We start from the raw sequence: 121,896 nt of genomic DNA on the forward strand, positions 1-121,896 counted from the left end.
GCCCTGATGCTATAGGAGGAGAAACTATTTTCTAGATTACTGCAGGAGTGTGCATGTGTGTGTGTGCGTGTGCATGTGCGTGTGCGTGTGCGTGTGCGTGTGTGTGTGTGTGTGTGTGTGTGTGTGTGTGTGTGTGTGTGTGTACTAAAGAAAATTACACAGAGCAGCCAGCTTTGTGGTTTCCTAGGAAGGGGTATATCCTGTCACTTGGAGGTGAGAGAATGAATACCCTAAACTAGTGATTAGGAAATCAGAGTTTAAGGCTATGACCTTGTGAATGGCTGTGGGTTAAGGGTTTCACCCATAGGATGCTGGGCTGCTTCATTGCACTCAACTATGTCTCTGTGTTATTTTCACCAAGTTCTTGAGGCTGGGGAAGGTGCTGCTGTGGGCTCCAAGCAAACAGTTGGAGAAGAGGACAACAAAAGTGAGTAGAACTGCTGGGTCAGCCAAGAGGGGAAGCCAGCACCTCCTGCTAGCTGTCCCTGGAGCATCTCTGTGGCCCTGCGCTTTTTGTGATTCATCGGTGTTTCTGCTTCCAGATTTGAAGAAGAAGATCTTCCTCCAGGAGTCAGATGCTTCGAATTTCTTCAAGAAGCGAGGCAAGAGATCCATCAAATCCCGGGATGAGCTGAACGGTGGGTGAGGAGACCAATAGATGTTTGTGCCAAGTTACTTTCTCTGTCTCCTTCTCCTGAGTTGTCTCCTAGGAGACAGAAGGAGTATTTGTGGGACGGAGGGTAAAAGCTAGGAAAAGGGACTTTCATTCATTCAAAATTAGAGAAAATATGTTTTTTTGTCATGGTTCTCTTCATTTGCCATATTACCTAGCAATATTTATATTATGTATATCCTCATATACACTAGTACATAATTAGTGTGTATTTTATGTTTGCATTTCATATCTATAGATGGTATTTTATGATAGAAGGAGTGACACAGAGTAGAGTTCTAGATCTGGCATCAGAAGACCTCTGACATTTATTAGTTGTACAATCATTAACAAATTTCTTAACCTCTCTAAGCCTCAAATAGTTTTCTAAGACTTATTTATTAAATTGCCTGAATTGGTAGAAGATATTCCCATCTGAGAAAATCGCAGAGCATTAATGTATTTCTCTCTCTGTCTCTGTATGTCTCTCTTTCTCTGTTCCTCTCTATCTCTCTGCCTGTTTTTCTCTCTGCTTCTCTGCCTCTCTGTGTGTCTCTGTTTCTCTCTGTCTCTGTCTCTAGCTCTGTGTTTGTCTCTGTCTGTCTGTCTGTCTCTGTTTATGTCTATATCTTTTCATCTGAAGCTGTAATTTTATCAGTGTGGGGAGTTCAGTGTGGAAACTTACTCCACAGAAGCAGAGGTGCCAAATTGTCTACATATTAAAGTCTTAGACAAACACTCTTGAAATACTGGAGAACTCTGATCAAAACAATGACCAACCCTGATTCTGGAGGATGGATGAAGAACCTTACTACCCATCTCCTGTCAGAGAGGTCATAGATACAGGCTATAAAAGGAGGCACACTTTTTTCAGACATGGCTAATGAGGGAATTTGTTTTGCTTGACTTTACATATTTGATATAAGGATATTGTTTTCTTTTTCTTTTTTGTTAATAGGAAGAGGAAGTAAGGGAGAGGATATAGATTTTTGTTCATCGAAAATTTTTAATTTATTTTTTTTAATTTTTAGTTTTTAGGTTTTTTTGTTTTTTTGCAGGCAATGAGGGTTAAGTGACTTGCCCAGGGTCAAACAGCTAGTAACTTTCAAGTGTCTGAGTCTGGATTTGAACTCAGGTCTTCCTGAATCCAGGGCCAGTGCATTATCCATTATACCACCTAGCTGCCCCCAAAACTTTTAGTTTTTGGTGAGTTGTCTGGAGCCCTTAGTGGTTCAGTGACTTGCTTTTGGTCATCCAGCCAGTATGTAACAGAGGTAAGGTTGGAACCAAGGTCTTCTTGACTCCAAACATGGCCCAAGATGACTCATATATGTATGTGTATAATTTGTTTCCTTTGCAGCACGTAGCATAGTGTCTTGTACATCATAGGCCCTCAATATATAGTTATTTGATTACTAACTGACTGGTAGAAATACAATAGAATTTTTTCATGTGATGAGGATGAAAGGGTCAAGGAGTTCAGGGGTAAACTGTCTTTTCTGAGTTAGATAAAGAATATCTCAATAAGAAGGTAAAATATGGTCCTCACATAAATTTGCATTCAGAATTTGATTTCAGGAACATACGGCATTAAATTTCAATTAAATATTTTTCCACCTAATTAAAATTCCCCTTATCTCCTTCTTGCCTCCCCACCCCACTGAAAAAGAAAGAAAAAAAAAAGAACCCTGGTAACAAATATGCATAGTAAAGCAGAACAAGCTCTCATATTTTTTTTTAAATTAAAGTAGCTTTCAATGAATCAAATAGTTTTCAAAAGAAAGACTCCAGAAAAGCAAACTCCTGGATATGTTGCTACTTGAAAAATGGGCATTTTTTCAGGAGATGACAATGTTTGCCTTCCTTTTCAGCTGGCTCCAGCTAGTGAGGTATAGGTTGAAGCTTTCAGGCATTCAGCATAGACAGATACACAGTGTATGTGGAACAAGCTCACCCATATCCTGCAGGAGGCACAGGATAGCACGGTGGACACTCCTGGCTCTACAGTAACTTCTCCACTTGCTCTCACTGGGCAACCTATACCCAGCAAACTCCCGTCAATAGTGCTGAATGATGGCCTCCGTGGCTATACCTCAGGCTGGGTGGGACGAAGGGCAAGCAGCATTTCATAGTTGTATCCAATGCATTACCTTAATATGTGTGCCCAGAGAGCTGTACTTTTATTTTTTATTAAAAATGTGTTTACTAAGTACTTGATCATAAAGGACATTATTTTAATTGACAAATTTTTAAAAATTAAAAATGTTAAATGAACAATTATACTTTACTTCTAAAATTAAATACAAAATATCATTTTCTGGAGATATGAAGGTGTGCAAAAAAAAATCAGGGTTTGCCTATAAAACCTGTATTACTTAACTTAAGCACAGGTTAAGCACTTCATACGTACCTTTATCTATCTATCTATCTACCCATTCATCCATCCATCCATCCAGTTTTGATCAAGTAATGATGATACTTTATAAGTCCTAAGCACTTTATCAATGTCAGTTGTTTTTTAAGATTGTGTTATTTTGTCCAAGTCACCGGAAGGCAGAGTTAGGCATCAGTTCATCTGAAAAATATCTGCAAGTCTCATTTCTCAGTCTGAGTAATAGTTTAGTGTAGCAGCTAAAAAAAGCTAAGGAGATTGGAGGTTGTATAATCAGACAAATCCTCTTGTCCAGAATTTCTAGGCAGGTGATTGTCCTGTTACAGTGAGGAGTTGAAACCCCAAGTGAACAGTAACTATGTATCTGGTATGTAACTATTTATGTCTCCCTATTAGAATAGAAGCTCTTGGGGGCAGAGAATGCTTTTGCCTTTGTTTCCTCAGAATTAAGTCCACAAAGTAAGAGCTTAATAAATTCTTGTTGATTGATCGACTGCTTGAAATAATTTTCAAGCCTTCCGGACAGCCCACAAATGCTATGTCCCTATTTGCTCTCAACCTACATCTCAGATTACATCTCTTTAATTTCATCAAACAATCTGGAGACTGCATGGCATGGTGGAAATGGCATTGGATCTGAAATCAAAGCCAGATTTAACTAACTTTGTTCCAAGTCACTTAATTATCCCTACTACACAAGTGCAGAACAACAACAAGAAGTAGTAAGGATAATAATCAAAAATTACTTATATCAAAAGCAAACCCTTTTTTTCTTTTTATGACTAGTCTTTCTTACACCTACAGTAAAAATCATGGGATTTAGAGATAAAAGAGACCTTAGAGGTCATTTAGTCTAAAACTCATTTTACAGATGAGGAAACCGTCCCAGAGGCATTAAGAGGCTTGGCCAAGGTCATTATAGTTACTGTTCACTGGAGGGTTCAACTTTTCACTGTAACTAACACACGTGATTTGAATGATCACAAAGCAGTTCATTCTCTGTGCCAGGGAGAGTAGAATTTCTGCCATTAGAAAATATGTTTGTGTATGAAAGTAATATTCATTTAAAAAACATCCCTGCTTGAGAGCATGGTACTCCCAAAATCTTGCAGCTTTATTCCTGGCCCAAGTCCACTCATTAGGTAAATAATTTACCTCATGCTGGATTCCCTAGGGGTTCTGTGGCAGGTTTGAAGGTTAGCTGTAGTAGCCCTTACCCACTTCCTCTCCGTCATGATAGTCTGTATCTGCTTCTCCCCAGGGAGAGATGCAATGAGAAGCAATCACTGGGCTTAACTATTGGGTTTTCCTAAGAAGTTAGGCATTTCCTTCCTCCTTGTAAACTCTGTGTAAATTCTCTTCCACAGCAGAGAACAGGCAACAGCTGCGAGCAGATGAGCATCGACGGGAGTATTATGAGGAGCAAAGGAATGAGTTTGAGAACTTTGTGGAGGAGCAGAATGATGGTAAGGATTGTATGTGTGTGTATGAGAGAGAGAGAGGAGAGAGAGAGAGAGAGAGAGAGAGAGAGAGAGAGAGAGAGAGAGAGAGAGAGAGAGAGAGAGAGAGAGAGAGAGAGAGGTGAAAATCACATCATTTTCCCCTGCACACACATACACACCTCTGGGTTAGCATTTTTATACTGGTAAAAATCTGTGTGAAGGATGGATTAGATGTGGGAGAGTAGAGTTAGGAAGACTTGCTAGGCTATTGCCATAGACTAGATGGGAGGTAATGAGGGCCTGCCCTAGAATGATGGAAGTAGGAATTGAGAATGAGGGGGACCAATACAAGAAATATTATAGAAGTAGGATCAATATGACATGGAAATTGATTAGATATCAGAAGTAAAGAGGGCAGCTAGGTGGCACAGTGGCCCTGAAGTTGGGAGGACCTGAGTTTCAAATCTCAACTCAGACACTTACTAGCTGTGTGACGCTGGGCAAGTCACTTAACCCCAATTGCCTTAAAAAATCCAGGGCCATCTCCAGTCGTGGTGATGTATATCTTGCCACTGGACCCAGATGTCTCTGAAGGAGAAAGTGAGGTTGGTGACCTTGCACAGCTCTCCCTCACTTAAATCCTATTCACTGCAAGTGATGATATCACCTGATGTTGAGGTCCTCTTTGAGAATGAAGGACAAACAACAATAGCAATAGAGATATAGAAGAGCGAATAAGCAAAGATAATACAGAGTTTCCATGGAAGAATGAGTAAAGGATGATGCCACAGAAAGAAAATGGTCAGAAAGAAGAAAAAATTAGAGGAAAAAAAGAATGAATTTGGTTTAGGATATCTTGAGTTTGAGGGCCCGGTGGGGATATCTGATAGGCAGATGAAGATGTGGAACTGAAGCCTCATTAGTTATAAATATTTGAAAGTTATTGTCACACTTAGGGAAACCCAAGAGTCTGTTTTGTGATCGTGGGTCCTCGTTTAGTAAATTTCTGGATGGGGAGAGATTGAAATCAGTCTCTCTAGTTGAGCCTGTATTTGGCTAATGACTCACTTATGGGTCCCCAAAGACCCTTTGACTATAGCTCCAGTTCAGCACCACTTTACCTACTTGCCTATTCCATCCCCCCAGATTTCCCAGAACCTGGCTGTTTTTTCTCTGCCTTAGCAACTCATCCAATAAGTAGTGATGATGATGGCAGTGGGATATTTAAATTCCTTTCCAAGAAGCTTGGACAAATACCAGACTTTTCATTCTCTTCCCCCCCCGCACCCCCCCCCCCGCCGGGCCGCCTAATCCCCAGCCCCAGCTTTGAAAAACCCAAGGAATTACCTGCCACACATTTACAGAGGTCTAACCTCAGGATGGGAGTAAACTGAGAGCAGTGAATTAGAAAACAAGTCTGTAAAACACGAGCCAAGCACAGGCACAAATCATCCAACAATGAATGCTAGTAGGAGACAACAACCTTCCCACAGCAACATGGTGGCTACTGATGTCAATGGCTTTTTTTCTTTTTTTTTCTTTTTTCATTTCATTTCTTTTCTTTCTTTCTTTCTTTCTTCCTTCCTTTCTTCTTCCCTTTCTTTCTTCCTCCCTCCCTCCCTTCCTTCCTGCCTTTCTTTTTTTTTCTTTTTCTTTCTTTCTTTCTTTCTTTCTTTCTTTCTTTCTTTCTTTCTTTCTTTCTTTCTTTCTTTCTTTCTTTCTTTCTTTCTTTCTTTTTTGCAGGGCAACCAGAGTTAAGTGACTTTCCCAGGGTTACACAGCTAGTTAGTATCAAGTGTCTGAGGCCAGATTTCAACTCATGTCCTCCTGACTTCAAGGCTGGTGCTCTATCCACTACACCACCTAGCTTCTCCCCTGCCAATGGCTTTTTTATATTGATATAGCCCAATCACTTGGATACCTGGAACAATTTTTAAGAGCCCCTGAGCACTGCATTTTTGGAGGGAAGCAATTAGGGTTAAGTGACTTGCCCAAGGCGGGCAGCTAGGTGGCACACTGGATAGAGCACTGGACCTGGATTCAGAAGGACCTGAGTTCAAATCCAGCCTCAGACACTTGACACTTAACTAGCTGTGTGACCCTGGGCAAGTTACTTAATCTCCACTTTCCTGCAAAAAAACAAAAAAAAGGAAAAAAAAGTGACTTGCCCAGAGCAGCTAGGTGGCACAGTGGATAGAGCACCAGCCCTGGAGTCAGGAAGACCTGAGTTCAAATCTGGCCTCAGACACTTGACACTTACTAGCTGTGTGACGCTGGGCAAGTCACTTAATCCCAATTACCTCACCCCCCAAAAACAAAACAAAACAAAACAAAATGACTTGCCCAAGGTCACACAGTAGGTGTCTGAGGACAAATTTGAACTCGGTTCCTCCTAACTCCAGGCCCAGTGCTCTAACCATTGTACCACCTAACTATCCCCAACACTGCATTTTTAAATTAATTACCAAACTGAGGTTTCTATATATCTTTACAGAGAAATTTTATATTTTCAGTGAGTGAAGTCAGTCTTCTTGCTATGTCCACATTCATAGGGTCAGAGATTTTAATTCTCAGCTACTCCAAACCCTTTCATTTTAAAGAAGAAGAAACTTGGGCCTGGCTGTCAGTCAGTGATGAGCTATCTGGGCTATAGAGGGGTGGTACAGTATGGGATAATAGACAGGAGGATGGCTGTATGCTACTGTATCTTACTGAATAAGATCTGACCTGAAGCTCAGGAAAGTGACCTTGTACAGAACCCCTAAAGCTTAGTGAAATCCTGATAATTCTCTTGTCTAGGGAAAAAGCCCATGTGACTGTCTTTGCTAAAAGGGGAAATCCCTGTACGCTATTCCATTTTTACAAAAAGGCATGAGCAATATTAAAGCCATGCCTCATATGCTCAAGCCTCTCTGGCTCTCTTCCACAGCTAAGAACTTGAATTCAAGACCTTAAAGAATCCTCACATTGATTTATACCGCCAAAGTAATGAGGTAGTTGTAAAGGTCTTGGCTATAGTGAAAACTTGAGGGAATTCTTAATGGGGGCTGTCTTGTTGGACTTCGTATACATGGAGGTGATGCAAGTGATAGTGTAGATTAGCAGGGTGAAAGCATGGCTTTCTGGTAATTCCTCCTCTTCTACCCTCCACACAGGGTGGTACAATCGACAGAAAATTCTACGGAATCCCTCCAGTGTACAAATGAGGAAGGGAATACCTTAGACTTAGAGGAAAGGCGAGTCAAACTCCTGTGACAAAGGGACATGGAGAGTGCCAAGTTGACCCAAAAGCCCACACATCAAATGTTGAAACCTGTAAGCTTGAGAAGATGCCGGATCAACAAGGCAGTTTGGGGCTTGGGTCATAGGACAAGAGCATATGTGCTGGTCATGGCCCCTTTAATGAGTGTGATTCAGTAGAGGAGTTCTTCAGTTTCACCCCCAGACCTCCCAGAGAAGGATAGACACACACAGAGACAGACAGAAGGACCGGCCCTGTGATTTTACTGGCGTAGGGAGTTCTCTGGTGGGGAAACTCCCTCTATCAGGACAGGTCAGCACCCACTCATCCACTTGCAGTCTTAGAGGGTTGCCTGGAACACATGCCCAAGGTCACACAACCTATGTTAGAGCTTGGTGTTGAACCCAGGTATTCTTGTGTTCAAAGTCGGCTCCTTCTCTGTTATGCTATGCTGCTGCTCAGAGATAAATGGTAGATAGATAGATAGAGATAGAGATAGAGATAGAGATAGAGATAGAGATAGAGATAGAGATAGAGATAGAGATAGAGAGAGAGAGAGAGAGAGATAGAGAGAGAGAGAGAGAGAGATAGAGATAGATAGATATAGATATAGACATAGATATAGACATAGACATAGATATAGACATAGACATAGATATAGACATAGACGTAGATATAGACGTAGACGTAGATGTAGACGTAGACGTAGATGTAGACGTAGACGTAGATGTAGACGTAGACGTAGATGTAGACGTAGACGTAGATGTAGACGTAGACGTAGATGTAGACGTAGACGTAGATGTAGACGTAGACGTAGATGTAGACGTAGACGTAGATGTAGACGTAGACGTAGACGTAGATATAGACGTAGATATAGATGTAGATATAGATGTAGATATAGATATAGATATAGATATAGATATAGATATAGATATAGATATAGATATAGATATAGATATAGATATAGATATAGATATAGATATAGATATAGATATAGGGACAGAGAGAGAGAGAGAGAGATTCTCCTCCAAAAGTCAGCCAGCCCACAAGTACTAAGTGCCTCCTGTGTGCTGGGTACTCTGCTAAGCACAAGGTACATAAAGGAGGCAAAGACACAATCCCTGCTCTCAAGGAGCTCCCATTCTAATGGAAAACCGAGGCAGAGTTTCAGTAATTTGCCCAGGGTCACACAGATAGTAAGTATTTATAAGAGAATCTGAACTCATAGCTTCCTGTCTCCAGGTCCAGCACTGTCCACTCAGCCTCTACATAAGTTGACATTTTCTCCTTTTTTACCTCCCCTGGAGGAATCTCCCTTGGGAATCCATTGGGGTTGCTCAGGGACCTTGACTGATATTTTGAAGGTGTCTGAGGTGAGGGAAGCAAAGACCTCTAACTCCTTAATGTATCTACCCTGGACTAGCGACTCCCATTCGGATCCCTGAATGGTCTTATCCCTTCTTGCCCTGGGACTATTCAGTGGAACGGGTAGTATTCCAAGGGCTCTTTATTAGGAGTCTTTTTCTTCTCAATAGACCGGCTAGTGGTAAGAATGGGAGAGAGTGGAAATGAAAGGGAGGCCACAGGGCTTTCATTTCCATCCCTGGTCTTATACGATGAGTAGTGAAGGAGGAAAAGACAGAGGGTGTGTCCTTTAAAGGGCTTTTACGTGGAAAGATGTGCACAAAATAACGAAGAGTGAAGTGCAGAACCAAGAGAACATCGTATACAGTAATAGCAGTATTGTTTTCAGAATGATTTTGAGCGAATAAGTCATTTGGACTATTATAAATGCCAAATATCTGAATAGGACATAAGGAGAAGCACACTATCTGCATCCACAGAAAGAACTGATAAATAGAAGTATGCATGGAATAAGTTTACATACAAATACCTATTCATGTCTAGTGGTAACCATCTCTATGGTAGGGGGAGAGAAGGAAAAAAAAAGGGGAAAAAAGAAAAAAATTTCCACAATAATTTTATTATGTATTTAAAAAGAATAGCAAGTTGCACATAATAGATTTGCAGTTTCATGTATAATCATCTTGTTAAAAATATACTGTGTTGGGGCAACTAGGTGGCGCAGTGGATAAAGCAGCGGCCCTGGATTCAGGAGTACCTGAGTTCAAATCCGGCCTCGGACACTTGACACTTACTAGCTGTGTGACCCTGGGCAAGTCACTTAACCCCCATTGCCCTGCCCCCCCCCCCAAAAAATACTGTGTTATGGAAATGCTTGTTTTATTCCATAAATTTAAAAAGAAAATATATGTTTTTAAAAAGACTATTACTAAAGAGAGCTCCTTTCTAAAGACCCTCTTCCTCTGATCCTTCTTGCCTCCATCTTAGTCGTTTGTGTTGGGCAGGCTCGGACTAATTGCAGTAGACAGCTAAGAGGCAGTGAGATGTTCTTGAGGGCAAACAGCCAGTTGTGTAGCCCTGAGGCTCCTGGCCTCTCTACCTGTTTGTTCTGGACTGCTGTGAAGTGTACTCTTACCAAGAAAACTTGTGTAAAAAGAATACAATAATAAAAAGTCAAAGAACCTAGAAAGCCTTGAGCCAGGCTTTCCAGAGGCGAGAGGACAGCCCCAGGTATGTGATCCTGGCCAACACACGGAACGGGGAGACTAGCTTGACTTGTTGAAAATACAGACCTCTCTGAGAATACATTTAGAAATCTCAGGCCAAAATACTAACCGGGAAATACAAATGTCCTGGAGTTTTACCCTCTTCCCTTGCAACTTAGTGAATCTATCTGTTTAAAAAAAATCAAGGATATATAGACTTGCAGAGTTTGAAGGTAAGAGGTCCTCTAGTCTATTCTCTACTCAAAGTATGAATCCCAGCTAAAACATGGAAAAATGAGCTCTTAAGTTGTTTCAACATTGTTACTAATATTATTACTTTAAAAAGAGGGAAGCCAGGGGGCACAGTGGATAGAATGCCAGGCCTGGGGTCAGGAAGACTCATCTGTCTGAGTTCAAATCTGACCCAGACACTTACTAGCTGTGTGACCCTGGGCAAGTCATTTAACCCTGTTGGTCTCAGTTTCCTCATCCGTAAAATGAGAAGGAAGTGGCAAACCACTCCAGTGTTCTTACCAAGAAAACCCCAAATGGGATCACGAAGAGTTGGACATTGACTGAACAACAACATATACTTGAAGAAGGAGAGACAGTGTAGAGGAGTAGATGGAAACTTGACTTTTGAGTCAGGAACATCTGGATTCCAGTCCCACTTCTATGGACTTCATTGGAGGCCTCTGGGGTCAAATGGCCAATGGATGTTAGAAGCAGAACATGGACCCAGGTCCTCCTGGCTCTGAGGCTACTTCTCTTTTTACAAGACCACTGCCTGTGTGACCCTGGGTAAATCACTTAACTTTTCACTGTGCCTGGTGACTAACCTTTTAAGAAGATGCTGCAGAACACTGGCACTGGTATAAGGAATTTTTCCTTGGGAACTGCCTATGCTAATGGATTCACAGGTCTGAAAAATAATTTGAAGAAGTGTTAATATTATTACCATTAGCAAGTATGGTAAATAAAAAATTTGTCCTAAATGGCCTATACCAAAAGGGCCATGAGGCAGGTAGATAGCACAGTGGATAGGTTCTGGAGTCAGGAAGACCTGAGTTCAAATCTGACCTCAGACACTTACTGGCTGTGTGACCTTGGACAAGTCATTTGACCCTGTTTGCTTCAGTTTTCTCATCTGTAAAATAAGTAGAGAAGGAAATGGCAAGCCCTTCCAGGATCTTTGCCAAGAAAACCCCAGATCGGGGGGTTGTGAAGAGTCAGACACAACTGAAAAATGACTCAACAACAAAATATCTAAGACAACTGCACCATGAAAAAGTCATGATTTTTTTCTACTACAACAAATTGTGTTATGACTGAGGTTATGAGCATCAAGAGCCCAACAGGTGCCGGGCCAAATCTGAGAATAGGCAGGTTTTCAGCAGTGGGCTAATAAACCAAATAGGCTTTAGGGCACACATAAAGGGAGAGATGGAGAAGGGATGTAAGGCCTTTGACTGTTGTGCACATTACCTATACCTGGGGAATATATGTGTGTGTGTGTGTGTGTGTGTGTACATATATATATATATATGTATGTATGTGTGTGTATATACATACATACATACATACATACATACATACATACATACATATATATATATATATATATATATACATGTGGTCAATAAATGGTGGGGCACTTGTGGAGAAAATTCATGTGACCAGAGGATATGAGCGGGGAGGACATGCATGTAGGGAAGACTTGTAGCCATGTATAAAACTTCCACATTAAAATGAGATTTATTGAAAGATATCTTTTACAGACTCCTGAGGGTAGTTTGTACTTTACAAAGGTTGGAGATATTTGAGGGGTAGAACAGAAAGGTGGAGGGAGGCTACAGGTCTCTAACACTAAGGAATTGAGTAACACCTCACAAAATCTGCTTACCAGCTTTCCCTTTTTCTACAAGAGAATCCCATCTCTGACACATTAGGCGCCTTCACTTCCTTTGGTTCACAGGATGGTGATTGGTGAGGAAGCAGGGTGGGTTGCCTTTGCCTGAGCTAGATCTATGCTTCAGGACCTCTGAGCATTGGGATTGGTTGGGGAGGTGCAGGAGGGAGAAAAGGAAGCTTAGAGAGAGTCTGACTGACCCTCATGACTGAATTTGGGCCTGTGCTCACAGAGATAGGGGCCTGGACTCTCATAGCTTTGATTAGATTTTGATTACACTCTGTCCCCTGCCCAGGTGGTCATGAATTTATACAAAGAAAAGAATACAAATTGTGTTCATGGCCTGAATTTCTGATTTAACTCAACTAACTTGAGTTAATCTGTAGGTTTTAAAATATGCTATAGGCATATGGGTACCATAATTAAGCTAACACTCAGTGTTTTTTATTCAGTATTTTGCACAATGGGATTTTATATTTATTAGATGGGTTAGCAGGCGACCACAAATGTATATATGTATACGTACATTTTCTAGCTAGTAACAACAATTTATTTACCTTTGTAAAGGAAAACGGCATTCGAAAAATGAATGGGGGCAGCTAGGTGGCACAGTAGATTCACAGCCCTGGATTCAGGAGGACCTGAGTTTAAATCTGGCCTCAGACACTTGACACTTACTAGCTGTGTGACCCTGGGCAAGTCACTTAACCCTCATTGACCCCCCCCCCAAAAGAAAAATAAATAATTAAATAAAAATAAATAAAAAATGAACAGATGACACTAGAAATCTTGAAACCGCAAATCTAGCACTATAAAATGAATAATTTTATAGTGCTGTCATAGTTTAGGGGGCACTGCCATAGTACAATAAATGTTCATTCTTCTTGTTGTTCTTTTGTCATTTTCAGTTGTGTCCAACTCTTCATGATCCCTTTTTGGGGTTTTCTTGGCAAAGATACTGGAGTGGTTTGCCATTTCCTTCTCCAACTCATTTTACAGATGAGGAAACTAAGGGAAATAGGGTTAAGTGACTTGGCCAAGGTCGCACAGCTAGTAAGTGTATGAGGTTGGATTTGAACTCAAGTCTTCCTGACTCCAGGCCCAGAGTTCTATCCACTGCACCATCTAGCTGCCCTTTGTTTAAAAAAATCAATTTCTCAAGATGTAGAAGGTGAGGCTACACAGCAGACTATCTGAAAGTGACCTGGTGGTGATAGCAGAATGTAACCACTCAATGAAAACCTGAGGGGCATGGTGAGTAGGACCAAGAAGTCAATAGTTGGGGCAGCTAGGTGGTACAGTGGATAAAGCAAGCACCGGCCTTGATTCAGGAGGACCTGAGTTCAAATCTGGCCTCAGACACTCGACACTTACTAGCTGTGTGACCCTGGGCAAGTTACTTAACCCTCATTGCCCTGAAATAAAGAGAGTCAATCATCATATTGTATGGACTCAGACCTCTTCTGCAGTACTGTGTTTGGTTTTAGAAGAACAGTCACAAGTGGAAGAGTAAGAAAGGAGAGCAAACCAGGTTACTGAAAGGTTTGAAGTTCCATCCTAAAGAGATCAGGAGAAATAGCCCTTATACAGTGTTTTAAAATTTGCAAAGCACTTTACAAATATTATCTCGTTTGATGCTCATCAAAACCCTAAGAAGTAGTTGCTATTGTTATCCCTCATTTTATAGAAAAAGAAATTGAGGCAGACAGAGGTTAAAGGACTTGCCCGGGGTCACACATCTAGTGGAAGTTTAAAGCTGGATTTGAACTCAGGTTTTCCTGACACTAGACTCAGAGCTCTAGCTACCGTACTACCTCATTGTCTAAAAACAGCCCGGTATGGATAGCCTGGATAGGGGAAGATTTAGAGGAAAATGAGGTAGCAATCTTTAAGTAGCTAGCTGAAGGGCTGGCAGATAGAAAAGGTGTTGGGTTTTGTTTTGTTTTTTCTGTTTGACCCCTGAGGGCAGATCTAGGAATAAATGGATGGAAGTTTTTGAACAGCAAATTTAGATTTGACATAAAGGGAGATGACCTCTAGCATATAGCATATAGCATGCTGTAAAGCTCTAGCACCTAAAGAAGGAGGAGGAGGAAAATGAGGATTAAAGCGACCTATATAAAATTGAACCGAGCCGTCTCGAACAGTAGTGACAACCTTTTCACTCGAAAGCAAGAGGGGGGAGGTAATTTTGTATTTTGAAGCTTCAATATATCTTTTCAGACATGTTTTCATACACTTACACTTATATTCATATGCACATGATCACCAACATGCCATTTCTCAGCAATGCCTTCTAACTTTGTCTCTTGGTTTTGTTATGGTCCTTAATTGGCTGGTCCCACACAGAGTCCCAACGTTCTCACTGTTGTGATGCCAACAAGTGCTGGCCCATCTCATTTCAATTCCTTCCTAGCTGGTTACCCCAAGGAAGAACAACCCACCATGTTGGGGGCTTCTCAAAGGCTATGGTTCCATTTCTGAAATAGAAAGCACCCCTAACTCTGGTGTATGACATCGTCTTGTTCTCTCCCCTCCAGAACAAGAAGAGCGAAGCCGGGAGCAGATTGAACAATGGCGTCAGTGGCACTATGACGGTCTTTACCCACCATACCTCTATAACCGCCATCGCATCTAACCTCAAGCTGGGAGACCTGTCAAGTTTGAAAGAACATTTATAAATGTTGGCTATACAGACACACACACATTAACACACATATACACGCATGCACACACACACACACACACACACACAATTGGGACACACTGGTTGAGAGATCTTGACAGTTAGGAGCCTTACAAATATCATCATGATGTCCACCGTCACCCAAGCCCCTCTGGTTGGTTGGTTAGGAAGGCCAGGGCTTTTGCTTCTTTATTTTCAGATGCTTACTTTTTTGTGTGTCCTGGAGAGTTCAGAAGCCAGAGTAACCTAATATAGTAGGCCCAAACTTATAGTAGTTTCTGCCTGCTTTGCTCTTCAAAGCTGGATGGCTGATCAAAGGAATAGAGCCCAAACTAAGTCAATAAATAAAATATATATTTGCTTGCAAATTGCTTTGTAATTTATTTGAATACTGTATTTACTACATAATATTCTTTTCTCAGTTCTTTCCTTCCCTCCTCCACCCATTGAGAAAGCTAAGAAATATGATACCCATTATGCATATGAAGTCATGCAAAATATATTTTGACATTAGCCTACACAGCACTTTTTCAAAGAAAAACTTAGCTGTCGCCTCCATGCTAACTAACCCCTCATTAAGCTTTAGAACTGTTGCCAATAACAGTGCAGTATGGTAGAAAGGGCCCCAGCTCCAGCCAAAGACCTAGGTTCAAACCCTCTCTAAGGAGAATCTGTGTTCCTTCTCTCTCCCTCTTCCTCCTCATCTTCATCATCATCATCTTCTCCTCCTCCTCCTCCTCCTCCTCCTCCTCCTCCTCCTCCTCCTCCTCCTCCTTCTTCTTCTTCTTCTTCTTCTTCTTCTTCTTCTTCTTCTTCTTCTTCTTCTTCTTCTTCTTCTTCTTCTTCTTCTTCTTCTTCTTCTTCTTCTTCTTCTTCTTCTTCTTCTTCTTCTTCTTCTTCTGCATTGAGTCCCATTATCTGAGTGGCCTGACTGAGTTTTATTCCACCTCATTCCCTTCTCAGTGGTATTAGTTCCAGTTTCCAATTTAAAATATATATTCAATTTTTTTTTGGGGGGGGAAACTATGGTCAGACTACATTATAGAAAATATTGAAGAACTGTCCCAGGTTTTTGTGTGTGTGACAATCTTTGTGACATTTGATTGTCTCAAATAGTGCTTTAGATACATGGTTTAATGTCTCAGAATATTTTTGTTACACAAATATTTGGTTACGATGCTATTTGTTGTAAAAGTGTTACTGCTAGGGGCAGCTAAGTGGCGCAGTGGATAAAGCACCAGCCCTGGATTCAGGAGGACCTGAGTTCAAATCCAGTCTCAGACACTTGACATTTACTAGCTGTGTGACCTTGGGCAAGTCACTTAACCATCATTGCCAGCCCCCCCCCTCAAAAAAAGCGCGTTACTGCTATTTAATCTAGCTGTCCATGGGATTCTGAATTGGCTCATCTAGTTAAACCTGTTTCCAATAGGAATATAGTAGAGAGGGGTGGGAAAGTTCTCTAAGTTAGGAAAACATCCACAAAAGATTCTATTAAAAGTTGCATTTTGTCATTTTAAAAATTGCTTTTGCATTCCATCCTAATTTCTGTACTGGCAGCCTCCTTTTCCCATCTACAAACCATAGTATAGAGATTGTAAGTATCAATCGTAGAGATTAGCTCCCTCAAGTGGACATTTCCCAGCATAGTTTAAATTGTCCAAGACAGAGGATCAGCTACTCATTAGCAAAAGTTCCAGGACATTGGATTCTGAAGGCTCCTCTGAGCCTAATTCAGGGTCTTGTGCTTTGATGGAGGAATTGCATCAGGCAGCCCAAATTTGGAAAAGGAAAGACAGCCTCACATATTGTGGTGAGGAGGGGAGACTGGACTCTACTCAGAGAGTCCTGGGTAGTTTTTTTTTTTTTTTTCAGGCCAAGGGGGGTTAAGTGACTTGCCCAGGATCACACAGCCAGTAAGTGTCAAGTGTCTGAGGCTGAATTTGAACTCAGGTCTTCCTGAATCCAAGGCCAGTACTTTATCCACTGCGCCATCTAACTGCATCCTGGGTAATTTTTGAGCAGGTGTGAGCGAAGAGATGGGGAGAGAAGTAAGAAAAGCAGGGCTGCCAGGGATAGAGAACAATCTATCAAGGACCAAGAGGAACCCAGGAAGGATCCTGATGACTCCAAAGTCAAGCTGAGATATTTTGGCAATTTCCACTACGCTTCCTTAGAGGTTAGCAAATCTCCACACTGTCCACTAAGAGCATGCTAATGAGAAATGGGGGACCAATTGACAGTATGGTCACCTCAACTATTACCTCATAAATTCTGAGAGGTTTCAATCCCATCTCTCTTCCCTTCCTCTCCCCATCACCTCACACATACATCCCTTGCCCCAAATCTGTAAAAGTTTAGGAGATTATAGTCATCATGAATACACACACACAAAAGGCCTCTTTTGTTTTTCTTTTATTGTTATTTACATTTCTTCCATTTCTTAATTCGATGTTTTTGTCTCTCTTCTATGATCTGGCAACAGAGTTATACTATAGTGATTATTCAATGACACTGAAGGCTTAGAAAAAACCCTTGAAACGCATTCTTCGTGGTGTCTTCTCAGAGTACACTAAGAGTACGGAGTATCTCTCTCAGCAAAATTTCCCAAGCCAGCCTAAATGTGTCTGATTATCACTGTACATCCCAAGGAATGAATCAATAAACTATCTTCAGCAGTTCACATGCCTTCGGGTCCATTTAGATTGGAAGGCTGTTAAGGCAAACACGTTGTACTCCCCATGCCTCGTTGACCTCAATTCCATACTTCAGGTTGCTAGAGGTAAATATTTCAACTTTTTAATTAAAAAGTGGAGCTATCATTGTAGTGTAATATCATGTCATCTTTTTAAAAATCTTAAATTAAAATGTGATGGCAATAGAAAAAAATGGAAGTCAGGGATTTTGCTGATGCCTTCACATTTCATTAAAGTTTTTACTTACCTGATGAGACTGAAATGATTATGTATGTACCAGCAAATGGTTTTGTGGGTTTAAAATGCAAATCCCGGGGCAGCTAGATGGCGCAGTGGATAGAGCACTGGCCCTGGAGTCAGGAGTACCTGAGTTCAAATCCGGCCTCAGACACTTAACACTTGCTAGCTGTGTGACCCTGGGCAAGTCACTTAACCCCAATTGCCTCACTTTAAAATAAATAAATAAAATACAAATCCCACCAAAAGAAGTATTAAGTCATGATGGTCAATGTCACTGAGCCAGTCTAGACTGAAAGGTCTGTGGTCTTATTTTTTTCACTAGAATGCTATAAAGAGAGACTGGTATGGAGAGGTCATAGACCAGTCCCTCCTTCTGAATTATTGGGCCCACTGCAATGGGAAGGAAGCCATGTACATATTTTATGCTGTTGTCCTCCTCCTGACCATTTGAAATTGTGTTAAGGAGCATCTTGGCAAGCTAGCGGAGGTGCTTGCTGGCTCAGGACAACATACCCTTGCTCCAGTGGGGTTTATAATCCCTGGCCCCCATGTCAAGATAAAAATCATGGTTGGCGCATATTTTCTTTTTCTTTTCTTTTTTGCAGGGCAAGGAAGGTTAAGTGACTTTCCCAAGGTCACACAGTTAGTAAGTGTCAAGTGTCTGAAGCCGAATTTGAACTCAGGTCCTCCTGAATACAGGGCCGGTGTTTTATCTACTGTGCCACCTAGCTGCCCAGTACATTTTTTCTAACACAGGAAAATACAAGGTTCCCTACTACTGTACCTACCAAAGGGTAGGTGCCCAGTTGTCTTGCTTCTCTGTTATATTCAGGAATGCTATAGTGCTTGACAGCCTGAGTTCCTCTACAACTTTGAATTTCTGATTCTCCAGACCTATACTTCAAACCCAAGTGGAGGGAGAGGAGTAGGAGCCTACAGGCTAGATCAAATCAAATCAATACATATGTAATAGGTACCTACTGTGTACAGGAACCAGGAACTGAAGTGAAATTAAAAAAAAAAAGATATGGTCCCAGTCTTCAAGCTTAGTTTGGTAGAGATGCTAGATAGCAACCCAAACCAGAGATTTTGAACCCCCTGATTTAAAGGGTATAAAACATCATAATATTCTTAGTTGTGCATTGGAGAAGTGGCAAGATTCCTTCTAGCCTTGCTTTTGCCAGTGACATACCAAAAAAGAATTTTTGAAGAACACCACTTAATGTTTACCGTGGGCTGTAGCTCATGAAGTCTTGGTCTCACTTAATGGTGAAGGCAGTGATGGATGAGGTGCCAGGGACTGACTCTTTACGGAAGACAGAGGCATGATTGAAGTCCTCAGGCTCCAAAATCCCAACAGGTCAGTTCTGCCCCAGGGCTCATTCTAAGTATTGAGTAAATTATTTCCCTCAGAGTAAGGGAAGTAGATGTCAGGAGGCTCTTTGGTCCTAGAATGGTGGCTTTAGGGCATGCTACCTGAATCATGAAGGGCTTAGATCCTTGGGATATGATACCCATGGGGGGCAGCTAGGTGGCGCAGTGGATAAAGCACAGGCTCTGGATTCAGGCGGACCTGAGTTCAAATCCAGCCTCAGACACTTAACACTTACTAGCTGTGTGACCCTGGGCAAGTCACTTAACCCCAACTGCCTCACCAAAAAAAAAAAAAAAAAAAAAAAAGAATGATACCCAAGAAGTGGAAGCACCTCTAGTCCCTAGATGCCAGCCCACGGGAGGGGAACCACATGATCACAGAGATAGCAGCAGCCAAATAGCACCAGAGTAGCAAGAAATACTGGACCCTTGGGTTTAGGAATTCAGTCTCTTCTGTCAGGAAGGCTGGGTCCACTTCTTGCTGCTCTGCCACTACCTCTTAGACCATTTGACTTCTCTGTCATTGTCAAGGATTTCTTGAAGTAAACTGAAGATAAAGGCTCTTCCCTCACCAGGGAACCAAATTTGCTCCTCCATCTCTGTTTCTGTTTAGGTATCTTTCCCTCTTCCACAAGTTGTCTGCTCCCTCCCATAGTTCATTTCTCTCTCTCCCCCCAGAACTCCTCAATCACGCTCATGAGCCATGAATGGGTCAACAAGCAGTCGGATATGGCTAAAGTTCTAAACTAAACAAGCAAGCTACAAGCATTTATTAAGTGTTTACTGTGTCAGGTACTGGACTACGGGCTGAGGACGTAGAGAAGGGCAAGAACAATCCTTGTCTGAAAGCTCGCCTGCAAAATAAGGCTTTTAATTTTAAGTTGCCCAGGTCCACATCTAGTTTCACTCTCAACCTACCTGAGAAACTAAGGAAATGACTTGTCTAAGGTTACACAGTTAGCAAGAAGCGAGGCTGGGAGACAAATCCAAGTCCCGACTCCAACTCAGTGTTCTTACTGCATCACACTCAGGGAAAACAACGCCTGCCAACCTTTTGTGTACTCCTTCCTGTGCACACATTTCCATTTAGTGACGGAAGGCCATGCAGATTTTTAAAAACCAAGAATTGTTTTGGTGAGGGGTTGGCCAAAGGAAGTTTTCCTTTTCAGTGGCCATGCTTGGCAGTCTGGCTCTGGATAAATGATCACGGTCTGAAATGTTTACTAGGCTCCACCATGAATTCTATTGCCTCCCTCCAGCCCCAAATTCTTAACAAGGGCTCCATTATACTCCATAAGTTTTCAAATACTGTATTAAATTCCAGTGGTGTATACCAATTTCAGTAATATCCTTGGCAGGGTGACCCACACTCAAGCAAACACTGCCAAGGATCTGGGCATTGTCACATTTAGCTGGAAATTAGTAACAGGGGGATTTGTACTTTTAGATCTGGAAGTTCCTTGGTAAAATTGTAAAGAAAAGAGTGCCTTCAGGGCCCCTAGTCTCACATTTCTGCGCCATTTTTCTCCCAATCACCATCTCGCTCTTGTCCAACTAGCAAAAGGCACCTAAGTTCACAAAGCCTAGGTGTGAACGATTTTAAGGATAACTACTCTTCCCAGGAATATTGTTCTTTTAGAAGAAGATAAGACAAGGAGCATGGCAGAGGAAGGTTAAAATCCCAAGTGTCAGCTGATGTTTTTAGGTAGTGGAGCTATCTGGCAGCCCCTCGAATAATCCCACTAGGTGACAGAGGCCAATCTTGCTCTGGGACAGTCATAATTATTCTCTCTCCTACACTCATAGAAGGTCATTAAAGAAATCTTCATCCTATAGATGTTGCTCTGTTGAGGATCTCAAGGGGAGTCTGGAGGGAGCATGAAGGTATAATCACAGCATCTTAGGTGTGATTGGGTTGGCTTTCCAGCACCTATCTTAAACCTTCTAAGGAATGGTGATCTCCCTCGTTAAAAAAAAAACAAAATTCATTTTGTGGGATTGAATCGAATCCGCTGCCTGAAATTTTCATGTATTGTCTCCGGTTCTGCACTTCGGACACACAAAATAAGCAAAATATCCTCCCCACGTGACAGCTGCTCAGACCTCTACAGAATATCAGAACTGGGACTCCTTTTATTCTGCAGGCGGAAAAATAAGGTCCAGAGAATGGACTTTTCCTGGGACTTACAGACAGGGGTGGAGCTCAGGTTAGAAAACAACATTTCTGACTTACAGCTGGGCGCACATTACAACCTAAATGTGGGATGTGATGAATTTCATTCCAGAAATGTTTATTAAAGGTTTAAATATTATTTAAAACATGCCCTCCACAGGGCAGCTAGATTGGCTCAGTGGATAAAGCACCAGCTCTGGATTCAGGAGGACCTGAGTTCAAATCCGGCCTCAGACACTTACTAGCTGTGTGATCCTGAGCAAGTCTCTTAACCCTCATTGCCCCCACAAAACAAAACAAAACAAAACATAACATTCGGGGCAGCTAGGTGGCACAGTGGATAAAGCACCGGCCTTGGATTCAGGAGGACCTGAGTTCAAATCTGACCTCAGACACTTGACACTTAATAGCTGTGTGACCCTGGGCAAGTCACTTAACCCTCACTGCCCTGCAAAAAACCAAAAAAACCCCCAAAAACCATGCCCTCTAAGCCACTCATTGGATGATTAACACAAGAAGTACAACATTCAAATCTATCTCACGTTTTACCATCTAGTTCTCCTTTTTATGACTGATCGCTTACAGAGAATCAGAGGACCCAGGCTTGAAATCCCAGCTCTGGGGTTCAAAGAATCCCTTCCTTGGGACAAGTCACTTTATTTCCTTCAACTACAAATTGAAATTGTCGACAAGACTAGACGACCTCAAGGATCCCTTTCAGCTCTGAATCTGTAATTCTATGATTGCACTTTAATAGTCCATCTGGAAGGCTTAACCAAGCCAAGAAGAGTATCTGACCTGACAATCTAAGTACCCTGGAAACCCAAGTTACTAAAAACCAAGGTTAAGAAAAGGATACACATTTATTACGGTAGCACAGGAAACATTTTATACACTTTGCAGAGAATAAAGTTAAGGGAGTTGTGTGGTTCATACTTGTAGTGAGAGGTAAGGTTCTTATTACTACTGTATGAATATTCATACAGAGAGTAAACACGGGATCCCCAAGTCAATAATACCAGCCTTCATCAATAGCTAAGGCCATTTATTATTATCAATATCCACCAACATCAATTCTTATCAGTTATCACCACTAAGACTAAAGGCCAGCACCATAAGCCAGGTAACAACAACGAGTTCTCTCCAGTCCATGTGGTCTTTCGTTTTGCTCAAAGGAAAAACAGGTTTGCTGTGGAGCAACCGAGTGTTCCTAAGGGCCACTAGGATCTTCGAAATGCCAGGTTGCGTTCAAGGTCTAAGGATGAGCCTGCAAAATGCTTCCAAGGACTCAGCTGCTTTAATCCAGAGGCTGGAATGGCACGTTCCCTTGAAATGAGCCTTTGTAACGACTTTGTAAATGCTTCAGTATTTCCTAGTGTTTTTTTTGACTCAGTGAGCGGAGATAAATGATTAGTTGTCTTCATTAGTAGACAATAAAAAACATCTTCTTGAAGATGTGACATTCCAGAGTATTGTTTTTGAGATATATGACTTCAAGAGAAACAAAGCATCTACCTACTGCTATACGAATTAGAGCAATTTGGTAACTTTTGAAGAACTTGAATTTGTTCTCCAGAATCTCATAGCTCAAGGTCCCTAACTCTAGATGTACAGTTGGTCCCTCTTGTTTTAATCCCATGTAAACAAATTTCTACAGGAAATGAGTTATTTGCTTTCAGTAGTTATATTTAACAATTCTTCAGTTTGTATTGGACAGGGTTGGAGGTTCTTAAATTTCATCGACCTTTTTCTTTTTGGAGAAAAACAAACATAATCTCTTTCTGTAGCACAGTCTGATCAGCCATAAAAAGTATGCTGTTCATTGAATCAAAACCGCTCCAGTATTTTTTTGCATATAGTAAGTATTTAAAAGGCTTTTTCATCCATTCATTCACTGAGAGTCTTGGAGAGGGAGGAGACTATTATTTTTAGAGCCCTTGTGCAGAGCATGAGAAATAAAGAAGTTCAAAGACGATCAAGGTCACAAAACAGACAACAGGAAGAAAAACTAACCAACTGTTTTTTACTTCGAGTGTAATTAAAAAAAAAAATAGTCTAGGCCAGAGGCAGGAATGGATCAGTTTATTTCACCACTGGGTGTTCAATAAGTACTAGGAAACCCTCTTATCCTGATATCTAACATCTTATCCTGTAGGAGAAGGCAGATAGCTCAGTTTAAATTGCATGTGCTAGTTGGAAAGTGTGCCTTCGCTGAATCCAGTAATTTAGACATCAGTCCCTGGGAACAAAACAGGAAATACCTCTGTCTTCATCTCTTATTTTAAATGTCAATATCAGTACTCAGACCAATCCAATGAAAGCAAGCAAGTGGGTGTTTCTTTTTGGCTTAACCTTCTTTTTTATAAAAAAAAAAATGTTTAACCTTCTTTTTTTACAAGTTTCCATTTATGGTCAATATTGAAACAATAGGTTGTTTTTCTGGAGACACAAGAAGCAAGGTAGGAGGTAGGTGTTAACTACTGAAACCAGGGCTATTTAAGACTATTCAAAAATCTGGGATGTTCTTCTCCTCTTGGCAATAGGGTCTCTCCACCAATTTTTGGCCCAGTCTTCTCCTGGAAAAATGAAAAAAGTTCTTAATCAGAGACTGACCAGTATTTCTTTGTATTGGTTACTATAACAAGCTGAAGTAATTGAGCTTGAAAGCACACATGCACATTACTTACTTTTAGCATTCCATCCCTTTCCCATTTGAAGAGGCCACAATTACTGAAATAAAAGAGAAATTTGAATTAGTAAGTACGATATATGCATACACTCTTAAAATGTTAACAATCATAAAATTTAGGGGTTTAGAAGGAACTTTGGTGGGAGAGACCAATCCATACCTAAAAAAGAATTCACACTGCAACAGACCTGACAAATGATCAGTCCAGCCTGGCTTAAAGACCACAAGGGAAGGGGCGCTCACCACCTTCCATGGCAGACCATTGCACATTTGGAAAGCTCTGAATGTAAGGAATGTTCCCCATAACTTCTATCAGTGTTCCTAATTCGATCCTGTGGGGCCAAGCAACCCTAACCCCTCTTCAGAAGTCGGCCCTGCATTCCATTGGATCATTCTTATTTCTGGCTAAACATCTCCAGTTCCTTCAGCCAGTCTTTATGTAACACGGCCTTGAGGCCTTTCATCATAGATTGAGCTCTTTAGATACTCTTCAGCTTATCGATGCCCTTCCTACAAGGTAGCACTCAGAACTGAACATGCTTCTTCAGACGTGCTGTGGCTGGACAGGGAACAGCAGGACGGTTACCTTCCAATCCCTCTCTTAAGTCCAAGATCACACTAGCTTTCCTGGCTGCTACCACACTAACATTAACTAATCTTGCAGCCCACCAAAGTATTCCATAGCTTTTCCAGACAACCTGCTTTCTAAGCATTATCTCCCCCATCTGGTATTTGTGAAATTAATCTACTGAAACCAAGTGTAAGACTTTATATATTTATCCCTATGAAATTTCATCATACTCTACTTAGTTTGCTACTCTAGCCTGCCCGGATCTTCCTGGATCCTAACCATTACCTAGCATGTTGGCTAACCCCCACAGCTTTGTGCCGCTGGCAAATCTGATGAGCACACCACCTATGCCTTCATCCCGCACGGTTTCCAAGAGGACATAGAATCCTGTTTAGCCATTGGGCCACTTCCAAATCCACCTAAGTGCACTGTCATTTAGGCCAGGCTCATACCTCACAGCCTGCACCATTCCTGGTAAACAACCATATAATGGAACAAAGATAATGCTAGTAAGTGGATTTCTAAGTCAGTATGTGGCCTGTAGAGATCCTTACAGTTTAGTGGCCCCCATTTCAATATGAGCCAGCCCATATCCCACCATCTAAACCACCCATCTGGCACTCTTCTGATCTACCAATTTAGTAACCTTGTCAAAAATGGAAAGAAATAAGGTCGGTCTGGTATGCCCTTTCTGCAGGAAGCCATGCTAGTCTTTTATGAGCATCCCCTTTTCTCCCCAGATATTCACTAACCACTGAGTTAATAATTTATTCTGCTGACATCTTTTCAAAAGAAGGGCTTATCGGTTCTAACGTATATGCCCTTAGAGCCAATTATTATGAAATCCAAGTTGAAGATCACTCTACAAATCCAAATAAAAGGAGCTTTCTAATGATCTGTGAAATGGCCTTCAACTTTTTAGGAGTCACGTACTCTACGAACAGATTCTCAAATAATAATTAGGTTCTCATCAGGCTGTAATTAATAAGTACTTGATTTTTTGGTGAATTGATACTGGGTTGAAGTTCAGCTTTAGGAGGAACATACTGACATATACTGTGTACATGAGCAAGATGCTGACTTTAATAAGAGGGAGAAAGGGAAAGCATAAATCTGCCTTTTAGGCCTAAATGATGAGTTGCCTTTTTCTCTATTTCCTTTCAATTAAAAAAAAACTGTTTGTAGGAGCCAAGGACCAAGGATATCCCTCTGCTCTGTAACCTAAAACAATCAGCACCAGGCAGATCCCTGACCATGCTATTCCACGAACTCTCTCGAGCAAAGAGGTCATGACACTGCCACAGATGAAGGACAGAGAAGTAGGAAGAACATCATAATGAAATGTTGATTTCTTTACTGGACCTTATTGTTTGTGTCTCAGAGGGTGAGCACAAAAGACTTGAGTGTCCTTAATGCTCGCCCCTTCCCTGAGATTCTGATTAATCCTGCATAGATTGTGTTTGTACATTGTTGTTTGCATGCTGTCTCTCCACTGGAAGGTGAGCTCTGGGAGGGCAGGGAATGCCTTTGGTTTTTCTTTGCATCCCTGGCACTTGGCACAGTGCTTGGAATATAATACACATTCTAAAAGAATACGTGTTGACTTGACAAAACACTGTCAGAGTCACAAAGGCCAGGAAAAGCCAGATTCCAATTTCCTTCCCAGCTTTAGCATCATTCTCTATTTCTAATCTTTGAAGCAGGCAGGGTGACAACCACTATTTCTCATCTTTCCAGGGAAAAAAATGGATGCTACCATCAGGAGACCCAGTCAAGGCCAGAAGCAATCCAATAACCGCAGGGTCAAAAATCTACAACCAAATAAGCCCAGAGGAAGGAGTAGAAGAAAGTTGCTCCATCTCTGGAGTCAGGGGAGTTGGGTTTAAATCCCTCTGACACTGGGTTTAAGATAAATTAGAAGAAGTTTCTCCCGTGAGAAGCAAAACCAAAGATGAACAGATAAGGGGACAGACATGTAGAGGAATCAAGGGACTATTAAAGTTTAGATTGACCAAATAGATATCAGGACAGACACACCTCAGAAGTGGAGATAAAATTCTATAGAAGGAAAGTCAGTTAGGTGTGGCTACTACTACCTGACCAGAGCTTGGAGACAAAGATAACCCCAAAGGTCAGAATCATCATTTCAAAAAAATCCCCCTTGACTCTCAGTAGTATGACAAGCATCCAGGCTTTCCCCACCCCACCCCCAAAAGGAACTTTCCCTTTTCAAGTGGACACCCCATCTATCTTCTATAAAAGCTTTTGCCTTCCTTCTGTTCTGGGAGGAGGCTGTTTCTAAGCCAACTTTCTCCCTGGGGGTGAAGTCTTTGACTTCCCACTTGGTCACCTGCTATAGTGCCAAATAAAAGACCACATTAATTCTAATTGGACTGTGTGTGAGAGTGTAATTCTTTACTGAAGAATACCTAAGGACCCCTACCTTTCCCCTGTGACATCTCCGCACCCCCCACCCCCATCCATTATCAGCATGACCTTGGGTAAGTCAATTAAACTCCCTGGGCCTCAATTTGCACATCTGTAAAATGAGTAAGTGGGTTAGACTAGATGTGTTGTGAGGTCCACTTCTAGTTCTAAAACTATGAACTGAAGGCCCACCACACCTTCCATTTTCTGCTGAAAATGATAGTGCCCCCTGGGAGCAAACATGATCACATGCTCTTGTGTTTGAGCGATTTAGGCACTGCTCTTTCTCAGTATAGAGAAATTATTATTAGCTGATAATATAATTTTACATTAAAAACACCGAAAAGCTTTCTTGCCATTGTTTTCAGAAATCATTTTGGGGGAGTGAAGGTCAGGTAGCAATATAGGACCTTTTTCTTAAGCATTTTATTCAGCAATCTATATATCTAAAACTTAATTACAAAATTTTCACTATTAGGGGAAAAAGAGACCTACAGCATTTTAGGTGTAAAGAATATTCTTTACACCACCAAGTTTTTCCCTGTATTTCTGTATTTCTTGTATTCTTACTCCTCCAACTCTGGTTTCAGTCCCAAGCATTAGCAGAAGCTCCAATTTAAAAATTAGCATCACTCCTCCCTCAACCCCATCCCAAGAAAACCACCATAACATAAGCAAACAGAGATTTAAAAGCTATTTCTCACACAACAGCTCTGATTGTATCTATGCAATACTATGGAACAAAAAAGAATTAGAGTCATAATGGTATTAACACATACAAGAAAGGCAAACCCCCTACCTGCAGTGCTTTTGAGGTAGCCTGTCAAGAGATATGCTTCTATTTCCACAGGGGCACTTGAAAAACCGCTTCACCCCATCATGCCAGTGGTAGTCATGGTTCTCACTGACACAGGTCTCCAAGAGCTTGAAATGGGTATAGTTGCACTGCACAAAATCAACATGGCATTGTTTAAACCAAGGACTTTAAAACAAAAACATCAATAATAGCTACATACACATATAGTAGAGTAGTAGCTACATATAGTAGTACATATAAATAAAAATATACAAATAATATAGTTTTCCCATCTGTATATAGCACATACAGTATAATGGTAGTCTATAAAGCTTTGTATAGGAGTAACATATAAAGCTACATATCTATATCTATCTAGAGTGTGTTATGGTTTGCAAATGTTAATGCATTTTATCCTCACAACTGTCACGTAAAAGAATTCTGAAATTTATTGTGCTTGGTCTCAGATTTTCTCTGTCACACACAGACATACAGACACACACATGAGAGGCAAATTCAAGCCCAAAGTAAGTTACAACTTTTTAATAATTTGCTCCATTTGAGGAGACAATGGTTTATTTAAGAGGAGATTCTTGTTCAAGCTTAAGTTAGATGAGTTGGCCTTTGACAAGTGGTCATTTGACTAATGAACTTGCAGTCCATTAGAATCCCCAGAAATGCTTTTTGAACCTAAATGCAGGACTTTACATTTATTCCTAGTATCCTGAGCTTTCTCAGTTACAACTAATCCCCAGGAGATATTTTTTGTGACACCTGGCCCAATTTCTTCTATTCCATGAAGACAAAAAATAAGGGACAGCTAGGTGGTAGAGCAGATAGAGCACTGGGCCTGAGCCCAGTAAGATCTAGATTCAAATGCAGCCTCAGACGCTTACTAGCTGTGTAACCCTGGTATCCTCATGTGAGTTTTCTAAGGACAAATGGGATAAAGGGGTAGGAGATACAGCATTCACATATTACAAATGGACAATTGGAGACATAGAATATCATCATGATACCTAAGGTAAGCGGCTAAACTTTTTTTTTTTGTGAGGCAATTGGGGTTAAGTGACTTGCCCAAGGTCACACAGCTAGTAAGTGTTAAGTGTCTGAGGCCGGATTTGAACTCAGGTACTCCTGACTCCAGGGCTGGTGCTCTATCCACTGCGCCACCTAGCCGCCCCAAGCTGCTAAACTTTTATATTCTGTCCTACTAGACTGCTATCTCTGCCATGTTGGAGTAGTTATGTTTCATTATCTGTTCTTCAGGATTGTTAATGGTTTTTCAATTAGTGGGATTTCCTTTTACTGATCTTTTCATTTACATTGTTATAAACACTGGGTCCACTGTTCTCTTGATTCTGCTCATTTTGAATTGTATCAATTGATACAAACCTTCCCGTGTTTCCAAACTCCTTATATTTGCCAAGCCTTTTTTCAAAAAAAAATTTTAATAGATTTTTTATATTTTTAGAAAATTTCCCACATTTCCTATTGTATCAAGGGGAGGGAATAAGATGGAGGGTAATACAGTTAACAATAGTAACTGTGAAAGAATTGATGAGCAGGATGATATCAGAAGGACATATGAAAAATGCAAAGCATCAACGAGATAGAACTGATGGTGTCTGAATACAGATTGAAGTATAATTTTATTTGTTATCTCTTCTTTCTAAAGGTATTTTGTCTATTTTCTTTCACAACCTGACTAATGAAAAGATGTTTTGCATAACTACACATGTATGACTTATATTGAATTGCTGGATTTCATAGGGAAGAATGAGGAGGGAGGGAAGAAGAAAATTTAGAACACAAAATTTTAAAAAATCAATGTGAAAAGTAATAATGAGCCGGAGGGGTTCAGAGAAACCTGGAAGAACTTACATGAACTGATGCTGACTGAGAGGGGGAGAACCAGGAGAACATTGTATACAGTAACAGCAACATTGTGTGATGAACAATGGTGATAGACTTGGCTCTTTTTAGCAATGCAAAGGTCCAAAACAATTTCAAAGAACTTCATAATAGAAAATGTTCTCAACATACAGAAAAAAGAATTGTGGTCTATGAATGCAGATTGAACCACACTGTTTCTACTTTTGGGCTGGTTTTTTTTCCACCTTATTTTTTGAGGTTTTTTCCCTTGTGTTCTGATTCTTCTTTCACAATATGACTAATGCAGAAATATGTTTGATGTGATTACACATATATAACCTGTATTAGATTGCTTTCTGTCTTGGGGAGGAGGGAGGGAAAGGAGGGTGGGAGAAAAATTTGGAACTAAAAATCCTATGAAAACAAATGTTGAAAACTATCCTTATATGTAACTGGAAAATAATAAAATACTGAACAACAACAAAATTCCTATTGTATTATTCCTCTATCTTCTTCCTCCTCCTTCCAGAGAACCATCCCTTATGACAGATTTTCTTTAAAAAGGAAAAAATTAGCAAAACTTGCCACATCTGACATTATATTGCCATGCCTTATTGTACATCATATCATTACATTAATAAATCAGGTTTTTTTGCCCCCAGCCCTTCCCCAATAAACAGGCATCTTTCCAATTCTCTCTGTCTTAGGGTGTATACCCAGTAATGGTGGAGTCAAAGGGTATGGGCAGTTTCATTATTTTGTTGTGCTATGCAGAATGGGTGGACTACTTCACAGTTCTACCAACAATGCCTCAGTGGCCCTATCTTCCCACAGTCCCCTGAAACAATGGCTGTTTCAATCTTTTGTCATTTGTGTCAATGTTGAGGTGAAACTTCAGAGTCATTTAAATTTGCATGTTTCTTACTTTAGTGATTTGGAACAAATTTTCATGTAGTTATTAAGTTTACAATTCTTTTGAAAACTTGTTCCTATCCTTTGAACACTTATCATGTTACTCAATTTTAACCACAAAGAGTACAATCACCAGAGCAATACAGTTAGAATAAAAGGTATTAGAAAATGTTGGGTGCAGGGTGGCAAATTTTCCCCAGAAGAGTGGTCTTTGGGAGCCACTAGTATTAGATGATGTAATTTTAGATTTAAAAAAATGCCAAATTGTCCTGGAATATTCCACCATTGTGTAACAGCAGAAGAGTTCATCTAAGGTGAAATGAAAAGATGAATTTTATTTCTTTCAAAATTGTAGCTGGAACAAGGGAAGAAAAATTTTTTTACCTTTGCTGAAAATTATGCAAGAAAAAAAAAAAGCTTACTTGGGTGGCTGCAAAACAGAATTCTTAGCCTTTCATAAGTGTTTTGCTTTCAAGACCAATGAAACCAGACACACCCAGAAGAATTCTGTTGAGGCTCCACACTCCAGGAACTGTCCGGGATCTTACACAGACACCAAATTGAACCTACCAGGAGACTTTCTTTCTTTACTCACCGTTTTGCACGTTACCACTCGGCATTTCACTTCCCTAATACTTTTCATTTTTTCTTCCATTTGTTCTTTTTTCACCAATGGTTCAAAATAGCGTTCCTGTAGGTCTGCCTCAGCCTGGAAGAGCAGAGTAGAAAGGGTTGGGGTCAAGCATCTGACAAAAGTAAGAACAGCTGAGGATGCACTTACTATATTGGTGCTCTGAAAACATTCTGAACATCAAGACAACACTGGACAATGCCTCTGAAAAATGTCCCCAAAGTTGAAACAACGTGGCCTACACCTCACAACATCCTGCACTCAGATGATTCAATGTGCTTTGGGGGAATAAACCAGAATGGGAGGGGCCATACACGGGGAGAGAGGAATAAAAGGTAACGGCGATATATTCTAATCCAGTCAATACTAAAAAACAAAGTTTTTCAGGAAAAAAAGATAGGGGAGGAATGAGGTGGCAAAAAGAGGGATTGAAGCAGCAGGAAAGAAAGGAGGAAATATCTGTTCCCTGGCAGAAGCGGGGGCCACTGAAGAACCCTCCCATGGGGATAGTCTATAATGGGAGATGGGAACTGTACAACATGTCTCATTTGTAGGCGTCTGATGCTCAAAAGGCCCATGACTTCTTTTTTTTTTTTAGTTTTTTTTTTGCAGGACAATGGGGGTTAGGTGACTTGCCCAGGGTCACACAGCTAGTTAGTGTCAAGTGTCTGAGGCCGGATTTGAACTCAGCGACTCCTGAATCCAGGGCCGGTGCTTTATCCACTGCGCCACCTAGCTGCCCCCTAGGCCCATGACTTCTAAGAGTGTGTTGGGCCTCCATGGACAGCGTGCCACCTCAGGCGGGGAAAGCAGCTGTCAAATCCCTCCCGAGTCTGAGTCTTCTTTCTCCAGGCTAAATGTTCCCAGTTTCTTCATCTGATAGTCATATGACACAGACTTGAGGTCCCTCACCAAACTGGTTGCCCTCCTTTGGTTATCAGTGTCTTAACTGATAGGAACACATTCTTCCACACTTGGTCTGACCAGGGCAGATATGGCTGGGGGGCCATCTCTTCCTCATACCTCGAAGTTCCACCTCTTTTAACGCACCCCAAGATCACATTAACCCCTCTGCTCACTAAATCATGCCACTGTCTCTTACTGATCTTGTAGCATTCCAATATCCCCATTTCATTCTATTAAGATTCAGGTTAGAGACCTAGTCTGTCAAGATCTTTTTGCATCCTGTCACCTAGTACATAATCCAGGGAATTTGTTGATAGAAAAAATATCTTACACTGAGAATGACAGTAGTGGAGTAAATGCTAACTAAATCCTAAAAGTTGTTTTTTTCAGCTCCTTCTCCTCCCTAGTTTGTGACTGAGAAAAGGGGTTGCACTGGACTGATGGACATTGTTTATTTTTGTTTAATGGGTTGCCTTGGTAAATGGTTTTTCATATAGCAGCCAATTAAATTCCACACTAGGAACTAGTTGGTACTAAGTGGCAGGGTGGTCTCAATATCCCACAAGCTCCTGTTGGCTGAAGGCAAGTAAAGGTGTTCACAGTCCTGGGGCTCTAGCCCTTTAATGTGGGGTGAATCAACACAGTTGCATTTGGCGTCAGGCTGTTACCTCCTTCAGCACCGAAGTATGCCTGGATTTAGCTCTGAGAATTTTCTGGAACTCCTCAGACTCCAGGTAGGCCAGTTGCTCTCGACGTTTCTTTTGTGCAGGTTCTAGGTCATCAGCTACAGCAGAGAAGAAAAAATCACTTTACAGAGTTCGGTTTTGTAGTGATATTTTGGGGTTGGTTCCTTGTGGCCTGTTTCTTAAACATCTTCCCATTCCTCACTTCTCTGAAACCTCCTCCCACTATCTAAAGCATTTCCCGGGTGAGTCGATAACCGCTTTGAGCATCAGAGTCCTCATCTGTAAAATGGGGACAGTAATACTTGCACTTTTTACTTCCCAGGACGACAATTGTGAGGAAAGCTCTTTGAGAACCTTAACATGCTATTAAACCATTCTACTATTAAGGATAAATATGACCTGGAAAACAGTGGGCAGGGGAAATAGGACTGTAGCAATTTATCCACTGGTCTTAAGCTTCTCAAACATTAAAATTAAGGTAATATAAATACCAGTCACAATTTAAAAGCCATCAACCATCAACCGTCAAAAACCATCAAGCATTTATTAAGAGCCAACCAACTGCTGGGCACTAGAGAGAAAAAGACAAAAATAAAGAGTCTCTACCCTCAAGGACCAAACATATTATCTAGTAGATAAAAAAAAAATCTATAAAATAAATACAAGGTAATTTTTGGGGGGAAGGCACTGGGAGCTAGAAGGAATCAGGAAAGACCTAATGCAAAAGGCAGCCCTAGAGCTGAGCATGAAGAAATTCAGGCATGGAAAGCAGTCTGAGTGAAGGCACCAAGATGGGGGTAGAATGTTGTTTGTAAGGAACAGCAAGAAGCTGTGGTCCCGTGGAAAGAGCACACTGACTTGACTTAGAGGGACCTGAGTTCAAATCTTACTTCTTTCCTTCCTCTGTCACTTATTCCTGTGACCTTGGGCAAGTCACTGAATGAGCTTCTCTGGGTCGTTGTTTTCAGAGTAAATAAGAGGTTGGACTAGATGGCCTCTGATGTCTTTTTCAATTCTAATTCTATCACCTTGTGAAATCCCTTTTGCCCTATCAGATAATTGTCCTGAGAACTGATTCATGGTAGTAAATTATTGACATTCCCTTCTACAAAGTTCATTTTGAACAACACAGCTCAGTTTAGAATTTTGGCAAAAAAAATGGAGCCATAGAGTGCATCTATCTCTCTGAAAGGCCGCTGGATTAATACATAAAATTTAAAAAAAAAAAATATATATATGTATACACACACAGACATATATATCCCTGTTTTTATATACGTGTGTGTGTATGTGTATGTATAAAACATATATACATACACATATAAAATCTCAGTTTATGTAAATTTAGGTATAAAAATGTATCAGTACAAAGATCAGGTCTTCTTACCAAAAAAAAAGTTTAATGAATTACTCCAATTAAAAATGTATTTTAGAAGAGAAAAAGACCTACTTGTACAAAAATATTTATAGCAGCTCTTTTTGTGGTCGCTAAGAATTGGAAATCAAAGTGGTATATGATGGTGATGGAATATTATTGTGTTATAAGAAATGAAAAGCAGGATGATTTCAGAAAGGCCTGGAAAGACATGTATGAACTGATGTATAGTGAAGTGAGCAGAACCAAGAGAAAGTTGTGCATAGTGATAGCAATATCATTTGATGAAGAACTGTGAATGACTTAACTATTCTCAGCAATACAATGATCGAAGACAATTCTGAAGGACTAAGGATGAAACATATTATATATACACTTCCAAAGAAAGAACAGATATTGATTGAACACAGACTGAAGCATGCTATTTTTCACATTCTTTCATTTTTTTTTCTTTTGAGTCTTCTTATACATAACGACAAATATGGTAACATGTTACATAATGGCACATGTATAACCTATATCTGATTGCTTACTGCCTTAGGGAGAGTGGAGGGGAAGGAGGAAGGGAGGGAGAGCGAATCTGGAACTCAAAACTTTAAATAAAAATATTTATTTTTTAAAAAGTATTTTAGGAAGAACTTCGGACTACTTCTATGCACAACCAGAATAAACAACAAGGACAGAGCAGGGGTGACTGCTGATCAACTGAAGAAAATTTTCAGAACCCTTGTACTTTAGAAAAGCATTTTCTTTGGCTCACAATTTTCTTCACCCTCTATGCAGTTTCTATTTACTCTACCTGGTGATGATGAGGTGCTTTTCTCCACACGCTCTGTTATCTCCAAGACGTTCTGAAGGTCATTTTGCTTCCGTTTAATACAGTTTGGATCCGCTTTTGTAAGGATCTGGCCTTTGGCTCTCAATTTGGCAATAGCTGTTAACTAGAAAAAGGAGAGAGGGTATAAAAACCAAAACAAACAAAAAACATGCCACCAATAAGCAGATTATGCGTTTCTATGTACAGTCATTTTAGGAGGAGTAAATACTGGCGATTTCTAGGAGTAGATAATAATAACTCCTTGATCAATCTATTCCGTTAAACAGAGAGCTTTTTGTTTCAAATTTCATTTAAAAATCAATCTATGGGGCAGCTAAGTGGCGCAGTGGATTCAGGAGGACCTGAGTTCAAGTTTGACCTCGGACACTTGACACTTACCAGCTGTGTTGGTGACCCTGGGCAAGTCACTTAACCCTCATTGCCCTGTCCCCCCCTCCCCCGAAAAAAAAGCAAAAAAAAAGAAAGAAAAATCATTCTAGAATTTTTGTATTCATTTCCCCATCTTTCTAAATGGATTCAAAGCAAAAAAAATGCTTTTTTGATGACTGCAGACTGATCTTGTAGCGTCTCAGGGTCATTATTCTGAATGTCACAGGAAACCATAGATACAGCCTTAGAAGAGGGATTCCCAATCTTATTTCTGCCCTTTGGCTATCAGATAAAGCCTATGGCTTTCTTAGAATGTATTTTAAATGAATGAAAAATGAAATACACAGGATTATAAAGGAAGCCAACTATATTAAAATACAGTTGTCAAAAAAAGAAAAGAAAAGAAAAAAAAAAGGAAAGTTTACATATTCCTTCCCTGGGAGGTATAGGACAATGGACTGAATGTGTATTGACTCCTCCTAACATTGGAATTCTAATTTACTTATATAAAAAAAGTTTCTAATTTGAGTTTGTTTCCTTGTGATTTGTGTCTTTCTACTTCTAGAGCACAGTAAAAAATAAAATCAAATTGTGAATGAAGGTTCTGGTTAGTAGAGGGCTTTCTTTAACTTCTTCCTAATTTTTGCTCTTTTCTACCCACTCATCCCATTTGAGAATCAAGAAAAAAATGTTCCCCCTCCACAATTCACTAGTCCCTACTTGTTTTTCTGATTTGATAACAACCTGTCCTGTGAATGGAAGTTTCCCTAAGTAAACAGAACATGTTTCTACCTTAGCAGAGACAACAAAGGTTAAGTTCAAAGACTAACCAACTATTTGCTCAACAGGTGAAATTGATAGGAGAGCTCATCAACATTCACTTCCCCACCTCCATCCAATTTTCCCTTGCCAAAGATTATCCACAAGTTAGGATGCAGAGCACCTAATGAATCCCCAAATTTTAGAGATGAAAAAGATCCCTGACGTCATCCGGCTCAACTTGTACTTGGACAAGAATCCATTCTCCAACATGTTGACAAGCGTCCAGCCTTTTCTCGAAGACCTTTAGTAAGGAAGAACTCACTATATTTACAGTATTCCAGACCAATTCCTTGGTCCTCAGATACTCTGCCTCTCTTTGCCTCAGCTCAGATGGCATTGGCTTTTCTGGCTGCTATGTCATACTGTTGAGTTGTACTGAACCTGCTAAAGCCACCATTTCTTTCAGCTGATCTACTATTTAGCCAAGTCTTCCCCCATGTTCTACTTGTGAAGTTGATTTTTTAAATTCTGATGTGCAATTCCATACTTATCCCTACTCATTTTAATCTTATGTTTGACCCAAGGCTCCGGCCGGGCTTTAGTGAAATGTATTATTGGTTACTTAATATCAGAAAATATCAGAACCAGAAGGGAACTTAGGAAATATTTATTGGGACACCTTCATTTGACACATAAAGGAATTGTGGCCTACAGTGGTTCCAATTCCCCAGTTTCTTTCAATATGCAAAAGTGATCAATAATTGGAGGATAACAGTTTCTCTATTTACCAACAACTCTCAAAAAACCCCCAAAGGTGAATACTGCATCAGAGGTAGAGTAATTACAGCTATCTCCATAGGACTAAAAGCAAGAAGTCCCAAAAGGCAAAAGCCTTATGAATTAACAGTGGAGAACACTGCTGATACCTAGCAGTTACTCAGCACCCCACCTTTGGTAGGGTACCCTACTTGACTCTCCAGCTTGTGCTTTGGGATCCACTCAGCAATTTCTCTGCTGCTAAAGTCTCTACCAGCACATGTGAAAAGAAGAGGGAGTTATAGAGGGGGTCCCAAGGAAGCAGAAACTCTGCCAGAACACCTACTTCTTGTTCTTACAAAAAAGTGACAGGCACTGACTCAGCCCAATGAGAGAAGTAAAGAATGCAAGGAACTGAGTCAGGGAATCAGGTAGCCCTAAAGAAAAGGGAACCCAAATCCAGCTGGGGCCAGTCCTGTCCATCCAGAAGTTACTTGGGGCAGGAACAATTCATGTTTCACCATTCTTTGTTCCTGCCCCAAGTAACTTCTGACCCGGTTCCTTGAATGTTGATTTAGGAGAATGAAAAACACCAAGAAAAGGGAATGAATTAGAAGAAAGTGAAAACCAAGGAAAAATATAAGGGGGAAAAAAGACTAAATCAACATAAAAAATACTAAAATCAGAATGGAAGATGAATAATAAGACATCTAAAAATTATAAATATCTCTGAATAACTAGTTCAAGAGAAAACAAACTGAACCAATAGCTGACAAAACACAGAACTCTGGATTTCCAAGAGAATATGGAACCACAGAAAAATGTTTCAGAGTGGTTCAAGAGACAAATCAGAACCTTGAAAGAATTTAGATGAGAATAAATGGCAGAATTTATGACTGGCACAGAACTACTAGAATAGAGAAACTTGGATTCATGGTGGGAAATTTCTCAAAGAAGCAAAAGCAAGAACTTATTGGGAATATAAATATACTAATAAGGACAATCTGGAAGGAGTGGAATAGAAAGAAATAATGTCAAAAGAACATAATTTCTATACAAACAAAACATGGATCTTAAAGATAAGACACGGAGACAATTTAAGGAGTAGTCTTGCAGAAGAACATGACAAATCAGAAAGCCTTAATATCATAAAACAAGAAATATAAGGAAATGGCCCAGAACTTGAGTACAAAATACAAAGAATACTAATTGAAAGAATCACCTCCAAAAAATACTTCATGCTTTGAACTCCAAGATCTAGAAAGATTATGTGTAATAATTCCAATGACAACAAATTCAGCAATCAGCCAAGAGAAAGACCTTCAAATATAAAGGAAAGGAAATTCTAATAACAAATTCTAAAGCACAAATCAGAAGACAGAAAATGGGATGGATTAATATATTTGGGAAAGCCAAAGAGTTTAAGAGAAAACCTAAGACATACCCTGTAAATCTAAGCCAAATCATCCATGAAAAAGAAACAAAACAGAGACATGGGCAGATTATGTGACTTGCAAACACCTCAAACAAGAGAACTACAAGAAAGGTAAATAAGTACAACCACCTAGGAAAGAACAAATAACACAATAAGATTATTAAAGAGGGAAAAAAGAGAGAGACCTATGGATTAAAAACCAAAACCAAAACAATGGAGGGACCTGATATTTCTTTCTCAAAGTACACAAGGAGATAAAGGTTAAAGCAGAATTTAAGGAAAAGAGAAGTGACAGTGGAGGAACAGGCCTGAAACATCATGAATTAAATCTAACAACCTGCCCAACAGGTAAAATCAATGCATCTTGTGAGAATAATTGAAGAATGGAAAGGTACATAAAAGGGAGTGGGGAGGTAGAAGATAGAGAATGTTGATGCCCCCATATCAAATCCAAAGTAAACAACAAAAGGAAAATAACTCCTGTAGTTTCTCAGCAAGAAGAGGTACCAGAGAGAATAAGTGATGGGTCAAAAGGAAGGATTGAAATAAGAGGAGACAAAGGTGGAGATCTTGATTCAGTAGTGGGAGAGGGGCCCTCTGAAGAGTACTCCCATGGTGGGGAGAGGAGGAGACCTTCCAAAGGGTCTAATCTGTAGGGATTGGGAGCACAAGGAGACCACTCCCAACCTCTGTGAGGGCTGTTCCTCTGTGGACAACAGCATAGCATGCCTTAAAAGAAGGGTAATCAGGTGCAGGAGGCAAATGGCATTCAGGAAGATGCAAAGGCATGGACCCAGAGAGATTATATACAGAGGAAAATTATCATGGGGAAGCAGAGGGAAGAACTGGACTGAGCAATATGGGACATAGAAAAACGTCTACAATAGGGAAATGCTTCTTCTTAGAGGAATCGATGTTTTCATTTTGTGGAGCCAGTTGTAATCATTCTACCTCTGATGCAGAATTCCTCTTTTGTGTGTTTTTTTTTGAGAGTGAGGTATAACAAAAGAAAGGGAGAGGGAGCAAGATCTACAAGAGCATTAACATAGAAATTGGTTAAAAGAAGAACTGAAGCTTGGTATTTTAGAAGCTTTAATTCCATGACAAAACACAAAGAGATTAAAGAAGGAATAAATAGGTATCGAGACCATGAATCAAATAATAAAAATGTGGACAGAAAAGGATTACTGAAGAAAATAAGGTAAAGAAAACCTTTTTTTTTTTTTTTTAGAAAAAGAAAGGCACAGAAAACTAGAGAAAAACTTTCACACGAAAGAACTTGGTGGAGAGAAGGGCAGATTTGGAATTAAGCACTTAAGTGCAAGGCAAAAGATTAAAAAAAAAGAGTAAAAGATAACTAGAGGAAGAAAACTGAATCAGTAAGCTAGTAAATCTCCAAAACTAGACAAAGAGTTGACAAATGGGAGGGGGCAAGGGTTGAAGTTGAGGGAAAGGGAGCCTGTGAGAATAGAGCGGCCTTCGTGTAGATTAAGCAAAAATAATCTCAGAGACAAAATACTGTCTTAAAAAAAAGAACAAAACACCCATTCAAATCAAATGTACCAGGCTGTGGGCTGCCTTTCAAAGTTCATTTGGGCCAGCTGACTTGAGAAGGGCAGCTGCTCTTTTTTACCTCCTGAATTATCTTCCCATTTAACTCCCTACTAGTCAGTTCTGTTCTCTCCTTTCCGCCCCAACAGAGAATGCTCCTTGACAGGAAAAAGAAAAAAGAAAAGAAAATAAGGATTGAAATCCTCTGCATTCACCATGCTATCTACCATAAAATGCAGTCACATAGACTCCTTTTTGATCTTCCTCTTTCCTCCAATATAACAAAAAATCCTTCCCCGTTTATTATCCTTAGCTTTCCTCACCAAGCTCAGTTCTCTTCTGACCTTTAGTTGCTCTGGGCCTGTTTTTATCGGATGATGCAATCCTTTTTAGTCACATTCCACTACCTACTGTCACTTGCTTTCATCTTTCCATATCCATCTTTCTGTTAACAGACAGGATATTTTCAGAAAATATAGTGTGTGGGGGGCAGCTAAGTGGCACAGTGGATAAAGCACCGGTCCTGGATTCAGGAGGACCTGAGTTCAAATCTGGCCTCAGACACTTGACACTTACTAGCTGTGTGACCCTGGGCAAGTCACTTAACCCCCATTACCCCGCCCAAAAAAAAAAAAAAAAGAAAATATAGTGTGTGTGTGTGTGTTGGGGTGGGTGTTACTTAAAGTTTGCTGGGATTGTTTTTGATGTCAAAATAAAATGTAGCAACAATTTTTGAAAAACAGAGGGGCTGGGCTCGATGGTCTCCAGAGTCCCTCTTGTTCTTCAGTCTTGTCATCAATCCTCCAACCTGATTACAAAACAACGAGTAAAAATAATGGCAAAACATCTAAAAAGCCAACTTCTCTATATTCATATAGAACTTGATCACAATATAGAATGAAATGTACATCTCTTAGAACGTTAATCAATTAAGCAGTGCTCCTTCAAATACAATCAACCCTTGCTTCAGTTTGACATTGTTAGGAGGGAAGCCAGCTCACCTCAAAGTCTGTTTTCTGACCTGTAAACAGGGATAATGGTACTGGCATTAGCTCTGACAGGTCATTCATAGGAAGGATCAAATGAGATAATGGAGAGGAAGACATTTACTTTGCGACCATAAGGTGCCAGAGAAATGTCAACTCTTCTCCCAAGTTTCCTCATTTCGCCATCAATATATAGTTATTCAGAGCCATGGTGCAGTGTTAAGGTACACACTCTACACTTTCAATACAAGCTCAGGTTTTGTGGGGGTATGCAATAATTACCTTCTTAGTTTCTGCTAAAGCACTCAGCTTTGGTCCTGGTGGAGGGGACTCGTCAAAGAAGAGAATATCATCACCTTCTGAGAATCCTCGTCCAAGCTTGGGCGTCTGTGGGCCAAGGGTTCTTCTCACCTTGGGAAATTCTGCCCCTGGTCTTGGAGACTGCAAAGGGGACTTTTCTGAAGAGGAAAGTGAAGCTGGTCTTTTGACTCCAGCTGTACTTTCAAGAAATCTTTAAAGGAATATGAAAGAACAAAATAAGCATACACAAGACTTGTGTGCAAAACAAATCCTAAAAATGAAGAGTGGGAAGAATTGGAGTAATACTAATGCCCAGGTAAAAAATAAGATGATGTCAAAGTATTTTCCTCTGTAGAGTAATTATTAATTCAAATAAGCACCCCTAGAGCTTCACCTTTTATTCTAAGGGTTAGCTTAAATTCTTAATCCAATGACATTCCATTTAAGAAATTTATTTTTGGGGCAGCTAGGTGGCACAGTGGATAGAGCACCAGCCCTGGAGTCAGGAGTACCTGAATTCAAATCCAGCCTCAGACACTTAACACTTACTAGCTGTGTGACCCTGGGCGAGTCACTTAACCCCCATTGCCTCACTAAAAAAAAAAAAGAAATTTATTTTTTCACGGAATTAAGCTGCACAAATTTCACACCATTTGAATTTATTTTAAAAGATCATGGTATCATGGATTTGGAGCCAAAACAGTATCAGTTAGCATTATCTAGAACAGAGGTGTCAAATACTTGTGCCTGCATTCCATACTGTGGCTGGAATGTAACTGGGAAATAATGAACAAAATAAATAAAATAGATAACATTACATTTTAGAACTAAAGAAAGATGGCCTGCAAGGATCTTTATGCATGGATTAATGGTCTATGGATTAGACTTGGGAATCAAGAGATATGGATTTCAGTTCCAGCCATACTATAAAAATGATGGGGGCAGCTAGATGGCGCAGTGGGTAAAGCACTGGCCCTGGAGTCAGGAGTACCTGAGTTCAAATCTGGCCTCAGACACTCCTGGGCAAGTCACTTAACCCCAACTGCCTCCCTAAAAAAAAAGAAAAAAAGAATGATGGGTGATGCTGGGCAAATCCCACAACTCCTTCCTCTTTGTTTAGCAAAAAGAGAAAACATATATGAAGAAATAAGATGTCTTTGGGAGAAAAGAACTAATTAATAGCCTCAATTGTAATTTTCTCTTCCCTTGATTTTTTTCACCTACAAAGTGAAGTTACTCTGTTGGATTAACAACCAATATATTCTATATTATTTCACTTCAGGGCACAGGAACAGTCAGGCTTCAATAAGTTAAAAGTCTAAAAAGCAACAAATCTACAATCAGATCTCAAATAGCTGAACCTCACTGAGCCAGACCAAGAATTAATGAGATATGTTAATGGAACGTAAATAGTAACTGTCATTATTACCGTTTCTGTATTTCTTCTGTTTTCTTTTTCCTCATTTCCAACATTTGTTGCTTCTGTTGTTTCAGCAAAGCCGATGCAGGGATAGATTGGATGGGAGGACAAGGGTTTCCCAGAGCTCCTAAAACATAAACCCTCAATTAAGGTTCATTCCAAGAGTCTATCTTAGAACATACCAAAGGATAAAAGCTGATATGCCTTTAAAACATCTCTCACATCTGACCCTTCTGTCCCCTTACATTTTTACCAGATCTCTATCTCGTGCCATGTCACTCCTGAGCTTACGTCCTGAATCATCGATTTTCTACAGGACATTTCAAACAGGATGTCCTTGAGAGATGTTAATAATAACAATAATGATGATGATCATAGCTAGCATTTATATAGGACCCATTATGTGCCAGGCAATGTGCTAAGTGCTCTATAAATACTACCTCATTCGATCCTCACAACAACCCTGTGGGGTAGGCTCTATTATCCCCATTCCACAACTCAAGAAACAGAAGCAAACAGAGTTTAACCAACTTGCCCAAGGTCACAAAGCTAGTAAATGTCTGAGCCCACATCTGAACTCAGGGCTTCCTGACTCCAGGCCTATGCTCTGTCCACAGCACCACCTATATTCAACTCAATGTAACTAAAACTGAAGTCATTCTCCCCTAAACCTTCTTCTCTTCCAGACTTCCCTATTTCTGTGGAAGGCACCGCATCCTTCCAGTGCCTCGGGTTTCTAATCTCAGTATCATTATCCTGGCTTCCTCCACCTCTCTCACACTACATATCCAATCAGTTGACAGATCTTGCTACTTCTCCCTTCCCAGGATCTCTTGCATCTGATCCCTTCTCTCCTCTCATGGCTGCCACCTTAAGCCCTTCTCATTCTTCACCTAGATTACTGCAGCACCTCCTAATTGGTCTCAGTGCCTCAAGGAGCCACTCTAGTGTGGCCTACACACGACTGCCAAAGTAATTTTCTTTCAGTGCAAGTCTGACCAAGTGATTCCCCTACTCAACCAGCTCTCGGGGTTTTCTAGAAGAGGGTGCAGGGCTTCTCTGCCCCTGAAGCTCTTTGACATTTGGCCCTGTCCTAGTTGTCCAGTTTCTGTGGCTTTTAATCACTCCTCCTCTTACACGGAGATTCTGGAAAACTGACCTCTCCATTCTTCCCACTCAACATTTCATCTTACATCTTGGTGCCTTTGCCTCATTCATCTCCATGTTTGGAACACACTGCCTCCTTACATCTGCCCAAGAGTCTGTCTCCCTTCAAGATGCAACTTAGGCATGATCTTCAACACGAAGCAGTGCTCTCCAACTGCATATATCCTCCTTCTGGAACTACCTTATAATTAATTACTTTGTATTTACCTACTTTGTATATATTTCTGTTTATTAACTTTATATTTATGTGGTATACATTTTAGCATTTGCTTATTATCTCCCCTTTCAGAACGTAAGCTCATCCTGAGTATGTATTATTTTATTCTCTATATTAGCATCTAGCATAATGCCTGGCACATAGTAGGCATTTAATAAATACTTGTAGATTAAGGTACCTGGTGATTTGGATTTGGCCAAATGTTTTTTTAGGTTTCTTGCTCCAACTGTAGGCAAATCCATTAACTGTTTAAATTCCTCAGAACATGACGGATTCTTCTGTGGGAGACCTGTAAGATATACCCCCAAAAAAAATTCAGATAAAAGTTCAAAACCTGAAGATGGTTTGAAACTATAGGTTCATTACTTTTTCTTTTAATTTGGCATGCATAGTTCAGGCCTAAGAAAAGAAGGAGGAACACTGAGAGAAAGACATTCAACTCCATACCATCTGAGCAGGAGGGTAGGCTACCTTCACTTAGGTGAGAAAATAATTATTAATAATGGATTTCTAAGAAAGATCAAGACATTAGCTTAGTTGCTCTCTCTCTCCCCCTTGCCCCAGAAAGCCCTTCCTTACATGAGCTCAGATGAACAAAAAGAATGCAGATCGATTCTTTTGTTTAGCTAGGGGAAGAAGCCACCTAGACATGGAATTTGCCTTCTCTAGACCTCCCCCACCCCAGTTATGTCAATCAATGGCTATGACCAGTTAGCTTAGATCAATGTATGGGCACCCACCTCTATCTAAAGGGGATAAAATCCCTAGGGACACCAAGGTCAGTCTTTTTTGCCTCTCTTTTGCTCTCCTCTCACCCTCTAGCTTAGGGGTTTGTAGGTATGTGAGCCTGAAGGCCTAAGACTATGAGGAAATCAGGGAGACAGTAAAGTCAATACTTTACTCATATGTAATATTAATTAAAAATAAATGCTTACTGACAAAATGGGTGCAATAGCCATTAATATACAAGTAGCAAATAATTTAAAAAAGTATAGCCTATGGGGGCAGCTGGGTGGCACAGTGGATGGAGCGCCGGCCCTGGGGTCAGGAGTACCTGAGTTCAGATCCGGCCTCAGACACTTAACACTTGCTGGCTGTGTGACCCTGGCCAAGTCACTTAACCCCAGTTGCCTCGGTTTAAAAAAAAAAAGTATAGCCTAGCACAATAGGTAAGTTATTCTCCGCATGAGTCCATTCATTCACTAGTGTTTGCCATTAATTTATATTTACTAAGCCTCTTCTATGCCAAGTACTGCTGACTTCTTGCCAGTGAGGCAATGAGCTCCTACATAGAGATAACTGATTACATTTAAGATAACAATACATGCCCATTCCATCACTTGGGGAATGGCCAAACAAGCTATGGTATATAAATGGTATATATTGTGCTATAAGAGATGATGAACAGGTAGACTGTCTTACACTGCATATGACTTCAGAAAAACCTGGAAAGACTTACATGAACAGATGCTGAATGAAGTGAGCAGAACCAGAACATTGTACATAGTAACAGCAACATTTTGTGATGATCAATTGTGATAGCAATACAATGATCCAAAACAATTCCAAAAGACTCATGATGGAAAATGTTCTCCACATTCAGAGAAAGAACAACGGAGTCTGAATGCAGCTTGAGGCAGACTCTTTTCACTTGTTTTTTCTTTCTTGTGGTGTTTCTCTTTTGTTCTAATTTTTCTTTCACAATATAACTAATGTGGAAATATGTTTAACATGATCGTACTGTATAACCTATATCAGATTGCTTGCTGTTTTGGGTAGGGGGGAGGGAAAGAGGGGAGAAAAATTTGGAACTCAAAATCACAAAAATGAATGTTGAAAACTATCTTTACATGTAATTGGGGAAAAAAATTAAAGAAAATGCTAAGCAATATATGGGTATTACCATGTATCCAATAGTATGAATTCCATTGTAAAGATGGAGAGATATCTTAAGAGGTCTAGTAGCTTTGAACATGAGATTAGACCATACTGTTTGTATATTTATATGGCCTCCTGCACGCAGCCTGAATGAGGAGTTGGTAACCACTACTACTAACTCCAAATACTGAATGGATGCAGAAAAGTAAGAATGTCATTTTAGAAAGGAGAAGAAAAGTACCCAGTTTCTGTCGAGTTTCTTGGACAATTGCATCAGTGCCTCTTAAAACCAAGTTGGTCAGAGTGGTCTGAATAGTTTTCTTAGGAGCGGCAGTAGCTGCACTGAAATGACAAGAGCAACACAAAAGGAAGTCAGTGAGTGTGGTCAAAGATCCTCTGAATCATTTGGCCAAAATCTCTAATTCTTCCCCTGTTTTCTACATATTCACTCAGGACAGCTGTCTCTTACTTTCATTAGAGCTGGCAGAGAAACCTTAATCAATGGGATATAGGATGTGGAAGTCAAATCCGAGAGCTGGAAGAAAGAGCATTAGGAAATGACTAGGACAACCCTTCTTTTACAGACAATAAATTTAAATCTCAGAGAGGTTAGGCGGCTTGCACAAAGTCACAACCCTAAGGTAATGGGAGCAAGATTCCAACCCTAACTCCAAAAATAGTGGGTGTTTTTCCACTGCATAAAGCTATCCCACAAATTCACAGGATCTTGAATTCCATTGGAACAATCATTCAGCTTCAGTAGAGGCCCAGTTTCCTCATCTGTAAAATAAGGCAGTTGTATTTAGATGACTTGTGAGGGCCCTTCAAGCTCTAGATAAGATCTGAAAAAATAACATCTGAAGATTTGATTGTGAGAATTAAAAACAAAGAAACAAAACTATTGCAAGCTAGCAAAGCTCAGTCATTTGGAAATAAAGAGTAAAAAGGTTGCATTGCTCCTAGTTGTTTGTCCTTCATTCTCAAAGAGGACCATGACAGATGTCATGACTTTTGATGAATTAGATTTTAAGTGAGGGAGGTCACCAACCTCACTCTCTCCTCCAGAGCCATCTGGGTCTGGTGGCAAGATGTATTATTAAGACAACTGGAGATGGCCCTGAATGTTTAAGTCAACTGGGGTTAAGTGACTTGCCCAGGGTCACATAGTTAGTAGGCGTTTGAGGTCACATTTGAACTCAGGTCCTTGCAACTTCAGGACCAATGCCCTATCCACTGTGCTACCTTGCTGCCCTGTGTGTGGCTCCTGGTAAAAAATGCCACTCACAGAGATGTACAGTTACAGACATCTTGTAAAGTCAGTCTTTAAATCCTCAATTCTCCAAGGTCTACTGCATTTAAAGAGCCAAAGGCTTTCTACTTTAACTTCTAGTGAGTTAATTTTCTTGAGCAACAAAGTAATCTAGCCTGGTAAAGTGGTTCAGCAACTGATTCTAACTGTGAGTTCCAAATGTGACTAAATTATCATCACCCCAAACCATCTTTATTAAATACTTACTAGGTGCCAAGCACGGGGCTAAGCACTAGGGATACCAAGAAAAGCAAAAACACACACCGTGCCTTCAAGTAGCTTACATTCTAATGGAAGAGACAATATAAAAACAATTATGTGCACTCAAGATGCATATAATGGACTCTGGCATACTATCCTTACTTCCTTGTGGTCCTTTGCTGGACTATGTGGCACCACCTCCCCCAAACTTTTCCTACTACAATATCTTATCTACCACTTTCTCTTTCTTGTCTCCTTGAGACTTTAACTTATTCTTCGGTTGGGGCTAGATTCTGTTTCTCTTTAAGGGGAACTACACCCCTCTGCCTCCAACTAAATTTGCCTCAGGCACCCCAATTTCTAATTAGGTATCTGATAGCAAGGAAGGAAGATCATATGGGATCATAAGATCATAGGTTTATAGATGGTCCTCAAATCATCTAACCAACCCTCTGCTTTTTACAGATGAGAAAACTGGGGGTGGAGAGACTGTTACTTTCTCAAAACCAGTGACAAAGCTGGAATCTGAATCTAAATTCTCTGTCACCAAATTTATCCTTTTTTTTCTACTATGCCCAGACAGATAGAGGAGTCTGCCACCAAGAAGAATGCTCAGAGAACTGCAGAAACAATGGGCCTTAGCCCAGACAGAAAGAAAAACTATTGAGAATAGCCCTTCAAAAGATAAAGAAACTAGGCTAAGAGTTATTGTCTTTAAAGCCCTCATTGACTCACCTAAGTTACTGTAATAGCCTCCCATTTCACTTACTCCCTAGTTCCAGTGTCGTCTTTCCCTTTTTTACCTTTTAAAAAAATGTTATTGTTTTATTTTGATCATTAACAATAAAAAGTGGGCATTTCCATATGCACAGAAAAACATGAAACCGAGTCTCTCTTTTTAAAAAAAACGTATATAACAAATCTGATATTACTTTCAAAACTCTCCTGCTTGTTTCTGTTTCCTTCTGTTATATACCTTTTAAAAACATTTCAATGGCTCCCCCCCCCATACTATTGCTAACTCTTTAATCCTATTAAAAAGAGTGTCTCATACTTCTAATCCATTCTCTACATAATTGCCAAAATGACATTCCTAAAACAAAAATGGGACCGTGCTATATGCCCCTGCTCAGAAATCTCCAGGGACTTACTCCACCTTCTGTCTAGGAAAAAATACAATGTCTTTAGGTTTGGCATTTAAATTGCTCCACCTCCCTTCTGAGTTTGGTTTAACTGTACTTCCCTTCCCATGCTCTCTGTTCTAGTTCACACTGGTGGGCTGGCTGTTCCCTCTGTAAAACAACTTATCTTCTACCTCCTTCTACAGCTGGGCACAAGGGGGTCCAAGCTACTTGGTGGCTTCCCAAAGCTCAGGCACTGCTGTCTACACGAGGCCTGCCCCGATAGGCCCAACTGTTAGTGCTCATTCCTCTCTCCTGAAATTGCTGTGTATACAAATTGTGCTTACTTGTCTGTGTATAAATTGCATCCCAGCACTAATCTGTAAACTCCCTGAGAGTAAGGGCAGCTGTATTTTCCACTGCGTATCTGCAGGGCCTAGCACAGTGCCCTGTACATTGTACCTGAGGTCTTTGAGTCAAGTACCAGACTGGGAGCACTGTAGAGTGGATAGGCCAGGTACAGGTTTGCTGACTTGAAGGTTTGGTGACTCTCTTCCACAACCTGAAAACTTATCAAAATGGTCCCGAGCACAACTGAAATACGCATTCTTATTCCAAGACAAATATGCGCTCATTGTTAAGGGCAATCTAACACAATAACAGAGAACCTGGGGTGTCTTACACTGAGGCTGCATATGACTCTGAAGAGACTCCTCCATAGTAAAAGCCGTCCCGACACAGTCGTTCTTTCAGGCTAGAGCCTTTGCGAGCGCATTTCTTTGGCACTTTGCCTCCTGAGAAGGAAGACTGCAAATCCGCTCGCCTGGCACTCAGCTTCTTATACTGAGACTGTATATGATACTGACAGTATTCACAGTCATTCTGTAAGAAGAAATAAATATACATAAGGGACTGCACTCCTGTAGCCTACAGGGTAGTGAGATGACAAAGCACTTTGATCAACACTGTTTCTCTTCACTGTCACAACAGAGGCACCATGGGGGAAGGCAGAGAAGCCAGGGATCTATGAGCTGTGTGAGCCTGGGCAAATCACTTAACCTCTGAGTAGCACTAACGGGGGCTGACCTGGATTGGGAGAGGGATTTCCTCCACATGGGAGTTACTTATACCAGTGAATTAAGAGGTCAAGTCCCTACCCCTATTTTCAGAATACCACCGTGCTGCAGACAGGGCAGGGCTTCTGATCCTTATGACAAGTGAAGCCCAAGAGGCTCAGAGGTGAATGATTGGTCAGAGGTCCTCTCAGGAAGCTAATAAGTGGCAGGGTCAGGGCTAGAATCCAAGTCGTGGCTTCATGTTTGGGGTTTTCCCTAAAGTCTCTTGTTGCTGTCCAAAGATGCAGATACTTCATCATTCTGAGGGAATTGAGTGAACCACATGGACTCCACCTTGTGACTCAGTTCTGGAACTAGCTCAGTTCCCTTTCTATTTAGTTATAGGTCTGGTTCAATTTGTCTTGTGAGAAAATGTTATTACATTGTTTGAACCTAGCCCTGCATGGTTAGGAAGCCGGAGCACATACCTAGGTTATGCTGACGAGTGACAAAGGTGGAAGCCAGCAGAAACTCAGTCAGATCTGAAGAATGATGCAAGGAGTTTTCTCACAAGTAAACATCTCAAGCAACCCATGTGTCATCTGAAAACTGGCCCTGTATTGGGCAGTCAGTTACTGTTTCTTTGTTACTTTGATCAAATACAGACATGTGGCAGGGAGTGCGTTAGATAACTCTTTTTCTGATTTCAAGGAATTGCACCTGTTTGCTCTCCTCCTTCCAACTAGGAAAGCCCCTACTCTTTCCTCTAATTAGAAACTAGATTGGGGCAGCTAGGTGGTGCAGTGGATAAAGCACCGGCCCTGGATTCAGGAGTTCCTGAGTTCAAATCTGACCTCAGACACTTGACACTTAGTAGCTGTGTGACTCTGGGCAAGTCACTTAACCCCATTGCCCCGTAAAAAAAAAAAAAAAAAAAAAAGAAAGAAAAAAAAAAGAAACCAGATTGCCTAATTTTGTATGCTGACTTGTACCCTGATAATTGTTTTCTTTTAATTAATTGATCTTATTTGATTTTTTTTTTTTACTTTTAATAAATAAAAATCCGTCCTCCTGTATTTGGGGTCCAGTGCCAAGCTGAGCAAGGCCTGGTCCCAACTTGTTATACAACTGGCGCACATTGCTTAATAAATCAATATGCTTGGAAGCTAGAACCTTTATTTCTTCAGTTATTTCAATCAATCCACACCCCATAATTCTGGCCCCACACACTATCGGCACAATGACAAGTGCCCTTTACATTCCTTTCAAAGAAGTTCACAGAAAGGAAGAAAAGTTTCCCATGTAATCTAGAAAAATCATTGTTCAGTGAAGTTTTTCAAATGGTCATTCATGCCAATTTTTGGAGAAAGGTTAGCCTAGTGGTGCGAGAACCAAAGAGGAAGAAAGCATTATCTTCTTGAATGAATACTGAAGACACAATCACACTGGACTCTTGGTTATTTTAGAACTAAACTTATTGGGGAAATATATCAGGTTCTTGATGTCCTTCATCCAACTATCTGCCTTTGAGCCATCTTGCTGAACGTTAGATCATTGGTCAAAGAATGGGTTAAGTAAAATAAAGAAGGTAGAAAAACCTGGAAACCAGTCATTTATGTTCCTTATGCTCTAGGACTATACAATGAGAAGGGCCAGGCTAAACTATGGCCTAAAACTTGGCTTTTCAGGTTATTAGCAGCTTTCCTGCTTTTCCTGTTCCCTGTTACTTTGGCTGGTTGAATCTAATGAATTTTATGTATAAGGATATTCCTTAAATATTGGTTAACAAAAAATTATGTAATAAGGTAAGATCATCACTTTTTACACTAACAGCACCCAAAAACCATTTGTGACAGACAAAACTCAGTTATCTCATTTGGACCCTTCCTGTTTATAACAAGAAAGACATCAACAAAAGAGACAAACCATTATCTCTGAGGCAGCCATATTTTCCTTCCCTATTAGCAACCCATTTTAACACTGTTAAACAATAAACTAACCAGATTGACGATCTGTGTACAAGGCTCTCCATTCTTTTTCTTTGCTTTGCAGGTTCCCAAGTCAAGAGCTTCACCCATAATTAAGATCTTCTGGGCATGATCAATAGATAAACATACCTGTAGAGATAAGAAGCCCAATTAGGAAGTAAAAATGGGTATTACAAAGGTCAAAGACTGGGGCAAGAAAGGGAGGAGTTTGCAAACAGTTTACAGTCAGTGGAATCACATGAACAGTGGACATGAACTGGTTTCCTAGTTTGGTAAACAAGTCTTATCATATTCAGGCTGCATTTTGACTAGATAGTGAAATGATATAGAGAGCAGTAAAAAATGGACAATTATTAACTGCTGAAAGCCAAGGAGCAAATGAACCTGTTTTCACTCCCAACGGTTATATCTTGTACAGCACTGGGTCAGGGTGAAGAAGCTATTGTGCCTAGACTTGGGTTGATAGAATTGGGTCCCCAAACTTCATGGTTTTTCCCAGGAACAAAATTTACTTTATAAACCATATTTCCTATTCAAACACTAGACAGAGTTTTGTGATGTCAAACTTCCATTTGATAATTTAAATTGATTATTGAAACTAAATGGAGTGTGTATGTGGGGGAAGTATCTCCTTCTTTGAGTTGGAAGTTCAATTCTGTTCTGTTTTTAGAGGTGTATAAGATCAATCAACATGTTGTAAAGAAAGGTATATCTAGATCATTTTAGTGACTTCTCTACATTTTTAGTACTGGATCTCATGTAATCCAATAGTTAAAATGTTCATAGCCGTCAACATGTGGGTGAATCAAATGAAATGTTTTCAATATTACAAAAATTCTCCATTAAGGTGTGCACTCTCTAATTGAGCTTTAATGAAGAATGCTGAAAAATGCAGTTAGTCCGTACAAAAGGTAGTAACAATTTTTATAATAGTTCAGTGCTTTGAAAAAAACCACAGGAACATCTAAAGTAGGCTCTGAGTTTTTTAATGCTCCTCCAAAATCTACATAATGTTAAGGGCCTACAAAATCAGATACCAACATATAGGTAAAGGATCACTAAGTATAAGCAAATGGAATGCTGGGTCGATGAATAAATTCAATGACTCTTGGACTGATTTGAAGAGCTAAATAAAGGAGAAGTTATTATACTATTTAGTGCTAATCTAAAACAAATGCTATTGACAAAATTTGGCTAACTTGAATACATCTTTAGACAAAGAAATCAAAGAAATCCTTCTTACTTCATCTGAACCCTCCTTTGGCTTCATGGGGTTGGCATTAAGCAATCCTATGACAGTGCCTTGCTCAGTCTTCCAGTGTTCTTTGTGGACTTCTCCAAACAAGAACAATGAGACATTCTGATTTAGGTCACGCAGATCATTCAGCCTCCAGATGCTAAAGGTTTTTCCCTGGGGGGAAAAAATTGTTCTTTAATTCTCTTTTTCTAGAAAATTGTATTTAATTTTTTTTTAATCCAGCAAATACCTGCCTTCTCTCCTCCTACTGTCTCCATCAAGAATGAAAACAAAATTCCATGTTGGCCATCTCCAAAACCTTTTTTTCACATACACACATATATGTGTATATATGTACATGTTTCTAGACTGAGCCCTTCATCTCTCCATCAGGGTTGAGTAGCAAGTATCATGATTAGTTCTCTGGAATTGTGGTCGATCATTATGCTGATCAGGATTCCTAATTCTTTCAAAGTTTGTTTTTAGCATACTGTTAGCATTATATAAATTGTTTTCCTAGTTCTGCTCACTTCCTTCTGCATCAGTTCATACAAGTCTTTTTAGGTTTTTCTGAAAGCATTCCCTTCATCATTTCTTACAATCCAATAGCATTTCATCACAGAAATTTATCACAACTTCTCAGCTATTACCCAATGTATGAGCTCTTTGTCATTTTCATTCTTTGCCACCTCAATAGATTGAACCATACTGTTTCTACTTTGTTGTTGTTTTTTTTCTCTTTTTAGAGGTTTTCCCCTTTTGTTCTTTCACATGACTAATGCAGAAATATGTTTAATGTGATTGTACATATATAGCCTATATCAGATTGCTTTATGTCTTGGAGAGGGGAGAAGGAAGAGAGGGTGGGAGAAAAATTTGGAACTAAAAATCTTATGAGAACAAAAAAACAGAAAAAAAAGCAAAAACAAAAAAGAACTGTTGAATCTGAATGCAGATTGAGTCGTACTATTTCTACTTTTTTTTTTGAGCTTTTTTCCTTTTTTGTTGATTCTTCTCTCACAACATGACTAATGTGGAAATGTTTATGTGATTGTACATATATAACCTATATCAGATTGCTTTCTGTCTTGGGGAGGGGGGAGGGAAAAAATTTGGAGCTCAAAATCTTATAAAAACAAATGTTGGGGGAAGCTAGATGGCACAGTGGATAGAGCACCGGCCTTGGAGTCAGGAGTTCCTGAGTTCAAATCCAGCCTCAGACACGTAACACACTTACTAGCTGTGTGACCCTGGGCAAGTCACTTAACCCCAATTGCCTCACTAAAAAAAAAAAAACAAATGTTGAAAACTATCTTTACATGTAACTGGAAAAAATACTATTAATATTGGGGGAGGGGGGGGCAGCTAGGTGGCACAGTGGATAAAGCACCAGCCCTGGATTCAGGAGTACCTGAGTTCAAATCCGGCCTCAGACACTTAACACTTACTAGCTGTGTGACCCTGGGCAAGTCACTTAACCCCAATTGCCTCACTAAAAAAAAAAAAAAGAAGTGATTGGTGGATTCTTTCTATTTCTATTCTGCTTCCTGGTTTTAGACTATCTGGGCAGTTTTCCTTTAAGATTTCTTAAATATGATACCTAGGCTCTTGGTTTGGTCAGTGTTCAGGTAGTCTAGTGATTCTTGAACTTTTTTCCAGATCAATTGATTTTGCTATAAAATACCTTTATTTTCTTCTCTCCCAACCTCCAACATTTCGACTGTTTTGTTTCTTGCTGTGTCATGAAGTTATTGGTTTCTATCTGGTTCATCCTAATTTTGACTTTCAAGGTTTTATACCTCTTGCAGCAAGATGTTAATTATCTTTCTAGTTTTTCTTCTATAGTTCTTATGTCTTTTCCAATTATTTCCTCAAGTGCTCACATTTAATTGATAAAAATCAATCCTTAACTTCCCCATTTCACTCTTTTTCTCTTCTAGGACTTCTAGTTGAGTTTGTGCTCAAGCTGTATTTTGCTTTGACGTTTGCTTATAGATGTGTTGGAATAATTTTCTTCTTCTACATTTGTGTCTTGAGCATCCCTGTCACCACAGTATCTTTTTAGTGTGAGATTCTTTTCTTGTTTGCTTATTCTTTGGCCTACGTCTTGATTTTAGTCTAAATGTTAGAGTAGGCTTCTGCACACTTCTGGAAGGAAGGTCTGGTCCTATTGTTACTTTCTTAGGAGTACTGAATACTGTGTTATTTCAAGATCTCAACTACAGCTCAAACTGGAGAAAAGCTTTTGGTGTTTTCAAAGTAGTCCAGTCTAGGGGCAGCTAGATGGCACAGTGGATAAAGCACCAGCCCTGGATTCAGGAGTACCTGAGTTCAAATCTGGCCTCAGACACTTGACACTTGCTAGCTGTATGACCCTGGGCAACTCACTTAACCCCCATTGCCCCACAAAAAAACCAAAAAAACAAACAAAGTAGTCCAGTCTAGGGCAAAGTCTGATCATTATCTTGTCCCTGTCCCCTGCCACAGCCCTGCAAATTCACCTGAGTTTGGGCATGAGCAAGAGTAAAATGCTGCTGAACTCCATAATTATTAGCCCATGGGGAAGCTCTGCTGGTTTAGTGATAGAGCTATAGGCTCCTTGTGATCTGAGATTCCTCTGCAGACTGGTCTAGAAGCTGGAATGGAGACCTTATTCTGCTCCTTCGATGTGAGTCATGTCACTGTGGCTTACCTCTGAACTTCCTCTTTCCTTGGTACATACCCTAAGGCTGTGACTTCTCTTTACCCCTTTCTCAGGCCATAGGTGATAAAGCTGCCAGTTGGGCTCTCTCCCCATCACAGTGCCCCTATATGGGTCTGGGATTTTAGGTCTATAGAGGATGGAGGGCTTGTGGCACCGCTTCCTTCTACTCTGCCATCTTCTGTTCTTAAATTCTCAAGCCAAAAAATTATACACGATCTGCATGACTCTACAAGACCGTACTGAACTCTTCTGTCGACTGAAGTTTTCAAAATCAGGAAATAAATATTGTATGTAAAATACACTGTCAATACAATTACTAGAAGTTACTGCCCAAGGGTTTGATATTACTTTTCCCATTTAAAAAGTATAGGAAATTATGTAGAAAGCTGAAATAATTTGATTAAGTAACACAGTAAGCTCATAGCAAAGAAGCCCAGGTTTCTAATTCCAGGCTTGTATTTTCATGCTTAGATTAGCACTGTCTGGTGAGATATAAGCATTACTAAAATGAAAAGCAGTTTACAGAATGATCTTATCAACTTATCTTAAAATAGGAAGATGTTATTAGATTGGTTTATACAATAAATATTATATTTATCACAGATCAATAATATCCATTAAAGGAACGAATGGGTCATTGCAATGATATCAAAGAACAAAAGCATTAAATGGGACTGGCTTAGTTTGGCTGTAAAGTTTCAAAGCATTTATCATGTACCTGAAGAACCATAATTTAAATGTTTTAAAGATCATATTTAGTATTTTACTTTGCCCCTGAAGTACTTTGATAGGCTATTTCTTCTCAAAGAACCTGAACTGTAAATCAGATTATTCTTAGGAACAAGACCATTTGCTGATGGTCACAGGTCCAGAATAAACTCGGTGATCATGACCTAGTCACAATAAACTGTGGCTTCTATAACGTTGCTGTTTATTATTCCACGGATTTCTACAATTGCTCAGAAAAACTCACAGCATACCTCACATCTATTTCTATCACCCGTACAACATCCCTGGGAAAGCCTGACTTTCCCAGTAGAAAAATTAAAGCACAGAAGAACCAAGAGTGTCAGGGCTAGGTTAGATTTCAGCAGTCTTTCACCTTAAAAACCAATGCTTTAGGGGGCGGCTAGGTGGCGCAGTGGATAAAACACAGGCCCTCGATTCAGGAGTTCCTAAGTTCAAATCTGGCCTCAGACACTTGACACTTATTAGCTGTGTGACCTTGGGCAAGTCACTTAACCCCCACTGCCCTGCAAAAAACAAAACAAAAACAAAAACAAAAACAAAAAAACCAATGCTTTCAGGGCAGCTAGGTGGCGTAGTGGATAAAACACTGGCCCTGGATTCAGGAGGACCTGAGTTCAAATCTGACTTCAGACACTTGACCCTTACTAGCTGTGTGACCCTGGGCAAGTCACTTAACCCTCACTGCCCCGCAAAAAAAAACAAAACAAAACCCAATGCTTTCATAAAGAAACATGCAGCTTAGACGAGACTAAATATTACATGGAAATAAATAACAGCTGATGAAAGCAACAAACATTAAAACTGAGGAATATTAGAACTGGAAGGGGCCTAAGGATTAGGTGGTTGAGTCCCCTCCTTTTGTAACTAAGGAGGGGAACAGAAACCCAAAGAGATGCAAGGCTTTTGCTCACAGCCAGTCAGCAGCAAAGCTGGGACCAGAGCTTAAATTTCCACACCTGAGGTCAATGCTTTCTCTACTTGAGACTGATAAAGTTCCTATCTTTCTTAATATATTTTTCCTATGTAGCACAGTACTTTTAAGGTGAAATCGTTTTTAACCAGTTCTTTAAAGAATTTTTCACTTTTCCAAAGCTATTAAGAACCTTCCAGTGCTAAAATTGCTTTTAATGGCATCACTAAAAATGACCTTTTCTATCCAACACACAATTTAGAAGGAATTGAGTGTGGAATAAAATAACAAGAATAAGTAAAGAAATGAGTCTGGATGACCTGTGTTCAATTAGGTTGTCTGTTTATCCTGTCTGAGCCTCAAAATGGACTCCACCCAGTCCCTCTTTGCTCGAAATCTATGACTCTATAAATAACCAAGGGAAGAGGAAGGGAATAAGCATTTAATAAGCACTTACCATGTGCCAGACACTGCGCTAACTGCTTTACAAATATTATCTCAATCGATCCAAGGGAATGCTTATTAAATGCTTATTAGTTCTAATAGAATCTTGTAGGTCTGACTTGTAGGCATCCATTCACATACTTGTTTATAGACATTGCCTCAAGTCAGTATATGACGCTGCTCAAGATATACTCATACTTATTTAAAATTAAATGTACAAAGGTGCGTTGAAGGTAAAGCCACCAGCTCTCAATCAAGCTCTGAGTTTCACTTCCTGGGAACAGAACTAACAATCTACCAGAAAATGACTTACGGGGCAGCTAGGTGGCGCAGTGGATAAAGCACTGACCCTGGATTCACGAGTATCTGAGTTCAAATCCTGCCTCAGACACTTGACACTTACTAGCTGTGTGACCCTGGGCAAGTCACTTAACCCCCATTGCCCCGCAAAAAAAAGAAAAAGAAAAAGAAAAAGAAAATGACTTACATTGTTTGAACTCTGAGGTGTGACTTTCTTCATTATGACCCCAAATGTCACCCAGTCCATTTCTTCCAATTTTTCACTTGCCAACTTGTTCTTGAGCTGAGATAGTCTGATCAGTTTCCGGCCAGCCATTTTCCTGTCCATTTCTGTGGAGGACACTCGGGGCCGCCTGTGTTGCAAATCACAAACAATCGACCTGATTCATTTAGCCCTTACTGAGTATAAAGTAAATAAGTGGCACTATCCCAAATTGTATTTTGTGAAAATACTCCTCAAATATTGGTAGAGAAGTTGCCTAGGGTTCCTAAAGTTATGTCCACAAAGAACAAACTTGGGCAATTCCAACCAAGCTGAGAAAGCTTAAGGAACAAGCTGGGCAATGAGTTGTATATCATCAAAGGATTAGTCTGTCTAATTTCTGAAAAGCTTAGCAGTAAGTGGACCTCCACAAGATGCTTTTTTCCAGTCACAGCAGCTCATAAACCTCATACACTAGGGCATACAGGGCTTGGATTTATTGTCAAAGAAGTAGTATTCACACAGGAAATCACATGTCCTTGAGGTATATATACTGGAGAAGGGGCTCTTAACTTTTTTTGTGTCATGGACCCCTTTGGCAGTCTCAGAAAGGTTTTTTTTGTTTCTTTGCTTTTTTTTTGCAGGGCAATGAGGGTTAAGTGACTTGCCCAGGGTCACACAGTTAGCAAGTGTCAAGTCTCTGAGGCCAAATTTGAACTCAGGTCCTCTTGAATCCAGGACTAGTGCTTTATTCACTGTGCCACCTAGCTGCCCCCAGAACAATGTTTTTAAATACATAAAATACATAGGATTACAAAGGAGATCAATTATATTGAAGGAATTATTAAAACAGTAAGAAAAAAAATTCATGGACCTCAGGTTAAGAACCTTGGCACTAGAGTGATGATAGATAGAGAGGAAAAAACTAATACTGTCCCCACTTAGCAAAGAGGCTGAGTGTCTAGTGTGGAGGATCCAGATGGCAAGTGCTAAGAGTTACATTGTAAAGTAGGGTTAATGGGTTGGTTGGTTAGTTTTGTTGAACTACTCTTTCCCTCCTTCTTTTTTCCCTATCCCTTCCCTCTCTTCTCCTTCCTTCCTTCTTCTCACCTTCCTTTCTCTTTTAAAAAAATTATTTGTTACAAGAGACAACTCACTGGAGAGGGGAAGGGGAAGGGATATATTTGGAAATAAAGTTGATAGAAAAAAGTTGTTTTTTTTTAATGTGAATATAACTGGTTATAGAACTGAGGCCACTGTAGGAAGCAAGGAAACACAATTTCTGGTTATTATATCAAATATCAATCTCAATCACTTATGAGTTTGAAACAACCCCTTCTGCTTTTGTTACAGTTATCAGTGCCGATCAGTGAATACTTTATTTAAATTTCAACAAATGTGAGTGAATATCATGAGTCTTATTTCTCCTGATACTTTTCCTGTTCATTGTATTTTTTTTTTTTGCCTAGTATGTAAAAGACACAAATATCCTTCAAAAGAGTACTACCGGGGGGCGGCTAGGTGGCGCAGTAGATAAAGCACCGGCCCTGGATTCAGGAGTACCTGAGTTCAAATTCAGCCTCAGACATTTGACACTTACTAGCTGTGTGACCCTGGGCAAATCACTTAACCCCCATTGCCCCGCGCAAAAAAAATAAATAAATTTTAAAAAAGTGTACTACCAATGGTACTTAAATTAGCAACCTGGGAAATTGTCATAGAAAAATCAGCTTCCACCCCATCTTTGGCCATAATATGTCCTTTAGAGTTGGAATTATCATTTTTTTGTCTTTATATCCCCAGGGTATAACACAGTGTCTACACTTAAGTAGGAGGAGACATCTAGTGGTATCAATATGAACTGAAACCATTACATAGTTAACTAACCTTAACCTGAGTCCAGTAAATTTTTCCACTGAAACAGTTTGAGCAGCTCCATATGAAGTTCCAGATGTCCCTAAATTCAAGGTTCCAGTCCCTCCACTGGGCTTGTTTCCAGTAGTAGACCGGAGGGGCTGGGAATATGAATTTGGTAATGATCCTGAAAGAGGACTCTTGAGCTCTAAAGAATTAACAACAATAAAAAGGATACTTTAAACACTCATAGGGATAAATTTTATTATAAAGTAGAAAAGATCAAATTTTGTCCAAATAATTAATCAATAAGTCTCTAACATCTCTAAACAGAAAAGCTCTACAATGTGATTTCCAGTCCCTTCTCTAGAATATTATTGAGATTACATTTACGAAGGTGCCACTGAGGGCAAAGCGTTGGATAAAGTACCATGGAGGGGATGTGACCTTTCTTCAGAAACAACAAATGGAGATTCACTAGAATTTACAAGTCAAACCTATTAATAGGGAGGGACAAAGTATCTTGTTATGGGACTTAGTTGTATTAAATGTTGCTTGAATTAAATAGAAATTTCAGCTGGTGCTGTGTTTCTTAATGGGTTTTGACCCGTATGCCAATCTATGCTCTTTTGTATACAGCAATTTTATTATGACAGCAATAATTCACATTCACATAGGGCTTTAAGGTTTAAAGAGCGCCACCTTCTCAATAATTCTGAGGTAGGTAGCACAAATGCTATGACTCTCGATTTTACAGATAAGGAAATTAAAGCAGAGAAAAGATAAGTAACTTACCTATGGCCATACAGCTACTAAGTGTGGCAGACAGAATTCAAACCCAGGTGATATCACTAAGTCCAGGACTGGGGGTGGCTAGGTGGCGCAGTGGATAGAGCACCAGCCCTGGAGTCAGGAGTACCTGAGTTCAAATCCGGCCTCAGACACTTAACACTTACTAGCTGTGTGACCCTGGGCAAGTCACTTAACCCCAATTGCCTCACTTAAAAAAAATTAAAAATAAAAATAAAAAATAAGTCCAGGACTCTCTCTACTACAACCCAGTGAGGCTCAGAGAGGTTGGGGAGACTCAGCTGGAAAATAAAGAGGTCAGAATTTGAACCTTAGGTTCAGTGCTCTTTCCCATTGCAGCTGCTACAAGATGAAACTTGGACTATCTTGACTTCATCCAAAACTCTTAACTACTTTAATAATTTTTGCTTTAGTTGTATAAATTCAGTTTATATATTTGCAAATGTACTAAAGACCAACCCTAATACACAACTTATCCAGAAGAGTAGGCTTCTAGACCATTATTTAACACCTACTTCTTGCCTAAAGCTGTGGAAAATGAAAATTAATATAACACATAGTCCCTCTATTCAGAGACACTACTGTATGACTGAAGACACAAGAAACCTATTTACATAAAATAAGGAGATAATGATAAAAGGTAAGTAAGTACCAAAGTTAGTGTTAGAAACAATAAAGCAATCAGAGGTCAGAAGAAAAAGAAATCCATGCGTCCTAGAGCACTATACCTGCAGGTAAAACCTTTGGCTTCTGGGCTACTTGCTTGGGTTTGGGCAGAGCAGGGACATCAAGCTGGGCAGAAAAAATAGATGACTCCTGAATCTTCTGAACTTTCTTCTCCTTAAGAGGGAGGAGCGAAAGCTTACCTAGTTTATCAAAAGTAGAGGAAAATAATAAAGCATCAGAAGAGTCATCAAGGTCTGTTCTGGCACATGTCTGCCAACGAGTGACATTAATTTCTTGACAATGGATATATGCATATTCATAGACCTAGGAAAGCACTGGTCTTATTACCAGAGGATTTCTGGGAAGGCTTCGGGCTTGCAGACTTCCCAATTGCAGTCATTTTGAGCTGTTCTTGTAATGTCTTCATCTGCTCTTGCAATTTCTTTAATTCATCTAGTATAGAAAATATACTTGTTTCAGAATCAAGCTGGAAAAGAAGGTAAAACATGCTGAAGTAATACTGGAAATTCCATTGAATCCTGAGAATTTCAACACAGAATTAGAGGCCTAGAATCCATGGCCATACTGGCCATTCAAAAAAGCCCCACAGGGAAGTGGTCTCAAAGTTCAATAGAAACTGGAGGCCACTAAACCATACATAAGGATCCCTGCAGACCACCTGTATGGACTTAAAAAACCACATATTAACATTACCTATATTCAGAACCTATATTGAATTGCTTTCCATCTTAGGTGGGGGGGGTGGATAGAGAAAGGGAAGAAGAAAAATTTGGAACTCAAAATCTTATTAAAAATGAATGTTGGGCAGCAAGGTGGCACAGTGGATAAAGCACCAGCCCTGGATTCAGGAGGACTTGAGTTCAAATTCAGCCTCAAATGCTTGACACTTACTAGCTAGCTGTATGAGCCTGGGGAAGTCACTTAATCCTCACTGCCCCACAAAAAAAAAAAAGAAAGAAAGAAAGAAAGAAAGAAAAAAAGAATGTTGAAAACTGTCTTTACTTGTAATTGGAAAAAAATAAAATACTATTTACATGAGAAAACCACATTACCTATGTTCAACTGTATTTTTGTTTTGTTAAATATTCCCCAATTGAATTTTTTTTCTTTCTTTCTTTTTTTTTTTTGGTGGGGCAATGGGGGTTAAGTGACTTGCCCAGGGTCACACAGCTGGTAAGTGTCAAGCATCTGAGGCCGGATTTGAACTCAGGTACTCTTGTATCCAGGGTCGGTGCTTTACCCACTGTGCCACCTAGCTGTCCCTCCCCAGTTGAATTTTAATCTGATTCCAGAATGGCCCTGTGTTTGATACCAGTGGGTTAAACTTTTCTTTTTTACACATACAAAAAACAATCTCATACCTGGGCTGGACACAGATGGGAGTTTGTACTAAAAAACAATTATAGATAAGAATCTGTAGTTAATAGTACTATTAGTTCTTTTTGCAAGTACCAAAGAATTTAAATACTGATGAAATATTTATCTCAAAAACTTGATGCCTTATATGTAACAAATGCCAAATCCTACAGTAGTAGAAACAGCAAACCGAGGTACTGATTTAAGCTCAAATGTATGATTAGAGAACACTCCAAACCTGCGTGCACATACTTCTCAAAACTGATCCTTACATAAAAGCTGATAGGGATTTAGAGTCAGTGCTGTGCTGCCCTGGTGTATCTCATACTATATTCAATATAACTCAAACAGCAAGCCTTCACTAATGATGTACTCTATCACTAGGTATTCAAAGAAAAAAAAATGCCACAGTCCCTGACACCAAGGCTCATATGTTACAGTACAGGAGGAGAAATAAGGCTGTACAGAACAAGTACAAGGCCCATTTTTTGGAGAAGAGTGCTGAGAGCAAGTAGCTGGGAGGAACAGGAGGGGCTTCACACAGAAGGCGCTGCTTGAGTTGAATTTAGAAGGAAACAAGAGCTTCTGGGTATGAAGGGGCAGTCTATGTAAAAGTGTGGCATGCATGAGTGCCGGTAAGGAGGATGACTTGGTTGGACTATAGAGTCTGGCAAGATGGATAATGTATCATGATTGGAAATGTAGGATGGAACCAAGCTGTGAAGAATTTTTGAAGATAAACAAGAAGAGCTTATCTTTCACCCTACAAGGCAAAAGGGAGCCAGTGAAGTGTATTGAGGAGGGGAAAAACATGAACACACCTGCACTTTAGGAAAGTCACTTTGGCAGGTATGTGGAGGATGGATTGGAGAGGGGAATGACTTGAGGCAGGAAACTAATCACAAGGTTAATGCATTAAGTCCAACTGAGAATCAGAAGTAGAAAGGAGGGTAGACAGAAGTGAAAGGTGGGAAAGACGTTGTAGAGGCAGAATCAACAAAACCTAGCAATTTACTGGATATGTGGGGAGAGGTGATATGAAGAGCTGAGGATGCCTCAAAGGTTGTGGACTTGTGTGACTAGAGAAATGGTAATGCCTTTGACAAATATAGGGAAAGTGAGAAGAGCAGTGGGTATTAGGGGAAAATAAATGCTAGAAAAATGAAAAGTGCTATGAGCATTCAATTCATTCTAAGACATTTTTGCTGACAATTGTGAGAATATTAATATATCTCTGTGTACTGTTATACTATTTTTTTAGTCCTCATGATTGATGTTTAAACTCAGCTATAACCGTGTAAGAGGTTGGTTTGCTGAAAAATGCCAAACTTAATGGCCTTCATTTAAATTTGTCTTTAACTTAATAATTAATTTGTTACATAACAGTGAACGTTAACAATTAGTGTTGGGCACCTTGCAGTTCCTGGTGCATTTTCTCTTGACCAGGAGCTGGTGGAGGTATGGGACTTAATCGTGGTGACTGTGCTGTGTCCTGAGCTTCTTCATTCTCCTCATCTGTCAGGTCATTGACGTCTCCAAAAAGAGTGGCCACATTTTCCTTTTGCTCTCCAGATTCCACCTCCAGAAGCTCATCAATCTCTTCTTTGTAAGATGCACCGTCACTATCGGCATCAAAGAGTTCATCAAATTCATCAGGCTCTCTGGCTTCCTCTGTCAAGAAGCCAGTCTGCTCTGAATTATATTCTAAAGCGGATTCATTTTCCTCCAGTAGCTCAGTAAGTAGAGCCAGGTCACACTCTTCCTCTAGAAAAGAAAGGAAACAAAACAGGGGCAAACCTGAGGGAAACTCTTCTTTAGAAGAGATTGGCAAAGCAATCAAAATGTTAATGTCAGTCTTGAGAATGTTTTTTGAAATGATGACCTTTATAATTTCACCCACATTTGGGCATTATCTCTCCCTTAGCAGCTAACTCTCAAGGATGTTGTGAGGATAAAATGAGATATCTGCAAAGCGCTTAGCACAATGACTAGCACATAGTGGCTGCTGGATTGCTGCTAGTTGTTATTATTACTCATGTCCCTTTTACTACTTTCTGCGGCTACAAACTGAGAGGATATAAGCATTTAGCTCAGATCACTATATTCAGAATCCTGCAAAAGGCTCTCATGAAAATTAAACAGCAATGAAAGAAAAATCCCAGAATTTGTTAAACATATGGAAATATAATTAGAGGTGCCTTCTTTATAGCACAAAAGAAGGGACTGAGCATTTATATAGCACCTATTATATGCCTGGCCTGTGCTAAGAAATATTACCTCATCTGATCCTTGCAACAACCCTGAAAGATAGGTGTTATTACCCTCATTTTACAGTGAAAGAAACTGAGGCAAACAGGGGTTAAGTGACTTGGGTAGGGTCACACAGCTAGTAAATGCCTGAGACCAGATTTGAACTCATTTTCTATAATCAAGGCACACTCTAGCCACTGGCTGGCTACCAGCTGCCTCAAAGGCAGGAACTGTCTTGACTCTGTATTTGTATCCCCAGTGGCTAATACTTATTTTGTTGCCATTCTTCCAGTCGTGTCTGACTCTTTACGATCCCATTTGGGGTGTGCTTGGCAAAGACACTGGAATGGTTTGCCATTTCATTTTCTAGCTCCTATTACAGATGAGGAAACTGAGGCAAGCAGGGTTGAGTAACTTGTCCAGGGTCACACAGCTACTAAGTGTCTGAGGCCAGATTTGAACTGAGAAGATGAGTCAAGATTCCTGACTTAAGGCCTGGCACTCTAGCCACTGTGCCACCTAGCTAGCTGCTCCTAGTACATAGTAGGTGCTTAATAAATGCTTTTTTTTTTTAAGTGAGGCAATTGGGGTTAAGTGACTTGCCCAGGGTCACACAGCTAGTAAGTGTTAAGTGTCTCAGGCCGGATTTGAACTCAGGTACTCCTGAATCCAGGGCCAGTGCTCTATCCACTGCACCACCTAGCTGCCCCAAATGCTTTTTGATTGACAAGCATTTAGGGGCTTGAGTGACAGTTTTGCCTGCATTCAGACTCTAAGATCAATTCTAATCACAGAAAAATTTTGTTAGCATATTTCCTGCTGCCAAATCTTCTTAATTAATCATTTCATTATTAATTTAACTCAGGTTAAATTCTCCTAAGTACATCAAAGTTTTGCTTAAACATATTTTCCCTTGTTTCATTACTTCACATCTATTCCTGTAAAATAGTGAATAAAGAAAAGGAATATGGAGATTTAAGTCAGAACTAGAATAAAAATATCACACTAATCCAACATCAAATACACATATAAGAAGATAACCTACAAGGTCAGATGCAGAAGATACACCTGGTTTTTAAAAGGTGACATTCAGACTATTAAAGTTACATCTTTATTGAAAAGATTATTAAGATATTTCAACATCTAGGGGCGGCTAAGTGGCGCAGTGGATAGAGCACTGGCCCTGGAGTCAGGAGTACCTGAGTTCAAATCCGGCCTCAGACACTTAACACTTCCTAGCTGTGTGACCCTGGGCAAGTCACTTAACCCCAATTGCCTCACTAAAAAAAAAAAAAAAAAAAAAAAGATATTTCAACATCTAGCAATTAGTAACAGAAATTCAACAGATTTAGCAAACTAGGAGATAGTTTTCCTTATAAAAGAATGAAACAAAGGGTCATTACTTGGACTGACTTACCATCCATGTCAAGAGCGCGGCTGATATGGGAACTTCAACGACCACAAGGGAAATTCTGTGACAAAAACATAGGTATTAGATAGGTCTGATGGTAGCAAGAACGGCTATTCTATTGCTGGGATCCTAGGCTCTGATAGGTGAACTTCAGCATTATCTGGATGAGGATGGAATCACTAAGCCACTCTCAAATCAAGTATACTCCTCCCTCTCCCTTTCCAAGTTCCCCCAAATGCTTTGTCTTCCAGCATTTGAATATAAGTAAAATCCTTAAGGCTCAGGGATTGTTTTGCAAGCTTCCATTTAAGTTCCCAGAGCTTTTAACTCTAAGCAACTTTTCTGGCCTAATCTGAATGAGTGAATAAAAAAATCACTTATTAGCCACTTAACAGGTAATAGTCCTTGCCTGCAAGAAGGTAACATTCCCATAGGGGAAGACAAAGCAGGGAGGTGAGTGGTAGCCTGGTAAAGGAACTCTGATCTGGGAAGTCACAAGGATACTGACTTGATCCACTGGGTAATCAACGGACATGTCTTTTCCAGATTCAGTGGTACTGTGGCTTAAGATTAATGTATCCAGGGGCAGCTAGATGGCGCAGTGGATAGAGCACTGGCCCTGGAGTCAGGAGTACCTGAGTTCAAATCCGGCCTCAGACACTTAACACTTCCTAGCTGTGTGACCCTGGGCAAGTCACTTAACCCCAACTGCCTCACTGAAAAAAAAAAAAAGAAAGAAGAAGATTAATGTATCCAGAAAACAGAGGGTAACTAGGGTGGGGATAGAGGAAAGGATGAGAGGGAAAGGATGAGACGGTACACAAAGGGAAACTATGATCAGGAACTTGGGGGCCAAATAGATATGGAGGGCCAGTTAGGTTTACACATGCTCAGTCACCAATCGAGGTATCTAGGTCACAGGGAGGGAGCTCTAAAGATGAGGTAGTTTCACATTATTCCCCTTCATGTACTATATATTTCAGTCATATTAGTTTTTTCCCATCCCTCCCCAGTAACTATCTTCCCCATCTCTCCAGCCTTTTGTGGGAGGCTGAACTTGAGAAGGCAATCAACAATTAGGGTCACTACTTCCTTTCTTCTTCCTCTCTTAATTCTACATAGTCCCTCTTCCAACCTCATCCTTCAACTAAAGCCATTTTCTTTCAAGTTACTAATGATCTTTTTATTGCCAAACCAAAGGCCTTTTCTCAGTCCTCATCCTTCTTGACCTCTGTAAGCTTTGACCCTAAGATTACCCATTTCTTCTCGATCCTCTCCCATCTCTAGGTTTTGAGGATACTACTGTCTCCTGGCTTTCCTCCTACCTACCTACCTGACTTATTCTCAGTCTCCTTTGCTGGATCTTCACCTGTGTCATTCCCATTAACTGTGGGTGTCCTACAAAGCTCTATCCTCAACCCTTTTCTCCCTCTATGTTATTTCATTTGGTGATTTCACTAACTCCCATTGATTCAATTATCATCTCTATATTGGTCATTCTCACATCTACTTATCCAGGCCCAACCTTTCTCCTGCCCTCTAGTCTTGTATCTCAAATAGGATGTCCTACAGGCAGCTTAAACTTAACTTGTTCAAGATGGAATTTATTTCTTCCCCTTCTTGTTGAGGGTATCGCTTTCCTCCCAGTCACCCAGGCTTGCAATCTACTTGTCATCCTAAAACCTTCACCCTCTCTCAGCTCCCCTCCCCCCATATCCAATCTGTTGCTAAATCCTACTGATTCTGCCTTCACAACTTCTCTTATGTAAGTCCCCTTCTCTTATCTGACATGATAGTACCTTCTTATGGTCCTTATCACTTCATATCTGGATTTTTTTGTTACTCTTTTAAAAATTTTACTATATTTTCTTCCCCCCCCATTACATGTTAAAACCAGTTTTAACGGTTTGGGTTTTTTTAAGTTCTGAGTTCCAAATTCTATCCCTCCCTCTCTCCTCTTCCCTATCCCTGAGACAGTAAGCAATCAGATCTAAGTTAGATACATGTAATCATGTAAAACATTGGTTTAGGCTCAGCTCAGGTGCTGCTGAGTATTCTCCCCTCCTCAAATCTTCCTGGTACATTTTGTCTGGATCTCTTTCAACACTACATATGCCCTCCATGTATTATGCTTATTTGTGTAAATGTTGCACCTCCTTCTTCCTCCTCTCCACTCCTTGAAGGTAGGAACTGTGTTTTATCTTTGTGCTCCAAAGCCTAGGACAGTGTCACACACATAGTATAGACCAGACACTAAATATGTTAGCTGAATTGAATCTCATTCTGCTTAAACTCACTGAAAGACTTCCCCCCTCCCCACATTCAAATCCTTACTAGTCTTTAAATTATTCTGCAAAAAATCAACTTGAATATATAGATATTGTTCATTTGATATTGGGATTCAAGCAATGATACTTTTTGTTAGGATCACTTAATGGGTCCTTACAATCTATATTGAAATACATCAGCCATTACAACCTGTTGGCCCCTACAGAGCCATTAACTCATTTTGATCACTCCACTGAAACAGATTAGGTTTCTAGGGTGTGTACATTACTTTTAGCAGTTTATAATCTCAATTTATTACTCTCTTAGTCACTTCTGGACTTAGACACTGTGTGTTAGTGACCAAAGTCAGTTAGTCAACAAGCATTTATTAAGCACCTACTATGTACCAGGCACCTTGCTTAATGTCGAGGATACAAAGAAAGGCAAAACCCAATCCTTGCTCTCATTGAACTCAGACTAAAGGAAGGGACAACATGCAAACAACTATGGACAAAGGAGATATAAACAAAACATACTGGAGATTAATCTTAGTGGGGAGGCATTAAGATTAAGAAGGCCTGGGAGAGGCTTCTGGCAGAAGATGGGACTTTAGTTGAGTCTTTAAGGAAGGTAGGGAAGCCTAGAGCAGGAACAGCAAGGAGACCAATGACACTGGACCTCAGGGTACTTGGAGAGAAGGTGTAAGAAGAGGGTAAACATAGGAAGGGGTCAGGTGTGAAGGGCTTTAAAAGCCAAACAGTGAATTTTCTTTCCCATCCTGGAGGTAACAGAAACCAATAGAATTTACTGAGTAGAGGGGCCATGGGGTGGGGGTGACATCATGCAACTTGTGCTCTAAAGGAACATAAATCTGACATGTGGATTGGAGTGGGGATAGACTTAAAGCAAGGAGACCAAGCAGTGGGCTATTTTAATAGTGTAGGTGTGAGGGGAGGAGTCTGTACTGGGTTGGTGGCAGTGTCAGAAAGAGAAAGGCATATATGAGAGATGTTATGAAGGTAAAGTTGACAAGCCTTGGCAACTGATTGGATATGGCTGGAGAGTTGACAATGAGGATTCCCACATGACAAATAGGTTGCAAGCCTGGATGACTGGAGAGATGGTGGTGCCCTCAACAGTAATAAGGGAGCTAGGAAGAAGGGAGAGCCTGATGGCTGGGGAAGAAGATAGATAATAAGTTTAGTTTGGGGTTTCAGATGACTATAGGACACCCAATTCAAGATGTCTGATAGACACTTGGAAAAATACAAGATTGGAGGTCAGGGGAGAGGTTGGGGCTGGATAAGCAGATCTGAGAATGATTAGTATAGAGATGATAATTGAATCAAGGGGAGCTGGTGAGATCACCAAATGAAACCGTACAGAGGGAGAAGAGGAGGTCCAGCACAGAAAGCTTTGTAGGACACTCACAGTTAATGGGAATGATGTGGATGAAGACCCAGCAAAAGAGACTGAAGAGTAGTCAAGGAAAACCAGGAGAGAGTAGTTATCATGAAAACCTAGAGAAAATATCAAGGAGAAGAGGGTTGATCTATAGTGTTTGAGACTAAAGAAAGAATGAAGACTGAGAAAAGGCTATTTGATTTGGCAATAAAAATATTGTTAGTAACTTGGAATAGAACAGTTCCAGTTAAATGATGAGCCTGAAAGCCAGACATAGAGTTAATGAGAGAGTGGGAGGAAAAGAATTTGAGGAAGAGTTTAGGAGCAGTCAGAACTGGTATAGATAACCTCATTATTACATGTACTTTCCTCTATGACTTTGAAGCTGTATTTTAACCATGATCCAGACAGACTTTGACGTCTTTCCTGGAAAGTAATTACTTTTGTTTATGTTATTAATTCTCCCTCTCTCTCTCTTTTTTTTTGGTGGGGCAATGAGGGTTAAGTGACTTGTCCAGGGTCACACAGCTAGTAAGTGTCAAGTGTCTGAGGCCAGATTTGAACTTAGGTCCTCCTGAATCCAGGGCTGGTGATTTATGTTATTAATTCTAACATTTTAGTTTGTTATGTCTACCCTTACCCCTAAAGGTATGTTATCCAACATCTGCAATTTTCTATCGAATGGTCCCCCGTGACATTTTAAAGTCAAATTATGTCAAATCTGGAGGAGGTAAGCATTCGTGAAAAGTTTCTTTTAAAAAGGAAAAGTCGCTAACCAGACTGCTTGTACAAGAACATAATCTCATTTTATTCACTGTCTGAGCTGAAAAATATCTGGTTCCAAGCTTGCTGAAATTCCAGTTCATTCATTCAGCAGAAAAGGTTGGCTTTAGCCTAATCAGAATTTAGACATAGTATCAGACAACTATCCCAGACTCAGAACCTACAGTGCGTGGATTTAGAGTTAAAGGACCTGGGTTCAAATCCTGTCTCTGCCACTGTGTCACCTAAAATCCTTGATTTCACCTCCCTGGGTCTCCGTTTCCGCATCTGGAAAACAGAGGGCTTTGTCTTTAAATCCTCAATTCCTGCTCCTAGCAGATAATAACGCCCTGAAGACGTTAATGAGAACACCCTTGCTTCCATTCTTAGACCCCAGGCTGCTGCTCCCCAGGGACGGACGCAGAACCCTCCAAACCGGGTGCAGGAGCCTCCCCAGCTCGCCTCGGGCCCCCTCCCCTGCCTCCCTCCACTACCCACTCACCTACGTTAGCTCCGAGCCGCCAGCCCCTCAACTAAGGAACTCCCTGAGTTCCCCGCCAAAATTTTAATCATGCCCCGCCCCTGCTTTTGACGGGCGGGTTTGCGGCCACTCTGTGAACTGAAATGATTGGCTGGGGCGCCGTCGTGCGTGGTGATGTCAGAGGAAGGAGCTGTAGGCCATCATTCTTCTCGACCCCGGCCCCCGTAGGGGAAGCTGCGATAGGACCGTCTCCCGGTGAAGGGCGGGACTTCCGGGCGTGTCCCTACCTTCGGCTCGGTGAGGAGGGGTGGGGTTTCCATTTCGGTCTCTCTTGGTACGCCGACTATAGTCTATTATTCCTCGCGGTGGGCGGAAGCTGGTTGTTGCTTCCCGGATTCACCCAGCCACCCACCCACTCTATAGATACCTCACCTCTCGCTAGAGTGTTGTCTCAATTTCTCCTTCTGGGCAGTGGGGCCGCAGGCTAGCAGCTGCTAAAAATGTGGTCGTGGGGGTCTAGAGGCCAAGGCACCTGGGGAGACCAGAGTTAGGTCAGGGATGCTTGACCTGGGATCCCTGAATTTTTTTTTTAACATTTCAGTAACTTTAAATATAGTTAGTTTCCTTTGTAATCCTACGGATTTTATTTTGTGTATTTAAAAACATGACTGTGGGAAGGCGTCCATAGAGGGGCTTCCCCAGGCTTGCCAGAGGGCTGGGGTCCCGCACACACACACACACACACACACAAAGGTTTAGAAAGATACGAAGACACCGAAGTCCAGATGACATGTCCAAGGTAACCACCAGGTAGACATTGAGCCTGGATTAGCTCCTCTGACCCCGGTGTCTTCTTTTTTACAGCTTCCTCTACTCCCTAGCCCCTCCACCACTTCTCTGAGGGGCCTGTCCCTGGCCCTCTTGTTATCTCTGTATCCTTTCTTCCTTGGCAGTTGCAATCACTTTCACAGAATCTCCAGAGATTGTCATAAGGGTAATGGTAGCTAGCATTTACATAGCGGTTTTTTTTGTTTTTTGGTTTTTTTGCGGGGCAATGGGGGTTAAGTGACTTGCCCAGGGTCACACAGCTAGTAAGTGTCAAGTGTCTGAGGCTGGATTTGAACTCAGGTACTCCTGAATCCAGGGTCGGTGCTTTATCCACTGTGCTATCTAGCCGCCCCCTACATAGCGTTTTAAAGTTAGCAGAGTGCTTTGTAAATACCTCATTGGATCTGGAAGGGGAGGGGAGGAGTGCTATTATTATCCCCATTTTACAGGTGAGATAATGGAGGCAGACGGTTTCACATATGCTCCAGCTTCACCCAGATAGTGAGGCTGAATTTGTCATCACCAAGTCCAACCCCGTTGTTGGAGGAAACTGAAATACAGGTTGATTAAGTGATTTATTTGTTCAAGGTCACAAAGGTAATATGTATGGCAGACGGGTTTTGAACCCAGGTTTTTCCTTTCCTCCCCCCCCCCCTTGTAAAATAAAAAGAGATTTATTAGGAGAGAGAAATATGGTGGGGAACAGATCACCTTGGTAACTGTCCCCAGAACCCAGGTTTTTCTGACTCCTAAGTCCAGTGCCCTAGCAACTACATCATACTGCTTTTCAAATACCAGCTCTGTGAATGTGACTATAGAAATACCACATATGTGTCTCCAGGCTAGATCGCTCTTCTGAGCTCCAGACTCTATGTCGCACCTCTCTAACTACAAGAAATTTCCCAAGTGTTATATCTAACTAGCATTTCAAACTGAATATGTATCCTGCTACTTTTCTGATTCTGTTAGTGATACCTCACCTGGTTTTCCAATTCTGCAGTCTCCCAAACCACTATTCCAGGCAATTTATTTAATTCTCATGACCTATTCACCTCCTTTCTTCTTTAGCCTCACATAGAAATGTTCATATTCTCAATCTGGCCATCATCACTCACAGAGATTCTGATTTCATGTCCAAGAACTACTATGAGTTTCCTTTGTCTGATCATCATCTTTAACTTCCCATTTCTCCTTATGCCTCATTTCTCCTAAACTTTATCCTTTTCATTATGACCTCTAGTCTTTCCATCTCTTAGTACTATCCTAAGACATCACCCCTGTTTGCTTAAAATATTGAACTAGTTCAACTCTACACTGTCTTCTAATCTTGAGTCCCTTGCTTTCCTGTCCTATCACTGAACTCCAGTATATTATAGCTGCACCATCTGGCTCCTTTACTCCTATTTAGGTGCTTTTTAAAAAATTTTTTTTTTTTTTTTGGTGAGGCAATTGGGGTTAAGTGACTTGCCCAGGGTCACACAGCTAGTAAGTGTCAAGTGTCTGAGGCCAGATTTGAACTCAAGTCCTCCTGACTCCAGGGCTGGTGCTCTATCCAATGCACCACCTAGCTGCCCCCCTATTTAGGTGCTTTTGAATGGGACTGAAGGAAATAGCAAAACAGTGCTGAATGGCTCCACTATAAACATGCTAGCAAACCTCGTCACTGGGTACATTTTCACACCAGTGCTATCTCCATCCCTTGCAGCCTCCTCCTCCAATTGTTGAGTTCCTTCATAGAAACTCCATCGGAATAAATGCCTATAAACCATTCATTCTCACTTCTAACCCAGCTGAGCTCCTGAGTCACCCTGCTTTATGGGCGCCTTCCCTCCTTACCTCTGCAACTCTCCCCACTTTTAGGTCCATTTTATGTGTCTTTCCCTATTAGAATGGATACTGCTTGAAGGCAGGGACTATCTTTCTGCTTGTATTGGTACCCCAATGCTTAGCACAATGCCTAGGACATAGTAACCATCTAATAGATACTTTATTTAAGCAAATCTCAACTACAGCACTCACTACAGGAAGGTAATCCTGCTATTCAGTCCTAAATAATTCCTTGTTCCACTAGGCACAGCAGCTATTTCAGGCCTTTTCCTCTTTCTTAAAGCCTCCAGTGACACTCCTTCCACCCACCTTCTCAAATGATTCATACTTCATCAAAAAATTAAGGCCATTCACCTAGAGTTCCCTCTTTCTTTTTCATATTATATCCTTCTTTCCCCCACCACTATTTCTTCTTTTACTCTAGTCTCTGATGATGAGGTAGCCCTTCTGTTTGCCAAGGCCAATCCTTTTTCATGTACTCTTAAATATATATATATATATATATATATATATATATATAAATTTATTTTAACATTCTTTTAAAAAATATTAATTCCAAATTCTCTCCCCACCACCCCTCCCCTACCTACTGATAAGGTAAGCAATATAATATCAATTGTATTTGTGAAATCATACAAATATATTTACATATTAGCTATATTGTAAAAAAAAAAGACAAGAAAAATGGAGAAAATTATACTTCAATTTGTATTCATCAGTTCTCAGTTTTCTCCCTGGAGATGAATAATATTTTTCTTCACGAGTCCTTTAGAAGTCTTTTGGGTCATTGGATCAAACAGAGTAGCAAATTTTTTCACACTTATTCATCATTACAACATTGCTGTTACAGTATACAATGATCTTCTGGTTCTGCTCACTTCACTTTGCATCAGTTCATAAAGGTGAGGTGGTACCTCAGAATCATTTTAATTTGCATTTCTCTAATCAATAGTGATTTAGAGCATTTTTTGTTACTATAGATAGCTTTGATTTCAACCATTTATCAATTGGGGAATAGCTTGTATTTTTATAAATGTGGTTCAGATTCCTATAATAATTGAGAAAGGAGGCCTTTTTCAGAGAAACTTACTATAAAATTTTTGATATAACTTCCTTGTCTATGGCACCGCAAAATGTAGTTTCCCTTATTATCTCTTTTAATTAAATCTGTTTTTGCTTTTGCTTTGTCTGAGGTCATGATTGCTACCCCTGCCTTTTTTGTTTCAGTTGAAGCAGAATAAATTCTGTTCCAACCCTTATTTTAACTCTGTGCATCTTTGTTTAATTTGTATCTAAGTTTAATTTACATTTTTAATATTTTCTCCATAACTTTCTTAAATTTTAGACAATCAACAAAAAGATAAATCAAACCAGACTTTATAGTATTTGCCAATTTCCAAAATGTAAATAACTCACACTGAAAAGTTGTGAAAAATTGGTTCTCAAGGGCAAGTATGAATTGCTTCCAACACACCACTGGAGTCGCTGCATACACACACATTGTATGTCTTCTTTTTTATTTTTTTATTTTTGCGAGGCAACAGGGGTTAAGTGATTTGCCCAGGGTCACACAGCAAGTGTCAAGTGTCTGAGGCCCGATCCGAACTCAGGTCATACTGAATCCAGGGCCGGTGCTTCATCCACTGAGCCACCTAGCTGCCCCCTTTTGTATCTCTTCTTCTTCTTCTTCTCCTTCTTCTTCTCCTTCTTCTTCTTCTTCTTCTTCTTCTTCTTCTTCTTCTTCTTCTTCTTCTTCTTCTTCTTCCTTTTTTTTTTTTTTTTTTGTGTGTGTGTGTGGAGCAATTGGGGTTAAGCGACTTACCCAGGGTCACACAGCTAGTAAGTATTAAGTGTCTGAGATCAGATTTGAACTCAGGTCCTCCTGAATCCAGGACCGGTGCTCTATCCACTTCACCACCTAGCTGCCCCTGTATCTCTTCTAAACAAGATATTTTTTGGATTCTGCTATCCATGAGCTCATCCCATTCACATTCACGGTTATGATTGTTAATGGTGTATTTCCCTTGATTTCATTTTCTTCTGTTGATTCTTCTCTTTCTATCTTGTCCCTCCTCAAAAGTCTGTTTTGCACCTGACCACTGCCTCCCTTAATCTCCTCTACCTTTTATTATTTCTTCCCCCTCTTCCTATACCTCTTATTTCCTTCTGTTTTCCTGTTGGGTAAGATAGATTTTTATATCCAACTGAGTGTGTGTGTGTATTATTCTTCCCTCTTTGAACCAATTCCAATCAGTGAGATCCAACCATTCCTCACTAACCCTTTCCATTTTCCTATCCATTGTAAAAGTTCTTCCTTCTGTGCCTCTTTCATGTGAGATAATTTTACCCATTGTGCCTCTCTTCCCCCTTCTCGCAGTGCATCCCTTTCTCTCTTCATTTTTTTAAGATCATCTCAACATAATTTTTTTATACTCAGTGTCTTCTGTCTGTGTAGACTGCTTTGAAATGCTCTAATAATGCTAAAGTTCTTAGGAGTTATAATGTATCGCCCTCCTCTATAGGAATGTAAACAGTTTGAGTCCCTTATGATTTCTCTTTCATGTTTACTTTTTTATGCTTATCTTGACTTGTGTTTAGATGTCAGCTTTTCTATTCAGCTTTGATCTTTTAATAAGGGATACTTGAAAGTCATCTATTTCATTAAGTATCCATTTATACTCAGTTTTGCAAGGTAGGTTATTCCTGATTATAATGCTAGCTCCTTTGTCTTCTAGAACATCATATTCCAAGACCTCCACTTCTTTACTGTTGAAGCTGCGAAATCCCATCCCCTCCTGTCTTCTCTAGGAAATTAGCCCCACCATTTTTACTTTCTTTCTAATCTTCAGTCTTTTCCTGCATGCTGGTTCCTTCCCTACTACCTACAAAAATTCCCAAGTATCCCTCATCCTTAAGAAACCCTCCCTGGATCCTACCTGCCAAATACCGTCCAGTATCCCTCCTTTCTTTCTCAGCTAAACTCCCTGAAATCGTCTTTCATCTTCTCCCCACTGACTCCACACAGCTGCTACTATCACCTTAGGGTTTGCTTCTGTCTACACTATCTTGTATTTGTTTATTTATATGTGTTGTCTTCTTCAGTAGAAGTTCCTTGAGGTCAGGGACAATTTTAGTTTTTCCTTTGTATACCTAGCACTTGGCATAGTGATTGGCACTATTAATTGCTTAATAAATGCTGCTTGTTTTTAAAATTTTTCATTTAAGAAGTCTTTTCTCTGTGCCCCACCTCAATTAAAAACTAAACTCCTTGTAACAAATATACTTTGTCAAGGAAAACAAACCCCCAAATTATCCATGTCTAAAAATGTATGCAGGGTCACACAGCTAGTAAGTGTTAAGTGTCTGAGGCCGGATTTGAACTCAGGTACTCCCGACTCCAGGGCTGGTGCTTTTATCCACTGCACCACCTAGCTGCCCTATCATCTCTTTATGAAGAGGTGAAAAACATGTTTCATCATTGGTCCTCTGGAATTTTGGTTGGTCATTGCATTGATCAGCCATTCTATAATTCAGAATGTTTTCCAGTTTTTTTGCCACTACAAAAAAAAAAGATGCTATGAATATTTTATAGTTATGTCTTTTTCCTCTCAGATCTCTTTGGGGTATAAGTATTGAAGAGGTATCATTGAATCAGAGGGTTACAATTTAATGACCTTTGGGGAATAGTTCTAAAATTGCTTTCCAGGATGACTAGACTAATTCACAGATCCACCATGTACATTAATGTGCTTGTTTTTCCCATAGCCCCTCCAAAATTTATCATTTTTCATTTTTGCCAATATGATGGCTATGAGGGGGGGATCTGAGTTGCTTTAATTTGTATTTCTTATTTATCAGTGATTTGAAGCATTTTTTTAATTTGGCTATTAATAGTTTGTAACTGCTTGTTCATATCCAATTAACTTTATTAGAGAATGACTTTTCTTCTTATAAATTTAAATTATTCCCTTTTATATCTTGGAAATAAAACCTTTATCAGAGAAATTTTCTACAAAGATTTTTCTCCCAGTTAATTCTTTCCTGTCTAATTTTAGCTGCATTGATTTTGTTGGTACAAAATCTTTCAACTGTGATCAAAATTGCCCTTTTTAACTTCTGTGATCCTCTTTCATGAGCTCTTCCCTTAGTGATAGATTTGAAATCTCTTCCTTTTCTCTAAATCATTTATTATGTGACCTTTTTATACATAAGTAATATATCCACTTGGAACTGAGATATAAGGTATATATTCTATATTGTATACATAGTGTGAGATGTTGATCAAAATCTAATTTCTGCCAGATTGTCTTTCAGTTTTTCCAGAAATTTTTGTCAAGTAGTGAGTCTTTACCCAGTAGCTGGGGTTTGGGGGTTTATCATGTACTAGGTTACTAGATTCATTTGCCTTTTTTTTTTAAACTATTCTGCTCTATTGATCAACTTTACCAGTACCATATTGGTTTTGGGGTGGTTTTTTTTGGTGAGGCAATTAGGGTTAAGTGACTTGTCCAGGCTCACACAGCTAGTAAGTAGCAAGTGTCTGAGGTCTGATTTGAACTCAGGTCCTCCTGACTCCAGGGCCAATGCTCTATCCACCATCCCGCTTTGTAGTACAGTTTGAGTTCTGGTACTCTTGGGCCTCCTTCCCAATTTTTCCATTATTTCACATGAGATTCTAGATCTTTTGTTTCTCTACATGAATTTCATTATTATTTTTCTATTTCTATAAAGTAATCTTTTGGAAGTTTGATAATAAATGTTTATTGACTGACTGAAATGGTAGACATGATTTGAACCTAGATCTAACTCCAAAGCCAGTGCATTCATTCCGTTGTACCAGGTCACCTAAAGATAGATTTGCAAGGCAGCTACATAGAGATTATAAAACTTTGGGAGTAGATGAGACCATCAAGAGACACAGTATAGATAGAGAAAAGGACAGAACCATGGGGGAATACATTGCGAATACATTGGGGGAAAGATTGGTTTTTATCTCTGGCTATTCTCTCTCCTTTACTTTTCACATGAAATCAGTTACCAAATTCTATTAATTCTACGTATGCAACATTCATCTCTTCTGTTTCCACTGCCACCACCATTATTAGAACTATTACCGTAGCCTTGTAACAGTCTTCCTGACTCCATTCTCTTCCCTCCTCTAAGTCAACCTTTATATTACTGCCACAGTAATCTTCCACATGTAAATATCTAGTCTTATTATACTCTCCTTTTCAAATATCTCCAATAGCTCCATTGCCTACCAATAACTGACTAGTGATTTGCTTTAGACAAATCAGGAAAGGAAGTATCATTAGTACAAGAGGGCTAAGGGCCAGGGAACCACTAAAACCTTCATATGCTACAGGTATAGTCTTCATGTGACAGTTGGAACATCTCAGAAATCTCCCTTCTTCTATCTATGTTCCACACAGTTGCCAAAGTGATATTCTTAGAGGAATAGTCTGAACATGTCACCCCCACCTCCTCAAAAATTTCACAGGCTCCTTTTTACCTAAAATCAAATACACATTGTCTGGGATTTGAAACCCTTAATAACCTGGCACTTTCCTACTTTCCCAGTGTTCTTGCACTTGACTCCCCTCTGCTTACTTTACAGCCTAGAGACACTGGCCTCTTGATGTTCCTCAAACAAAACACTCCATCTCCAGAATCTGGGCCTACTCTCTCACCTGATCCCCCATTTGACCAAGTTTATAGAATATACATGGCCAGATTGTACTAAATATACAGTTTTCCTACCGTGCAACATGAAAATGGAACCCAAAGATAATATAAAGAGACAGAATATGTCGATTTGCTGCCTTAATTTTTTTTTTACTCTGAGGGATTGCAGGCTTGGACTTATTTTCAAGGCTGGTTCAAAACTTGCTGGCCAGTTGGAATTGGGCTCACTTAAGGATAGCTAAAGCTATAAGCCATGATGTAGCTACTACTGGCAATCTAAATATGGGAACTGGCCTCCAGGAATGAGATTGTCATGTACAGAGAATTAAGCAAACAAATACATATAGCTAGTTATATGTATATAATTTAATACAGAAAAATGCATATTAAGAAATTAGTCAACATACATATAAGAAAAACCTAAAATATTTATAAGCGGTTTTATTTTGCAATCATTTTGTTTTTATGACTCTTAAGATGTAACTTGATCATTTAAGAAAATGAATAAACATCTGTTCTCTTGTCAACAAGTGAATAAACATCTACTGTACAAACCTACTTGTGCTTAATAACTAAAAAACAAAGTTAACTTCTTTACACTGTGAACTATTTCCTAAAATCAGATAAACCTAACACTTAGCTATTTCACACATGCCCACAATTTTTCATTTTCCCTATGCCAAATTAAAGCGCATAGTGCCCAAATAAAAAGCATACAAAAAAAATTTGGTATGCTTACACTAGCTACAGTAAACTATAATGCCAAAAAAAAATCCAACAGGATTTATTTTAAATGAGTGATGAATAAAAAGAACTGTACAATTTGTTAGAAATACTTCAAACAGGGAAATCTGTTTCTTGATTAAGCCTGTAACCACTTCATCTTTTCTGCCCACTTAATAGTGCTTTAAATTGATCAGTGAAGTTTATCTTCCGATTACATTAATTTATCCAGATATTATGATGCAAAGCTGGCATAAACTGAAGACAAAAAATGAAGTTCATTTAAATGGAGTCCTTTATGGACAATCAGCGACTCATTCAACACACAGAAGTTTTTCTTTCTTCTAAAACAAATGTAATGGGCCAAAATATTTGAGGAAAAACACACAAAGATACAGCTCTTAGAGGATAAAGTCAAGATTTACCAGAAGGGTGGGGATTTTTTTGTTTTGGGGTGGAACATGAACATTTATATAATGCAGTCCATAACATGAATCTGCAATGTATCTATATCTGGCAGAATTTCTCCACACTTGGGGCATGAATGAATTGGAATATTCCTTTGCTGTTGCTGCTGCCGCCAGTTTCTATCATCAGCTCCTGGGAACAAAACATAAAAAGTTCATCCATCCTATAAGTTATTTGTTGTAAGTAGAAGTTTTTTAAAATTTGGTTTTGTTTTTTAACATACTCATTTTGATAAGCTAAAGTTAGAGGTTAGTAGTCACTAGAAAATGCAATTAAGCTTTTACTAATAGTGATTTTAGTGGGTTTGAAAATAATGTGCTTTTAAAAAAGGTTTTTACCAATTCATGCATTTATAGGTAAAATTATGACACTAGACACACAACTTACAGGAAGAATCAGACTCTAAAATTTGATAGGGACACTAGAGACCATGTAGCCCAACCTCTTATCTGGTACATAAAGTATCTCTTAAAACATTCCTGAGAGTCACCTGGCCTCAGCTCAAACACTTCTAGTGAAAAGGAACTCATGATTTTACAAAGCAGCATAATACCCTGCTTTTGTATTTCAATTGAAACTTGAGTTCTGACTAGGAAATGGAAATAACTTAGACGTTATGATTAGAATAACTTAGATAATAATTAGAAGACTGCTAAATAAATTATGACATTATAGTGGAAAAATATGGCACTCTAAAAGAAAATGAGTACCAGGACATGTAGAAAGCCATGAATGATGCAGAGTGAGATCAGTGAAATTGGAGCAACATACAAACTGACTCTCATTGATGCAGACACTTTCTATGTGGTGCAAGGCTGGCTTCAGTCCACATGCTGAGCACATGGTAGCTATGAGGCCATGAGCAAGTCATTTAATCTCTTAATTCCCCAGGCATACCCCACTACTATCAGATACCAATGTCTCTATCTGGGTTTCCACACTGAAACCCCCATGCATTTGAGTTGTTAAACACGTTTGACTTTTTTGTTAAAATTATCACTAAATAACATAATGGTTTTATCTGTTGTTTTATTCCTTGTTTTGTACACTTATCTTTGTATTTTTAATCTTATGATTTTTCTGAAAAGTGCTATATTTTCAGACACACATAAGGAAACACTTCAAAGGTTTCTGGGAGTATAAAAATTTGGGGGGGCAGCTAGGTGGCGCAGTAGATAAAGCACTGGCCTTGGATTCAGGAGGACCTAAGTTCAAACCCAGACACTTGACACTAGCTGTGTGACCTTGGGCAAGTCACTTAATCCTCATTGCCCTACCAAAAAAAAATAATAATAAAATAAAATAAAATAAAATTTGGTTAGGTAATGTTTTGTTACCTCTCTGCACAAGGTAGGGTTGCTGGTCTTGTTCATTTGTTGATCTGGCCCCATGACGGCTTTGCAGTTCCATCAAAGACTGTCTGCTAAGAATAAAGATTAGTACATACTGATTTTATAGCATTTTGAAAGATGGAAGTAATATTGATTTTAAAAGAGAACTAACAAAATCAAATAGACTTTAACAATGTAAAGAAATCAAATAAAAAAGAGGTAGTGTGGAATAATGGACAGAGGTTTAGCCTAAAATCAGAAAGACCGGATTGCCAAGTCCTACCTCTGAAATATACCAGCTGATATGTAGCAACAATGTATAGAATGTTGGCCTGGGAGTCAGAAAAACCTTTGTTTGAATGTGGCTTCAGACACATACTACCTGTGTGACCCCAGGCACGTCACTTAACCTTTTTTAGCCTCAGTTTCCTTATCTGTACAATGGGGATAAGACTAGCACCTACCTCACAGGGTTGTTGTGAAACTTAAATGAGACAACATTAAAGCACAATATAAATGCTAGCTACTTTACTGGCTGTGTGACCCTGAACAAGTTTTTCTAAAGTGCTGCAAGCAATTTTTAAAGACTATAAGTAATAGACAAGTTGCCAATCTACATCATTAGAAGGGGTTGTCACAGTAGGCATTCCCTACACTGATGAAATCACAGGTCTGTTTCACAAAACCTACCCTTAGACTATTAAAGTTTATAAGCGATTTCTTGTTACAGGGGAACAAAGATGGTTCTGCTAAATAGAGAATAAAACTCCAAGTCTGTAATGCAATCTATTTCAAGTTTGCCTTTTACTTTATCATACCTGCTTCCATCTTCAAAAACATTGTTTTCTTTCAGCAAAAATGCCAGCTGCAATGCCAGTTGTTCCTTTTCTTCATGAATCTTCTCTCTTGCTGCTCTCTCAGCATGGAAGTCAGAACAATAAACCTCCATCTGGTTAAAAAGGAAAAAAAAATGAATTCAACCCACTGTGCCTTTCTGTGCACTGCAAACACTAACATATGGCTCCTGCTGCCATCTGCAGGAGAACTGAGAAAGATTATTATAATGACCACTGTCCATTATCATCCCTTCTCAGCTATATTAGCACAAAACACTGGGATAAAAGCGTTACGTTATTAACTTTGCTACTGAACTGAAACACTTTAATTCTTCTACACCTGCTATCATCCTCTTTACACCAACACAACCCACAGCCCCTCCAGGCCTGAACAGATCATCTTGATAAGCTTCTGTGGCCAGAGTTCCCCTTTCTGTAAACTGCCAGCAAAACCCAGCAGGAAAAGATAGAAAGACATTTCGTTCCAAACAATAACAAAATGTAAAAACAAAAACAAACACACAACTAATTAGGAACGCACCCACCAGGGCACATATAGAAGTATAGGAATACAAGTACAAAATGATCTTTACAGAAATACAGATCTAAGTAATTGGAAAAAAATAAACACACATTGACCATGCCAATACAATAAAAATGACATGGGCACCTAAATTTAGTTCTTCAGTACCATACCAATCAAATTGCCAAAGAATTACTTTATAGAGCTAGAAAAAGACAACAAAATGTTTCAGGAGAACTAAAACAAAGAATTTCAAGGGAAATAATGAAAAAAGTAAGATGGGAGGGAGCCTCTGCAGTACCAGATCTCTATACCACAAAACAATATTCATCAAAACTATTTGATATTGGTTTAAAAAAAGAAAGGTCCATCCATGGAATAGAAGCACAGTGTTTGATAAAACCCCAAATTGAAATGACTAGGGTAAAAACTCATTATATGACAAAAAAACACTGAGAAAACTGGAAAGCAATCTGGCAAAAATTAGGTTTAGACCAAGACCTAATAATACCACATACCATAATAAACCTCAACTGGATAAATGACCTAGATCTAAAAAGGTCACATCATAAACAAATTAGAGAATAAAGGAAGAAAATATTTTTTACACTTATGGATAAAGAGTCCACTACCAAAAAAAGAAAGATGATCAAAAAAGATAAAATGAACAATTTTGATCATATAAAATTGAAAAACTTTTTGCACAAATAGTTACAATTAGAAGTGAAAGTTTTAAAAAAAGAAAGTGAAAGTTAACTGGCAAAAAAAAAGTCTTTGTAGCAAGCTTCTCTATCCAATTTATCTAAGAAAGTGTTTCAAACTTAGGACAGCACTCCCCACTAGATAAATGGTCAAAGAATGAGAACAGTTCACAAGGAGTTCTTATCATACTACTTGGAGCAGTTCTTTGAAAACTTTTCTTTTCAGGCCTTTTATGCCATCCCCTCTTTTTTCCCCCCACAGCAATGGACTTAACTTATTTTACTGAAGAAATTGAAGACGTCTACATGAGCTTCCTCTGTCCCCTTACTTGACACTTTGACAGCACTCACTCTACCTTGTTCCCCTTTTCCACCCTGCCATGCTTGTCCATGATAAAGAGGTGGACTTTTTGTCCAGTATAAAACTAGTACTTGTGTCCTTCCTCCCATTCCCTCATTTTCTCCTAGAGAGAAGAACGTTCAACATAACTTGGATTTCTCCTTCTTTCTGGCTCCTTCCCTGACATCTCTATCCCCAGATCTCCTCAAACCCTGTGAGTCTTTCTGTTGATTATGCCATCTCTTTTTAAGATATCAGCTTTTATCTCTTTGCTCTTTCACTAACAAACACCTGGAGAGAACTTCTACTTCCTCACTTTTCATTCCCTTCTCAACCTCTTAAAATCCAGGTTCTGATCCCATGACTTGAATGAGTGAAATGTTAAATCTTATGATTTCTTCTCAGCTCTTGTCCTACTTGACCTCTCTGGGGCTTGAGACACTGACATCTTACCCTCTCCAGGCTTCTGTGAAACTGTCCTCTTTTGGTCCTCCCGGACCTGACTGTTCCTTTTCAATCTCCTTTGTTGGATCATCATTCATCTCCTGCCCCCTAATAGCAAACAATCTCCAAGGTTTTGTCAACTGTCTACTGAACATCTATACCTGGATATACTTTATATATGTCCAACTTAACATGTCAAAACAGTTCATTGCCCATACCCTGTTCCCTCCCCCATCCTGTCCCACCTCCTTCAGACTTTCCTGTTTTTATGGAAGGCAAAACCATTTATCTGGGTTCAAAATCTTGGAGTCATCATTGCCTCTTTTCCTTCCCACACCCCCATATTTCATTAGTTGCCAAGTTTTGTCAGCTCTGCCTCTACATCTTGTGTCCATCCATTGATCTCCACTTACATTGTCCCTACCCTTAGTCCAGCCCTTTATCATCTCTCATCTATAATACTTTAATAGCTTCCTTTTTGTAATCCCTCCCCTCTCCAATTTATCCTCTACCTACCTACCAAAATAATTCTTCTAAAGGCTCCATAATCTGGCTCCAGCCTGCCTGTTTAGACATTTCATATTGCCTTCCCATCCCCTCACCCCAGATAATCTACATACCAGCCAAACTGGACTAAGGCTTTTCTCTGGCCTCATCATTCCATCTCTTATCATTATGCCTATACAAGGCTGTCCTCTGGGACAGGGATGGACTCTTCCTCACCTTTGCCTCTTAGAATCCTTAACTTCTTTCAAGTCTTACTTAGTTTCAGCTGCTCCCTCACATATGATCCCTCCCTGTTAGTGCTTGCTGTCTTCTTCAATTAATTTTTATTTACCTGTGAACTACAGGTTGCCATATGTTGTAACCTCCAATATGACATAAACAATCTCTGAGGGAAGACACTAATTTGATTCTGTCTTTGCAGTATTCTACACATGCTAGGCACTTGGTAACTGTTTTAAGTGTTGAGTCCAGTCTGTCACTGGGCCCCCATTCCAAGCTCCTCCAGCTTAGTGGGTCCTGCCTGAATTTACATTCTGTTAACCCAACTTCTAAGAACTGAGCATCACTTTCATGACACAGCGAAGGATGGGAATACAACTTTAGCACTGACTTTTTAAAGCCAGTTACAACAAAAGCAATATATTTATATCACATTTTAAAATATGCCAAGCATTTTATATGCATTGTCCTTTTCCTGAATGTCAAAAATCCAACTGCCAAGTCCCCACTTCAAAAGAACCCTGTGGAGCTGATACTACAGGTACTTATGTCTCCGAGAGGCTAAATGACTTGTTTATGTTACAAAAGTGGTACTAGATGCAAGATACAGATACGGATCTCCCTGATTCCAAGACCCTATGATGGTTTCTTTATATGATGCTTAATATCACAGTGGATTAAATGTCACATGTAATATTATTGTAGTGAAGTCTCTATTTTCCAACCTAAACCAGGTTAGAACAAGAATTAGTCAAAATATCCTGTTCTGAGAACAATTCCATTAAGTGTTTGAAGCTAATTTCACTCGTGATAATTACTTATTATTTTGAGGAGGAAAAAGTAAAAAAAGGTTACCTTATTAAATAGCCATTCTGGAGATTCCAAGTCAAAGAAAAAATACTTCAAGCAGCCAGAAAAAAAAGAATTCAAGTACTAAAGTGCCATTCATGATCATGCGCTTTAGCAAAGAATATGGGCTTCCTGCCAAGAATGCAAAACCAAGTATAATGCGATTGGGGGGAGGGAACAAAAGGGAGGGAAATGGACCATTAATGAAACAGAGATCTTCCAAGCATTCCTGATTAAAAGAACAGAACTGTATAGATACTCCAAAGTTGAAACGCAGGAGTGAAGAGAAACAAAAAAGGTAAACTAGAATGAACAATAATAAAAGACTACACAAGGATAATTTGTTTACGTTCAAATATGGGGAGATGATGCATCTGGTTCCCTTAGAACCAACCTTATTATCAGGGGTGATACAGGGTCCAATTAAACAAGACCTGGGAATGGTTTTGTTATGTCTTGATGATCTTAAAAGAATGGAAAGAGAGGAAGAAGAATCTACTGGTGGGAGGGGGAAGGGAAAGGAAGGTTAGGGGAAATTCTCTCACATAATTAGGACACACAAGTAGACATCAATACAAACAAGGTGATAGAGAGGAAGGGACTGGCTGATATTTGAAACTCACTCTCGTGTGAACTGGTCAAAAGAGGGAAGAACAGACACAAATTGGATAAGAGCAATACATTTCACTCAACAAGGAAACAGGAGGGAAAGGAGAAAAGGCAAGGAAAGAGAATTTGAGGACAGGTATTTTAAGGGAAGGATTAATTCTAAGCAAAACAAAACAAAACAAAACTAAGGATGCACAAAAATATTTATAGCTCTATGAGGTGGCAGAGATTGGGAATCTGAGAGGATGTATTTTTGCGTGGGCCAAAAGTCAAAATGTTTTAATAATTTTGAGAATTATTTTTTCTTTATCTTTTGCCATTTACAATATTTGATTTTTCACATGCAAGTTCATTTCCCATATATACTATATATGATGTGATAGTATTATAAATTAAAAACAAAAAAATAAAGGAGTTATTAAATACTGAAACCCCTTCATGACTTTTGGCCCACCTTGTATATGCTCTTTGCCTCTCTTTAGTAATTTGTAGAGAAATCTTTCCAGTTACATTTTAAAGTATATACTTTTGTCACCATTGTAATTAAAAAACAAATATCCATGTTGTCTTTAAAACCTAACTGGAATTTTATATCTATATAGATATATACACATACACACACATATATACATATATACATGTCTATACATACATACATACAAACACACACAGATTACTGCTAATGGTATTATGGTTTTATTTCCCAATGAAATAGACATTAGCTTAAGGGAAGCCTCAATTTACCAAGTGTAATGCATATCTGTACCTGAGCCCGGAGGATAGCCATAGTCTCTAGGTCTTCCTCCTGCTTAGCGATAGTCTGCTTCATCTCATCCATTTGCAGTTGCTTGGAAGCCAGGGCTCTCTCTGCTAAATCAAGCTTTTCATTGAGTTCCTTCATCACTGACCTATCAACTTTTTCTGCCTGTTATAAAAGATTCATTGAAGAAAAAATATTGAACTTAGTCAAATAGCAGACAAAATATATGTAGAAACATTATTGGCTCACAGTTATTTTGTCTTTTAATAACAAAGGTTGCCAACTTTTCTTTCACAGTTTCTTAGAAATATCATTAAATACAAACTTAGGACCCTTGGCTTCCTGGTAGGATTTAATACTTAATCTCAGGCTAAAAAAAAAAAGGCAATAAAAAAAGGTAATAAACCAAACCAAACCACAACAGCTAAATCCCTTTAAGCTGACCAAGGTTGAAATTGAGTCATCATATTTTAAAATAAAATTCCTTTGTGTAATCAGTAGAAAAAAAGGAATATACTGTTTATGTTAAAAGGGGACAAGAATAAGTAAGGCGACATTTCAAAAGATAAACCATAACTCTAGTGAGCTAATGAGAATCATTACAATTATAATGTGGTACGAATGACAATAAAAAACTTTGCAAATTAAAGCTCTTATAATCTAAATAAGAACACTGTGACAGGCATTCGCCCAGTTAAATACTATATTAATTTGGGCAATCAGCAGTAGGTCAGTTTCTGTTGTTACACTGTATAGATAAAAAGTATTTCTAATACCAGCCAACTCTCTCACCATGCATGACATTGGTCACAAGGGGCCCTATGTGGATGAACCACACACTTCACACACACAAATATTGGAAATATTAACATAGCATCAAAACTATGTCAAAAGTGTCATTTTTGCATACAATAACATGTTATATATAAGAAACAGATGACAAACAATAATACTAAGTCACTAAAAATTATAATGATATAAATTTTGACATAAAAGTTAGATGTCCTTATTGAGGTTATGACAACTGAGATATTTCACATGCACAATGAACACACACAGAGAATCATATTCCTCTCTTCTCTCTGTGTAATTAAACTTTTTCCTTTAAGTACCTCTTTTCTTTTTAGTTCTTCAATTGTTTTCAGTGCATTACTATGTTCAAGAAGAAGCTTGTTGTGTGTAGTCTGTAAAATGGCAAATTTGGACCTATTTGAATAAAAAAAATTAATTGGAAAACTGGGAAAAAGATCTGTGATTTTATTAGATTCTCTCTTCCTCCTCTAAATAAGCAAAATGGCTCTCCCACCATGATATAAATACACATTGGTATTTCTTTCCTCCTTTCTCCCTCAACTTCCTACTTAACAAGAAAAAACAGTTCCACCCAGCAAATTAAGGTGTGGGCTCCATTCTCCACTCTACCCTATGGTTCTTTCCTAACGAAAAATGCTATCCCATCAGAAGAGGTCCCCAATGCTCAAATACAGTAATCAAAAGAAGAAATTGTACAAATTCATCCCCCAATTCTACTCTACTACAAAGGAGTTTATCGTTCCATTCTTATCAGTGCTTTCATTGATACCAAACTCACTTTTCATCATCTGTTTTGGCTTGTTCCATTTTGATTTCTGACCGCATACTCTCCACTTGTAGCTCTAACTTTTTGTTGATATATACTAATTCTTGCTTTTCATCCAACTCTGACGGGGTTGCAGAATTTTTCCTTTCAAGGGCCAGACACCTGAAAAGGGCAGGGCAGAGGCTGAACTGGAATGGAGATGGTTCTTTCCCTTCTAAGCCACCCAGGTCAGAACGGGACATGGAACTTTAACACATGTAAAAGTCTAAGCTTATGTAGTAAATGTCAAGCATGTCATATATGTAATGTGCATGGATTCATCTTGTAATTAAGAAAACATAACGCCAGTTCCCATTTGCCTTCTTACTAGTCAAAGATTTATTTACTAACTTACTCTGCTACTATCAAAAGAAGATTCCACAGTTAGTATCATATGAAATACTAACCCACTTTAAACTTTCAGTCACTCTCAGGAGATAGGGTAGTTATTTTTAAACAATTTTCAAAGACCACAGCACTTATCAGTAAGAAGATGCACCTCCTAAAGTGATTTGGACTTGGCAATACAGTTCCTGTTCTTGTAAGTTATGTACTTAAAATTTGAAGGTTATAACTACAGTTAGAAAAATCTCTTTCAAGAGACAACCATAGGGGGCAGCTAGATGGCGCAGTGGATAGAGCACCGGCCCTGGAGTCAGGAGGACCTGAGTTCAAATCCGACCTCAGACACTTGACACTTACTAGCTGTGTGACCCTGGGCAAGTCACTTAACCCCCACTGCCCCACGAGAAAAAAAAAAGAAGAAGAGACAACCATAAAGTTATCTGCAGTGTAGAGAAAATGAAAAAGCACTTCGGTTTTCCAAATACGTACTGGTAACCTTGAGAATATCAGTATCCAGAGCTATTATTTGAACACTACTTTGCTTTGTCTGGAAGATGAATTTAACAAGCTCAACAGCCTACGTGCTATTAAGACATGTGTAAACTGCCCTAGTCCAAAAATAAAACACAAAATACTTCCTTAATAATTGATCCATAATGAAAAGATTTTCCCAATTAAAAAACTATAGCTTCTGGGGGCAGCTAGGTGGTGCAGTGGATAAAGCACCGGCCCTGGATTCAGGAGTACCTGAGTTCAAATACGGCCTCAGACACTTGACACTTACTAGCTGTGTGACCCTGGGAAAGTCACTTAACCCCAATGGCCTCACTAAAAAACAAAACAAAACAAAACAAAACAAAACTATAGCTTCTTCCTCTCCTCTTCCCTTTTATTTGAATGTCATTGTTAATGTAGTCTTCCTGCAAGGTATATCTTGCTTTGTAAAATTCCTCACATGGAGGCACTTACACACACACACACACACACACACACACACACACACACACACACGGAATAAAGGTTCTCAAAAGTCAAAACACTTTTCACATGTATGCCTGAAACCTTATGCCAGAAAACCTTAGGATTTTCTAATTTTAAAATTAAGAACAGCTCTCAACTTTTTCTAATACCAGTACTGTGCTAGTTTTACATTTTAAAAAATTCTCCAAATGCAAATCAACTCTGCCCTTTACTCTTACTTTTCCTGAAGTCTCTTCTTCATCAGCTCAGCTTCATTGAGTTTAGTGTGTGCTTCTTGAAGCTCTTTAAACAAAGCTGTTACCTGGAGGTTCAGTGTTTCCACTTCACTTCCAACCTGTCCAACAGAAAATGCAAACACACAAAGGTGATTACTCCAGGTTTGTCTTTTCTTAAAAAAAGAAAAGAAAACCAAATTCATTAGTTTGATTATTCTGTTAACATTTTTTTTGTAGATTTGAAAATAAAGGGGGGGCAGCTAGGTGGCACAGTAGATAAAGCACTGGCCCTGGATTCAGGAGGACCTGAGTTAAAATCTGGACTCAGACACTTAACACTTACTATTTATGTGAACCTGGGTAAGTTACATAACCCTCACAGCCCCGCAAAAAATAAATAAATAAATGAAGATATCAATAGTCATAGAACTGTTTTCAATGATAGTAGCTCCTAAAAATACTTGTCAGTGTACAAATAATAAATACCATAACAAATAAATAAAATAATCTATTAAAGATAATTTTTGAAAATAGCTTTTCTTCCTTCACATCAAACTGATTCCATCAGAACAAATTTTACCATGATTTTTATTGTTTTTGGTTTTTTGGGGAGGGGTTGGGTAATGAGGGTTAAGTGACTTGCCCAAGGTCACCCAACTAGTAAGTGTCAAGTGTCTGAGGCTGGATTTGAACTCAGGTCCTCCTGAATCCAGGGCCAGTGCTCTATCCACTGCGCCACCTAGCTGCCCCCTACCATGATTTTTATTAATATTTTCAGAAATATAACTCTGTTTAACCGACCCTTATTTATCTGGACCTCATTTTGTGACTATTTTGGTGTATGACTCTTCTTGCAGGGGACTAATGTCTTTTATGAAGTCTAAGAGGAGTCAGTAATTTTTACAATGAGCTAATTGTTGCGATAGTAGAACCGGAAACTTCTGTGATTTCCTGATAAGCCTTTGAGTGTCAGTTTCCTATTTATGTGTCCTTTTTCAGGTTTAGATGGCTAAGCAGAAATGAGGTTTTTAATGAAATGTATTTTATCATATGCCATGGAAACTTATGTGGCTACCAAAATGTCCTTGTTTTGGCTTGTAGGCTCTTTTAGGTAGACTTGGAAACTTTTATAAAACATACCGTATCCACCTTACTTAAATCTTCTACCTTGTAGCAACCATCAAGGAGATAGTCTCAAGAAACTTTCTGGACTATCTCTATTTTCTAATATTTCGATTGTGTCTGGCCCCCAACTGATCCAGATATTAGGTTATATATACAATTCTAAAGAAAAACTCCCATTTTCACAAGACCTGCCTTTGTAATTTTCCTCACCCCTTAGAGATTCAGGGGAAAGCTACAGTGTAAGCCTAACAGTAGTAATCCCTGGGCCAGCATTTCCTACATTTACAAAGATGAGGATTTGGCTCAGTGAATTTTATACAGAATGAAATTCAAATCAGGAAAAGGAAACTTGAGAGTGATAACAAATATTCAGAGTAAATAGAATGTTTGTGTTTTCAAAGCAGATGACATATCCTAGGGATGTAATCAGTAACATAATGCAGTTTTCATCTTATAGCATTAACTATGAACTATATTAGAAAAGCAGTCTTTGATTTCTGTTACCCACAGTTTCTAGGCTTTGCTCCTTTTCTTTTTCTTTTCCAGGGCCCTCTTCAGTCTGGGTGCCATTCTCAGAGTAATCTCTTGCCTTCTTTTCTAAATCTGAAAGTCTGAGAAATTCCAATGTTATTTTCATTGAGGTGTGAAAAGAAATGACAACTGCAAAAGTGCTAACTAGAATACAGTTTTCCTATGTTTAACAGACCAACTATGGACTATGGACAAGTTGGCTGGCAGAGATTTAAGATAAAATATGCTTAAGAACTAACACAAAGAATAATAATACAAAGAACAAGATGGTCCTAAACAAATCCAGAATATACACTGTCTATTCTCAAGTAACTGTAATATAGGGATTTGGGGGGGGGCTGGCAATGATGGTTAAGTGACTTGCCCAATGTCACACAGCTAGTAAATGTCAAGTGTCTGAGGCCGGATTTGAACTCAGGTCCTCCTGAATCCAGGGCTGGTGCTTTATCCACTGTGCCACCTAGCCACCCCCTATAGGGATTTATTTTAAACTCTCTGTATGTACATCTGTTACTGGCCTTTCCTGAAATGTGGCTCTCCCCACACTAAATAGGGCTCTTCCTTCCTGGAGAAGATATAATTTGTCAAACCCTGGGATAGAAGCCTCATAACTTTTTACCTGGATTATTAGAATAATCTTCTAATTGGTCTCCCTAACTCAAGTTTCTTCATATTCTAATCCTTCTTCCACACAGGATTTTCCTAAAGACCATGCCATTTTCCTGTTCAATAAATTCCACTGGCTCCCTGGATCAAATATAAAGTCCTTTATTTGACATTTAAAGTTATTTATAAGGGACAGCTAGGTGGCACAGTGGATAAAGCACCCGCTCTGGATTCAGGAGGACCCGAGTTCAAATCCAGCCTCAGACACTCAACACTTACTAGCTGTGTGACCCTGGGAAAGTCACTTAACCCTCACTGCCCCACGAAAAAAACCAAAAAACAAATAAAAAACAAAAATAAAGTTCTTTATAACCAGATCCTTTCCTATTTTTCTAGCCTTCTTATAATCTGTCCCCCTCCACACACACACTCTATGATCCAGCCATCCTTTCCTACATGCTGTTCCTTTTACTATGACACTTGTCTTTGTGTCTTTGCCCTGGCTGTCTCCCATACTTAGAATACTTACTTCTCCCTTTCCTATTATATACAGCATACCTAATATTAATACTAAGCAACAGCATGTATTTCTTCTTATATAGAATATGTTTTATACTTCTTGACTAACCATTTTTTCTTTCCTTTTCTTTTGGCAGAATTTTTCTAGAGATACCACCACCAAATAATAATTAATTTTAGTAATAGAAATATAAAAAATCGGTATTAATTTACTTCTTCCTTCCTGACTTTAAACATTTTAATTTTGTTTTAAAAAGATTTATTGATGCATTTTGTTTTTATATCAGTTGTTTCAAGATATAGCTTTCTTTCCTTGCCCTATCTTCCAGTAAGCCCTTCATAACAAAGGGAAAAAAAACCAAATGAGTTAAATAAAATGAACTGGCATATTGACTGCACAGGCAACATTCTCTACCAACAAGTTCCTGCCTCTCCAAGTAAAGGAAGGAGGTGCATTTTTTCATTTCTTCTTCATCTTTGCTAATATGTTCATTGGTTCAACCAACTGGTTAGAGATCATGTAACCAATCAAAATATGAAGGTATCAAGTAGAGGTTTTAAGGAAGTGCATTTTAGAGTCTTGTGATGGAACCCCAAATTAAAAGGGACCTCAGAGGCCCTCCAGTTCAACCTGTACCTAAACCAGAATTCCTTCTCTAATGCCTGAATAAATGTATCATCCAGCCTTTGCTTGAAGACCATTATACTTTTGTTTAGTTCTAAATGTCAGAAAGTATTTTATTATAAGGAGAATAAATTTTCCTCACCACAGCTTCTTACAAGTATTCTTACTTCTTTCCTATGAGGGCCAAGCAAAAAGTGTCCTGCTGGTTAGGCATGGGGCATTTATAAAATTTAGTGGCTAGTCACCAGAATGTCCCTGTTTTATAAAGGTGCTGATTAATAGTAGCAGGTTACAAGGAAAATATCAAAAGGGCCTGAGATAGCACAACCCTGACTATCAGTAGCTGATTAAAGCTGAAATAGCTAATTTAAATCTCCTCTATTTGATGTTATTTTGGGGAAAGTGAATTTTTAAATTATATTTAAGTGATAGTATCAGCCTCACTTTCATGAAATTAAGTCATATGCTAATAGATATGATTATCAGAAAAGTAAAACTGTTGCATATCCCCACCATCACATATTTGTATAAATGTACACAACTTTAAAAGCATTTTTAAATACATTAGCTCAATGGAATCTCACAATGATGTCATCAGGCAAGGAAAACAATTCTCATTCTAGGAAAATTGCCTTGTATACTTCATGTTTGAAAACAATTCTTTTGTAAAAATTAAGAGGTCCTGAAAGTGAATATAAATATAATGTACTTGTGCTTTATATACCTGTCTTTAGCTGCCTGGAGTGCAGTTTCAAGTCTTTCCACCTTCTGATTTCCTTCCCTGAGGCACAGGAGAAGCTGACTAACAGTTAATTCCTCAGATTCCAAATAGTTCTTTGCCCCATCCACAGATTTGTTCCTATAAAGAGAAAAGGTGCTGCATTTTAGTATGATTAGAGAACAAAAAGTTAAACATTTGTATCTGGAAGTAAGAGTGTTATAATTTAAAGCAGATTATTTAATTTAAACACGATCTGTTTTAAACAAGCTACCCTACTGAGCATTTATCAGCTATTACTAAATGATACTGTCTAAATCCTATACCATGCTCTTCTGCTGTTTTTAAAGGAAACCACAAAGTGAATCAAAACAATGTCCTTAGAACACCCAAGCTGGACTCACTCACCCAAAAGGGCTGTTCCTCTTTTCTCACAGCACTTCTCTTAGGTACTTAGTTTCCATTTTGTAGTCTGGTTTTTTGTTACGTGTCTTATCTCCCCTACTAACATGAAATTCTTTGAGGGCTAGAACTGTGGCTTCACTATTTTTTTTTTTTTTGGTGAGGCAACTGGGGTTAAGTGACTTGCCCAGGGTCACATAGCTAATAAGTGTTAAGTGTTTGAGGCCGGATTTGAACTCAGGTACTCCTGAATCCAGGGCCGGTGCTCTTTCTACTGTGCCACCTAGCTGCCCCAATGTGTCTTCACTATTTTTGTTCCCCTCTCAAATCTGCTGTGCAAAGAGATGGCTTCCTGGTTAACTATGGGTTAGTTCTGGGGATTATATAAATGGCTAATAAACTCAAGTCAGGATCCAGAAAAGTTCTGTAGGCTTAACATCTCAAGTTAGGTTTTAAGAGATAGATGAAAATTTAAGAAGCTTTAACAGGTTAAATCCCTGGAAGTGGGGAAGGTATGTCAAAAGCAAAATACATTCTAAGATATTGTTCTGAGAAGGACCTGAAATCCTGTAGTAAGCTGTCTGAGATCAGTAAGGCCCCAGGGATGGATCCTTTATAGTAGATAAAGGCACTGAAAAACTAAGTCTGGATCTTTGTTAGGAAACAATGAATCAAGAGAGTAGCAAAATGGGATGTGGATAAATGTGGGTAATTGCCTATCAATCAATCAACATTTATTAAGTGCCTATATGTGCCAGGCACTGTACTAAGGGCTGAGGATACAAAGAGGCAGAAGACAATTCCTATCTTCAAGGAGCTTCCATTCTAACAGGGGAGATAACATGAAACCAAATATATAAAAAACAAGCTATATACAAGATAAACAGGAAATAATTAACGGAGGGAAAGCACTGGAATTAAGAAAATTTTCTAATTACAATGTTTGATTTCAATCTGAGTAAAACAGTATCTTCTTGTCAATTTTAATGATAATGATAATAATTTCCTAAGAAGACAATAAACAGAGCAAAGGATTTTGTTTTTACTAAAGACTTAAATAATGTGCCTTAGAATAAATGTATTTAGGAAGGAAAATTTGCCCAAGAGTTAAGCAAAAATTGTCCTTTCCCTCAGTCCTCTAACAAAAACAAACAAGGGATCATCAGAGGAAAAAGGAAAAAAGCCGAGGAAGATATCAGTAAAAATACTGTTTAGATTATTAATTAATTAATTCAGGTTATTTAGTTCATTTTAGACTGACTTATTTATATAAACTTTGAACTTGCAAGAAAGATGAGACATACACAGGTAATACTATAAATCTGGAATATGGGTCTATTAAGAAAAGAATATAAAATGCTTTGAGATGAGAGGATGGATAAATCACTTCCAGTTGTGGGCAGTGAGGTAGTAAAGATCAGGGAAAGTTTCATAGAAGATAGAGTATCTGACCTGGGCCATTAAGGATGGATGTCAACAAGCAAGAGTTTTGATAATATCACTAAATGCACTATAAATTTCTCAATCATAAAATTACAAAATCAGCTTTGGAACGGCCCTCAAGGCCATCTAATCAAACCCCTTCCTTAACAGCCCCCTCTACAATATATGTGACCAAAAGGGTTCATGCTACTTTTGCTTGAAAATCTCTATCCTTTGAGGTAAGGATACCACTTGTGGATTATAACTGTTAAGCAGTTTTTCCTCAGATAAACTGCCTCTCTGAAATGTCTATCCATTGCTTCTAGTTTTGTCTTCTGTGACTAAGCAGAACAAATCTAATCTTTTTTCCAAACTTCCCACAATCCACCCTTCGAGTATTTTAAGAAAGTCATCACTTGTCTTCCTAAGTCTTCTATTCTTCAAGATAAATGCTTCCTTTCTTACCCCACCCTTATAAGGCAGGAGTGCAACCACTGAGGTTGCCCTCCATTCGATCAAATGTGTCACTCAGAACTAAATGGATACAATATTCCAGATGTGATATGAAGAAGGCAGACTGCACTGGAACCATTACCTTTCCAGTCCTGGACACTGTTCTCTTAATATAGTCTAAGATTTAATTTACTTTTTTTTGGCTTCCATCACTTTTGACTAATATGAAGCTTGTAGTACACTAAACTTCTTTAGATAAAGTTCTATCTAGCATTGCTTTTCTCATTTTATACTGTGTTGAAAAAGATCAATTTCACAAATATAATAGTTAATATTGATCTCTATTGAATTTTTTCTTCTAAGAAAATGCTCTGGCTTGTCGAGACCTTTTTTTTGTTTTTGTTTTTTTTTTAGTGAGGCAATTGGGGTTAAGTGACTTGCCCAGGGTCACACAGCTAGTAAGTGTTAAGTGTCTGAGGCCGGATTTGAACTCAGGTCCTCCTGAATCCAGGGCTGGTGCTTTATCCACTGTACCACCTAGCCGCCCCTTGTCGAGACCTTTTTAAAATGACACTGTAATCCAAAGTGTTGGCTATTCCCATGTAATACACTTTTATGTCATTTTCAGATTTTTGTAATTTGTTAAAAAAAAAATTGTTAAATAGTACAAGAGCCAATTACAGACCCCCATGGCAACTCAGCAGAAACCATCTCCCAAAAAAGACAAGGAATTAATGACTATTCTTTGAGTTTAGCCATTCACCCTGAGCCAAATCCTAAAGTACTATTTCCTAGTCTGCCTTTTTTCACCTAATCCAGAGGAATAATTTTGTTAAACTATTGTTATCAAAAAGCATTTATTAAGTGCACAATCACCCTATTGCCTCTAGAAGAAAATACAAACTATTTCTGCATTCCTAGCAAACTGGCCATCTTGCTGTTTTCAGGACACAAAAGACTCTCTTTTGTCTCCATGCCTTTGCCCAGGATGGCCCCCATGCCCTGAATGGTCTTCCTCCTTGTTCTACATCTTGGAACTCCTAGCTCTACACAGCTCCATTCAAGGTTTGGTTCTAGTACTATGTTCTTCAAGAGGCCTCTCCCCAGATGGTAGTGCCCTTGCACCTGAATTATTTTGCATTTTACCTTGTATAGTCTTGTATTTATTTATGTGTGTGTGTGTGTATACTTTCCTCTGAGTAGGATATGTTCCTAGGACTCTTTTGTTTTTGTCTTTGCATCACTAGCACTTAGCTTTCTGAACTGAATCTCCCCTTATATGGGAACATAATAAAAAATACAAAATATTTCATTAATATTTTAAAATGTAAAGATACCACATTTTGAAGCTATGCATTTGTCAAGTTACATTTAAAAATAAAGATAATTCAGTGTACACACTAAAATAAAACACCAAACTTTTCTGACACCCTTTATTTAGTAGAGGGATGTAACACTAAGAGTTACACAGAGTAGTCTAACTTTGCATAGACTTAACTCTATCAAAACTCAAACATTTTGAGAAAAAAGTTTTCATTCTGTATCTCTTTTTTTTTTTTGCAGGACAATGGGGGTTAAGTGACTTGCCGAGGGTCACACAGCTAGTAAGTGTCAAGTGTCTGAGGACGGATTTGAACTGAGGTACTCCTGAATCCAGGACTGGTGCTTTATCCACTGCGCCACCTAGCTGCCCCCTGTATCTCTTCTTGTAACTATATAATAGGTCCCAGCCCAGGCTCTCCTTGGCCTCTGGATGGCTCAGAGTGCGCTTAAATAGCAATTGTTTTTATTTTGGCCAGAAACCCTGAGGGTCTTCTGCCCTCCATCCCATCTATTTATTTACTTTCTTTTTGACCAAGTAAAATATGCCTTTCTTTGCCTAATTTTTTAGCTAGCTCTAAGGGGTGTCTAGGTGGTGCAATGGACAGAGCACTGGCCCTGAAGTTGGGAGGACCTGAGTTCAAATCTCACCTCAGTCACTTATTAGCTGTGTGACCTTGGGCAAGTCACTTAACCCCAATTGCCTGATATATATCTTGCTACTGGACCCAGATGACTCTGGAGGAGAGAGTGAGGTTGGCAACTTGGCACAGGCCTGCCTCACCTAAATCCTAACAACAGCAACAACCTCTTTTAACTAATTCCCTCCTCCCTCCCCACATTTCTGTGTCCCCACTTCAGTAATCTGTGACTGACTCTTAGTGATTCCATTTGCAGTTTTCTTGGCAAAGACATTAGAGTGGTTTGTTATTTCCTTCTCCAGATCATTTTACAAATGAGGAAACAGGCAAACAGGGTTAAATGACTTGACCAGGGTCACACAGCTAATAAATGTCTGAGGCCCCATTTGAACTCCGGGAGATTTTTCTTCCTGACTTCAGGCCCAGCACTCTATCCATTGTATCACCTAGCTGCCCAACATGTCCCCACATCACCCATCTAATATTTAGATGGGACAGATAACAAACTCATGTTTATGTGGCATTTCAGTGTTTAAAAAATATTTCAGAACAATCCTATGAGGCTAAATATCATTATCTCCATTTCACAGACAAGGGAAACTTAGGTAAAGTGACTTCCCCATTGTCATACAGATATTAAATGTTATAAACAGGATTCAAACTCAAGGTCTCCTACCTCTAAATCCATCATTCTTTCCTCTAACCAAGATGCATACTACCCTCCTCACCCAATACACACTTTGGGATTAAAAGTAAAACAACTCATTCATGTGCAAGATTATAAAGACCCTAGCCATCCTACCCTGTGAGCAGGAATAAATGAAGGGATGGGAAGAGAGGCAAATGTTATGTCATATTAAAAAGGCAGTCTTTTTAGAAATCAAAGAATTCATTGGTCTAGATACCAGGTGACATGAATTCTACTCCAATTTCTACCAAAGACTTAGTGATTGAAAGCGAGGTGTTTCACCTTTTTATCCTTTCTCCTTTTGTCTAGGGAACACGAAATACTTAGTCCTCTCTCTTTTACATATCAGCTGGTCTTTAAGGCAATACTAAATATCATTATGGTTTTTAATTAATTTTTATTCTTATGTTGAATCACATTTAAACTCAAAATTCTTCAAGAATTAGCAGTATAAATGGATAGAAAAATTACATTTCAGCCCACCCATATTTAACTCTCAGAGGATGAAGTCAAGATAATTAAACAGTTTATTACTATAATGCTTTTTGGATATATTTTAAAGTAACGAGGCTTTATTCTACCTACTTGTCAATGGGGTCAGGTGTTATCAACCCAGGTCCATTCTTGATTTCTTTTAGAGTTCCAGTCTCATCTTCTTCCTGTGAAATGAAAAGAATTAAAAATCAAGCAGTCTTAGTAATTAACAGAGATCAAAGATAAATGCTTTATCTTTACAATCAAATGAGGGGAAACTGAGCAGATAAAGCAAGAATTTTAAAGATACTCAATTCAAGGAACCTATGAAAAATTCTTAGCATTTAAAATGTTTAATTCATTCAAATTGAATAGAAGTTATTAACCTTCCCCTTTTTATTCAATATCACAAGGAATTAAGGTCCTTTTTGCAGACTCACTCAGAAGTGAAATGTGTACACGTAGCCTGATAAACAAGAAACTCTTCCAAGTTCCTCTTTCCCCTCTAGCAAATAATGCGCATGCTGCTAATGCTATCTCCTCACACATCCTTTCTGTCTTTCACATTTTGGGAAAAGAGATGGATAGAAGTTACTGTAACCAAAATGGAGGAGACAGACTCTTCACCCTGGAACATTAATAAAGTAATAAGTCTTTGCTAAGATGGTTCTTGTTAGATACATAACAGGGGTTGAATGATCTTTAGGGCACACGGAAGACTAAGACTCTACACTGATGCCAAAATACATTTCCATTACAATACACCCAAAGGAAAAAAATTCTTCCAGAACAGATTAAGATGGCTATAAATTATTTTTATTGCATGAAGTCTTTAAGATTACTATGCAATGTTTCCAATTCACTGAAGTAAGAAAAATATTTTTATCCTAGCTATGAGTGGCAATTCTGGTTATTATTCACCTGTGAAGAAGAGTGCCTTACTAATCAAGAGCCTTCAGAAGAGGGAATTTCATTTGGGAACTTCTGATATAGTACGTGGTTTTTCTGAATTTGTCAATTTATTTGCAGCAAAGCTCTTTAGAAAACCCCACTAGCTTTACTAACCTCCGATAACTTGCAGAAAGGGAGTAGGTACAAAGTTTAACTTTGTTTTCAACTGGAGTTATAAAATCTCTTTAATTTGATGGATATAAATCATTTGCATTAGGGTGATTTAGATGTACTGATTACTGAAAGTCATTTTCAAATCATACTTATGACACCTTATTTGATGACTTCTTAGTTTACATACTAAAGTCAGACCTTAGAGACTCTTTTAATTTGATCATAAAAAAAGAAAATAAACAAGTGTCATCATGCACCAATTTGCTAGACACTATACTGGTATTTTTGGTTGCCACCAAAATTACTGGATTTTCCAAACACAGATTGTTTTTCTTTTTCTTTTTATACATATACCCACATACTTTAGTTCTTTTAGCAAGACAAATATTTTATCTCTTTTCCTTTAAAAGAAATTAACTGGAGGCAGCTAGGTGGCACAGTGGATAAAACACTGGCCCTGGATTTAGGAGGACCTGAGTTCAAATCCAACCTCAGACACTTGAGACTTACTAGCTGTGTGACCCTGGGCAAGTCATTTAACCCTCATTGCCCCCCACAAAAAAAAAAAGATATTAACACTGTGTTAGAAAAGATAGGAAGGGGGCAGCTAGGTGGCGCAGTGGATAAAACACTGGCTCTGGATTCAGAAAGACCTGAGTTCAAATCCCACCTCAGACACTTGAGACTTACTAGCTGTGTGACCCTGGGCAAGTCACTTAACCCTCATTGCCCTGAAAAAACAACAACAACAACAAAAAGGCAATTAAAATACTGTATTAAAAAAAGAAAAGAAAAGATAGGAAAGACAATAATGAATCTATTATGCTCCTGGGGATCTTTTAGACCAAAGCTTCTTAAACTGTGGTCATGTAACTGAATGTGGGGGGGGTCACAAAAAATTTGGCAGTAAATGTTTGATTTGTATAACTATTTTATATACTTATATACCTGGGATAGCAAAAAAATGTCTCAGGCAAAAAGGGGTTGCAAGTGGAAAAAGTTTAAAAAGCCTCTTTTTAGACCCACCATCCAGTCTCATTTAGCCATAATGGAGCAGAGGCTCATACAGAGTTTATCTTCCTTTTTTGCTGCCTAAAATGTTTTCTGATTACTTAAGATATTATGGTGCTAGATGTTCTCCCAAAGAATTTAGAGGAGGAGCAGCTAGGTGGCACAGTGGATAGAGCACTGGCCCTGGATTCAGGAGGACCTGAATTCAAATTCAGCCTCAGACACTTGACACTTACTAGCTGTATGACCCTGGGCAAGTCACTTAACCCTCACTGCCCCCTCCCCCAAATATGTAGAGGAAAAAAATGTGTCAGACATTAAGTATCTGTTAGTATATTTAACTGGGACACCATGTAGATCCTAGTTTGATAGAACTAGATAAAGATCATCTATTAAACATCTGATGCCATTCTGCTGGCTCAGACTTAGGACCAAATCATAATAGTTCTTAATGTAATGTATTCCTTTTCATTCAATTATAGGATGTTTATTTGCCCAGAATTTAAAAACAAACCAACTCTTTTTTTGAAAGGTAACCAATATCTCATCTTAAGTATTTTAGAGTAGTTTTTTAAAAAGGGAATGAAATCCCCACATCAAGTGGGTTGTTCTTAAATTTCTCATGCCACCAGAAAAGAAAATCATTTATCTTCCCTGCATCAGAAAGAAAAAATGATAAAAGATAGTTTCCCCATCTTTAACTGGCAGTATTTTATAATTTACAGCTAGGTGGTGCAGTGGATAAAGCACTGACCTTGGATTCAGGAGTACCGGAGTTCAAACCTGGCCTCATACATGTGACAGTAACTAGCTGTGTGACCCTGGGCAAGTCACTTAACCCTCATGGCCCCACAAAACAAACAAACAAAAACTTACAGCCATTCTAATTTCAACAAATGAGTCTTCAGAGGAGCCTGTGTTCAGCTTGAGCTGTAATTCTGACACAATGCCGAGTAGATCTGCCTTCTCAGCTTGAAGACGAGTCACTTGTGTCTTTAGTTGCTCCATTTCTTGGTCTGTCACTGTCCTGGTAATCTTGGAGTCACCAGTGATATCCTGAAAATGTCAAGTCATGCTAAGCAAATAAGCAAATAGAACAAAAACAAGCCACCAAATTTGATGCATTCCAAGTGATAAACCCAATTCACAGGCCATCCCTCTCTCCAGCTAGAAACCTTGACTTTCATTTGACATTTAGAAAAGTACTATATGATAGTCATTTCCACATAAGCACTTTATTGCTTCCAAATATAGGAAGATAAAAACCATGTTGTGTTCAAAAAGAGAAGGCTGACAGTCTAGAATGGCGGAAAAGAAAGACTGCTGTATCTAGATTCAGGGGAAATAGGTTCAAATCCTAGCTCTGTCACTACTTTTGTGACCATGGGCAATTCATTTAACCTCTCTGGGTCTCAGTTTTCTTATTTGTAAAGTGAGTATGTTGGGCTTAATGACCCAAAGGTCCCTTTTTAGCTTGAAATCTATGACCCTGGAAATCAACTGAATAGAAGCTGTGTTAGAAATCTGACCTATGGAATATTCCTGAATTTCAATTCAGATTTTAATTCCAAACTAAATTATCTATTAAGTACCTACTATGTACAAGGTACTGTATCATTAGCTATACAAAGATGAAAACTGATACCATCTTTGTCTTCAAAAAACTTATACTCTAATCGACCTAGTTCCAGAAAACAAAGGTAGAAGCTGTCATCATATAAGCACTAATTCATCACATTGAGAAGACCATACAATCAGAATGGGCCATAGTTTACCATGTCAGTTATCTTCCCATCCCCAAAATCAATCATTGATATTCCTGTTTAGATAACATGCAAGATTATTTGACAATCAGTTTAAAAACAAACAAACAAAGATATCTCAACTCAACCAAAGCAGACCTTTACATGCCAAGATGCAGCACCAAGGATATCTAAGGATATGTACATGTTGGCTGTTTCAAAACTTTGTAGTTGTCTGGTCCATTATGTATTGATTTAATATTTTTTTTGTATATTTATGTTTTGTACAAGTGTTTTCATCTTGGAATTTAAGTTCTCAAAAGGCAAATTCTTTGTAAATTTTGAAGTTCTATATAAACATAATTATATGGAACAATTTTATATAACCCCTTTTGCACATTGCTTAACCTAGACTAGGGAATGTGTAATTGGGAATGAAAATGCTTTCTGATAATTTTAATGTTATTCAATGAAATTTCCCAGGCAATCAAAAACCTCAAGTTACTAAGGGCCTGAAAGCTTTAACTGAGGAAGAAGGCTGAAACAAAGAACAGACAGGTGGGGAGGATGGCCTAGCTAATTAATACTTTAAGGGGAGCTACTTTATGAAAGGGAAATTTAGGCCAAAGCATGGAGAAAATGGAGCTGGAAGGCAAGGTATGGAGGAAGAAAAAGATGACAAAGTAGAAACAAAGATGAAACTAGCAGTTACTCTCCCAAGGAAACTACCACCTCACTACTGAGTCCTCCTTGCAGCTCATTTCAGTCGGCTTCCTGTTTTGGAAGAAGCCATCCAGGCCCTACCTTCTGATCTCAATATCTATCAGTTCAGAGACTGTCTAGAAACTTGTGGGCAACTGCCCAAACAGACTAACTGTTTCTGGAATCTTCCCTCTCAGACTACAATGTGATTGGCTCACAGAAAGCTAATGCCAACTGTCAGCTCCCTTAAGGCTAAAGGGGAAGAGATAAAACATTTTCTTTTTCGAAAACAATATACTACTGTATTGTTCATATTTTCCAGGTGAAACTGCCATTTCATCTTAACCTTCCACAAATTTAGCTAATGATAAACTCCAAAGGAGCAAGTTAATGTCCTTTGAAATGTAAGGGTTGACTTATCAGATGCAGCAAATGTGATCTGCTGAAACACTGACAGGTCTGCTTCTAAGAGATACTACACATGGACTCTTTTTTAGTCTGTGGGCAAGCCATTTATCCATTACTTTTTCAACAAGATGCCAGTTCTGCCTCTAACTGCCTGTGTGATCTCTGAGCAGGTCAGGTAACCTCTCTGGACCCTGCTTACCTCTATAAAATGAGGTGCTGGCCTCAGTAACTTCTAAGGTCCTTTCCAGCACTAAGTGTATGATCTTGTGATCATTGCTATCATGTATAACACTTAACCTTCCATCCTTTATACTGTTCTCTCAACATTCCCTTTTCTTAATTCACTCTCATTCATTCCTTTGCTGCTGCTTCTCAATCTGTCCAAAAATTAGTAGTTAATCTAATTCATGGTAAAAATATGAACATAAGCATGAACTTACTTGACCCACTTAACTGGTGCTTTACCCCAACATAGTGCTTTAATCTCTATTGGGAGAAATAATCTTTCTGTTTTCTGAAAAATAGTTATCAATATTCTTTTCAATGTTTACAGAACTCTGTTTAAAAATTCTTATTCTAGATTTTGGGAAAAACCTCAGAAAGGAGAATAATCACAGGATCATACACTTAAGTCAATAAAATCCCACTCATGGTTCTTTGAAATAAGGGCAAGAACCTCAGAAGTGAAATTCATTTTAATCCCCAACTTAATGGTGTCATAGTGAGGTACTGTTTTATAATCCTGAGGATGCCCTGTGCCCAATAATTAATATATACATTGCTACAAGCTTGGACAAGAGATTTTTTCCTTCAGTTTTTTTGGGCTATTTAGCTTTTGGGGCTAAGATTAGCTTAATAAGGTTAATTCATGGATGTTAAATGACATCCCAAAAAAGTTTTCAAACCATTTTTTGAAAACTAAGAAAACAACCTTCAAGTTTTGGATTACGTAGATAGGAACAATCTGAATGAACAAAACAAAACTAATTTCTAAAAATGCTGTCATGTGACTTTCAAGGATATGCTTCTATTGCCAAAGAGAAGGAATCCTAAACATTCTGATTAAATAGAAAAATGTTATTTTTTTGTTCGTTCATTTTTGAGAAACTAGGTCTTCCCTAGGATGTATAATGGCCACTCATAGCCCCAATCCCAACTGCTGATCTGCAGGAAGCTTTGACCAGCTCCATTTCTGACCTGTGCTGTTTCACCCTTCCTTGGACATGCTGGACTCTGTGAGGATGGATGCCTGTTGGGATCTGCTTTACGCAGCTCAGAACTCTATACCTCAAGCCATGGATTAGTCTCCTGGAGAGCCTGCAAGGACCAAAGGCCTGGAGACCTGGCCATTAAGCCTGGGCTTGTTATTTGTAAATAATACTCACTTATTTACAAGTCTTTAACAACATTCCCTAAAAGAAGTTAAATATGTTCCCCATTATCTTGTTTATGCCATACATTTTCTCAAGAAAACTTTTCTGCTTAAATAATATAAAAGTTAACGCCAGCAAAACCAGAATGATCAAAGATTTTAGTCCATAAGAGTACAGATCAGCTTCTGTTCAGTGGGAAAAAAAAAATCAATATATTTTGCTCACCTCAAAAGGCCTTTCCTTTTTCCCTTTAAGGTTTTCAATTTCTGTTCTCAGATTTTCATTTTCATTACTCAAAGATAACAAGCTCTCCTTGACTTCTCTGAACTTCAACTCGAAACACTGGCGCTCTTCCTTTTGTTTTTCTGTCCAGGCTGAAAGCTCTTCAAACCGTCCCTTCATCGTTTGGTTATTTAGCTTCATGGCCTCTGTATACAGTTCATAATGAGGGTATCAGTTGACCAGAGATATTAATTTGACTAATATATTAATTTGAAGTTACCTAACTAAATTTCTCCATAGATAACTCTGTTACTTGGATATAATAGCTCAACTTTGGCTCAAGTGACAGCAAGATAAAGGCTTAAAGACCTGGTAAAAAAGGGAGGAACAGGCTTTTTTCAGTCTTCAGAACTTCAGGAACACTAAATTATGGAACCCCAATATGAATATGAGATATTCTACAGTAGATTAAGAAATGGTCCTCAGGAGTCCTAGACTGGATCCCTGGACTTTTATATAATAAAGAAAATACAGAGTGGATAGAGCACCAGCCCTGGAGTGAAGAGGACCAGAGTTGAAATCTCACCTCAGACCCTGGGCAAGTCCCTTAACCCCAATTGTCTCAAGAAAGAAAGAAAGGAAGGAAGGAAGGAAGATAAAGAAAATACAGAGCTTTTTTTTTCTTAAAAAGATATTATTTATTATCTTTTAAATGTCTCCTTTAAATGTCTTTTGCTTTAAATTTTTTTTTTAATGTGCTACACATTAAGACTGATTTGGATTTGGGAGTAACTCTCCTTGACAAGCTAAACTAAAGGACAGACATACCTAAGAAATAAGGGAGATAAGGCATGGCTGCTGCCTGTGGGGATACCAGGGGACAGATAACTCTAGAACTCAGGACCACCACCCCTCTATTGTCAGGTGGTGAGTCACTCCATCCCACCTCTCATTCAAGCTTTCCCTACCCCCAAAGGGAACTTTCTATTGTCAGGTGGTCACCCCATCTGTTGAAGAAAGGTGTCTCAGAGAATCATGTCTCTAAGCCACCTCTTCTCCTTTTGACTTCCTTCTTGGTCAATTTCTCTAAGCTGCCAAATAAAAGACCATTTTACTCTAATTGGATTGTGTGCAAGAGTTGTAATTCTTTAAAGAGGAATACCTAAGGACCCAAACTACCTATTTCTCCTTCGACAATACTCTGGATTCTGACCTATGTGGCAAATGCTAAGCAACAGAGAGGGGTCCAGCCTTGTCAAAAGCCAAATTCTACAAATATCTCCCCAGGGAGACAGAAAGAAAGTGAACTATAAGAAAATCCAATTCCTAGGCCTTTACAATGAAATTATAGTTCACAAAGGCACAGGGATACATGAGAAATAAAGATCAATTTTAAAGTCAGTTATCTTACACCTTTTAACTGATGGTTCTCAATAAGGAGTTCCTTCATCTGTTTCAGCATCTCCTCTGGAGTGAATGTATCCAGGTCTGGGTGAGCCAAATTCTGAGGTCCATTTCCAGTGCTTCCCTTGGAACAATCCCCATTTTCAGCTGAGTCACTCAGTGATTGGTGGGACATTGTAGTAGCTCCTGAGAGACAATCACATTAAAAAAAATACAAGGTTCTTCTTCCTATATTTAAGGGCTAGATTCTAAAACTCACCAAGACAGAAAAATCTCAGTATTTATTCCCAACATAAAATGCTTTAGAGGGTAGTTTTTTTCTTTCAAAATTCTTTTTTCCAAGGCATTTTCAGCCCTTCTGAGTTCAAATCCAGCTTAAGACACTTGACACTTACTAGCTGTGTGACCCTGGGCAAGTCACTCAACCCTCATTGCCCCGCCAAAAAAAAAAACAACCCAAAATAGTATTTCTAGAATTAATTTACACTTGTCATGGCAATCAATTTACCGAGGAAATACTTTATATAATTTGATCAAATAATCAGTTGGAAAAACAAACTGTTTAGAAGAACAAAATACATATGGAAGAATAAAAAACAATGAAATTCAAATTGGCTTAAAATACAAATCTAGGGGCAGCTAGGTGGCACAGTGGATAAAGTACCATCCCTGGATTCAGGAGGACCTGAGTTCAAATCGGGCCTCACACACTTGACACTTACTAGCTGTGTGACCCTGGGCAAGTCACTTAACCCTCACTGCCCTGCAAAAAACCCAAAAAACCCCCACCCCACAATCTAAAAAGAATGAAAATCATTATGAAAATTAACTCATACTATTGATTTCAAAATTTAGATACAATGGCATCAAAAGAAACCCTTATGTAACATTTGAACTGACTTTTCTTTTTTAATGCTTAGCAAAAAGAATACTTCTAGAATTAATTTACACTTGCCATGGCAACCAATTTTCTAGGGAAATGCTTTATAGAATTTGATCAAATAATCAATTGGAAAAAAAATCAATTTAGAATATGGGAGCACAATACTCCCAGAATTAATATTGTATTATGAAATCAAAACCATCTTGCATTGGTTCAAAATTGGAGAGATAGATGAATAGAACAAAATATACAAGGAAGAATAAGAGACCATGAAATTCAATGGTCTACATGTGCTGGTACTGGTTTTACGTGGGAGCAATGTATCCAAGAGTCCTTCTCTCCGATTTTTTATGGCATTTGGAGTTGTTAGCAATACTTGGAAAGGACCTTCTCAAGCTGGCTGGGTCCCACTAGTCCAATGAAAATGTTTAATATATACACTATCTCCTGGTTTCAAATCATGTAAGAAGTCCAAGGGGCCAGCCTGTACTGCTGCCCCTGCCTCATGGAGTTCACGTAGCCTGGCTTGTAATTCCTGTACATAGGAAGCAACAATGGTATCTCCTCCCACCAATGATGTATATACTGGGAGAAAAGGTTTTGCTTGGATAGGGGGATGGCCAAAAAGCATCTCGAAAGGTGATCCTGCTGTGCAAAAAGCAGTGTCAAGGGTAGAACTTCAGGCCACTTCAAATGAGTTTCAGTGCACAATTTGCCAACCATGCTCTTAAGCTCTTTATTCATACATTCGACCTGGCCTGAACTTTGTGGGTGGTACGGTGTATGGAATTTTGGAGTTACTCCCAAGAAAGAGTAGATTTGGGATAGAACAGAATCAGGAAAGGGAGGAACAATCTCTTTAAGGAGGGTTTTGGCAACAAAGGCAGATTGGGAAATGCCTCTACCCATCAAGTGAGTTGATCAACTATAACAAGACAAAACTTATAACGTCCCACCTTAGGCATTGTGATATAATCAATTTGTAGATGCTCAAAAGGTGTATATGCTAAAGGATGTCTTCCATAAGTTTTAGCCCTGAAGGCATGCTGATTATAAGTCTGACAGATAGAACAAGAGGCACAAACCCTAGAGGCCACAATTAGTAACTCCAGTGAATCCCAGGATCTGGAAAAGGAAAGTCTTCAGATTCTACTGTCCTTTCCCCTCCCCTGTACCATCAGTCCTCTATATCTCTCTGATCTGTACCCCTTTGAGAGGGTCTGTAACTGTTCTCATTTTGCTCCTCTATATATCTCTGAAAAGGCCTATAACTGTTTTGACTCCGCCTCTTTGTATCCCCCTGAAAAGATCTATATCTATTTCAATTCTGTCTCTCTGTACCTCCCTGAGAGAAATTATATCTGTTTTGGTTCTGTTCTCTTTGCAAGTTCCTACAGTACCACATTATGTGCCCCTCTGGTCATGTTTGTTTCTGCTATACATTTTCCCTTATCCCAATCCATCCTGGGGAATCTCACTCATTCTAATCTCCTCCATGACCTTCCATACCACATAACAAAGCCCGCAAAACTAAGAATAAGAATAAAAAATATTGATTAAATTCAAACTGACCAAGCATCAACTTGACCTTTTCCCCTGCTTGTCTGATTAGCCAACTCAATCCAAGCCCGACCTTAATTGCAAGGCCTCTCAGACTGAAATAATCCAACTCAATCTAAACCTGAGATTGAATGCAAGGCCTCTCAGAGAATGAAATTTCAAATGACACAACTCCTATTCCCTCTCCCTCTATTTCCTCCATGCCAATCAACCAAATAAATAAGGAAATAAATGATTCACCTGTAGAGGAGACAGAGAAGATCAAAATTTTTCCCCTTCAAGAGATCTTCACCCATGGTCAAAAAGGTGCTATACGAAAGCTCAGACAATACACACCTTTTGTGCCCAAAGATTTGATTTCATGGAAACAAAATATTCCTAAATTTGGTGAGGATCCCACAGCAGTTATCAGCCAGTTTAGGGCAATTTTTAGAGCATATCAGCCCACTTGGAATGATGTTACTGATATCATAGAAACAATATTATCCCCAGGGGAAAGAGCTGATATAATAGTTGCTGCAAACTCCTTAGAAACATCAGGAAAAGTTGCTATTGGATGGCCTTTAGAAGACCCTGACTGGGTCCCCAACATCCCTGAGCATTTTGATAAGTTGCAGGAAGCAAAAGAAACTTTGTTGAAGGCAATGGAATCCTGTGCTAGAAAGACTGATAACTGGCAAAAATTTTTAGATACAGTTCAAGAACCTAATGAAAGACCTAATAGATTCTATGACAGACTGTGTAAACATGCCAGGCAATATGCTAGACTAGATGTATTAGATTGTGTGTGTGTGTGTGTGTGTGTGTATACATATTATATATATATATATATATATATATATATATATATAAAAGAAATGAGGGTTAAGTGACTTGCCCAGGGTCACACAGCTAGTAAGCGTCAAGTGTCGGAGGCTGGATTTGAATTCAGGTCCTCAGGGCTGGTGCTTTATCCAGTGCGCCACCTAGCTGCCCTACTATCTACTTTTTCAGCTGCATCTTAACTATTTCCATGTCCTCCCCCTTCAGTGTCAACAGGAGGAATGGATTCAAGGCATTCAGGAACAGTGGCCTCAGGAGAATGTTTTAATATTCATGAAAGCTGAGCAAACAACCTCTAAAGCAGAAGAGTAGGAAAAGTACTGGAGTGATATGATGAAAACAAATGGAAGTCTAGTTCTGAGACTGCAGGAACAAGGAAAGAGAAAGAGAAAAAGAAAGAGAGGTTGATTGATTGATTTTTCTAAGACTTCTTCCTTGGAGGCTGGGTGGGCTTACTGACCAAAACAATCCCCACTACTACCCCTGAAAAAAATGGAAAAAATCCTTCCCCTCACTTGCTCGATCATCAGTACATGATCCTGCTGGGTACATCTAGGTTAAAGCTTAAATTCTTTTTTTTTCTTCTTTTTTTGCAGGGCAGTGAGGGTTAAGTGACTTGCCCAGGGTCACACAGCCCCCTTGGGGGCAGCTAGGTGGTGCAGTGGATAAAACAACAGCCCTGGATTCAGGAGGACCTGAGTTCAAATCCGACCTCAGACACTTGGCACTTACTAGCTGTGTGACCCTGGGCAAGTCACTTAGCCCTCACTGCCCCACAAAAAAAAAAAAAAAAAGACAATCAAAAGTCTGTGCTAGGGGCAGCTAGATGGCGCAGTGGATAGAGCACCGGCCCTGGATTCAGGAGTACATGAGTTCAAATCTGGCCTCAAACACTTAACACTTACTAGCTGTGTGACCCTAGGCAAGTCACTTAACCCCAATTGCCTTACTAAAAAAACAAAAAACAAAAAAAAAACCCAAAACAAAAGTCTGTGCTTTCATCTTTTCCAGGCTGCTCAGGTTTAGTCTAGAATTTAAGAAAAGGTAAAGTAGTTGTATTTAGGGACACAACTGGGGAACCAATCTGGGATCTTAGCTCTACCACTGGCTAATTTCCTTTGACCATGGGGCCTCAGCTGCCTCATCTATAAAAGAGGGTGGACTAAACAAATGCTCATTTTTAGCACTAAAGTTCTATGATTTCTGACTTACCCTAAGATAAGTTATGTTTATAGTGCTTTCATGTCTGCAAAACGTTTCACATACATTATCTCTTCATATACTTGGAAAAACCTTTTGAGGCAAGTGCTACTATTATTTTACTGATGAGGAAACAGGATCACAGGGATTAAGGGACTTTTTTCTGGGGTCACGCAGCTGTCAAGGAGACAGGTGGCTGAAATTGGGTGTTCCTGAATCTAAGTTCAATGTCCTGTCTGCTGTGATTCACTACAGTTCCCTTGCCATTTGCTGTATTTCCCTAATAGGAACACAGTAACCTTCTTCTTAATGGAACTCAAGGAATAGGGTTCCTTGGGCTTCTGACAGAGCTTATAGACCCTTCTCAAAAGAATGTTTTTCAAATGCATAAAATAAAATACAGAGGATTACAAAGAAAACACTTATAAGATGCAGCTATTAAAATATTTAAACAAGTTCATGGACCCCTAGATCCATTTCCTCAATTTAAAGACAAGGAAGAGACAGTGATTTACAAACTACATTTCAAAAAATTTCAATATACTTAGCACCAACACTACACTGATAAAACAAAGTCTTATAGGTTTTTGCAGTCGTTCAAGAATCATTCGGCTAGGTGGCGCAGTGGATAAAGCACCGGCCCTGGATTCAGGAGTTCCTGAGTTCAAATCTGGCCTCAGACACTTGATACCTACTGGCTGTGTGACCCTGGGCAAGTCACTTAACCCCCATTGCCCCCCCCAAAAAAGAATTATTACAAGCACCTACTATCAATCTCTAGCAATATGGTAGTGTTGGTTAGTAGAATAGTAGCTGATAGAGAACTTAAAATATGAATACTTGAAAAGTGTCTCAAGGACTGCTTTTATTTGGGCAACTGATAGAGGATAAATCCTTATATTTTATTTTATTTTATTGTTTGTGGGGCAATGAGGGTTAAGTGACTTGCCCAGGGTCACACAGCTAGTGTCAAGTGTCTGAGGCCAGATTTGAACTCAGGTCCTCCTGAATCCAGGGCTAGTGCCTTATCTACTATGACACCTAGCTGTCCTAAATCCTTACATTTTAAAAGCTTACAGACATAAAGAGTACTGATTCATCTATAGGTCTAATAGCAACGGTTAATCTTTACACATTTTTTTTTTTAGTGAGGCAATTGGGGTTAAGTGACTTGCCCAGGGTCACACAGCTGGTAAATGTTAAGTGTCTGAGGCCGGATTTGAACTCAGGTAGGTACTCCTGACTCCAGGGCCGGTGCTCTATCCACTGTGCCACGTAGCTGCCCCTTTACACACTGGTTTAAGGCTTATAAAGTTCTTTTCTTTACAACCCTTTGAGGTAGGTAGTGAAAGATTATTATCCCTATGTTATAGATGAGGAAACTGAGGCATAGAGAGAAGTGACTTGCCTGAGGTCACAGAGATGTCAGTGTCTATAACTGAACCCAGGTCCCTTACCTTCAAGTTCACACAACACTTTCTCCACTACAACAGGATAGTGCCCTAACTTTGTTACTAATTCAACTTTAACTTAACATTCTTCAGCAAAAGTGGCATTTAAAGGTTAATTTATTCAAGTACATATATTTTTTTAAGATTTTACCAATGTGGGGTCAATTAGAGCTACATGGTGGGAATAACTGCTAGAGATATTCAAACAAAACATTTAAAGTTTTTAAAATTCACTTAATCCAAAACTACCTTCTAATGGGACTCGGAGAAATTGTCATCTAGCCTGCTAGTGATAATGAGCTCACCACGTCTTGAAGCACATACTGGCTTCACTGCTGGACAGTTCTCTACTCAGCAAGATCTTCACATTGAGATAAAATCTAACTCTTTGTTATTTATACATACTATTTCTATTTCCTCTAAAACATAAGTGTTAAATACTTGGAGCTGCATAGGGCTACAACACTCCCGGGTGCCTGTGAAACGGATTAAAATGTAATTAGCAAATATTTAACAAAATAAATTAAAATACAATAAAAGATAATGCTAAATTTTAAAACTAAGTCATTCTAATAAAAATTTAAAAATTACTAAGTCCATGACCAAAAAACATCTTTGGGTCCTTTTTTTTTTTTTTTTTGGTGAGGCAACTGGTTTTAAGTGCCAAGGGTCACACAGCTGGTAAATGTTAAATGTCTGAGGCTGGATTTGAACTCAGGTCCTCCTGACTCCAGGATTGGTGCTCTATCCACTGCACTGCCTAGCTGCCCCTTCTAGTCAGTTATCTTACAAAAGGTTGGACCTGGGTCACAAGGAGAACAGCATTAAAGAATACAGTAGGTAACTTTAACAAATGTTTGTTAAATTTACATGAATCCATCACCACCACAAGGGAAATCAGGAAGTCAAGCAGCTTTATCTTCATTTAGGAGGGGAATCATTCACTTTTAATTTAATATCATTTTGGTATAAATCTGTGACTTTATCTCAGTAGAGAACCCTAATATGTGGAAACTCCTTCTGCTGCAAATCCTTATTTGTAACTTATCAGTCTTCCAGAGGGGCCTGAACATTTCAGTGTCTTGACTATGGCCATACAGAAAGCCTATCTGAGGTTGGACTTGAACCCAGCCTTTCTGCCTCTAAGGCCAGTCCCCTAATCTATTTTGACCCAGCCTCTTGTTTTTCCTCTGGTGGGTAAAATGAATGGCTAAACAATATACTGAAGCATCAGGATAGGGAGAAGGCTTGAAATAGAATTTTATTGATATAAGGAACCTCCTAGATGGAAAACTTCCTCTGCCAATGGAAGTCAGCACCCTCTCTTATTACTTAGTCTGACAGAGTTGTCTGGACCAGTGGTGTTAAACTCTACTGGAAATAGGCTCGTTATTTATGTTCTATTGTGTTTTTATTTAATTTTTAAATTTCCCAATTACATTTTATCGGGAGTTTGTAGGCTACTTCTGGTCCAGAGCACTGAGAGGTTGACTTACCAAGGACTTTAACTAAGATCTTCCCCATAGTGCCAGGTTATTTCTTCAGTAATCCATGCAGAAGCTTAATTAGAATTTTGTCAGTTACTTTCGGATTCTTAAAAGAATTTCCTAAGCATTTTCTACTACTTGTCAAGCACTGTGTCAGATCATACAAAGACAACAATGAAACAGACCTGCTCAAGGAGTCTACATTCTGTTGGGGAGGAAGGAAAGAGATAGACAACTGAATAAAAATATATACCTAGTAAAACATTTATGGGAGGAGTAGCACCTACAAGGTAACAGGTCTGATGTAAAAGGTTGCCCTGGAGCTGAGAATTCAAGAGAGCTAGAGATCATAAAAGGTTGAGGTCAGATAGAGTATGCCGGGCATAAAAGAACAAGAGTATGGAGGGAGGGGATGGAATACCCTATGTAAAAATGAGCAGCTCCGTTTGACTGGGATGCAATTCTCCTAAGGTAATATGCAACAAGAATGGAAAAGCAGGCTGGAACCTGATTGGGAAATAAAAGGAGTTTTTAAGTTTTATTCTAGAGCCAGGAGGGAACCCCTGAAGATCTCTGGGCAGAGCAGCCACACTGTTACAGCTGTGTTTTGGGACTATCACTTGGGTAGAAGATGGGTTGGAATGGAGTGAGCTGGAAGCAGGGACCCCAATTAAGAGGCTATTATTAAAGAGTAGTCAGGACTATCATTATCAGCTTTTTTTCTGGCTACTATGTTGTAATTATTCCCAGAATTTTTTTAAAAGTCAAATACACACACACACATATGTATATATATAATTTCCACTGGGATGTGAGGAGTAATTCATACTATAACTTTATTAGGTTCAAAGAACCCATTGGGTGCTTACGCCTATAAGTTTGAAAGGGTTTTTTTGGGGGGGGGAGGAAGGGGAGAGGTAGCTAGTATCCCACTGGTAGAAATACTCTCAATGGGGGAGAGGGGCGTGTATAGGGGCATGATATGTCTTTCAAGGAATAAAGTTGTTATTGCTCCTTTCTCTGTCTCTCTCTCAAAAAAAAATCACTTGGTAATAACGTCTGCAGAGATGCTGTTCCCAGCAAAAAATAAGCTCCTGGAGGACAGAGCACCTAGCACAGTGCACTGAACATCTCCCATAAATCAGCTTCCAGTTCTTGTCTATTCTACCACATCTCTCACATCCATCCCCTTCTCTCTACTCAGCTGGCCTCTACTGTAGTTTAGCCTCTATCACATCCTGGTGGGACAACTGAAACAGCCTTCTCACTTTCTTCCCTGTCTCAATCAAGTCTCTCCTTTTTCCACTCCACTTCTCAACTTTCACACTAACCCCTGCCTCCATGTAATTTCATTGTTCCTTAAAAGATATTGAGACCGTCCTGGACGCCTGGGTGGGTCAAGATGACATCATTCCTGATCACTTGAGCACAAAGCAGCTAGGAAGAGCTCCAGGAGTTCTCTAATGATTGGCTGACCACGGCGGGCAACTTAGACAAGGAAGCAGTGCTCAGCAAATCTTGTGTTAACTGCTGAATGACCTGCAAGTGTTCATTCTATTCCACTACTGAACCTAAACGATCAGGAGACTGGTTTGACTCATACTCAGCCTAGAGTGCCGTGTTCCTTCTCTGATCAGTAGGGAAAAAATGTTCTCTGCTCAAGAAACTTCAGTGACTCCTTATCACCTCTGGAACCAAATAGAAGTTTCTCTGGATCCAACCTACCTTTCCAGGCTTATGTAGATTACTTCCTTTTACAATCTATGATCCAGCCAAATTGGCTTTCTTGCTCTTTCTCACCAAGGTCTTTCCATCTCCCACTTTAAGACTTTTGTACAGGTTGACCCCCATCCTCAGAATGTACTAACTCCTCACTTCTGCCTCAGAATTATTTCTTTCAAATCTCAACTCACATGCCACCCCCAATGATCTCAAATTTAGAGCTAGAGGGAACCTTACAGACTACGTAGTCTAATCCTTTCAGTTTTTCCCCCCAAGCCAAAGAAAATAGGTTTAGTGAGAGAGGGATCCTTAAAATCCTCTCATTTTAAAGATGAGGAAACTGAGGTTTAAGGAGGATTAAGAGATTTACCCAAGATCTCGTGGATAACTGTAAATAACAACCAGGATTCCAACTCCAAATTAACCTGTTTTTCCATTTTAACATGTGTTGTCTTCTACACAAGGCCTTTCTCTAGTTTCACTAAAGTTCTATGGCAGACATTCGTTTCACTGCTATTATCTTTACCCTCCAAATTAACTTGTATTTAACTTGCACATATTTTGCATTTATGTGCAATAGATATCATATATCAGGTGTTCCAAAAGCTTAGTGCAGTTTTAAGCTATTAAAGCTTAATGCTTTATCTTTTGGGATATCTTGTGTGTATATGAAGATACATGAGTACAACTATATGTATGTAATCTATATACCCTCAGAGAGATAGATGGACAGATAGACAAATAGACTGATAGAAGGATAGACAGCTTCTAAATGACATGAGGTATTTATTTTTTTTAAGGGTTCCAGAGGAGCATTGTTTTTTATGTCTGGTAAAAGAGTACATTCTCTCTATATGTATGTGTGTATATGTAGGTATGTATATGTATAAACACATGTATGTAAGCTCTTTCAATTTTTGTCCATAGTATTCCCAGCACATAACAGGGTGCCTAGCACATTAATAAATGCCTGAATTGTTTATTTTCATATTTAATTGGATTCAGTTAGTTGGTGATAAAATTCTTTAAACTTGTGGCCTAAAAAGGAAATTCTTTCATTTTGATTTTACTGAAAGTGGCCTCACCAGAGAAACACCAAAGAATCTTGACAGGACCAACTGAATACCATTATTGTTTTCTGAGCTGCACGGTTTTTTTAAGTTCATTTGTTTATTCAGGCTCATGACAGTAGTGTGGTTCTGACCATCCCACTTAGAACTTTCTAGTACAATCCAAACTGGACAGTGACTTGCAGACAGGCACAGCTTTCAAGTTTTCAATTTCCTCCTCACTCTCAACCCCAGCAGCACTTTACCCTTCAACAGCTTATCACTCCTATTTGATCCCGATGACATTTTTTGTCAGGCAGGTTTTATGCCCCCCAATTTACATACAGCAAGCAGAGAGGACACCAGGAGTTGGTTCTTTGGACTTTAGGTGGCGTGAATGCCCTTCCCACTCCATCCCTCACAGCCCCTCGCTGACAGCCCCCAGGACTTCTTTCCTTAGGTCAGGTGGCTTTGCTTTCCCTCTCCCTTTCTGAGCAGTCAAATCCCATTGCTGGGTCCCTTGTCTGTATCCGAAGATGCTTCCATGGGAAGCATCGTTTCTCGGGTTTGGCCATAGCGTCCCCCGAGAGTGGGCACAACCCTGTGGGGCTGCGCAGGCGGCCACCAGCACCGATCGCGGGCGGGGCCCTGGGCGCCTTGCACGGCCTGGGCCGCCAGGATTAGCCCCTGGCACAGAACGTCCAATCAGTCCCCGACCACAGAGCGCGGGGGCAGGAGCCCCTCTCGCCAGGGACAGTCCGGCTGGGGCGTCTCGGGAACCCCGAGGGTGGCGGACAGGGGCCAGGAGCCTCTGGCACCGGGCGGGGCCTCCCTGGTGGGGAGCCAGCACCTGCCCCGCCCCTTGGCCAGAGGGGCTTTCGCTTTGCTGAATTAAGGGGAATCGGGGCGCAGATATCACGGGGGGGGGCCAGCCCCCCCAGTACAGGGGAGGACACAGACCCCGGGCAGGTGAAATGACAAGGCCAAGGTCACGCCGTAGGAAGCGGCGAAGGAGGGATTTGAACCCTAGACTGTGGACAGCGAGACCTGCGCTCTTTCTTCCCGCAACCCCTAGCCCCCTCACCCGGGTCCTCCGCACCTGCAGCGCCCGGACGCCCCAACCAGGTCCTTCTTTCGGGCGTGGACGGATGGCCCTGCCTCTGTCCTGGCTTACCGACGCTGTCGCGGTCAGTCGTGCCGTTCGGCCGGGTCACGGCTTCCTCGGCTACATCTCAGGAGGCCCAGGGGAGGGAGCCAAGCAGAAACACCGCCTACCGGGTCCCAGGGCAGGGGAAGGCTCGAGGGAAGGACCCGGGAGCCGCGTTTGTAGTGGAGGCCCTGGCCCCGCCCCGAATCGTTCAGGTGACAGCCCGGAGCCCGCCCCCGCCCCGCCCCGCCCGGGGAATTTCCCCGGCTCCTCCCACACTTGCGTCTCCCTTCTCTTCTCCACTCTCCTTTCGGCCTTTTGGTGCTCATTGCCTCCCTGTCAGCGGCGGGGGGCGGTGTCTCCGCGGGAGTATGTGGTACCGCCCTCTCCGGCCCGCCCCGCGCCCCTTCTCTTGCGTCATTTCCCTCTTCTCTTCTCCTACGGCCGAATCCAGATGCGCACGTCCCTGCGCCGGGCCGTAAGAGTCAGCGGGGGTCGCTGTGTACCGCGAAGACTCAGCTCCTGCAGGGCGTCGGCCTGCGGGCACCTAGGAAACTAGAAACCTTGTAGACCGCTTTCCCCAAGGAGGATCCCCTGCAAATCTGACCTTGCTCACGCCAACGTGCACGCGCATACACACGTACAGACATACGTGGGCCTTCCGATCTGGGAGCCTGTTTGGATCATTTTCTGACCTTATCGTTAATAACCATTGTGTAACTAGTCGGCAAGAAGCTTCAAACCGCCCTCTTCTTTGCATTGAATTTTGCTTGTCATTTTTTTTTTGTTTTTAATTTCCTCCTATTTATCGAGCATTTATTTTTTTCTTCCTTCCCACATCCCTGCTATCCCCCCCCACCCCGCAACCACCCCCCCACACACACACACACACAACCCCAAGCAAAACGAGAGCCTAGTAACAAAAGCACACACAGTCAAGAATTCCCGTGTTGGCCGTGTCCAAATGTGTAAGATGGGGATTAAAAAAAATAAATAATGGTGTAATGGCTAGAGAGCCATCCTCGAAGCCGGGAAGACCTCGACCTGGACTGGCTGTGGGACCCTGTCCCTGTTTTTAATCCTGGGCTCGTGAGGAACTTAACCTCTCAATGCCTCAGAGCCTAGCCTAATTCTTAAACTGTGGGGCAACGGAATGTGGGGGTAGAACAAGATTTGGCAACAGTAAAAGGTTATGTATACTATTTTATATACTGAGAACTGCAAAATTTACTGAGAACTGATTTCCCCTCCAGTCCCCTCTTTCCCAGGCAGGTGAATTGCCCGGGACTGGCTGTCTGTCATTTCCAGACTTAAGGACCTTCCCCCAAGCAATTTATCCCTTCCCAATGTTCCCCACCTTACTCCCAGGACTGTTTCTATTCAGAGTCGGTAACGCCTATACTTAATTTAGGAGCAATTCTTTTGTCAAAGGTTCATTTACATTAATTAGCTATATGTCACTCTGGAGCAAGCTTTTGGTTCCCTTTTTGTTCTGTTACCCCATTAAAAATCCTGTCCTCTGTTCCCATCTTTGGGTATTCCTAGCTTCCGAGCTTTGCGATACCAGGAGCTATATAGTTCCTCTGCCCCATTAAAGACCTTATTTCTCCTATGTTGATTGTTTCCTTAATTTCCAGGTTAACAATACCTACATACCCGGGTTCGTGTAAACATTTCTCCAGTGAAAGGGGCTCTCAAGTGGAAAAAATATAAGAGGCCCTGGTCTAGCCAACTCTCTCAACCCAGTCTTTTGCCTCTTTTGTATCCCTAGCATTTAGCATGCCACTGGCATATAATGGGCATTGGATAAATGCCTGTTCCCTTGAGAAGGCCCAGCTCTTCGTTGGCAGAGAGTTTGCTCACTCGTGTTGCTCTGTACCGATGCATTC

The 121,896-nt window shown here is 39.6% G+C and overlaps 3 protein-coding genes across 6 annotated transcripts in view; 1 reads left to right on the top strand and 2 right to left on the bottom strand.

The window, feature by feature from the left end:
• The window catches only part of UCMA (upper zone of growth plate and cartilage matrix associated), a 15,353-nt gene extending 207 nt beyond the window's left edge, over positions 1–15,146 (top strand). Inside the window, exons 2-5 of the mRNA XM_043969100.1 lie at positions 362–427; positions 543–638; positions 4,412–4,510; positions 14,747–15,146. Coding sequence (XP_043825035.1) covers positions 362–427; positions 543–638; positions 4,412–4,510; positions 14,747–14,844 — 359 coding nt within the window. The 3' untranslated portion in view covers positions 14,845–15,146. The remainder of the gene's footprint in view (positions 1–361; positions 428–542; positions 639–4,411; positions 4,511–14,746) is intronic.
• Positions 15,147–22,258: 7,112 nt separating this feature from the next.
• Positions 22,259–71,470, bottom strand: MCM10 (minichromosome maintenance 10 replication initiation factor). The gene is made up of 20 exons (XM_043967303.1): positions 71,448–71,470; positions 66,518–66,572; positions 64,264–64,614; positions 61,822–61,926; positions 61,536–61,673; positions 60,031–60,205; positions 58,129–58,294; positions 52,840–53,007; positions 51,609–51,725; positions 49,236–49,435; positions 46,164–46,264; positions 44,223–44,333; positions 42,670–42,787; positions 41,223–41,451; positions 35,043–35,184; positions 32,851–32,966; positions 31,241–31,354; positions 27,862–28,007; positions 24,063–24,105; positions 22,259–23,951 (listed from the first exon to the last, which is right to left on the bottom strand). The coding sequence occupies exons 2-20, from the start codon at positions 66,522–66,524 to the stop codon at positions 23,868–23,870; spliced, it is 2,631 nt and encodes an 876-aa protein (XP_043823238.1). The 5' UTR covers positions 66,525–66,572; positions 71,448–71,470; the 3' UTR covers positions 22,259–23,867.
• Positions 71,471–80,491: 9,021 nt separating this feature from the next.
• On the bottom strand, positions 80,492–120,192 carry OPTN (optineurin). Of its 4 annotated transcripts, none has more exons than XM_043966682.1 (14): positions 119,960–120,192; positions 108,696–108,872; positions 107,286–107,488; positions 103,712–103,891; positions 100,871–100,944; positions 95,366–95,500; positions 92,869–92,971; positions 91,239–91,354; positions 89,668–89,817; positions 89,189–89,282; positions 88,083–88,241; positions 83,107–83,237; positions 82,295–82,380; positions 80,492–81,089 (listed from the first exon to the last, which is right to left on the bottom strand). In XM_043966682.1, exons 2-14 carry the CDS (start codon positions 108,859–108,861, stop codon positions 80,959–80,961), a joined length of 1,728 nt encoding a protein of 575 aa, XP_043822617.1. In that variant the 5' UTR covers positions 108,862–108,872; positions 119,960–120,192; the 3' UTR covers positions 80,492–80,958. The 4 variants fall into 4 exon arrangements, with proteins under 4 accessions (XP_043822617.1, XP_043822618.1, XP_043822616.1 ...); XM_043966683.1 differs by having other exon boundaries at positions 82,295–82,377; positions 120,035–120,174; XM_043966681.1 differs by having other exon boundaries at positions 120,035–120,174.
• Positions 120,193–121,896: the final 1,704 nt, after the last annotated feature.

The sequence above is a fragment of the Dromiciops gliroides genome, chromosome 5, assembly GCF_019393635.1.
Source record: "Dromiciops gliroides isolate mDroGli1 chromosome 5, mDroGli1.pri, whole genome shotgun sequence".
Taxonomy (NCBI): domain Eukaryota; kingdom Metazoa; phylum Chordata; class Mammalia; order Microbiotheria; family Microbiotheriidae; genus Dromiciops; species Dromiciops gliroides.

What these genes read in the sequence shown, in the direction of transcription:
- MCM10 (XM_043967303.1), bottom strand. An exon ending in TTTACTGGACTCAGGTTAAG is followed by an intron (nt 58,295 to 60,030) that starts GTTAGTTAACTA and finishes TTTGCAACACAG; the next exon opens with GCGGCCCCGAGTGTCCTCCA. An exon ending in ACAGAAGAAATACAGAAACG is followed by an intron (nt 41,452 to 42,669) that starts GTAATAATGACA and finishes ATTCCTTTAAAG; the next exon opens with ATTTCTTGAAAGTACAGCTG.
- OPTN (XM_043966682.1), bottom strand. Translation starts at nt 108,861, where the DNA reads ATGTCCCACCAATCACTGAGTGACTCAGCTGAAAATGGGGATTGTTCC. An exon ending in ACACCTGACCCCATTGACAA is followed by an intron (nt 95,501 to 100,870) that starts GTAGGTAGAATA and finishes TTCTCTTTATAG; the next exon opens with GAACAAATCTGTGGATGGGG. An exon ending in AAGAAGAGACTTCAGGAAAA is followed by an intron (nt 89,818 to 91,238) that starts GTAAGAGTAAAG and finishes TGCCCTTTTCAG; the next exon opens with GTGTCTGGCCCTTGAAAGGA.